We start from the raw sequence: 144,179 nt of genomic DNA on the forward strand, positions 1-144,179 counted from the left end.
GGAGATGAGGAAGTGTAAGTGTAACAGGGTGGCTTGCCCATGGCCTGGAGAGCCTGGGACTAAACCAGTTTGATTACAAGATGAGCCCCACCTGAGAGGGATCAGGTGAACCCAATACAAAAGGCTGGAGGGGGCAGAAATGACCAGGAAACAGCAGCCTGAGGAGCTGGAGCTGCCTTGAAGAAACAGCTGCAGGAAGCAAGTTTGGCCCCTGCAGACACTGAACTGTGACCCAGGTCTGAGAAAGAGGGCTGGAAACCTCCCAGCTAAGGGAGACGCACTGAACTGGGGTTAGGCCTAGAGTGCCAGCGTGCACCTGAGGACTGAATAAATTGGACCCAGGTGGGGAATGTTTTAATTGCCTGTGGTCTGTGCTGAGTTTATTTAAGGAGACCTGGAAAAGTGGAAAACAGAGGCAGGGGCCATAGAGTGACCACTGGCCATGAGGGGAAGCTGGCAACCCTGTTAGAAACTGGCATAGTTGGTAGGGCCTGTGACCTCCATCATAGAATCATAGAATAACAGAGTTGGAAGGGATCTCTGGAGGCCATCTAGTCCAACCCCCTGCCCAGAGCAGGACCAATCCTAACTAAATCATCCCAGCCAGGGCTTTGTCAAGCCTGACCTTAAAAACTTCTAAGGAAGGGGATTCCACCACCTCCCTAGGTAAAGCATTCCAGTGTTTCACCACCCTCCTAGTGAAAAAGTTTTTCCTAATATCCAACCTAAACCTCCCCCACTGCAACTTGAGACCATTACTCCTTGTCCTCCCATCTGCTATCACTGAGAATAGTCTAGATCCATCCTCTTCGGATCCACCTTTCAGGTAGTTAAAAGCAGCTATCAAATCCCCCCTCATTCTTCTCTTCCGTAGACTAAACAATCCCAGTTCCCTCAGCCTCTCCTCATAACTCATGTGTTCCAGTCCCCTAATCATTTTTGTTGCCCTTCGCTGGACTCTCTCCAATTTCTCCACATCCTTCTTGTAGTGTGGGGCCCAAAACCGGACACAGTACTCCAGATGAGGCCTCACCAATGTCAAATAGAGGGGAACGATCACGTCCCTCGATCTGCTGGCAATGATCCTACTTATACACCCCAAAATGCCATTGGCCTTCTTGGCAACAAGGGCACACTGCTGACTCATATCCAGCTTCTTGTCCATTGTCACCCCTAGGTCCTTCTCTGCAGAACTGCTGCCTAGCCATTCGGTCCCTAGTCTGTAGCGGTGCATTGGATTCTTCTGTCCTAAGTGCAGGACTCTGCACTTGTCCTTGTTGAACCTCATCAGATTTCTTTTGGCCCAATCCTCCAATTTGTCTAGGTCCCTCTGTACCCTATCCCTACCCTCCAGTGTATCTACCACTCCTCCCAGTTTAGTGTCATCCGCAAACTTGCTGAGGGTGCAATCCATACCATCCTCCAGATCATTAATGAAGAGGGATGATGTAGCCAAAATATGCAGATGCTGTGTTTGCTGAAGAAAAGTCCACCCTCCCACTTCAGTTCCAGGGGGCAGCTAAGCAGCCAAACCAGGTCCAGGTGGTTCTCCAGAAGCTCCTAGAGAATGAATAGAAGCAGTGGGGAATCTGGCTATCTTGGAGGAGCAGCAGCAGCAACATCTGTTAGAGATCCTGCAAAGGGAAATCATCTGCGGCCACAAGGGCTGTGAAAGAAAAGGATATTCAGGGGCTAGGAGGCCAGAGGCACAATTTAGGATCTGCCATGCCTGTGGATAAAAAGGGCACAACATGAGAGCATGGCCCTATGTGAGCTGTACTGAGAAGGTTAACCCATGAGAGCAGGGCTTGAGAACCCGGACAAGCATGGCCTAATGCCTAGAGGGGGACCAGAGTTATTTGGTTTTGGTGCAGAGAAACAGGCCATATAAAAAGACACTGCCCCCCTAGGAAACTGCAGGGTGGCAAAAGGAGGGGTGGGGTCCCAAGCATGTAGAAAGAAAAGAGGATGTCCCGTGCCCCAAATGCTCTTGAGGCAGGCACTGTGGTGACAGATGTGGACCTTGCAGACACTAAATCAGCATACTCAGGAGGGTGTTGCAGGCAGCTGAAGGATGAAATGGTTGGCACAGAGATGAAGCAGGCCAAAGTAGGGACAAATACAAGGGTAGGACAGTCCAGGTGGGTCCTCAGACCCTGATGGAAAAGTCTCTGACGGATGCAGCGGCAGAAGCAAAAAGGCTTTAGGAGAAGCTAGTGGCTTCAGAACAGGCCATGCAAGCAGCTAGTAATGAGAATGAGTTGCTGCAGGAGTGTCAGGACATTGCAGAAGAGAAGGATCTCCTCCTAATTATGATGGGTAAGCTGAAGGGGACTAGAGGTGGACAGGGTCCAGGCCATACAAGCATGTGGCCGGCAACACCAATGAGAGGACAAGGAATGAGGCTTGGACAGCAGTAAAATTTGCCCCTCGGGTGGGCAAGGTTCTAAGTGGGTAGGTGTATGTAACAGTGGGCTGGTGAGCCTGGGGCTAAGCCAACCTGGCTACAGAATGAGCCCCTCCCCCCATGGGAATCAGGCAATCCCTCATAAAGGGCTAGGCTTAAGTGGTGACAAAGCCCAGCGGGGGACAGAGCTGGAGTGAAAGCTATGTAGGCAGCTCAGCAGGAAGGAAAGCTCCTGAGGCAGGTAGGGCAGGGAGCCCCTGGCTAACCAGGCACATGACAAGGAGACCAAGAGGGGAACTTGAGAAGAAAGGTAGGAAGTGGCCCAGGGAAAACCACAGCAGAGGTCAAGGAGCAGAACAAGCTGTTGGTACAGGCACAGGGGCCAACTTTTGTCAGTGTCGATGGGTGCTCGTGTCTCCCTGGTCCTACCCTGCCCCAACTCCACCCTTCCCTGGCCCTATTGGATCCCTCCCCAAATCTCTGCCCCTGGCCCTCCCTCCTCCCCCAAGTGCGCCGCGTTCCCCCTCTCTCCCAGGCTTGCCGTGTGAAACAGCTGTTTTGCAGCACAAGTGCTGGGAGGGAGGGGGGAAAAAGAAGGACGCGGCAGTGCACTAAGGGGAGGCGGCGGAGTGGAGCAGAGGCAGAGGTGAGCTGGGGCAGGGTGGGAAGCTGCCAGTGGGTGCAGAGCACCCACCAATTTTTCCCCGTGGGTGCTCCAGCCCTGGAGCACCCACGGAGTCAGCACCTTTGAGTACAGGGCCTTGTGCTGGAACCTAGAGTCAAGAGAGACGGGGTTCACGGACTGGCCTCAGAAATGGTTATTGAGCCCACCGAGGGGACTGTAGCCTGAGCTGGAGACAGGCTGAGGAAGAGCCCAAGGCAGGGGTGCAGGAAAAGGGGGGGGCCAGGGTTCTTCCCACTTTTTACCGTCCATAAGGGCAAGTGATGGGGCGAGGGCTTGGAGAGGAGTGAGTCAGGGGCAGGGTCTTGGAGGGAAGAGGGAGTGCAAGGGCAGGGCCTCAGAGGGAAGGGGCGGTACGAGGGCAGGGTCTCAGGGGTGGCATGGTGTGTGGGGGGCGGGGCCATGATTTGGGTGCCTGTGGGGCCCCTCCCCCTTTTAGGGCACTTCCTCCACTCCTGGCCCCAGTGAGGGTGGAAGGATTTGTTTTCTTCTTAAAGATCTTTTTGACTTTTAGTTTAGATAACTGTGACCTTGGAAAGGGTGGACTTAAAATGGTGACCTGACCGGAGGGGCAAATTATGAGACAGAGAAACTGCCACAGTGACTGTTGGCAGGGGCATTGCCCCTTGAGAGAGCTGCAATGTCCTGCCTGGCCATGAGGGGCTGCCTAGTGGTGAGTGGACCAATTGCAGAAAGGCTAAACTTGTTTTTGAGACACAGTATCCCAAGCGGGGTCACAATGGTACTTATTGTAGTGTCTCGTTACTGGAGCTACAGACTTTAACACATAAATTGGGCTTCTTCACTCCTGAAGCAAAATCACTTCTTTTCTATAGGAGAGGCCCCCTGCCTCGGGTTCTCCAGTGCGAATGGCCTTTGCAGACAGAGGGCCAGGGATGGACAGAGTGTCTGATTCTTCCTCAGCATCCAAGCCCTGATGGAATTCTGCCTCCTTGGGCCAGCTAGCTCATTTCTCCAAGCCTGGCTGGATTCTTTGTCCAGCCCAGAGGCATCCTCATCTCAGGGGCGGAGAGCTCACTGGAATGGTGCTTTCAGCCCACAAATACTCAATGCCCAGGCTGACTCTGTCCCTGATTGACAGGCTGGACCACTTAGAGTTTTGGGAGTCTGCTCCAGCCTCCCAGCTAAGGAAGCTGTTCTTTAGTTCAGGCAGTAGAGGCTCAAGCTTCGAGGTCCTCCAGGGCTTCTTCCCCACAAATTCAGCTGACATTTGGAACAAAGCTCCGACAACCTGGAAATTTAAGTGCATGAGTGGGACTCTCGGCCCTGCCTCCACCTCCTGAGGGGCTGATGTTGATTCAGGCCTTTTTACCTGGGCATGTACATGGCCTTCTGAGCACCCGACAGTCTTTAGTGTATTTCTCCTGCCTGCACTCCTGGATGGCGGGGGTGGGGTGGGGGGCGTTATTATCCCTTTTTACAGATGGGGAGCTGGAGTACAGAGAGGCTGAATGGCTTTCCCAAGGTCACACAAATCTGTGGTTGAGCTGGGAATAGAGCCCATGTCTCTTCAGGACTAGTCCAGTGCTCTGGCCACTAGACCATCCTTCCTAGACTTGTGGAAGGTGTTTGCTCACCCAATCTATCCTGCCTCAGGGCTGTCGTCAGGGCACAGGCCTCCCTGAGATCTCTGCCTCACACACACCTGCCCCTGAGGTGGCAGAGTAGAGGTTCTACACTTTTGTAATTCAGAACCACATTTTTAAGGCTGCCCAAAGCACCTGCCATGGAACATTTCACGTTTAACAATTCCCTGCATGAGAATTATTATTCCTCCTCAAAAACAGGAATAAAAGGGGGAAGACCATTTAGAAGTGGTGCTAAGACCAGGCTCACCAGGTGGCACGGTTACACAGAACCTTCCAAGCATACGAACAAATGCTCAGTCCTGGGAAGACTGCAACTGTGGTTCTGTGAGATGTGATGCAGACGTGTGTTCTAGTTAGGTGTGTGCATGCCCAGCGCACCGGAGTTGGAGAAATTGCCTGGCAGTACCCATTGAAGAGTGGCGTTTGTGCCTCGTGGCTGTGGCCCCTCCCTTAGCTAGATGAGGTAGCGGCATCCCAACCCTGCTCCGTTACTCACACAGAAAGCCCATGAGAAGAGCCTCCAGTGCAGAGGGGATGGAGGTTGGGTTGTGGAATCCACGTCTGCATCACATCTCGAAGAACTGCCGTTACAGTAACCGTTTGGTCTTCGAGTAGATGCAGCCGTGTATTCTACAGAGGTGACTCACAAGCAGTACCTCTCCCAGGAGATGGGGCTCGGAGTCTACCTAATAAGAATTGCAGGACCACCCTTCTGAAGTTTGCGTCTGCGCGGGAAGATGTGGTAATGGCGTAATGGTTTGTAAAAGTATGTAAGTACGACCAGACAACAGCCCTGCAAATGGGCAATATGGAAATATCACTGAGGAATGCTATTGACGTTGCTTGCGCTCTTGTTGAATGAACCTGCTGAGGGCCGTAGCTGAAGTTATCTCGTATATAGTCTTGATACACGATGTTACCCATTTAGACATGGTCTGTGAAGAGACCGCTTGACCCTTTATGCAGTCTGCCTATGACACAGACAAGTGAGGCGAAGCAAGAAATGGTTTAGTTGTAGCCAGACAGAAGGCTAGACATTGCCTCACATCCAAAATTGGGAGATGCTGCTCCTATGGAGATGAATGTGGCTAAGGAAAAAACACAGGTAAATATGCGCCTGGTAAACAGAGAGACCCCTTTAGACAAAGATTTTGTGTGTGGTCATAAAGTCACCTTGTCTTTGGAGAATTGCGTATAGGAGGCTCTGCCATCAGAGCCTGCAACTCACACGCCTGCCTTGCAGATGTAATTGCTACTGGCCAAGCAATTTTCTGACACAAGAGAGGCAGTGGACAAGACAGTAGGGACTCAAATGGAGGACACATCAGAGCTGCCTTGGGAAACAGCTCTTGGACCAGAGGATGTAGACAGGAATGCCATTTTAGGAATCTCGTCACCATTAGAGAAGACTGATTTTCCCTGAACAGGGTAAGGACCACATCAAAAAACTCTTCTATTTCACTACATAGGCCATTCTGCTAGAGGACTTCCGACTATTGAGCAGGACTTGTTGGACGACCACCAAACATTGCTCCTCGTCTTCATTCAGCCATGCAGCAGCCACCCCATGAGATGTAGGGAGCTGAGCACAGCATGCAAGGTACGGCTATGACTCTGAGCGAGCAGATCAGGCTGGAGAGGAAGCTGTATGGGAGTCTGAATCCACAGCGTGAGAAAAATCAGAGAACCAGCACTGTCCTGGCCAGGCCAGGGCAATGAGAATGAGCTTGCCCCAATCTGCCTTCAGCTTGAGGATGACCTGAGGGATGATCGGGTGTGGGGTAAAACAGGAGGGGGTTTCTTCGGGGAGGGGCCTGCTCCAGAACGTGAAGCAGCAGTGCTCTTGCAGCCCAAGGGCCATCTCCGACTTGATGAGGGCCTCAATACTGAAGCAAGCCGCATGGCCTGTTCGAGCAGGTACTGCTTCAGGCAAAGGTCCTGAGCCACCCTTTCTTAAACGATCCGCGCCGAGACAGAGCAAGCTGTGTATGTGGGAATCACTCCTCTGCACGAAGGACAATGTTTAAACCTGCTGTGGTCCTCTCAGAGAAACAAACTACCTCTAACACCAAGGGTACTACAAACCATATACAACTAGAAAACTAAACTATTTGCGAGGTTATGCGGCTACAACCACACAGAGCTCTGACTCCAGCCACAGGTGGCGAGAAGGAAGTGAGGGGGGTCAGGGCGGTGCTGTCTCATATAGCCAGGGGGGGCCCACACCCACAGGGCACAAGCGCAGCCCCTCTACAGGTACTGCTCGACAATTTCTCTGGTGTGCACACCTAAGGCGCGCACACCTAAGTGGAATACACAGCTGCATCTACTCGAAAGAGACAAATTGGTGTTGTGTATTGCTAACTTTGTTCTACCTAGAGGGACCTGTATAAGCACAGGAGTTTGCTCTCAGTGTTGATCTCTGACTGGAATCAATTCTTGATGTAGAGTTAATCCCTGGGAAGCAGGTGTAGGGCGGAGATTCCTGGAAGAAAGGATTGCCCTGCATGCTGTTTGACATCCTCTGTTCCAGGACGTGTGTGTGTGTGCAAATAAAACAAAATTACACATAACCCATTCCCAGATTCTACATCACTGATTTCTCCTCCAACAGGACCCCAAGCAGCAAGGCCCCAGAATCTTCTACTGGCCGGTAGAGGGGCAACACTATAACTACAATGAAGAAAATGTAAATCTTTGATGTCATACCTGAAAGGGCTGAAGAGATTTAAACTTTCACACACACAAATTGACGACAGAGCCCAAGCCTGGGACATTTCAGCCATGAAAGATGAGTAGCAGAGTTGTTACTGGGAACTGCTCTGACATTCATCATGTAGAACAGCACAGCAAAATGGGATCACCACATTCTTAAGGCAACTCCAGAGGGTGAACAGCTCCAGAATACAGACTGTTCCCAGCTTTCTTCTTGCAACAGGGATGGGGGAAAGATCCAGAGGTTCCCACACAACTGGCTGAGTTTGAGCAGCAGCCTGTGTCCATCTACAAATGCTCACACCACAGCTCATCCACCACTGGAAAAGGAAGCTCCACGCGGACGAATCAAGCTTAAAAAATGCACAGGAGGGACAAGGGTTCGCCACTGAATTTTTAATGACTCTTGGAACAGAGGAGAGGCTGCTTCATTGGGTTCATATTTACAAACTGATTGGCAAAAAAGAAAACAATATCCAGTGTAATTCCTTAGCCTATTTTACAGCCCTGGCAAAAAGGGTTGATATAGACAACAGCAAATGTCTATCTGCTACACCGAAGGGCAAGGAAGAATTTGAATCATTGCCCACAATGTTGTTAGCTGCAGTTGACAGCCCTGGGACAGGTGCATATCTACAACCCAATGAAAGGGGATCCTGAGCCAGGCATGAGCAAACATTCCAGCTGATTTGGGGTGAGGATGTGACACCCTGAGCAATGTTGAACAATTTCAATTTCCCAGTGACCCAGGGCTGGTACGTGAACAGCAGGGACCATTCAGGAAGGAAGCAGCTGAGTAAATTCAACACCCTCTTGTGGAAGCCAGAGGAGCTGACTTGCTTCCTAGCTCTGCAGTGGGGTGAGATTGGGAAGCAGCCTGTCCCTGAACCCTTTCTGGCACCCATGACAGACCGATCAGTTGTGACCTGAGGAGCAGGGACTTCCTAACCCAGTATACCAGCACCTCGCATCTGGTACAAGGAGAAGCACCTTGGCCCCTGGTTCTACAGGGCACAGGCCAAACTCTGGCTGAAGATCTTGCACCCCAGGGCTCCCTGACTCATCGACTTCATAAGCTACAAGTGTTCCGAGGTCCCTGTACGTGTCACACCGACTGTCTGAAACCTGTGCTCAGCCATGAGCAGAGAGTAGCCTTTAAATGCATCTGCCAGCTGGAACGTATCCCACTGCAGCTCTGGCTCACAAATGGTTTACAGTCAGGAGAAGGCTGGCTTGTGTTTGGCACCTACATGAGAAACAACTGGGATGAGGGGAATCTGCAGGCACAAGCGTGAATATGGCTTTGGATACCACTGGCGGGTGTAGTGCTGTACAAACAACCACAAGGCTCAGAGATCTGGCCCATAACAGGCCTGCCGCTGGTAGAGAAAATGCTTAAAAAAGAACAGTCTCAGCACTGGACACCACGTAATTAGGAGTTACAGTCTGCGAAGGAATGTGTGACTGGCTGGAGGCCAAGGGGAAACCCACATGCTCCCATTAAGCAGCCTCAGAAAGACACCCCCTCCTCGCTGTGGCTCACCACACTCTCACTGGCCCAGAGCAAGCCCAGAGCATTTATGGCACTTACGAACACGGTCAGCCACAGCCTTTCGGAGACCACCCCAGCCAGCCTCTGAAATACACCAGCTGCTCTGGCTTGCTTTCCTGGTTTGATGACTTACGGCACAAGCTGCCTTGGTGGTAACGGGGACGCAGTGGGCAGAATGCAGGGGCGACTCCTGGCTCAGGCACGCAGCGGACAGAGCATAGTGCTTGGTGTAGCGAGCCTGGAGCAAGCCCTCTCACTCCTCCGAGCACAACAGCACACGCTAACCTAGCGATTGCTTGTTACCAGTAAGTGTCCTCCCCACCCAATAGAGAGTGCATCGGTCTTCCAGCCTGGAGGAGTGGTGCTTGGTACAAATCCGCCACCTTTCTAGCTCTTTGACCCACAGGCCAGTGAGCTGCTGCTCCATCATATACCAGCTCCAAAGACCTCCATGGCCATTCTGGAGGGACTGGCCAAACACAGAAGACCCCTGACATCATTCGCCTCACCCCAGGAGATGTAGAAGGGTCCCCGATGCTTGGGGAGTCTCTCCTGGCTGCTCAAGCAGAACTAAGTCAGCACGAAACAGCCCTAGGGGGCCAGGTGTCTGCAGACACTGCCAGGCAGATGGGAAGCAGACCGTGAGTTACCTGGGGTTGTTCCTGCAATGGAAACAGCCCTTATTGCCACCGTATGGCAGGGGCTGGAAGGAAACCAAAGGGACACGAGGGTCCCGCCTTGACCATGTCTCCTGGGCCCCAGTCACCCACCCTTTGCACTAAGGCACATCAATAAGGGTGTCAGACCCACACTCCTAACCGGAAGCCTCTGCTCCAGCTTGCACCCCTGATTTGGAGCGGCTGGTGCAGCAGCTTCCCCATTCCCAAGGACATAGGAGCCACTGGGTGACTCCGCGCTAAGCATGGCCCAACGGAGCCAGCACCACACTCCAGACTCCCTAGCGCTGGCCAGCCACTCCGCCAGCGAGCCCTGCGCCCTCCCACGCTCCCCCAGTTTATGCTGATGCCGGTGCCACAACAGGAAAGATGGTAGAAATCCTAGAGCTGGGAACCCGAGCCTGGAGCGGGCGTTCTGCACCCTCGCGCTATCTCTGGTGACGAGTCCTGGGGGGGCCAGCCCCTGTGCTCCCCTCCCCGCAGCCCCCCATGGGGGCCAGCCCCTCACACCACCCCTCTGATGAAGCTAGTGTCCAAGTGCACAATGAGCATGCGCAGGAAGGACATCTCCTTGCGGGTGTTCTCGAAGATGACCCGGGGGTCATCGGACTGGCAGCGCAGGCAGTTGGGGGCCATCACCATGGCCAGGTTGTTCACATCCATCTTCGTCTTGCCCACATTAGACGGCTGAGCAAAGATCTGTGAGGCGAGAAGAGGAGATTCAACCAGAACAACGGGGCAAAGGGGGCTGGGGGGGGGGGGAGCAGCCAGGCCCAGGGAACCAGGCCTCGTTCCGGGGGGGTCAGCTGGTGCATGAGGCTGCAGACGCTTCTCCAGACGGAAATCCTGCAGCATGCATGTGGGGCCGGGCGATGGGGGAGCCTCACCGGGGTCAGAGGGCTTCCCAGGGCGATCCTTGGGAGGGACCAGCCCCGCTCCCTGTCAGACCGGGCTGGGAATTAACACATTCTGCTCATGGAATAAGAGGCAAGACGCCCAGGGCCAAAGCCCCCAGCTCGCGGCGGGGGGAGAGGGTGGCGGTGGGGCAGGGAGGGGTGCCCACCTGCAGGAAGTGGATGAGGTAACACAGGACCAGCCTGTTGAGCTCTGGCAGAAGCTGCACCACGGCGACGGCAGCAGCGGGGTTCTCGTAGTTGCTGATGCACTCGCTGTAGAACGGCTGGGGGATGACGGGCTCCTCCAGCTCCCGGTACCACAGCTTCAGCAGGGAGGCTGGGAGGGAAGGCAGAACGGGGGAAGGGGGCATGAAAACAGGCCAAGGCGCCTGCCCCAGCCAGGACATGAGTTACGCTCCGTGGCCTCCCGCAGTCTGACGGGACGCAGCAGCACACCCAGACCCTGGGCCACGCTGACAGACCGCAAGGGCGCTGCGGGCACAGTGGGATGGCTCGAGTGGGAATTTGCCCAGAGCTGCCCGTGGGAAAGTAACACGGGATCTTTGCTGCCCCAGTGTTTCCAACTCTTGATTTCACTGCCTCTCGCGATGTTTTATGTTCTTCTTAAAGCCCCAGCTGCTGAGTCAGGAACTTGCAGCAGAGCAACTCTTGCTTCAAATGAGCCTGGCCTCCTGGCTGGAGAGAACAGCTCGAACGTGTCCCCAGGTATGGCCTAAGGGCTCAGCCAGCGGAAAGCCAAGAACCAGGCTCTGCACTGCTTACACGGCAGCCAGCCTCACGATTTGTGGAGTTGACAATATTGCTGACCACAAGCGAATTCTGATTTGACCTCTGAACGCCTGCCTCTCGGGACACAGCTGACACCAGCCGCAGAACCGCCCCCTTTGCTCTGCGGAGCCACCTACTGACTCACTTGAGCACGTCAACGCTCCCTGGCATCCTTCATCCAAAATTACATCATGTGGTCGCCTGAGATAGTCAGGACTGGAGCCAGGGACCCAGGAGTCCCTCCCTGCCCTGTGTTACAAGGACCCGCCAGGCGCAGCCCTGCCTAGCTGCTGCTCTCTGACAGGACCAGATCCTGCCTCTTCCCACCACCCAGCCGTGTCTTCAGTGCCCGAGTGCAGGGCCCTGCCTCTTCCCAGCACCCAGCCGTGTCTGCAGTACCGGAGTGCGGGGCCCTGCCTCTTCCCACCACTCAGCCGTGTCTGCAGTACCCAAGTGCAGGGCCCTGCCTCTTCCCAGCACCCAGCCGTGTCTGCAGTGCCCGAGTGCACGGCCCTGCCTCTTCCCACCACCCAGCCGTGTCTTCAGTGCCCGAGTGCAGGGTCCTGCCTCTTCCCAGCACCCAGCCGTGTCTGCAGTGCCCGAGTGCAGGGCCCTGCCTCTTCCCACCACCCAGCCGTGTCTGCAGTACCGGAGTGCGGGGCCCTGCCTCTTCCCACCACCCAGCCGTGTCTGCAGTGCCCGAGTGCGGGGCCCTGCCTCTTCCCACCACCCAGCCGTGTCTGCAGTACCGGAGTGCAGGGCCCTGCCTCTTCCCACCACCCAGCCGTGTCTGCAGTGCCCGAGTGCGGGGTCCTGCCTCTTCCCACCACCCAGCCGTGTCTGCAGTGCCCGAGTGCAGGGCCCTGCCTCTTCCCACCACCCAGCCGTGTCTGCAGTGCCCGAGTGCGGGGCCCTGCCTCTTCCCAGCACCCAGCCGTGTCTGCAGTGCCCGAGTGCAGGGCCCTGCCTCTTCCCACCACCCAGCCGTGTCTGCAGTGCCCGAGTGCGGGGCCCTGCCTCTTCCCACCACCCAGCCGTGTCTGCAGTGCCGGAGTGCAGTGTCCTGCCTCTTCCCACCACCCAGCCGTGTCTGCAGTGCCCGAGTGCGGGGTCCTGCCTCTTCCCACCACCCAGCCGTGTCTGCAGTGCCCGAGTGCAGGGCCCTGCCTCTTCCCACCACCCAGCCGTGTCTGCAGTGCCCGAGTGCGGGGCCCTGCCTCTTCCCAGCACCCAGCCGTGTCTGCAGTGCCCGAGTGCAGGGCCCTGCCTCTTCCCACCACCCAGCCGTGTCTGCAGTGCCCGAGTGCGGGGCCCTGCCTCTTCCCACCACCCAGCCGTGTCTGCAGTGCCGGAGTGCAGGGCCCTGCCTCTTCCCACCACCCAGCCGTGTCTTCAGTGCCCGAGTGCGGGGCCCTGCCTCTTCCCACCACCCAGCCGTGTCTGCAGTACCCGAGTGCAGTGTCCTGCCTCTTCCCACCACCCAGCCGTGTCTGCAGTGCCCGAGTGCAGGGCCCTGCCTCTTCCCACCACCCAGCCGTGTCTGCAGTACCGGAGTGCAGGGCCCTGCCTCTTCCCACCACCCAGCCGTGTCTGCAGTGCCCGAGTGCGGGGTCCTGCCTCTTCCCACCACCCAGCCGTGTCTGCAGTGCCCGAGTGCGGGGCCCTGCCTCTTCCCACCACCCAGCCGTGTCTGCAGTGCCCAAGTGCAGTGTCCTGCCTCTTCCCAGCACCCAGCCGTGTCCGCAGTGCCCGAGTGCGGGGTCCTGCCTCTTCCCACCACCCAGCCGTGTCTGCAGTGCCCGAGTGCAGTGTCCTGCCTCTTCCCACCACCCAGCCGTGTCTGCAGTGCCCGAGTGCGGGGTCCTGCCTCTTCCCAGCACCCAGCCGTGTCCGCAGTGCCCGAGTGCGGGGTCCTGCCTCTTCCCACCACCCAGCCGTGTCTGCAGTGCCCGAGTGCAGTGTCCTGCCTCTTCCCACCACCCAGCCGTGTCTGCAGTGCCCGAGTGCGGGGTCCTGCCTCTTCCCAGCACCCAGCCGTGTCTGCAGTGCCCGAGTGCGGGGTCCTGCCTCTTCCCACCACCCAGCCGTGTCTGCAGTGCCCGAGTGCAGGGCCCTGCCTCTTCCCACCACCCAGCCGTGTCTGCAGTACCGGAGTGCGGGGCCCTGCCTCTTCCCACCACCCAGCTGTGTCTGCAGTGCCCGAGTGCGGGGCCCTGCCTCTTCCCACCACCCAGCCGTGTCTGCAGTGCCCGAGTGCAGTGTCCTGCCTCTTCCCACCACCCAGCCGTGTCTGCAGTGCCCGAGTGCAGGGCCCTGCCTCTTCCCACCACCCAGCCGTGTCTGCAGTACCGGAGTGTGGGGTCCTGCCTCTTCCCACCACCCAGCCGTGTCTGCAGTACCGGAGTGCGGGGTCCTGCCTCTTCCCACCACCCAGCCGTGTCTGCAGTGCCCGAGTGCAGGGCCCTGCCTCTTCCCACCACCCAGCCGTGTCTGCAGTGCCGGAGTGTGGGGTCCTGCCTCTTCCCACCACCCAGCCGTGTCTGCAGTACCGGAGTGCGGGGTCCTGCCTCTTCCCACCACCCAGCCGTGTCTGCAGTGCCCGAGTGCAGGGCCCTGCCTCTTCCCACCACCCAGCCGTGTCTGCAGTGCCCGAGTGCAGGGCCCTGCCTCTTCCCACCACCCAGCCGTGTCTGCAGTGCCCGAGTGCAGGGCCCTGCCTCTTCCCACCACCCAGCCGTGTCTGCAGTGCCGGAGTGCGGGGCCCTGCCTCTTCCCACCACTCAGCCGTGTCTGCAGTGCCCGAGTGCAGGGCCCTGCCTCTTCCCACCACCCAGCCGTGTCTGCAGTGCCCGAGTGCGGGGTCCTGCCTCTTCCCACCACCCAGCCGTGTCTGCAGTGCCGGAGTGCGGGGTCCTGCCTCTTCCCACCACCCAGCCGTGTCTGCAGTGCCCGAGTGCGGGGTCCTGCCTCTTCCCACCACCCAGCCGTGTCTGCAGTGCCGGAGTGCAGTGTCCTGCCTCTTCCCACCACCCAGCCGTGTCTGCAGTGCCCGAGTGCAGTGTCCTGCACCTGGCCACCACCCGGCTGCGTGTCTCCTGTGTTCTCACACTGCCTCGGAAGCATACTCTGCACACGTTATTCTGGACTAGCCCACAGCTACATGGCTATCCAGCCTCATACCTGGTATATTGGGATCACTGAGGTTGCTGGGGATCCTCCACTGATCCACTTGCAGTTTCAAGGCGTTGACTTCATCAATGTCGCCAGGTATTCTGAAAGCAAACCCAGAAATACAGCAACCGGACTTTGAGTCCAAATGGACTGCAGAGCAAGCCGCCTTGTTGGAGGAAGCTAGCAGCCATGAGTGTGAGACTGTCACTGGGAGGAGCCCTGCAGAGGTGAATTTGCAGGCTAGTAGCACTTGCAGAAACATTTACTCAGCAAGTCTGTACTGTTTCTTATCCAAGTCAATTTCAAATGGCCCTTCAGAAATCCCCCTGCCAGTCTCTCTCAGTCGGAGCTGCTGGTTTCCTGATGCCATGCTTGCAGCAGTAGGTCAGTCTGATGGTACAGAGTAGGTCTGGGGGATGCAGTAATCTGAAAGCTGCTTTAGGCCAGGTCCATATTTTAATGGGGTAATTGACATGTGGGACTCTACATGAGTTCTTAATCACACATTTAGAGAAGTTAGCTTACAACCTCATTTAAATCTCTCCTTTCTCTCATATTCACATGGGAGCTGAATTGGCAAAGTCCTACTCACCATCAAGACAGAAGCTTCCTATGTGCTGAAGTAGTCAGCATGAGTTCAGTGACTCGGAATCACATGTAACAGTTAGGGAGTATTTTACATGGCCCTGCAATCTGCCTTTGTGCAGAGGCTATTTAGGGAGATCCAATGGTTTGGTAATTACCAGTAACTGCTTTCAAATTGTTCCTTACCCGCCGTACCTGAGGGAGAAGTGATGATTAGGGGCACTGTGCTAAGGTCTCTGCCAGATGCTTAGTTAAACGATACTAGAGTGCTGAACATGGAAGCTACAGCTACCCCAGTGACTGGCCAGCGAAATCCCTCCTGGGGTTCAGGGTGCAAGGCCTCCTTGCAGGTCCCTGCTGTTACGTGCAGCAGTAATATGGAAACAGGAATACAAGCACCCAGCAGCTCCGCCCCTTCCCTCCCAGGGATGTGCAAGTTCATCCATAGGGTGAGGCTGGCACCAACTTCAGTCTGACTACAGGATCTAGCTAATTTAGGCTTTCCTGCGGAGCCCTTTCCTGTGGATTACACTGGCCAGTGGGACACAAGAATTATAGTGTTTTGCCGAACTTCCGCCCCAGTTTTGTGCCAGAGAAATTTGTGGTTAGTACTGCGCTCCCTCTGCCAGGATTTTGTGTGGCTCAGGGCAGTGACACACAACATCTCTAGACTCAGCTGGACAGAACACTCCTTGCAGAGCCAGCACGATACCACGCCCCAAGCCTCACCAACGCTGCTGGCACAGAAGGATCTTTCCCAGCATGTCTGCCTGGCCATCCCAGGGCTCGGCCTCACTCCCAGAGCTGTCCAACCACAACCACTTCACCAGCTGAAAGCGCAACACTGTGCCAGGCGCTCTTGAGATTCACCCACCATCCCAAGCAGCTCCAATCATTCCTAGAGTGCCTGCAGAAGAAAACGTCTCCTGTGACGCATGCTAAGGGACTAATGCTCCTTTGAGGGACTGCTGGTGGCCCGTGCCTGAAACACATCCCCGTGAGTGGGGCTGATTCTGCTGGAATAGCAGGGTTCTGCTGACTCACTGGTGCAGGTGCTCGTTACCCCAGCTGCAGAGAAGAGAGGTCGGAGGAAGCCCCAGGCAAAGAGCCTGGGTTGGGACAACTGGGGCAAGGGAACCATGATGGTGTGGCAGCCAGAGGCTTAGACCGGGGTCTGTAGTACTGGAGAGGTGACTTTCTGCTGATTGTGTGAGTGCAGTTTTGGGTGGAGCAGGGACAGCTCCTGCTTGTACCCCCACTTCTGACTGGTCTGAAATGTGGACAGAGCCAGAGTTCTACGTAGTGAAATAGCCACCATCCCTAAAGCTCACCTGAATATTCCTTCAGTCTGTTCTCCCCCCAGGGCCAGGACTTGCTGAGACAGCTGAATCTGTACCCAAGGCAGCTTGTTCCCCGGATACATGTCCCGCTGCCGTAACATGATTTCCTCCAGAGAGCTCCCAAACAGCGATGGTGTCACAATGGCATTTCTGGCGTGTGTTATCTCCTCCATCATTGGTTTACGGAGGCCCTAAGGGCACAGAAAGTGTTTGTTAACTCGTGCTATAATGTCGTATCTCTGGGAGATCAGCCACGTGCAGGCAGAGGCAGCAAGCAGCCCTGGGGCGTGGACGCCATGGCTCACATGGAAGATGACCAGATGGCCGCAGGGCCACGTGCTTATAGGAAGTCCTGCAACAGAATCCCCGTTATGCAAAAGGCATGTGCAAGGACCAGGAGCTCGAACGCGGTAGGCCCCAGGAGAGCGGGGAGACTGCTGGCTATGGGTCGGAGAGATTTGGGGACGGCTCTAGTGTTACTTTCTGGTTCTGTTTCCATGTTCTGATCTTTTCCATTTGGGAAATACTCCTGCGCCCCTGCCAGGATCCACAGTGTTGGGGCAGCAGCAGGGATGAGCTCGGTTCTGGGGATGGGCTGTGAACAGACGCTGCTGCGGGGCCAGCAGGGGGCACACGTTCGTTAGATCAGCTATTTCATTCAAATACCTCTTGGCAATGGAACAAGGGAAAGCCAACATTCCAAATGCAGAGGCGAATTCCAGGCTCTCTCCATTTCCAGGGGATCTTTGTGTGTCCATCTTTCGACATGTAGAAGCCTGATTTGCAGAGGCACTGAGCACCTCCAAAAATCAGGCTCCAGCTGGACACCCAAAACCCGTGGCTTCTGGAGAATGTTGATGAAGACACTAACTTAATTTCACATTAGAGAGACAAGGTGGGTGAGGTAATATCTTGTACTGACCCAACTTCTATTAATTTCACATGGCCAAGGGGAAAATCAAACCGCCTCTAGCCTGCGCTGGTGCTGAAATGACCGGCGGCACCATGCAGTCTGCAGAACAGCTGCAGCCCAGCAGAGCTCAGCTCTGCCAACAAGGTTGAAGAGGGGTAAAAGGAAACCTCCCTCTGACTGCCTGGAGTGCCATGGATCCCAGAGCTCCGGCTGGAGCTGTGAGGAACACGTACCGGTACGTCTCCTGTCCTGCCAGGGGGCTGGGCCCCTGCTACCACCCGACGGATGTGTCAGTGCTCCTCCCTCTCCACGGAGCTCTCACTGCGCAGAGGCCCCTGGGGAAATGTGACAAAATCCAGCCTCTCTGGGATCCAATTCCTCGGGACAGGTGCTGCTGGAGGGCAGGCTGCATGACAAGCATGGCGCTCCACCAGGGCGGGGGGAGAAGTGGGCTGTTCCTGGACCTCCCCCTTCTAGGAATGTTTAAAATGAGACCCACGCCTGCTTGCAGGGAAATGCAGCTGCCAGCCCCACATGAGCTATCCCTTCCCCCCCATGGGATGGGCAGTGCCTGCTCCTTCCAGGGAAAGCTGAGCACTGTGTTTGCCACATGGGCCAGGAATATTCCCCTACAGGACCTGCCTGCTGGGCCCCATGAGCACCCTGCATGCTCCCTGCCCAGGCAGGGTACTATCAGGGGAACAGAGTCTGGGAGTCAGGCCTCATCCACTGTGTGGCTGTGAATGCCCTCACCCCCTGCAGCCCGGTTCCCACCTCTAACACAGGACAGCACCCCCGGGGGCCGAGGGCCTGAAGGAACCCATTAGTGTCTGGGGTGCTGGAGAAGGCAACGTAAGACATGAGAGCAAAGCCTCCAGGGCACAGCAGGTGCCTCACCTTCTTGCCCCCAGTAACCGCCACCTTCTGCAGCTTCCGGTAACAGAACCTGGCGTACGTGCTGATGGGCAAACCTAGGAGAGAGAGAGACATGCCGGTCAGTCCCATGGCGTTGCCAGACCCCCAGAGGAAAAATGTGGTCACCATGAATACTGGGGGTTCTCTTGACAGGGCCCCTGGGCTCTGTCCCTCCCAGAGAGCTGGGCTCTGCACCCTGGGAAGGACAGGAAACATCTGAGTCTATGGGCTCTGAAGATGAACCTGTACGATTTGGGCAAGGTTTGCACTTGCAAAAACCCTCAACACCTCCCCTTTCTTCCTTTGAGATATAGTCTGAAGGGGCACTGTTCCCTTACTGGACCCCAAAATTAACAAGTCCTCCCTCAAGTGCTGTAGGTGCGTTGCAAGAGCTCTCTGCATTTCTTTTAACAGCTGCTTCTAGCTGGAATAACCTGCGGAGCAGTCTAGTGCCCCTGCCCTGGGTTCAGCCCAGTGCCCTACACCCTCCTGGCCCTGCGAGCAGCATGGCTGCCCTAGCCTGCTGGCAGTGCCGTTAGAAGCCCAGTCCCTGGGGCTCGTGGTGCTCGGTGTTCTGGCTCAAAGCACAAGGATCTGAACCTTGCATCCCACCGCTGAGGGCTCCCAATGCTCCAAGCACGAATTGCCGCACCGCTGCTTTGATCCTCTGAACACACTATGTGCACCCAGGAGAGCGCAAGTGTCTGGCTCCACATTCCCCTCCGCAGGCACCTGCCGAGCTGTGTCTGGCGCGCTCTGACCGTACGTGCACCCCGTCAAAGGAACTTCTGCACACAGAGCTAATTCTCAGAGTGAGCTGGAGGGAAAGTGCCCTGTGCATGTATCACTGACAGGGCACATGGAGATGGCAGCACGCTGCCTGGAGCAGCAACTGGCCAATGCAGAGGCTGGGCAGAGGGCCCTGCCCAAAGGAGGAGAACACAACTTTCCTTTGCCTGAGCCCTCAATTAAGAACAAGCATCATCTACATGCAGAGGGAGAGATCCCTTCCCTTGCCCCTGGTTCTCGCCTTCACGTCTCTTTTCACCAGGATAAAGAGCTGGGAACCCAGCTGAATCAGCACATGCACTAATGACTCTGGTTTCATTATCGCTCAGCCCTGGGAGCTGGCTCCGAGGCCTGAGCCATGGAGCAGAGGGTTGGTTTACAGAAGGGGGTGTGGGCTAGAAATATATTTATACTGTCAACCGAAAAAAAGGAGCTATTGTGTGACTGGCTTCTCCTAACTCGTCTGCCTAACAAAGAATCACCCAGGGCATTTGGGGAAGACAATATTGTTTATTGATTAATTTAATCCAGGTAAATTACATGACACAAACATCAAAAGGATTTTTCCTGTGTGAATCCTTATAGCTGCATAAATACTGGAAGGAATAAAACCACCCTGAGTATTCATTTGTTGTTTTAATGTGCTTCATGCCCCACTGATCTTTATTTTCTGCAAATATTCCAGTAAACAAGCTTTGCTGGCACAAAGACTCTCCAAATGTGAATTCTAAACTCAAACATTCACAGAAAGAGAATTGCCAAACTAGCAAACAACAATGCAAACTACAAATTGTGGATTTTACATGTGAAGATGCAATTTGAAGTTCAAATTTTTATTGGTTAGCTCCATAGTTCATCCAGTCAGGTACAGAAACAATGCCTGACTCTTACGTAACCCAAGTATGAACTTCAAATTTCAAGTATGCACAAAGTACCAAGAATTATTCACTGGAGAAATGAGTGAATAATTTCAAACAGCAAATAAACGTGCAAATGTTCACCCTTTGCTCACAATCACCTCCCAAGCAGCGAGGTGAAATTCACAGAATGTCTCACTGGGTAGGCAGGGTCCCCTGAGCTCTAGTAACTAGTGATTACAGTGCACTGAGCCAAGGATCAAGGAGCAGACCCACATGGGACAGACCAAGATGGCTCATCTCCTGGTTGTACGGAATGTGCCTCAAGGCACCATAAGTGAAGAACTGTCCGTTCCAAAACTTAGTGTAATTTAGCAGCATCTGCGGGCTTGTCTACACTTATAAGGCTGCAGTGGCCAGCTGAACCACTGTAGCACTTCAGCGAAGACGCTGTCTACGCCGAGAGGAGGGCTTCTCCCATCGGTGCAGGTACTCCACTTTCCCAAGAGGTGGTAACTCCATTGACAGGAGAAGCCCTCCCGTTGACCTACCTCTGCCTATACCAGGAGTTAGGGCGGTGTACCGTCACTCGGGGTGTGGATTTTCCATTCCCCTAAGCAACTTAGTTATAGTGACATAAGGTGTAGCGTAGATCAAGCCTTAGACATGAAGGCCGTAACTTCAAAGTGCTGTCTACACAGCTATTGTTAGGGCAGCAGTGCAGCCCCAGTCTGTCGACTCAGGCTCGGGGACCCGCTGCCACTGGCTGCATAGACACACCCTGATTCGGCACCTCTGGTACGCTAATTGACTCAGACCTCTAATGCCTTAGCTGGAGCCTGGCCTCCCTGGAGTACCGAAGCTGATGAATCTGCAAAGACCCTAAACTCCCCAAGCTAGAATGCATGCATGTAATTTTATTGTGATGGGGCAAGGTGTTGGATTCCTGTCCATCCAGCATTCACCCCGCATGGACAGCAATCACCATCTGACTGGGGCGAGGTGGCGCTGTCATGCACTCAGGGTACATGCTGATGTTCCCAACCCCTACCTAAGGTTCTAGGGTCCATGTAGCATAATGCACAACTCCAGAAGCAGAGAGAAAAGACCAGTGAATTCAAGGGGGAGCAGCTTCCTTCTCCTCTCTTAGCCAAACGCTAGAGAAAACCATCCCCGTGTGTGAGAGATGCGAGGGTGCAGAGTGCAGCTCTCCATCTGTTGCACATCAGACTTGCATAGGCTCTATGAAATACAGTAGAACTCCAGAGCTACGAACACCTTGGGACTGGAGGTTTTTTGTAACTCTGAACAAAACGTTATGGTTGTTCTTTCAAAAGTTTACAATTGAACATTGACATAACACAGCTTTGAAACTTTACTATGTGGAAGAAAATGCTGCTTTTAACCATCTTAATTTAAACGTAACAAGTACAGAAACTGTGTCCTTTCCTTGTCAAATCTTTTTTTTCAAAACTTCCCTTTATTTTTTTAGTAGTTTACATTTAAAGCAGTACTCTACTGTATTCTTTTTTTGTCTCTGCTGCTGCCTGATTACCTACTTCGGTTCCAAATGAGGTCTGTGGGGGCCTGGTCAGTTCGTAATTCTGAGGTTCTACTGTTCCCAACTCTGAGGTTCTCTTGTAAGGAAATATTGTCACAGCAGAGCTCGGCTCCTTAGGTGCTTCAACAAGAAACCGAGGCCCCCCCAGCAAACGGCTGTTTGATTTGCCCTACGATAAGCTAGCAGAGACTGTAAAGAGGCTGCATAGTGCAGCCAGTTTGCACACAGCTAATCTGCAGCACAACACAAAGAGAGAGAGAGAGAGAGGGAGAGAGATCTGCATTGACCGAACACTGATTACTGATCCAAAACTATTGGCCTTTTGTTTCATTTCAAGCCGGACCCTAACTGTTTACTTTAAAGGTGTGTTCAGATCTGCCCATTTGATTCTCTGCCGTGTCCAAAGCTTGCTTCAGAGCTCCAAACACTTGGGGTTTTTAAAATCAAACGCTCTGTATTACAGAACAGCTTTCACTCATCATATAATTTAGGTGACCCCATCACAATTTCCGAGCTCTGTGAACCTGTGCCTCTTAGACTGAAACCTCTCTGGCTGCGAATTAAATAGAGGGCAGCCTTGCCAAAAATATAATAAATAGACAGACACTTCACAGAGGCCAAGAGAAACGTGCAATCACTCTCTCCCGCATGCCCGCACAGACATGTTCATCCAGCAGCCAATCTAAATTCTTGAGCACAAGGCTGAAAGAAAAATGTCCTCCTGGCTGGTTTGAATACAGCAGCTGGAAATGAAACACTATAAGCACACAGACTGGGAAATACAATGAGAAATGGAGTCCCAGCCCATTCTCTTGCCTTCTTCCTCAAGCCACACGGGAGGAGGTCACTGTCTCAGAACTTCCATCCGCAAGGAAATTTTGAAGCAAAAAACTAATCCAATGCAAAAGCTCTGTTAATGCAGTGTTAGATTGGAGCATTTAAGAGCTGAGTCCCCCCGTGATGCTAAGTGAGCCATATTGCACCTATGTTGTTACAATGTCTCTACCTCACGTGTGGTGGCGTCCAGTATATAAAATAGGAGACGGTAGATTGTGATTTGGCTCATAAGACAAGAACAAGGGGACATTCAATGAAATGAAAAGGTGGCAAATTCAAAACTGCCTACAAGAAATACCTTTCCTCCCAATCTGTAATTTGACGGTGGAACTCACTGCCACAGGATGTCTTTGAGGCTAAGAAATTAGCAAGAGTCAAAGAAGGAAGGGACATTTACATAGATAATAAGAATGTCCAAGGTTAATGGATACTGCTAACAAAATTTCTGGAGGAGAGATTAAGCTTCTTGCCTCAGGACTTAATCCAATTTCTAATTTTTAGGCTGAGGCCTCCATGAGGTCCCTGAGGATAAGGAAGAGGCTTGCATGATAAATCAAGCCAGGGTTTGATCTGTTCTACTCCTTTGATTGTCAGAACCTTGAGGCTGGAGTTCTGAGATGTATGGATCAAAGCTCCCCTTTCCCCCAGGGCTAACAATCTGGGGTAGTCAGATTTCAGGGAGAAGTAAAAACAGGAAGCAAACCCTAGGCAGTTGTATCCTCGAGGGTGGACTCAGGACAGGGGGCCAAGCAGGCTTGCCTTGGTAGTCTATATGAGAAAAGGGAAACCTGGCTGTCAGTCTCCTCTTGGCAAGGCATGTTGGGAAAGGGAAGGAGTCTAGGGCCTATAAAATGTCTAAGGTAGTTGGAAAGGAGAGATATGTTGAATTGACAGTGCTGTGGGAGGTGAGATCTGTGGTGAATGCATACATAGGCCTGGAGGTGCTTACCTATTTGCATATGCTTTTTTGGCTTCAGTTGCCATTACACTGAGAAACTCTTGGGGCTTTGATCACTGTACAGCTTGGGCAGCTGGTCACTCTGTTACTCTAGATCAGAGGAGGGCAAACCACGGCCTGCGGGCCACATCCAGCCTGCAGGACCGTCCTGCCCGGCCCCTGAGCTCCTGGCCCAGGAGGCTGTCCCTGCTCCCCCGCAGCCACGCTGCCGCATGGCGCAATGCTCTGGACGGCGTGGCTGCAGAGCCTGGCCTGACCTGGTGCTCTGTGCTGCGCAGCTGCCTGTCCTGGTGCAGCCGCGCTGCCAGCCACCAGTGCTCCAGGCAGCGCAGTAAGGGGGCAAGGGGGGATTGGATAGAGGGCAGAGGAGTTCGGGGGGTGGTCAGGGTGGCCTGAGGGCGGGGAATGGTGGGTGAATGGGGGCAGGGGTCCTGGGGGGGCAGTCAGGAAGGAGAGGAGGGGTTGGATGGGGTGGCAGGGGGCGATCAGGGGACATGGAGCAGGGAGAATGGATGGGGCAGGGGTCTTTGGGGGGCCAGTCAGGAAGAGGGGGGGTTGAACGGGGTGGTCGGGGGCAGCTAAGGGTCCGGAGGCAGTCAGGGAGAAGGGATGGTTGGATGAGGCAGGGCTCCGGGGGGAGGCCAGTAACAAAGGGGGGGGGGTTGGATGGGTGCGGCAGGGGGCAGTTAGGGGCGGGAGGTCCGGGGGTGGTCAGAGGACCGAGAGCAGGCGGGGCGGTGGTTGGGGAGGGGTCCTTGGGGGGCCATCAGGGAACGGGGGGGTTGGATGGGGCAGGAGTCCCAGGGGGCCATCAGGGGGCGAGAAGCGGGGAGGTCTGATGGGGGCGGGGTCATGCCTGGCTGTTTGGGGAGGCACAGCCTCCCCTAACCGGCCCTCCATACAATTTCAGAAACCCAATGCGGCCCTCAGGCCAAAAAGTTTGCCCACCCCTGCTCTAGATTATACGAATGATTTAACAAACACTTTCTTTTTGAGCTATACCTCTCTGGGTCTTTCCTTCTTTACCCTAGCCTTTCCTGACTCCCTGCCATGGATATCGACCACACACATAGGGTAAGTTTGTGGCTTCTAAGCTTTGTCAGTACACAACTAGTGCCTCAAGAAGTGTTACAAACCCAGCACAGCATCTCAACAACAAAGAACCACAAACATGCTTCACATCTGATCTGCCATCTGATTCCCTTAAAACTTGCCAATCTCAGCCCCTTCGGTAAGTGGGGTGAGACTAGAGAGCAAATACTCTGAATTTCTTATAAACCCAAGAAAGCAAGTCCCTGCTTCGCATAAACACTCTTAACTATGGAGCTATGAGCAGCAGCTCTGTATGTGTGGCTCTTAATTGTTCTACACAACAGTACACAACTAGAATACATGAGACAATAATTCACATACCCGTTTTTAAAATAACACTAAAGAACGCCCAGTCTGCTGGAGAAGAAAAAATCCTTCCCACATAAAACAGATAAGAAACGTGCACAAGTCTGTGTTACTGCTGGGCCTTTTGGCTATTGGGTATCCAGATGAGGATGAACTTGATGACCTGGCGAGTTTTCACCCTGAATGATTTGCTAAAACTTTTTAAAAAAACTGCTATTCCAGAATAGGCTGTAATTACCAGTGGGCCGTAATTACCAGTGGGATTTAAGCCACCCCTCCTCCACCGCGATCTTGAGGATCGGAACAGCAAACTTGTGACAGTGACATCACCACTACTATAAACAAAAGGGTCTAAACTCGGGGATTCCAATGGAATGTCGCTTCCAGACTCCGTGTCGTCACTCACGCTGTCAGCAAAACAAGGAATTCAGAGCATGTAGGAGCTTAGGGAGACGGCAAGCCTTTTGCTACTCAAATACACTGACTAGACTGGCGTAGGAACACAGACAAACTTACGAGAGAAGATGTCCATTGAAAAGCACTGCAACCCCCACCCCTTTCTCCCTTGTCAGTGGTTCTCTTTGGTTTTTCAAATCAGCCTGTCCTTGCCACAGACAGCTCCAGACCCTGGGCAAACACACAAGCAAAACCAAAATGGAGATACCCTGCTTTCATAGAGCCCCCAGGCCGCTGTGTCATCTTGCTGCCAACCATGTAGTATCCACTGCTCCCGCCGATTCAGAGAAGTCTAGCAGGGCCATGCAGAAAACAACCGAATGGGAGGCAGACTTCACTGGGTGAGCTGGGGAAGAGACTCTAATGGAAAGCAACAAGTGGATCTGATGGTGAGACTCTGATGCTAGCTTCAAAACACTGGAAAGCAAAACTGTACAAAGCCTGGCTTATTCAGTGCAGTCAGTATGTAAATGGAGGAAGTCTGTTGCTGCTGGATCTGAACGCATGACAAATCAAATCACAGACAGCTTAAGGTGAACTGGGCTTCCTGATAACACTGACATGGGACTGAATAGCCTCCCTCGAGAATTAGAACCACAAAACTTTTAAGGGCTAATCTTCAAGATAAACAATCTTCCACTGCATGAGCACAGTGCAAGTCTGTATGAAATCCAGGTAAATCCACCCCTAAGCACCACACTAGCCGTAGCTATTTTAGAAACAGAATAGTGCTAGTGGCCCTGGCAGGGAGAGAAAAGCCCTCTTTTCCTATTTCCCTCATGCCAACCCAACAACACAAGCCAAAAGAAGGCAACACCCCCTCCCATTAAAGAAGCTGCCCTTTTACACCCAGCTAACATCCAGAGGAGAGAAGGAACAGATCTTCTCAAACAGACGTGGAATGAAAACTCGACAACAAAAATGCTGTGAGTGATGTGGACTTAGAACCATGCCCTGGAGAACGTGTGTGCGAACGTGGCAGTCGGATGATGCTCAGGCATTTCTCTGTATGTTCTGGGACTAGATTTTAAGGATGTCAGTTTGCAATCTAGCACTGTTAGAATGCCTTTCGTGTGAGAGACTTAACAACGGCTTTTTCTTTCCAAAGAAGGGCCTGCCTATGCATTGATAGAAAGCACTAGTGTAAAAAGAGACTTGCACTAGTGCAAAAATCCCAGCACAGACAAGGCCTGATATCTCTGGTTGTGTTTCCAGTTACACCACTGTTTGGTGGTATACTTCAAGGTGTCTCATTTGTAACTAATGAAAAAATCAATAGCAGAGATGCAATGCTAATTACGTTTCTCTAACAAAGCCAAGCAACTTTCTCCTCTCTTGGAATTTTACAAAAAGTTGAAGTTACTCCTTTCCCAAACTGATTTCTCATGTGCTTCGTTTCCACTTAAAGAAGAAAGGGAAAATATCAAGTGCCTCTAGCATGCCCCTGCCTATCTGCAAAGCACTCCTGACCCCTTGTAAAAGAATGTACATACCCTGTAGAATCCCTTGCTGGCTACATGTGACTCTGCAGCCCCTTGTCTCAATTTCCCTTCTCTCAGTGCCCCTTACGAATCCCATACAGTCCAAAGGTATAAGAAGAAATTCCCCTGCTGGGATTCTACTTTATTAAGTCGAGATAAACTTGAAATAAAGTCCCCTGGCCTGCAGTCTCTGCCCTCAGTTCAGCGGATTGTACAAATCTCCTTCTGGGGCCTGTGTTTCTGGGCTCCCAACTACTTCCTTCAGGAACGCTTCCAGCAGCTCTCATAATTCTGTCCCTTACCTCCCTGGGCGGAGAGAGGTCCATGGGTAGCAGTCCTTCTGCTGCTGCTGTCTTACCCTCTATAAGGCTCAGGTGGGCAGCAGGGAATCGGATATATGCTCACACTCCCTCTTAAAGGGGCCAGTCCCATGGTGACATCCCTACTCCAAAGCCACGTTCCTGAGTGTACACAAAGGTACCCATTGAAGGGGCAGTCTCACTGCAATTTATACCCAGGGAAGGGCCTAAGTGTTGCCAACTTTGAAAATGTCCGTGTGAATCTCTCAATATTTATATCCTCCACTCTCGAGAATCATGTGAGCATAAGGAACTCTCCACTTGCATTCAAACACCACCAACACTTCCAGATCTCATCACTGGGGAAAAAAGCTGGAAACAGGGCAGATAAAAATCAACGTGCTTTTGACAAAAAAAAAACAAACCTATTTTTTATTGAAATCAGATTTGTTTTGATTTTGTTGTTCAAATTATAATAATTTGTTCTTTTTAAAAATAAACCTGTTTAAAATGAAATCTGAATTTAATACAAAATGTGTTAAGGCCTAAACTTATTATAATCTCTTAGAACAATGTAATAAATAATATATGCTGAATCCATGGCCTCTAATCAAAAATTGTGAGTTAAAGGCTACTTTTCTAAATAAAGAAAGACTCAAGGGAAAAATATCGAACTTTGGAGGTCAAGGTTTATAAATATGGCACAATAGGTCACGTGCTGTACTAAGGGGGACCCGGGGCTGTGCTACATCATCTCAGGTGGTGGGACTCAGTCTCTGACTCCAGGAGGCACCATCATGTACCTCATCAGGATCATCCATGGAGCCCACCTGAGCGGTCTCACGCTCCTATTTTACAGCTTCTCCCTCCCTGAGCTCTGATTGGCTCAGTTCTCTGATTATGAATATTTCTGACTCCACCCACCACGGAAACTTACTCTCCAGCTCATGGAAAAACACGGATCTACCCAGTAATTGCGAGCCCTTGCTTCTGGATGGTTCTGGCACTTGAAGTAAGTGAACTTACCCTGTTCTCCTTGCAGGTGTACACAGACAGAGAGACAAACACACAGAAACCCATTCATTTCTCAACGGCCGCCTCCTCTGCCCCATCCCATATAAAATATGCTGTGCAAGAGGCATGTGGGTTACTTGAGCAGAAAAAGTCTTGGATTGTTGTTAGTTCTCTTGTTTTGCTGGGGGGTTGGGTGGGGCGGGGGAGTTGAGTAACAAGGTAGAAGGACCAGAAGGAGAAACCAGAAAGGAGCAACACTGGTGTCAAAGCAGGAGACTGTGGGAAGAAGGGACAAAGTTCTTCAGAGTGCTGCCTCTGGTACTTATTAGAAAGAATATTTTCTTCATTTGGACTAATTCAAAGTTGAGAAATTGCCTGGGAGTTGAAAAAGCAGGAAAGCTGGTCTTTCTTGTCCAGTCTGTGAATAAAAACGAAGAGGGAGGGGATGAGATCTACTAGTTTTCAAAGTTTGAAGGACAGCCTAGGAAATTTAGGAGACTGTTGTCTCATTTTCAAGAGACTTAGATAAGTAAGAATTTAAGCTCCCGTCACTTTCACTTAGGCCATGTCTCCACTACAAATTTGGGCCAACACAAGTTACCTCAGCATCAAGCTGCCGCAGTGAGTAGGTCGTTTGTATGCGTACATACTTGGCTCCTTGCATGTGGTCACCAGGAGTGCTTGTATCGATGCACAGTGTGGTGCACCATGGGTACATATCCCAGCGTGCAGCTCATCACCATCCAAAGCGCTCTCTTGGGAAGATCTGCCAATGCATGGCAGGGCAGGAAAAAGTCGTGCAGGGGTGACTTGGAGAAAGGGGTCAAGTTCCCAGCATGCAGCTGTCTCCATCACATGTCATCCATATCCCGTAATTTTCATGCCTTCTTTAAAGATCCCACAAACCCACATAGAATCATAGAATATCAGGGTTGGAAGGGACCTCAGGAGATCATCTAGTCCAACCTCCTGCTCAAAGCAGAACCAACATGACCTTCCTTGCTGTCCGCCATCTCTGATAGCAGCATGGAACCTGCACTGCATCCGATGAAGTGAGCTGTAGCTCACAAAAGCTTATGCTCAAATAAATTTGTTAGTCTCTAAGGTGCCACAAGTACTCCTTTTCTTTTTACTATTGTCGTGAGCATGGGAAGCACAAGCCTCCAATATTTGCAGAACTGAAAGAAGAATCGAATCAGGGAGGGAACGTGCCCATTCCTTGTTGTGTAACATAATGAAAACCAACTCAGGATTGTTGGCGGTGTTCACAGAGCAGCTGCAGATGGTGGGGTGCCACTTCTTGGCTCAAGAAATGAGCACTGACTGCTGGGATTGCATTGTAATGCAGGTTTGGGATGATGAGCAATGGCTGCAGAACTTTCAGATGCGAAAGGCCACATTTCTTGATCCATGTTCTGAACTCGCTCTCACCTTCCACCACATGGACACCAGAAGGAGAGCTGCACTGACAGTGAAAAAGCAAGGGGCAATCGCACTGTGGAAACTTGCAATGCTGGATTGCTACCAGTCAGTAGGAAATCATTTTGGAGTTGGAAAATTCACTGTGGGGGCCATTGTCATGCACGTGTACAGAGTTGTTAATCATCTCCTGCTACACAGGACTCTGACTCTCAGCAGCGTGCAGTACATAGTGGATGGATCTGCAGCAATGGGGTTCTTGAACTGTCATGGAGTGATAGATGGCAAATACATCCCTATTTTGGCACCAGAGTATATCAACAGAGAGGACTATTCTTCTATGGTTATACAAACACCAGTGACGCTTCACTGACATCAAAGTTCACTGGTCCGGGAAGGTGCATAACACTTTCATCTTTAAGAACACAGAACTGTTCAGTAATCTACAAGCATGGACTCTCTTTTCTGACTGGTGGATTACCACTGGTGACATTGGTTAGTCTCTAAGGTGCCACTAGTACTCCTTTTCTTTTTTTGAAATGCCAGTAGTGATCTTGGGGGACCCAGCCTACCCACTCCTATTCCCACAGCCTAATCTACTCCTAGCTAATGAAGTCAGCCACCTCAACAGCACCAACGAAAGATTCAACTACCAGCTCAGCAAGTGCAGCACGGCAGCCGAATATTCTGTTGGTAGATAGAAGGGTTGCTGGCGTTGTTTACTCACAAGATTGGATTTTTGAAAAAAACATCCCAATGGTTACATCTGCCTGCTGTATCCTTCATAGTATCTGTTCAGCAAAGGGCGGATATGGAGCAGCTGTCTGCTGAGTTGGAACAGCCAGACACAAGGGCTATTAGAAAAGCTCAGTGTGGAGCTATACGAGTGAAGGTGCTCTTGAAAGAGCACTTGAACGGTGAGTCACAGTAACATATTGTGGTGTACTGTGTTCTACTTGGCCCTGCTGTTTTGGGGCCTGCTAGGAACTGTGTGGTGCTTGGTGAACATCTATGAATATAAAACTGTCAGTGCACCTATTAACGTTGTGGTGCTTGCTGTACATTTATAACACTGTGATGGTCACTGATCCTAGACGTTGAGTCAGAATGTACAATAACAAGTAATGGTTGCTTTCAGGATCACCAGGCACTCCGGAGCGGATGTTGTGAACTAATAAATGTGAATTATTTTCCAAAGAGTAGAATTTTATTGAGTAACTCTGTGGCCCAGCACTGGATTCATTGTTGGCTTCCCTGGCCTTCTGGTATGCCTGCTGCAGTTCCTTGGTTTTCACACGGCACTGCTGCCGGTCTCTGTCGTATCCCTTCTCCTGCGTCCCCCGAGCAATCTGCCTGTAGATGTCCACATTTCTACAGCTGCTCCATAGCTGTGCCTGCACGGTCTCTTCTCCCCACAGGCCCAAGAGATCCCATATCTCCTGTCTGCTGCGGGCCAGTGCATGCGCGGAACATATCAGAGGCATGGGCAGCTGCACACAACAGTGAAGAGCTGCTAGGTGTGCTCATCAAGGTGGGAAATCAGGAAAAGGCATTTCAAATATTTGTGGGGTTTTTGAGGGAGTGGGGAGGGTTCCATCCTGTGTGACCCTGGGCAGTGGAGTCCACAATGTAACCAGAGCGGTCAGTGTCAGGCATTGTGGGAAGCTGCTGGAGGACTGTTAGGGTTGACATAGGTAGTGCAGTGTCTACGCTTGCACTGCGTTGACTACAGTGCATCGACCATGGCTCAATGCCATTCAGGAAGGTTGTGTTACTGCGTCATCGTAATGGGGTGCTAACATCGGTGGGAGACAAATTCAGGTACAGACACATGCACAGCTAGGTCTCCCTCACTTTGTAGTGTAGACCAGGCCTTACTTGAAACTATTCCTAGGTTGACCTGAAATAATCAGTTTAATTCACTGACTACAACTGTAATAAATCATTTGTTGTAAATGTGAAACACCATCCTAATGCAGCTGGACACAAATCATGAGCCAAAAGTGAATTATCCAGTAAATAAGCAATATATCAGTCACCATTTTCTCACACACTAAAATTTATAATTAATAAAAATCTGAAAATATTAAGCTATATAATTGCTTAAATAAATGTATGTAGTTATACTGTACCCTCCTAGGAAGCAAAAAATTGTACAAAATCTAGCGTAAAGGCTCTATTTAGCTGTAAATCAACATGTTTAATGGTCATATCAACTAATGAGAATGCACCTTTCTTTAGAAAATAACTGAAGTACAAATGAAAAAGTTGGTTAAAACACACTTCAGAGTGGTAGCTGTGTTAGTCTGTATGAGCAAAAACAAGGACGAATCCTTGTGGCACCTTAGAGACTAACAAATGTATTTGGGCATAAGCTTTCATGGGCTAAATCCCACTTCATCGGATCTGATGAAGTGGGTTTTAGCCCATGAAAGCTTATGCCCAAAAACATTTGTTAGTCTCTAAGGTGCCACAAAGACTCGTTGTTTTTTTTAGTTAAAACAGATGATTTCAATTGAGGCTTTCCACTTGGGGATTTAAATCAATCCAGCCTGGCAGAAAAACATGACTCCTCAAGGCACCCACACAAAAGGGCCAAGAAAAAGAACTCCAATCTCCTACTTTTCAAACCTCATGCTATTTTGGTCCCTGACCCGTGGTTTCTGAATAGCTGGGGTTAGCAACGCTGGTGATTGGCCTTGGATGCAGTGAGCAGCAGGGAGGGAATGGCTGGTTTGTAACTCATGCAGTCACTTATCTTCCAACACTCCTGGGTCCTTTTACCCATGATCTTGGCCAGCTGAGGCCAGAGGACACACCCAGTAGGAGAGTAATTCATTCCCATCATGGGATTATTGTGCAGGTAGCAGGCAGACAGCTGTAGTGAGCCCAGAGTGGCTGGCAAAGGATGGGTTGTAACCAGATAAACAAAGTTTTGGAAGCAGACTGGTTTCTTGGAAATGGCCAGGGGACACTCCAGGGGGGAACCCCAATCTCCTCAACTGCCACAAGACAGGGAAACATAGGAGAAGCCTGAACAAATGTATGGGGGAAACACTGCATGGCCCCACACCCCCTCTGGACAGTGTGTGCAGAAGACCCCCCCAAAAGGCCCAAGGCCACTGGAAGAGAGCTGCAGATAATGGGGACACGGGGTATCCATGAGCTTTAGCTGCTCAGTGGAACTCTGAGGCTTTGACAACTTCTGGAACGCCCCAGGCTGCTCCCTCCCACCCCCCAACACACACACTGCCCCAGGGAACGGTGTGGGAAGGCTGGCAGCTGTGGGGGCATGAGGGAGGGGACCTACACTATATTTACTGTAAGCTCTGGAATGGGGAGGGGCAGGAGGCAGGGCTCAGAACAGCATGGGCCTCTGCCCTGGGCAGTTAGAGCAGAGTCAGCCCCAGCATGATACTAGCTAGTCTGCAATTGGCAGGCCAGTCTGACCAGCTGAGATTAAGCAGAAACTGCACAGTCCTTCTCACTTGAAAGATCCCTGGACCCAAATGCATTTGCAGAGTGTCTGAAAAATCCCCCTCCTCTATACAATGCAGCTCGCAACCAACCAGAGGATGGAAAACAAGCAACTATTAGCCAAGGGTGACTGTAAATCAAAGCTGAACCAAGCTGATTAGCATGATGCACATAAACAGTTCACCTCTGAGTGACATGCAATGGAGGCTGCCGTTTATGGAATATTTCTGGGCTGCACAGTTTGGGTTTCACCAGTGCTGCTCCCAACTCCGGAACTGTACAAGGATCTCCACAGCACAGTAATGTCTTGGCCCTTCTCTACTCCTTCCTGGCAGTAGGCACAAACATTTCCCAGGGGTTCCGGTTCACCAGCTCTCAATGCTTTCTTCATTGTCCTCATCTAGCTGATCCCAGTCTCCATTCCTCTGGCTTCTCAGCCCAGTCCCAGTCTCCTTCACACTCTGCACCTCAGCTGCTGGACCCAGTTTCCCACTCACCACCGCACCCCAAGGCTCCTTGTCCCAGTCTACTCCCCTGCAGGTTCAGCGCTTATCCCCTCTGCATTCGAAACAAGCAGCTTCCTTCTCCATGCTGCCTGAGCCCAGCAAAGGGTCACAGGCTCCCTGCTCTCAGTTCCAGTGACGGGACCCACCCCTTACACAGCCGGCAGATGCTCAGAGCTGCCATTGCGGTGAAAGTCCTGTACAGCCCTGGGCCCAGAGATGATGGAATCTTTCGGGAATGTCACTACTAAAATCTAAGATGTCCCTATTGATTGTGCACGAATTGAGATTTTTTTCAAGGGCTTATAACTTAGCTAAATGTGGGCAAATTTTCACAAGGATGGCAAAAGACACATTCCTGGCACAAAGGCCAATCCCCTGGCAACTTTCAAGTCCCTACTCCAAAGCATGGTGGTGCTAGAGCAGGGGTGGGCAAACCTTTTGGCCTGAGGGCCACATTGGGGTTGCGAAACGGTATGGAGGGGCAGGTAGGGAAGGCTGTATCCCCCAAACAGCCTGGCCCCTGCCCCATCCGCCCCCTCCCACTTCCCGCTCCCTGACTGCCCCCCTCAGAACCCCTGACCTATCCAACTCCCCCTGCTCCTTGTCCCCTGACCACCCCCTCCCGGGACCCCCCGCCCCTAACTGCCCCCCCAGGACCCCACCCCCTATCTAACTCTCCCTGCTCCCTGTCCCCCGCTGCCCGGGACCCCCAACCCCCCGGGACCCCACCTCCTATCCAACCCCCCCCACCACTCTCTGTCTCCTGACCACCCTCCTCCCCAAACCTCCGCCCCATCCAACCGCCCCCTGTCCCCTGACTGACCCCCGGGTCCCCCTGCCCCTTATCCAACCATCCTCTCCTTCCGCCCCTTACCAGGCCGCTCAGAGCGGCAGGACAGGCTTATTGGGAAGCCTGGGAGGTGGGCGGGCGCAAGCTGCGCTGCCCACATGGCAGAGTAACTGCAGGGGACGGGGGACAGCGGGGTAGGGGGTGAAGTGAACCTCCCCGGCCGGGAGCTCAGGGGCCGGGCAGGATGGTCCCGCAGGCCGCATGTGGCCCGCGCGCCATAGTTTGCCCACCTCTGTGCTAGAGCTATCCAAAGAGAAGGTCCCTAGACTCTTTCTTAGAAATGAGAAAACCTCTTTGGATGAAATTTTCCAAGAAATTCATCCTGAGGCAGACACCAGGCATGTAAAATTTCAGACCGAAAGGTTAACGTTTGGTAAAGTTATAAGTAACTGAAAACAGAGTCTTACAATGAGAATTGTTAGGCAACCTTAATAGGTGGGGCTAGTCTGAACACATTCATATTCCTAGACTGAACAACACCGTGTTACAGGTTCTATTACCAAATAGTTCCCACAGCAACTAATCTGCTGTGTCTGAGGTTTAACTGCAGAGGCTGACAGACCATGCATGTGTAGTCTTCACATTCTGCCTCTCTTTACCTTCTTCCTCGGTGTTTTGCTTCCTCTTTTTCCTGGATTTGGAGTTCTTCTTGTTTTTCAGATCCAGAAGTTCCTTAATGCGCTGGGCAACTGAAAATCCAAAGCACGGTTAAGTGAGTGACCTCAAAGCAGACCGAACACGCTCCGCCTCCTTCACCTTACAGCATGCAGGCAGTGACCCAGCATGGACAGCTAAGGACAGCAAGATACCAAAACTGCCCACAGACATCAGCGAAAGCAACGTGCTCTGGGGCTGCACGAGGGGGCAGGCTGGCCTCAACTGGTCAGGGAACGGATGCTAGGAGAGCTGGAGGCCATGGCTAGGGAGATGGGGAAGAGGAGAATAAAATCTATTTAAAGTGCAAGAGCCTCTAAGAACTTTGTGTCCATGACTCTGGTATCAACCAATTCCAGAGGGGCTAGGGCTCAGAGAGACCATCACTGGGATCCACTGAACAGCAAGGATACCAGAGGGAGGCTCCAGAATGTCAAATCTCCTTCCGCAAGCTTGTCTTGCTTACAGATCAGCTGTCTTCTCCTCCGCCAAACACCGCCCCAACAGCACTTAGTAAGACTGACCTAGTGATCCCACTGGCCCCTGCAGCACCCGAGTCTGGGAAATGAGAGGAAGAAAATCCTGCCCGAGCCAGTTTACAAAGCCCCCTGGTTTATTTCTGCCCCTGAATTTCTGGCCAAGGGGAAGCTCAGAGCTGCTACACCCATGGGAGGAAGCACTAATATTCAATGCTCCATCTAGGAGCGTGTTTATGGAGAGCAAATGATTGAGCTAAGGTTGCAATTCCCATTCCATTAGATTCTATACCCTCACTCATCCAGAAAATTCTCCTCTAGGACTGAAAGCTCCAACAAAAATGATTAAAGGTCTAGAAAACATGACCTATGAGGGAAGACTAAAAAAATTGGGTTTGTTTAGTCTGGAAAAGAGAGGATTGAGAGAGGACATGATAACAGTTTTTAAGTACATAAAAGATTGTTACAAGGAGAGGAAGGTAAATTGTTTTTCTTAACCTCTGAGGATAGGACAAGAAGCAATGGGCTCAAATTAAAGCAAGGGTGGTTTAGGTTGGATATAAGGAAAAGTTTCCTATCTGGGTGGTTAAGCACTGGAATAAATTGCCTAGGGAGGTTGTGGAATCTCCATCATTGGAGATTTTTAAGAGCAGGTTAGACAAACACCTGTCAGGGGTGATCTAGATAATACTTAGTCCTGCCTTGAGAGCAGGGGACTGGACTAGATGACCTCTCGAGGTCCCTTCCATTCCTATGATTCTATTAGTCGAATGCTTTGTCTCAGCCCACAGGAGAACCATTGGGAAGGTCTGAGTAAGCTTCCTGCCACCATGTTTGCGTTAGGTGAGTGCAGGGGAATATCCTTTACACCCTGAAACAAATCCACATGACACTTTTGACTGCACTTGAAATTTGAGATCCTGGGATCTGTCCGCACTGAACATCACAGGCTAGCAACACGGTGCACCTGTGTTCTTCAGGGTGTGTGTACATGGCAGAGGGCAATAGGCAAAAGCTAAGGCTGTGAACACCAGTTTCTGCACCCCATGCAGGGATTCTGCTGGGAAGAATTTATACACAAGCCGTGGGCCAAGGATATCCCACTGCACACATGTGGCATACTTGATATGTTCAACAGAATGCAAACTTTCCCTAACCCAATGCAAGGTCAGTCCTACAGGGATCGAGCACCAGCCGTTCCCTCTCCTGAGAGCCTCGCTCAGCATCTAAAGTACTGAGTCAGGGGGAACTTGCCATAGTAAGGAGCCCAGTCAAGTCAGGCCCACTGACTCCAGTGGGCGCAGCAGCTGCTTGGTGCCTCTCTGGATTTGGCTCTGGGGCTCCAGCAGCAGCACTTTCCTTTAATCTCGGCGTACAGGCTGCTATCACCGGGTACTGTCCTTAGGGGGGCTGGGCAGCCTCCCCATTACACCTCGAACAGCCCACTCTATTGTACTTCGTTCTCAAAGCTTCTACTCTTCCCCACGTCAGTCTGATCCAGTCAAGTGTGCTCTGTACCTTAGAAAACTAAACCCATCTAAATCAGAGACCTTTGGGAGGAGTGTAGTCTTGTGAGCAGAGCACAGGACTGGGAGACAGGAACTCCGAACGCTGGCCTGACACTGGCCCTGTGCCTTGGACAAGTCACGGCCTCAGTTTCTTTGCCAGCAGAACATCCCATGGGAGAAATGATTTGAGCGATTCGTGTGTGTTAGTTATGACTAGGCAGAAGCGTTGCTCTTGAGCACTGAAGAAGTACCTATAAATACCTTCATCGTTAGCACTTCATAATTTTGGATGGGGCTCTGATTATATCTGTCTGACACTGAAAGTGGGAGATGCTGTGGTACGGATGGGGCCAGCGACCGGAGGTGCAGCTTTGCTCGGAGGCACGCCTTTCCAGGCATTGTGGGGTGAGGCTCTGCTTATCACACACTGGGGACTGCTGACAAAAGCCTTTGTCTTGTCAAGGCTGTGCGCAATGCAGCTGTCCCCGTGTGGGTCCATGGTTACCTCACCCACCTTGTCTCTCAAGGCTGTAACAGTCAGAGAACCCCTGATTAGACTGTGTCTAGAACTGACATACGCCAGCTACAGTAGCTTGTATTCTTTCAAGACAGAATATTCCTTACAAGATGTGCTAACTACTTCTGTTAAAACTTGCATTTTGCTGTGACGCTAGGAGTACCTTTGCCAGGCCTGAGGAAGACCAATGTGTAGCTCGAAAGCTTGGCTCTCACCAACAGAATCCTATCACCTCCCCAACCTTGTCTCGCTAATACCCTGGGACTGACACGGCTACATCACTGCTGCATGCAGCCATTTGTTTAATCAGATACAAGCTAGAATCACTGGGAGAAGGCCTGACAGCAGCTGTGCCGCATGATGGAAGGACTTGAGTCCTACTTCTCTCCATAGATTACAACCGTCTTGGCACTGGAAATTAATTAAAGAAACACCCATTTGCCTGTGACTGCTTGAGAAGTGTTTACTGCACAGGCCAAGCAGCTCCTGGGAATGGCACAACCCTTATCCTGCCTGCTGATAGCAATATGGCTGCAAACCTTCCTGGAATTTAAGCATGACGACTTACCAGTATTACTAATCAGTAAGGCTGCGAATCATTCACGGAGGTCATGGCTTCCGTGACTTTCCATGACCTCCATGAATTTTGCAGCGGCAGGTGCGGCTGACCCCAGGGCCAGCCCAGCACCTCAGAGCCAGCCACACCGGCCGCTGCTCTGACAGCCCCAGGCAGCTGGTCCCCAGCGTTGCCCTGGAACAGTGGTCCGGGACCAGTGGTAGAGGGTGTGGATCCGGGCCACCCCCGCCTGGACCACCATCGGCAGCGGCCCTGGCTGAATCCCGCCCGGAGTGACAGTGGGACCCCAGGCCGTCGCCACCCGGATCAGCGGCTGCGGAGCCCCGGGGTCCCGGACCGCCCCCCGCCTGGACTGGCTGTGGTATCGGAGGCCCGGGCTGCCCCCTGGCCCGAGCAGTGGTGGGGCCTGGCCATCCCCCCAGCAGCGGCAGGGGGCCCCAGGCTGCCCGCCCCCCACCAGGAGCAGCAGTCCTCAGGAGCACTCCCCTCCCAGCAGGTAAGATTTAGTCACAAGTATTTTTAGTAAAAGTCAACAGACAGGTCACTGGGCTGTGACTTTTTGTTTTTTGCCCATGATCTGTCCATGACTTTTACTAAAAATACCCATGACTAAAACGTAGCCGTACTAATCAGTATCAGGGGTACAACCTCCACCAGCTCGCCGGTCTTCCTGCACAATGCAGTTAATTATAACATGCCGCTTAGCCCCTCATTCAGAGGGTATTCCACAAAATATGGACCAAATTCAGCTTTCAGATACACCAGTGTAAATCTGCAGTCCAGTGCAGTCACTCCAGATTCACACCAGCATAAGGGAGAGCAGAGTCTGTCCCTCTCCAAGGCTTTGTCTACACTAGCACTTTTGTCAGTCAGGGTCTGAAAAAACACCCCCTACCCCCACCGACATAAGTTTCACCAACAAAAGCGCCAGTCATAGCTACTGCCGCTCGTTTGGGGTGGTTTAATTATGCCAACAGGAGAGCTCTCTCCCATCAGCGTATAGGGGCTACATGAGAGGCCTTACAGTGGTGCATCCAAAGTGTAGACATAGCCTCAGTGTATATACCAGATGCTGCCCAAATAATCAGACACTGCACAGGAGCAGCGGAGCTGCATAGGCTTGCTGCTGGCCTAATGCATGATGGTGAATTTCAGTGCCATTAAACAGCTGTTGTGATGTGCGAGGCACTTACGGTTTTCATCATTGACCTGGTCGAGATGGCGGTAGATGTAACCTTCCAGGTAAGACTGAAACTTGGGTGATGGGGAAAAAAAAGCCAGACTGATGGCCATGAGTTCCCAGCCCCACGCCAGACTTCGGTAACACATATTGTCCGTAGTCTGCCTGATCAGCTGTATGTACAGCTCATCCCGTAAACCCTGTATGCTCCAACACTTGGTGACTGTGACCAAAGCCACATGATTTCGGTCCATGCGGGCCTGGCGGTCTCCCATGTAGATCTGCACCAGTTTAAACATCTCACATGCTTCCTTTTTAATGGCGTGGTTGCTGGTGATGAGCATTGGCTTTTTGATGGAGCCCCCGTTCCAGGAGAGCATGTTGGAGATGGAGATCCTTCGGCGGAAGATGCCCTGAGTGTGCATGTTCAGGTTTTTGGAAGCCCAGTCTGCCATGCTGCTTTGAGAGATGGGCTTCCGTAACGTGCTGTAGGGAAACTGATATTCCATGCTGATGGCAGGCTGCACGCTAGTCTCCTGCTTGGAGTCTGACTCTATTGTTCCAGGCTGCAAGGGAGAACAGACAAGTTACAATCAAAAGCATTTTAGCTGAGTGTCTTACCCGAGTGAGGCAGCATCAGCCACCCAACCTCCAGGAACTAGAGTCGTGAGCAGAGAGAAAACGTATGTTGGATGGAGTCCATGGCTGGGATCTGCACTCCTCCAACAGCCCCCGCTGACAGCTTCTAGGGCATGTTTAGGGACAAGCCCACCTCCTGCACTGTGTCCCTAGTGGGGGTGGGGAAGCAGAACTTATCCCCAAAGCTGGCCCAGGACTCCAGGTGCCAACCCAGACAGCAGGAGCTCCTCACAGCCACTCAGCTCCAATCTCCCTCTCGCCTCTTCACACCCTCTACTCCATCTGGGGGCCAGCAGAGCTGAGAGCTGCAGAGTGCTCAGGAGCACAGCTCCCAGTTCCTTTCCTCCTGCAGCCTCTGCCTCCCTTTTCTGCTGCTCCAGCCCTGTAGCTGGACCTACCCATAGTATTTTCCCAGCTCTGACAACAAAGCACTATAAACACTTAGAAATGTTCAAAGCAAGTCAGCTTTTGGGAGGGCTGTATCTTGAGAACACCTGCATCAGGTGTTCCCAAATTCCTTTCACACATTCTACACCAGGCCTTCTGCTAGCACAGCAGTTTCCAGGCCAGCCTATCAAGACATGTGGATTTCTTTCATCGGCCAGAATGCCACGTTCCTCCCCTGGAGTACCCAGGCTCTGTCTCTCTGGCACACAGCACCCTTTGTACTCCTAGACAAGATGCTCTATCACCCCTTGCTATCCAAACCCTGGTTCTCACCACCTCGCTGAGGCTCCCTGAGAGGGCACAGCCCCACACCTTCCTCCCCACAGCCAGCACACGCTCATCATCCATGTTCCGCAGCAGCCCAGGAACCCCAGCCCCATGCCCTCCTCCCCAGTGCATGTGATCACATATGTGGCCCTTTCAAAGTGCCTGTTCCCCACTTCATGGCCCCCATTGTCCACGCAGACCCCAGGAACCTCCTGTCTTTGGCTAGCTCATGCCAATCCAACCAGTGTCTCACAGCTGGGTTACATGCAATAAGCCACGTTATCATACACAGGAGGAGGGCTCTGGTCAGGCTTAGCATCATATACGGGGCAGCGGCAGGCCAGCTCAGGCCGTCCCAGATGACTGCCAACAGCATTTCAGGCTAGCCAGTTTTCTGGACTGTTGTGTGCTTTTCCTTGGCTCCCGCAGCCTCCCTTCTGGGATCCATGGCCACATCTACAATGGAGCAGGAACAGCTGCGACAGGGAGTCTGGCCAGGGTCTTCACACATCTATTTGGGTAGCAAGGCTGCGTAACGATACACCTAAAGAGAATCCCCTGGGAGGAGACGCTGGGCTGTCCTGTGGGAGGACAGTGAGGTTCAGCATGATAATGGCCCAGGCTGAGGCCAAGTGCCCTCATCTCCCCTGCAGGTTAGGGAGGACTAGCTGAGAGAGACCAGGAAGAGTACTGCCTTCTACCTGCCCCACCTCCAGAGAGATCCAAAACTAACCGACAACAACAGACGAGGGAGATTTACCCCAAGGGCCCTAAGAGTGCGTCTGCACTGCAGCTGCGGACGATCCTCCCCGCCTGGGTAGGCAGACTCGCGCTAACTCAGCTTGAGAGCACAGTTAATTAATCCATGACCTCAGACCTAAAGGGGCTGTTCTCTCTCGCCAGGAGTGCAGCTGCAGAAGACTGTGCGAGATGCAGTGTTCAGTCGAACACGCAGTGCCCCGGAGTAGACTCCACAGAGACTCAGCGAGGACGAACTCACGAACCTTTGTCAAGTAGCTACCCTGGATTTGTTTCTAATAATCAAGGTGTGCCAGGTCATGGACTCCAAGGCCCAGACGAGATCATTTCACATGTAACTGTATTTAAACATACAATCAGCTGCACATAGACCCTGGCATCACCTCCTTAACTCCCCCCAACAATGGGGCCCTCAGCATGCCCTGAAGGTCGACAACCTGGGCTATTTCGCACTGGGTGGGAGGGAATAGCAGAGCCCCAGGCCCACAAGCAGAATGCCCTACTGCTGCCTGTCTCCTGGTGGTAACCATGGCATCGTACCACAGGGAGAGGATCTCTCAGGTGGGGCTTTATAGAAACCTACAACTGAATGGGACCTCGAGAGGTCATCTAGTCCAGTCACCTACACTCATGGCAGGACTAATTATCTAGATCATCCCTTACAGGTGTTTGTCTAACCTGTTCTTAAACATCTCCAATGATGGAGATTCCACAACCTCCCTAGGCAATTTATTCCAGTGCTTAACCACCTTGACAGTTAGGAAGTTTTTCCTAATGTCCAACCTAAACCTCCCTTGCTGCAATTTAAGCCCATTGCTTCTTGTCCTATTCTCAGAGGTTAAGAAAAACATTTTTTCTTCCTCCTCCTTGTAACAACCTTTTTCATACTTGAACACTGTTATCCTGTCCCCTCTCAGTCTTCTCTTTTCTAGACTAAACAAACCAAATCTTTTCAATCTTCCCTCATAGGTCATGTTTTCTAGACCTTCAAAATTTTTGTTGCTCTTCTCTGGACTCTCTCCAATTTGTCCATATCCTTCCTGAAATGTGGACACAACGGGACACAATACTCCAGCTGAGGCCTAATCAGCGTGGAGTAGAGCAGAAGAATTACTTCTTGTGTTTTGCTTACAACAACGCTCCTGCTAATACATCCCAGAATGATGTTCACTTTTCTTGCAACAGCCTTACACTGTTGACTCATATTTAGCTTTTGGTCCACTATGACTCCCAGATCCTTTTCCGCAGTACTCCTTCCTAGGCAGTCATTTCCCATTTTGTATGTGTGCAACTGATTGTTCCTTCCTAAATGGAGTATTTTGCATTTGTCCTTATTGAATTTCATCCTACTGACTTCAGACCATTTCTCCAGTTTGTCCAGACCATTTTGAATTTTAATCCTATCCTCCAAAGCACTTGCAACCCCTCCCAGCTTGGTGTTGTCTGCAAACTTTTAAGTGTACTCTCTATGCCATTATCTAAATAATTGATGAAGATACTGAACAGAACCGGACCCAGAACGGATCCCTGCAGGACCCCACTCGTTATGCCCTTCCAGAATGACTGTGAACCACTGATAACTACTCTTTGGGAATGGTTTTCCAACCAGTTTTGCACCCACCTTATACTAGCTCCATCTAGGTTGCATTTCCCTAGTTTGTTTATGAGAATGTCATGCAAGACAATATCAAAAGCTTTATTAAAGTCAAGATATACCACATCTACCACTTCCCCCCTATCCACAAGGCTTGTTATCCCGTCAAAGAAAGCTATCAGTTTGGTTTGACACAATTTGTTTTTCCTAAATCCATAATGATTGTTACTTATCACATTATCTTCTAGCAGTTTGCAAATTGATTTCTTAATTATTTGCTTCATTATCTTTCTGGATACAGAAGTTAAGCTTACTGGTCTGTAATTTCCTGGGTTGTCCTTATTTCCCTTTTTATAGATTGGCACTATATTTGCCCTTTTCCCGTCTTCTGGAATTTCTCCCATCTTCCATGATCTTGCAAAGATAATCGGTAATAGCTCAGGTATCTCCTCAGTCAGTTCCTTGAGTATTCTAGGATGCATTTCATCAGGCCTGGTGACTGGAAGACATCTAACTTGTCTAAGTAATTTTTAACTTGTTCTTTTCCTATTTTAGCCTCTTCTGATCCTACCTCATTTTCACTGGCATTCACTATGTGAGACGTCCAATCACCACTAACCTTCTTGGTGAAAACCGAAACAAAGAAGTCACTGAGCACCTGTGCCATTTCCACATTTTCTGTTATTATTTCTCCCCTCCCCCACTGAGTAACGGGCCTACCCTGTCCTTGGTCTTTATAGATTTTTATAGATCAAACAGATCTATAACCTATAGATAGGTGTTTATAGATCAAAACCAACACCTCAAAGTCTACCTGGACGCTGAGAAGTGACCAGTGTGGGGCCAAGTACTCTCTGCAGTTGCCCCATCTACCAAGATGACAGCTGCTCTCTGTACCAGTTTTAACTTCTGGGCCAGTTTAAAATGTGGCCTCATGTGGCTCGCGTTGCATTCATCTGATACTGAAGTGCAAAAGCATGGATTAAGTTAGAAAGCCACATCCAAAACACAAGGCCACACCTTTGCAGCCAGAGGCCAATGGAACCTGTCCACCCTGTTGGTGATTAGCAATTGTCCTATACATCCTTTTGGGATCTCTCAGATAGGAAAGAACCATACAGCTGCCCCACCAACTCCACCTAAAGCTCAGATGAGCCAGCCACACCTCATGATCAAGGGTATGGAAGGCAGATCTAATAATACCAGCATGGACACATGGTCATTGTCTGCGGTTAGGAGGCAAACACAGATGAGCACAACAAGAGCAGTCTCTAAACCAAATCAGGTATGTAGCTTGACTGACAAAACCACGGGGACCTGAGCAGCGAAATACTGAGAGACTTGTCTTGCCACAACCGTCTCAATAATCCAAAAATTGAAGGTGCAACTCTGGCTAGTCTGTCAATATTGGATTGTATCTTGAGCCACAGATGAACACATGCATTCTCCAAGGCTGCCCTTCTTAATGGAGGCAAACAAGGGATCCTGCCCTTCTTAACAGAGGCAAACAAGGACCTGGCCTTCCCCAGTCAGAAAGGACATGGTTCTAAAACAGACTGTGGCTCAAAATCCTCCAACAACTCCAGAACATCAGTGAGTAACACTGGGCAAAACTCATCAAGCAGATCCTGCCTCTGTGTCCCCCTAAGATCTTGCTCCACAAAGCTCAAAGTACATTTTTAAAGGCCCCCCCCCTTTTTTTTTGCATCACAAAGAAGCAAAAGAAGACATATGCATTTTTTTTTCTTTGCAAACACCTATAAATTTAGGAGCACTTTAAATTTCAACCCCAGAGCTAGTCAGAACAGGACACACATTAAATAGTTCAGACATTGAGATTAGGTTGGTGGTTTTCTTGCTAGCAAACAATGCTGAATTTACTTGTGTTTGACTCTCGTCTGGGCCTACCCTCTCCAATCCTAAACATATGGCTCTGTGGGGGTGATAAATTAGCACGTGTCTTCCTCACTTGCTCAGCACCTCCTTGTAACACCAAACTGGGCAGGATAATTTCTCCTGGTTTTCTTTTTTTGTTTTTTTTTAAACCCTTGATAGCATCTGTCCCTCCAGCTACTGTCTCATCTCCCAGCATCTCTAAGCCCACTGAACATACAGTCCACAACAATTATCCAGAGCTCCTCTCTTCCAATGCCATCCTAGATGCCCTCCAATCTTCCTGCCACCCTTGTACCCTGCTGCAATGGCTCTCACCAAAGCCTCTAATGACCTCTTCCTGGCCAACACTGAGACCCAATGCTCCATCCTCATCCTCCTGGACCTGTCTGCTGCCTTCAACGGGGCTTCTCTTCTCGAAAGCTTGGACTCCTTCAGCTTCCATTACTTCGCCCTCTCCTGCTTCTACTCCTACTTCTCTAGTTAATCCTTCAGAGGATCCCTCTCCTCCCTCTGCCAACTTTCTGGGGGTTCCACAGGGCTCTGTCCTTGGTCCCCTTCTCCATTCCTTCCACCCCTCATCCCTGGGCAATTTAATTCACAAACATAAATTCAGCTATCATCTCTATAGTGATGACTCTCAGATCTACCTCTACTCCAGACCAGTTTCTTTCTCTCCTAGACTTCAGCCTGCCTTTCTGACATCTCCTGGGAGTCCAGACATCAGCTTAAGGTCACCATGACCAAAACAGAGCTCTTAATCTTCTTGTCAGCCCCTTCCCCCATCCCTCTTGTCCGTTACCAAGGACAACCCCACCATCCGCGCTGTCACACAAGTCTGTCACCTGGGCATCATCTTTGACTCGGCTTTCTCTCTAGACCATCATACGCAGGCTCATCTCTTGTCTGGCCTTCACAAATCCCATCTCATCCCACTTACACCCATTCAGAATGCTGCTCCAGAGAGCGTTTTCCTGGCACCTCCCCTTTGGCCACATCACCCCTCTTCTGGCTCCCTCTTCTCTACCACATCCAAACAAACACCTGCACATTCAGAGCTCTTCACAGAAAGTCCCTGCCTGACCTAGCATCTCTTAGACACAATCAAGATGTCAGCTCTGAACTCCACTCTGCCAGTAACACCAGCCTCCTTCGCCCACTTGTTACATTCAGACAAGCACCTTCCTGCTTTCTCTGCTGCTGCCCCTGTAAGCACCCTCCAAGCCACCTCACTGTCCTCCTCCAAATCCCTCCTACATGTGGCCTACAAAGAACATGACAACATTTAGGCAGCTGATGGGCTGAGATGCTGCCTATTATGCTGACCAATAACAAATCCTTGTTTCCTTGTGCTTCCCAGTGTGTATCCAGCTGTTCCCTTATGTCTTAGATTGTCTGCTCCTTGAGGCAGGGACCCTTTTTTGTTCTGGGTTTGTACAGCACCTAGCACAATGGGTCCTGGTCCATGACACCACAATACAAATAAGTAAATGAAGTCAAGCAACCACATTCAGTGCTACGTACTTGGTGCATGGGACCCAAACTCTGCTTTCTCTTCCATAATTCCCACCTATCGCATCAGGCACCTGGTCTGAAATAGGATCCTCCAATTACAAACCTGCAAGATTCTGCAATCTGTTGTTTATTCCCCAAGAACATACAGTGTCTGTAAATAAAACTCTTTGTACAGTAAGTAATCCAGACCCATCAGTACATGGCATGGTGCATTTGGGTTAGAACTACCCCTATCGACTAGCAGCAAGTGATTTAACTGAAATAATCATTGGCACATACCTGAGAGGATGTTTGTGCTGCATCTGATGAAGTCAGACTTCTCTGGCTCATCACATTCTTTTCCAAAGAGTCCATTTTCTCATAGGTCCTCTTGGACCTCACTACGTCCTGTTGCGTAGCTGGGTCATTCGAGAAGCTCCCTGTCCTCTCCAGTCCCTGTCTGTACAAGGACCTGTTACTAGAGGTCACGTTGTCCCTTGAGTGCTGGATGACACCTTTCTTCAAATGGTCTGACTGAAACCTAACTTTACTGCTCCCTGTTGAGGTGGCATTTTCCAGCATGTCGGCATCTAGGCTTGCTTTGCTTCCCCTGCAGGCTGCCGATTTCCCCACCACGGCACGCATCTCCGCAATCAACTTATCATTCAAAGCACTGAGTTCACTGCTGCTGCCCACTGAGCCAGGTCTTCCCTGACCTGCCATTTGTCTCCTTCCTTTCCTCTTTCGCAAGCTTGGAGAAGGGCCTGTTGAGTAGCCAGAATCCTGTTGACTTATAACAGTAGGGTACTCTTGAGCTTGTTGGCTGTTCTGTCGACTGTGGTGGGCCTCCATATTCTTGAGAACATTGGCTTCCAAGACCCTCCAGGACTGCTTGAAACTGTCCTTTGAAGAAAGCAGACCAGGCTGTGGTTTAGCAGGGCTATCAGCCACCCCCCCGGGGCAGTGAAGAGGTTTGGATGACTGGTCAACATTGACCATGTGTTTAATATACTCTCTTCCAGCAGGGCTGTATTCTGTGGTGGAAGGGTTTCGCACATGTTTTTTTCCAGCTTGTTGTTGCTGTTGCATACTTGGGTGATGCAATAATTTGGTTGGCTGGAGCTGCTTTTGGAAGCTATTGCTTGGAGATATTTGTGGAGACGTCCCATTCGCATTTACACTCTCAGTGTCCATATCTACAGGAGGCTCGTCATAAATTGGGGAATCTAATGACGGCTCATCATATATAGGTGCTGGAGATGCATATTTGGGAGATGCAGGCTGTGGTGTCCCTGTTTCGCTCCTTGGTGGAACATGACAAGGAGGGCCATTCCTTAGCACTAAGCAAAACCCACCATTCTCTGTCTTTTTAATCTGCATCGACGGTTTGGTTTCCACTGGAGAGGCTGGCTTTGCAGCAGCTGGGGTCTGGGCTGTGGACTGAGGCTGGGCATATGGGACTGGATTTGGAAGCAGAGATTTCTGGCTGTTGGCTTCTGCAGTACTCTGTGGCTGCAGTGAACTGTTCGATGAATCCTGCACTTGTCTTAAACTGTTAACTTTAACCAGCATGGCTGCTTTAGTGCCTGGCAAAGGCTGCCAGCGGGTAGGAGTGTCCCTGGATGGAGAGAAACACAAGCATAGGGAATTATTTAGGAAAAGAAGAAAACAAAAATGCAATTCAGATCTCAGGTCAAGTGGGGGATGGGTGAGCTGGCTCCAGCTTTTACCCAGACATCAAATTGAATCTCCAAGGTCTTGGAGATTCATCCCACCTAAACTCTGCACCCCCTCTGGGGCTGTTTCCTGGACATTTGACTTCTAAAAACAGGAAATATAATATTTACACATGAGAAAAATGCCTGACTCATCACATGACTCTGTTCAGCCATTTGAGCCAGGCTCTTTCTACTTGTTACCCCTTCAGAGGTCTGAGACAATGCTAACCCATTAGAACACACATTCAAATCTGGCAGCCAATCCTGACTGGCTGGCTAGAGGCGAATAAGAGATCTGCCGGATCTCTCCACCACTTGAAATGTTAAATGGAAAAGCAGCCAAATGCTTATGGTTCAGAAACGTCTTCCTTGATAGTGATGCTTCCAGCTGAAGGCACTCAGTGCCAGATGGCCCCTGGGGCAAATCCTGCAAGTCAGCCGGAGCGACACCAGGGATGACTGAATGTGGCTCACAGAATGCATGTTCCACTCTAACAAGGTAACCAACCTCTAGGGAGACAATCCTTCCAAACTCTCCTATATGCCTTAGTGGCCTTGTGGGGAACCCCCTCACCCAGCTCTTGGATCAGTTCCTCCTCCCAATGTGCTCTGGCTTTTTTAAAACAGCCCCCTCTCCTTCCCTTGGGACAGGCCCAGAGCCCTGTGACCTTAGCCGTGTGCTTGGGAATGGCTCGTAGATCCCCCCAGGAGTGCCATCCCAGAGGCATTGTTTCGCACTGCGATAACAGCCTAGACTCAGGTGGGAATCCAGTTTTGAGGCAGGAAAGTCTAACTCTGCTGCATGGCCTGGGCAAAACTGGCCTGGCTTGTGAAAGGGAAACCCGAGTCTACAGCTGCACAGTGCCACACAGGCCAGGAAGGGCAGGTGTAAGGTATGTGCTGAGCTGCCGCGCTGGTGCCATGGGCAAGGCCTGAGAGAGCCAGAGGCAGGGTAGTGACATGCTAGTGACATCACTATTACAGGCAGGGGACACGATGCAGTGTCGCAGGAGCAGCACCAGGAGCTCGCAGCGTATGGCACAGTGTGTGTACTTCCACCCCCAGTGACCCCGTATGGAGAGCAACCTCCCCTGTATGAAGTTCTTACTCAGACACTTCTCCCCGGGGTCTGTGCCCTGGAAATAGCTGAACACCTCTAGCAGGGGGAGGAAGCTCTGACTGTGGGAGGAGGCATGTGTCCCAACAGAGGGAGCTGGCATGGGGTGGCCTCCCAAGGAAGCAGGAGAGCCTGTCGTTTACCCAGCTGAATTGCTGTATTTAGTACTTGGAGACACAAGAGACATTCCTCAGAAAGGTGGTGGACCAACCCCTGCCCTGCAGTCTCACTCACTCACTCAGGACAGACCCTTCCTTTACCACGCACCCCCAGCAGCCCTCTGCCAGCTGACTCGTGTGAGACACAACCCCCAAATCCAACCTCGTTTGCAGCCTTGTGGCATGGTCTAGAAACATTCCCACCCCTTAGAATGGTTCCACTGCCCCCTCCACTCCCTGTGGGCCAGGTGTGTCTGCCCAGCGCCACCCCTTTCCCCTGCAGGATGGCCTGTCTGCCCAGTCCCCGCCTGCACCCTCACCCCTCTCTCAGGACACTGTGTCTGCCCATGTCTCCCCCACCCTGGATGGCCTGTCTGCCCCTCCTCCCCCCCAGCCGCCACCCCAGGATGCTGTGTCTACCCGATGCCACACCCTTCCCCCCCAGGATGGCCTGTCTGCCCAGCCCCTGCTCTCCCAATCCCCACATGACAGCGATTTACCGTATCTCTCCTGGAACATTCCCTCCTTTAATTGGACCCACATGAAGTCATGATTCCTGCCTCTCATCATGAGGCCCCAACAGGAGGGTCTGAGGCTGACTGGAGACTGCCTCTGTGCTCTGCACTATTCCCAGGGTGCAAAGGTCGCCCGCCGAACGTTAGCAGAGTCCAGGGCACATGTCGGCTGGCAGAGGGCCTGGCTCCAGCTGAGTGACAGACACATCACGCCTCAGTGCAGCGCTTGGGGAGGAGAGAGAGTCTGAAAGCAGACTGGAAGGTTTGGGTTGAACCCCGCTGTAATGATGCCATCAGCTGCTCGCTCTCATACAGACTGCACCCAGGCCTGGGCTCTAAGGATCCCTCCATTTACAACCCCTCCCTAGCCCCCAAACCACAACCCAACTGACTAAGCACCAGACCGGCCTTGCCTCTCGGAAACACTCAGCACCGCCCCACACTGAGCGGAGCAGCACCCGCGTGGGGCACAACGCTCCTCAACCTGAGTATGCCCAGCCCCTGCGAAGCAGGAAACAAGAGACCGGGAATGGAACACAGCCTCCCACAAGGAATTTCCCTCCCCCAGTTCCCCCCAAGGGGAGATGGCCTGGGAATCCCAGGCCAGGAAGCCCAACCTGGGTCCCCTGGACAACAGTACAAGGGCACTCATGTAGGAGCAGGATTTTATAATTGTATTATAAGAATAGAGGTACTAACGTATGATTTCATTTCATCCTGCCAGCCACCCTTTTTGAATAGCAGAAAGGAACGACCCTCTGGGACACTGGTAGAAATGCATCTGACAGACTGCCAGTGTCTGTACTGATGTTAAGACAGGGACAGACCAGAACAATCCTTATGACTGATTATGGTCACCCCTTTTGTTTTAGGATAAGTTATAATGTCTACTATGGTTTCCTATATGTATTACAAATTAGGCACTCTAGTTAAATATACTTACTAAACCTTAAAACAAAGAAATGTAAAATACAGGATCTTGTATTGTGTCTATGTTAAGGAGATTCAAAATAAACTGACAATGTTTGTGTTCTCAAAGGTCTCTGTAAAAAGACTGTTTGTGTGAATGAGGAATGTTTGCATCAGGAAAAGATAAGGTGTGAAGGCCATTGTTATAGCCAGATGGTCAAGGAAGGAGGAGTGAAGAGACTTAATAACACCAGAGAATCATCAACGCGCATCCATAATGAAGGAAGGGCAGATTGACAACCCTGAGGTGAAGGCTGGCACCCCTAAAGACAAGACAATTGATTAAATTGAAACCAGGACAGGATGACTTTCGGCAGTGTACTGGAATGTTTACATCAAAAGATGCACCAATTAAGAAGTAACCCGGTCACAAACTGACGCAGCAAAATCCATAGTCTTCAACAGAGAAAAAAGACTATAAGAAGAGGGTGCTTGGCCAAGGGACTTTGGGTTCGTCTTGCCACACTCCAGGAGCATCGGATCGTAAGCATCACCTGACAGGACTCTGTGTGTGTGTGTGTGTCTGTGATTGAAAAAGCATATGTTAACTGTTGTATTCTCAATAAATGTGGCGTGCTGCCTTCTCCCCTATAAAGGTCCCATGTGCTTCTTATAAGTATAACACTAGCCCCAAGTACCGGTCCTCCTGGTGTATTTGGCTTCCTCAGCTCCTCTCTGACAACGCGCTCTAACCCCCAGCCAGGGCGCCAGGTGTGGCCAATGCAGTGTGTGTCTGTGCTCTGCCCACTGGAATGTGGCTGCATTAGCTCTCACCCTCTGTCATAAACATACAGCTAAGGGTAGCATAAAATCCCTCCTTTACCTGGATTAAGGGGTTAAGAAGCTCAAAAACCTGGTTAGCACCTGACCAAAAGGACCAATAAGGGAAGAAGATACTTTCAAATCTGTGGGGGGAGGTTTTGTTTGTGCTCTCTTTGTTGTGTTCTCTCCGGGACAGAGAAGGACCAGGGCAGGAAAAAAAATTCTCCTAAAACCCTACCTGAAATAAGCATTTAAGTTTACAAAAATTGTAAGTAATGCAAGGAAATGCATTAGATTATCTTTTGTGTTAGCTTGTGAATTTTCCCTATGCTAAGAGGGAGGTTTATTCCTGTTTTTTGTAACTTTAAAGTTTTGCCTAGAGGGAATCCTCTGTGTTTTAAATCTTATTAACCTGTAAAATTACTTTCCATCCTCATTTTACAGAGGTGCTTCTTTTACTTTTTTCTTTATAATAAAGTTCTGTTTTTAAGAACCTGATTGGTTTTTAATGTCCTAAAAACCCAAGGGTCTGGCCAGTGCTCACCTTGTTTACCTATTTGGTTGGTATATTATTCTCAAGCCTCCCCAGGAAAGGGGGTGAAGAGGCTTAGGGGGACATTTTGGGGAAACACGAACTCCAAGTGGTCCTTTTCCTGAATCTTTGTCTAACTCACTTGGTGGTGGCAGCAATACCATCCAAGAACAAGGAAGAATTTGTGCCTTGGGAAAGTTTTTAACCTAAGCTGGTAGAAATAAGCTTAGGGGGTCTTTCACGCGGATCCCCACATTTGTACCCTAGAGTTCAGAGTGGGGAGGGAACCCTGACACCCTCTGTGCCCATGACTCCTCCCTTATGGGCTAAGTCCCTGCAATGGCTGCAGTGCTGGGGCAGGGGCAGGGGCAGGAGAGCTTAGTGAAGGACAAAGATGGCATTTGCAAAGAAAACTCTGCTCCAACCTGCCCTGGGTCTGGCATCTGCAACCAAATCTGTCACCTCATGACTGTAATGAGCCAACCCCAACACACATGCATCTGCACACACCCACTCACCCATACAAACGGCATGCACCCACCCACCGTCACCACGCACACACAAAAACACAGGTGTGCCCATGCACACCATGTTCATGCACGCACCCTCACTGCATGCACACCCACAAACCTTGCATGCACATACCCACCAACACACCACACCCACCCACCGTGCGCATACATCCACAAACACCCCACGTACACGCACCCAAACCACACGCACCAGCCTGCACATCCCCCCGCATGTACACCTCCCCACACACACCCTATGTACTCACATTGCACACACACAGCAACAATACAAAGCCACAGCAAGCTCCCCAGGAAGGCAGTGCAGGTGTCCCTAGATGGGGTTCTGCACTGGTGGGAAGAACCAGGGCAGCAGCACTGGGAAGGCTTTCAAATTAGCATTTTCCTGCCTCAGAGTGAGCTTTGGTTGGTTTGGTCTTTACCTACGACTGGGTCAGGAGCAGAGAGAGGTGACTTCAGCCAAGGGACACATTAAAAGCAGCACTGGAAACATCTGCCTGTTGATTCAACCTGCAGCCATGTCAGGTCAATTCCTGTATCATGCTGCCTGGCTGTCCGAAGGCCCAGTGAAAGGAGTGTAATGCAGGAGCAACTTTAGCCCATCTTGCTGGCTTGGGGCAATGGGCAAACCTGCCCAGATTAGAGACACCCTCACTCACCTTCCCAACAGGAATGTTGCAGGAGAACATCCTGACAGAGACATGCCATGCCTCAGTGCAGCTGCGAGTGCTTGGGGAGGAGACACCAACATCCTCCCCGCTCCCAACATCGAAAGAGTATCTCCCACCTGACCTGGCCCTGACCAGCAGTTGCCAGGTTCTGATCACCCCGAAAGAGAGCACAAACTGTGGACGCGTGTAATGGGGGAAGCATGAAGCTCCAATCACCACCCAGGCAGAGGGTGATGGCTAGCTTTACGCTCTTCAGCCAGGCCCAGTCTGCTGACACTCACTGTTGTCAGCAGGCACTGAATGCACCCGCATCGCTTTACATAACCACTGGCAGCTATCAGCAGCCCGCTGCCCCCACCCCCTGGGCATTAGGCAGAACAATGCCATTGCTCCAAAGGCTCGGCTTGTCTGCAACACACAGAGCACTTATCGGACTTTCACTTGCAGAGAAAAGAGACAGGTGGAGGGCTGAAAGTTCTGCCCAACTTAGTCCTGCAAGACTGTGGGCTGGATTGCTCTAGTCATTTCTCAAGGAAATGAGAAATACCTTCGATCTCTTTCCTCTCAATCCATGCCCGGCAATAGCCCTCCTCACTTCAGGAACACGTTGTTCTGTGCGGTGCCAGACAAACTGTCATCATTCAATACTAAATAGTAACAACGGGAGACAGCTTGCAGGGTTGTTCTGCTGATGGCCTCGGTAGCCCACTGATGGTACTTTTCACCACTTCAGAGGTACATGACAATTTACTCTCCGAAGAGCAGTTATTTGGAAAGGCAGAACTCCCTGAACTGCACAGGAGCTGGAGAAGAGCACCCGCCCTGCAGCCTTTGAACAGCTGCAGCTCAGCTATTGTGTTATCCAGTAACATAGCAGCTTCTGTTCTGTAAGGAACCTTGGCCTCACCCTGCCTCCCAGCGTGTGGAACAGCACCACTTCCTGAAACCAGGGCCTGCGAGAGGCCTGCGTATCAGGCCGTGTGCATGTCTGACACAGCAGACCAGGCACGTTCTGATTTGTTTCTCCAGAGATATTACAGCTGCGTGCACTCTGGAGGATAATCCTTCGTCCTAGCAGGGAAATGCTGATCATGGACTTCTGTCCCATTTCCCAGCGCAAGCATTCCCTGTTTGACTCTGAGACAGGGCACTGCTTTTGGACCTTCAGAACACTCTTTCCCTGATCCTGGGACAAACTCTCCCAGCTGATAGTGAAGGAGCAGAGCCCAGAGCTTGGTTCCCTGCACCTTTTGCATTCACATTAATGAGGATACGGAAGGGGGAAAAGAGAGAGTCTCCAAACAGAAACTGCTTCCTACCTGTGAGAGGGGTTTTCTGTGTCAGATGGCTACAGGATCCCACACTTGCTCCATAGTCCTCCAGGGGACCAGCCAAGGACCCAGAGGACAGCCAGGGACCCAGGAGTTTGCCTCCTATTTGCCCCAAGTCAAATGTTTATCAGACAACAGGAACTGCTATTTTCTTCTTCTCACTCCTTGACATTCCCCAGGAAATAGCAGCCAGGGTGGAGCTTCTGTTCCGATACAGCTGAGTCACAAGAGAAGCCAGCTTACAGGTAAGAACCAATTTCCCTATCAGATCCACCAAACCGGAAAGGGAGGAGGGAATGCAGCACTAATGATATAACAGAGCTAATGGGGTGCACCTTGGGGTGAGTGGGTGAATTACAGACTTCACCATATGCCACTGCTGCACACAGGTGTCATTCTCCCAGTGTGGCATCAGAGGTGCCCCTCTCTCTGCTCCACAGCTGTGACCAAAGATATTCAAGGACCAGCCTGGGGCAGAGCATAATCAATCTCTTCCAACCAGCCAGAAAGCCAGGGCCCTGACTGAGTGAATGTATCTTACACACTCTTCTGCCCCTCCAGCATACACAGCATGCTCCCCAGTGACAGACCGACAGGACCTGTCCTGTCCTCAGAGGCTGAACCCAGGCAGGTGCAATGTGGTGGGGTAAGAGAAACAGGCAATGTCATCATCTCATAACAGAGGAATCCCTCTGGGCTGGTGGGTTAACCATATCCACTAACGCCACTGAAACTCTCAGGGTTTTGGTGTCAAAACTGCTCTCTCTCCATGAGCCCTGAGCCTGGATCACTGCCGCAGACAAGACAGTTCTAAAGCTTTGGACACTACAGAACTGCACCCCCGCCCCCAAAAAAAACAAACTAGGAACCGAGGGGGGAAAACACCAATTGCTTTGTTACAAGAAGACATATTTGTAGTGAGTTCAAATGGTCTGTGCTCACACACGCCAGGATCCTCTCCCCTGGAGACAGACTGATGGGAAGTAGCAGGCAGCCCGCCCACAAAAAGGATAGAAGGAGCAGACAGAGACCTGGCAACCAAACAGTGTGTGGTGGAGTTGCTGTACCAACTGATCTTGAGAAGCAGCAGATTAGGATGGTGAGGCAGTTCCAGTGTTTCCGTTTTTTCCCTGCCTCTCCTTCCTGAATAAGCTAGGCCAACCACTGCAGTCATGAGATTTACCCCAGAAAGTCTCTGATGCCAGCTAAGTCCTAGTGTAGCTTGTGTACTAAGACTTCTAGTTCTTCCTCCTTATTCCCCATACTTCTTGCCTTGGGTATAGACACCTAGAACGTTAAGCAGATTCCCCACTGTTTTCCCTCTTGCTGCTCCTTTGAACCCATTGTAATTTTCCCCGCTCTGCCGCCCTCAACGTCTAAAACCCGCTGTTCCGATCACCTTTTTTATACCTATCTCTGGGCTTTTGTCACTTGCCTCCTTTGAACCCAGTATCTGTGTTTAAAAGAAGGGGCACTCACCAAATCAAGGGAAAGGGGGTGATGGGGTACTTATGTAAGTGCTAGCTATGATTGATTGTTATTACGGAGCAGACAGCTAAAACATCAGCATCAAAAGAAGTCATAATAGAAAGCTTTTGACAAAGTCTTCTGTGCTTTCTGCTGGCCCCTGCCAGCCACAAATGGTGTCAAAAGAATTTTAGACTGTTTCTTATTCCACTGCTGGAGGAAGCAACAAGGGTGAAACCTGGATCTGTATTAACCAGTGAAAAGGGAACGGGAACAGCTCTCGTGTTGTGCAGTAGAATGGAGAGGGGGACTAAATGAGGAGAGGAGAGGGAAAGTGAGTCACTCTGAAAAGGAAAGACATGGACCTTGTAGGAACTGTGACTGACGAGCAGGTCAGGGTGGGCTCCCACATGAGACGGGTGACAGCACAGCTGGCCCTTTCAGTAAGATGGAGAATTAGCAAAGGGGGAACTTGCCTATGAAGCAGGTACGTTTTGAGAGAGAAAAGCAAAGGGAACATGAAAATGCTTTGGGGGGATCTGTTTGCTTTGCCATCGTGCTGGAGATCTGGGATTGCGCTGGATACTGTAGATTAGAGCCTTGCCCCTGGAACCAAACCCAGCGGGACCTGACTGCAAGCATGCGGATGGGCTGAAAACAACCCAGCATGCTCAGGCTCGGGTCAGGCAGTCTCTGACCACCTCCTGCCTGGGAGCTCGGCAGGGTGGTGGCTGCGTGCCCCACTCCTGTCAGCCACCGCCACCTTGCTGAGCTGTGCGCGCTGCAGAGCGAGCGTGCTGAGGAGCTGCAGTGCCTCTCACTCCACAAAACACTGCGCAGCAAGGTGGGGGCAGCTGGGAGAAGCTGGGCACACATAGCCACCATCGCACGACCCCCATCCCACCCCCAGGCCAGCGGCCACCACAGCACAACCTCCCTGGGCAGGCAGTGGAGGGCAGACATGGGGCAGGGGGTCACCACTGTGTGACCTCCCTGGCCAGGCGGCCACCACTGCATGACCCACCGAGCCTGGGGTGGATTGGCAGACGCGGGGCACACAGCCACCACTACACGACCCCATGGGCAGGCACTGACTGGAGACAGATCACGACCATGGAGTTTGAGGAGTGGGAAGCCCCTACCAGGCCAAGCCACAAGAGCGAAGAGGCAGCAACAGTTTCATAGGGAGCAGCCTGGGGGAGGGGGAACCAGCTGCCCTTTGTGTGCACGGTGCTGGGCCGAGGAACAGTCAGTGGGACAGGAGCAGGGACAGGAAGTGAAGTAGCCCTGACAGCTCCATGGAGGAAACGGAGTAAAGAAAACTGAGTCAAGGCTGGCAGGCAGCCCCATGCAAACCGACCCCAATCTGTATAGGGCTGAGTTTGCGTTGGGTATGGAAACAACCCTGCCCCCCACTCGGCTCAGTTTGGGTTCGGATGGGCTGTGGCCTGCTCGGGTTCAGGCTGGGCCTTAGAATTAGGCCTGAGCAGAACCCCCTGCTGGGAAGGCTGCCCCTTGGACCTAACAGAGAAGAGACTAGGAGAGTCACAGCCCACAAAGGAGGCTTCACAATATACTGCCACAGCTGGGTTACAGGCTGCCTGAGCCGTCCCAGTGAGAGTGGGCTCCAACATGTGCCTAGGCCATCTACAGGCTACTCCCCTGGACATGGTCAGCATGGCCAACTGGAAATGTACACAGTATCCAAACTGGGGGTGGAGAAGGGGCAAGCAAACAGTGCCTGAACTCCAGCGACTCGCAAGGAGATCACAGGAACCTGCTCCACAGCCCAGGGATCTTTGTATTGCTGACCCTTCGTGAGCCCTGAACTAAGGAACTTACGTTAAAAAAGGGGGAAGAGTTGGGCGGGCCAGGTGGGACTGGAGCCAAAGTAAATGCGTTGAAAAGCGGGCACTGGAATAGCAGCTGCCTTCACCTCCCATTCGTGCAGCTCAGAACAATTACCAGAGGTCACTGTACTAAACTGCAGTGCAGCTTTGATGGGTGGTGAGAAGTATTTTGGGTTGTTTTTACAACTGAAGAGGAAACACTCATTCAGCACAGAGACTGCAAAGAAACAAACGAGCTGCATCCTGTGTGAGAAAGGCAAGGGGCGTGAGCAGGAGGAGCAGCCTGTCCTTGCACATGGAATCTGGCAGAGCATACAGGGCTGCTCTGGAAAGAGCACATAGATTATCCATGGCCTACGTCTGAAATGGGCTCCAAGCCACAGGAGGGGTCACATTTCTAAGGGATTGCCACCTAGGTCTGGAACAAAACCAAAGAGACTATGCAGTCTGGGTGAGCTACAGGAGCCTGACCTCCTTCCAGGGAGTGCTCATCACGTTGGCTTTGGGTAGTCACATTCTCTGAGCAGTTCATTCAGCCACATGCAGCTAGGTTTGTGGGGTGTTTCTGGATCTAGGTTAATAGGCCATGTCCCTTCTTGCTGCCCAGCTCATTTCAAGGCTGTTTTTAAAAGAGCAGATTTTCTGCCTCTGGCTCAGTTACTCTTGTTAGTTTCCACAATTGTCCTCCAGTTTTTTACTCCCTCCAGGGGTTCAAGAGGTATTGAGTTCGGGTTGATTTCTCCACTATTCCCACTCTCTCCCTGGAGAACAAGTGCTTAGTTCCTGTGCAGTCTCACCTCACCTCCATTCTCTTCACATCCACCCATGGCTGTAAGTGAGGCTAGGAACTGACTCCCTCCCATGGAGGGCAGGCCCTGCTAACAGCACCATTCCCTGGGGCGAAGGAATCCGGGTTCACTTTCTTCTGCCTGCTTGATAGGAAAGGGCAGGCAAAACCTGCCCAGGTGGTGAGTCTCAGGGAAGAGCATGTGAGCATAATGTAACATTAGCAACAGAAAGGGAAGGGGGGGAGTCATTTGATTTGTAAACATCTACAGAATCACAATTTCAATGGTGTCACCTTCTGTGGTGTGATGCAGGGTAGGGGTCTCACTGCCCACCCTGCCAGCTCCCTGCTCCAGGTCCTCCAGTTGGAAATTTTGATAATGCGATGGTGTCGGAAATGGATCAAGGTGGGTGTCATTCAAAAGCCTTTGCTCCCATGAACACAACGGTACCACACAAAAAATTGAGAACTGTTATATGGAGATATAGTCAAGAAAATGTTTTAAAATGAAAGGTTTTTTAATTATACTTCAAGCAACACATCCCTGTGTTACATAAAAAAAAGGCACTGATCTTTGGTAATCCCAGGGAAATTAGCCTTGACATGTAGGGCTGAAAACAGTTATTCATCAAAGTCATCACCAGTGTCATCTCCGTCTAAGGCACTGCTACTGTCATACCGATCCTTGTCCATGCCTCACTCGCACAGTTCCATAAAAGGCAGGCTGCAGGGGGATAGCTCAGTGGTTTGAGCATTGGCCTGCTAAACCCGGGGTTGTGAGTTCAATCCTTGAGGGGGCCATTTAGGGATCTGGGGCAAAAATAAGGGACGGTACTTTGTCCTGCTGTGCATATGACCTCCTGAGGTCCCTTCCAACCCTGATATAAAGCGGTTACTTGCCTTCTCGTAACTGTTGTTCTTTGAGATGTGTTGTTCACGTCCATTCCATATTAGATGTGTGCACGAGCATCGGAAACTTTTCCCCTTAGCGGCTCCCGTCAGGCTGGCGGGGCCCCCTGAGTGGTGCCACGGTGCCGTGCATATATACCCCTGCTGCCCGACCCCCTCCGGTTCCTTCTTGCCGGCGACTCCGACAGAGGGGTAGGAGGGTGGTAGTGGAATGGACATGAACAACACATCTCAAAGAACAACAGTTATGAGAAGGTAAGTAACCGTTTTTTCTTCTTCGAGTGCTTGTTCACGTCCATTCCACATTAGGTGGATCATAAGCTTACCTCTGGAGGAGGGTAGGAGTCACGGAACAACTGATTGGAAGACCGCTTTGCCAACTGCCGCATCCTCTCTGCCCTGCTGGTTGACCGCATAGTGGGTCGTGAAGGTGTGCACCGAGGACCAGATGGCTGCTCTGCCGATCTCCTGGATTGGGACCTGTGCCAGGAAAGCTGTGGAAGTCGCTTGAACCCTGGTTGAGCGGGCTGTGACCGCTGGGGCCGGAGCTCCTGCGAGCTCATAGCACGTCCAGATGCAGCTTGTAATCCAAGACAAGATCCGCTGCGCCGACACCAGGAGGGCTTTCATCCTCTCGGCTACGGCCACGAACAGCTGCAAGGATTTACGAAAGGGCTTGGCGCGCTCCAAATAGAACGCCAGCGCTCGACGCACATCCAGGGTGTGTAGGCTGCGGTGACTGGGGTCTATATGGGGTTTTGGAAAAAACACCGGCAAACAAATGTCCTGGCTCAAATGGAATTGCGAGACCACCTTAGGGAGGAACTTGGGGTGCGGTTGCAGCTGCACCTTATCCTTGTGCACTCTAAGTGAGGACGGGGCCAGCCCCTGCTGCTTGAGGTGCAGGAGGTACTTGAGAATGGCTTGCACCGAGGCCTGGCACGGCTGCACCTGTTGGGGCTCACGCCAACAGGAGAACCTTTTTCACTTGGCCATATAGGAAGCCCTGGTAAGAGGTTTTCCTACTGCCAAGCAGACTCTGCTGCACAGGAAGGGAGCACTGGCTCTCCAAGATGTTTAGCCACAGAGCTTCCATGCCGTCAGGTGTAGTGATTGCAGGTCGGGGTGGAGAAGCCGCCCACTGTCCTGCGTGATGAGGTCCCGGCATAGGGTCACCACTACCAGGGCCTCCACCGACAGCTCTAGGAGCATTGTGTACCAGAGCTGGCAGGGCCATGCCGGGGCGATGAGGACCACCGCTGCCCTGTCCCTGCGTACCTTGAGCAGGACCTTGTGTACCAAGGGGAGTGGGGGAAACACATACATCAAGCCCCCTGCCCACGGGATGGCAAATGCATCTGCGACTGAGCCCGGGCTGTGGCCCTGGAATGAGCAGAACCGCGGGCACTGGGCGTTGTCCCTGGTGGCAAACAGGTCTACCCGGGGAAACCCCCACCTGCGGAAGAGTGAAATCACGATGTCCGCTCTGAGCGTCCATTTGTGCATGCGATATGACCTGCTGAGGTAGTCCGCCAGCTCGTTTCGCACCCCCGGGAGATATGACGCCTCGAGGAGAATTGTATGGGCTATACAAAAGTCTCAGAGGAGGAGAGCCTCGCGACAGAGCGGCGAAGAACGGGCCCTGCCCTGCTTGTTTATATAAAACATGGCAGTAGTGTTGTCTGTTAAAACTGTCACGCTGTAACCACTTAGAGTGGTGTGAAAGGTCTGGCAGGCTAGAGGAACAGCCCAGAGCGCCTTCACACTGATATGGGGCGACCACTCTGCTCCGGACCACAAGCCCTGAGTCCTGAGGTCCCCCAGGTGAGCCCCCCATCCGTGGTCTGACGCGTCCGTCACCAGCGCCAGGTCTGGTTGTGGGTCGGCAAAGGAAATGCCTTCGCAAACCACAGGCTGGGACTGCCAGCACAGCAGGGAGTCCAGCCCGTCCCTTGGGGCTGTCACTACCAAGTCCAGGGGGTCCCTGCCTGGGCGGTACGCTCGACCGAGCCACGCCTGCAGAGTCCTGAGTCTCAGTCTGGCCTGCCTGACCACGTGCGTGCATGCTGCCATGTGGCCCAGCAGCCGCAGGCAGCACCTGGCCATTGTCGTTGGAGACTGGCGCAGGGAGGCCACCGCTTGCTGGATAGCTCGGAATTGGGATACTGGAAGGCTTGCCCTGGACTGCACCGCGTCCAGGACCGCCCCTATAAATTCCACTCTCTGCGTGGACACAAGAGTGGACTTGGGGACGTTGACAGGAGCCCCAGCTTGCGGAACAATCTCAGGGCCACCTCCACGTGGCCCCGCACCTCCGCCTCAGATCAGCCTGCCAGGAGCCAGTCGTCGAGGTACGGGTAAACCCAGACCCTCTGCCTCTGTAAGAAGGCCACCACCACTGCCATGCATTTCGTGAACACCCGTGGGGCCGCGCTAGACTGAAAGGGAGAACTGCAAACTGGTAATGTTCTTGGCCCACGGTGAAGCGCAGGAACCGCCGATGTGCGGGGTGGATGGCAATATGAAAGTATGTGTCCTTCATGTTGAGGGAAGCGTACCAGCCTCCCGGATCCAGGGAAGGGATGATGGTGCCCAGAGAGACCACGCGGAACCGGGCCTTGACCAGGAACTTGTTGAGCTTTTGCAGGTCTGAAATGGGACGAAGGCCCCATCTGGCCTTCGGGATGAGGAAGTACCAGGAGTAGAACCTTTCCCCCTTAGGCCATATGGCACCGCCTCTACCGCCCCTGCCTCTAGCAGTGTGCGAGCATCCTTCCCTCGGAGATGCCGGTGAGAGGGGTCCCTGAAGAGGGACGGGGAAGGGGGGTGGGAGGGAGGGAAGAGAATTGTAATGAGTACCTGCTCCGTACCGTGCGTAAGACCCAACGGTCCGACGTAATGCTGGACCACGCACGGGAGAAACGGGCCAGGCGGGTCAGGAAACAAAGGGTCTGGTACACTGACCTCGAGCGCACCTTCAAAAGCCTGGCTTAGTGCCCAGCTGGGATTTGTGTTGACATTGGTTCTGGCCCGGCGCATTATTATAGTTATTATTGCGCCGTCGCTCGTTATCCTGCCTCGCCTACGGTAAGGCTCATGCCTATGATGAGGCTGGTACTGGCGCTGAGGGGGAGGCTGCAGCTTAAAGGGCTTCCTCTGAGTCACCAGGGTGTCCATACCCAGCGACTTAAGTGTAGCCCTCGAGTCCTTGACGCTATGCAGCCTTGCATCTGTCTGGTCTGAAAAAAGCCCGGACCCTTCAAAGGGGAGGTCCTGAAGTGTACTCTGGACCTCAGGCGGCAGGCCTGACTCCTGCAGCCATGCCGAGCGCCTCATGACCACCCCCGACGCCATTGCGTCTGCTGAATCCAGGGAGGCCTGGAGAGAGGTCTTAGCCACTGCCTTGCCCTCGTCCACCAGGGCTGTAAACTCCTGTTGGGAACCTTGCGGGAGGTTGTCCTTAAACTTCCCCACCGCTGCCCAGGAGTTAAAATTATGTCTGTTGAAGATGGCCTGCTGGTTCGCAATCCTCAGCTGAAGGCCCCCTGATGAGTACACCTTTCTGCCAAAAAGGTCCAGGCGTTTCGCCTCCTTGGCCTTAGGGACCAGGGCCTGCTGTCCATGGTGCTCCCCTTCGTTCACCACCGAGACCACCAGGGAGCACGGACTTGGGTGGCAAAACAAGAATTCGTAGCCCTTTGATGGGGCAAAGTACTTGCGCTCCACATCCTTGGCCGTTGGAGCACTGGAGGCCGTGGTTTACCATATAGTCTTACAATTCGATTGGATGGTCTTAATGAGCGGGAGTGCTATTCTAGGTGGACCTTCAGGGCTCAAAATGTCCACCATGGGGTCCTCCTGCTCAACCGTCTCCTCGGCCTGCAACCCCAAGTTCTGGGCGACCCTATGCAGTAGCTCCTGGTGGACTCTGTGGTCTATGGATGGAGGGCCGGACACCGCTGTTCCTGCCACCGCCTCATCCAGGGGTGACGAGGAGATTAGCAGCTGCTCAACCCCCTCTGGCTGGTCCTCCTGCTCTCCTTCTCCCAGGCCAAGGCGGGAGACCTCGGGGCGGCACCAGACTCGGTGCTGGTCTCTCCGGTTTACCCTGGGGTAAACTGTGGTGACGCCTACCGCGAAGGCCATGGCAGTGTTGATGATCTGTGCCAGCGGGAGGTCGACGAGCAGCTCCTAACGGAACGGGAGAGAGACTAGTACCGATATCCCTGGGACTGGGACCGGGATCTGGACCGGGCTGACAGCTTTTGGTGTTTAGCCAGTGCTAGGTCTCCTGATGGCTCCGGGGCACTATGCACTGAGGAAGCCGGAGCCAACGTCGGGCGCTCCGGGCCCGATGGCTACAATGCGGCTTCCATCAATGGTTTAAACAAAAGTCTCTTTCTTTCTTTGTTCTTGGCTTGAACGCCTTGTAAATCTTACACCACTCAGCTTGATGTTCTTCCCCCAGGCAACGTAGACACGAGCCGTGGGGGCCACTAACTGGCACAGGCTTGCGGCAAGTGGCACAAGCCTTAAACCCGTGGGCCTGCGGCATGTCTCACGGCCTGGGGCGGGAGCTGGAAGCCTCCAAGCACCTAATCACTTAAGTGTCCACAACAAAGGTATGCTAACTAACCGATAACAGCTATATAAGAGAAAGGCTAGGGGCTGCTCTCATACAAAAGAGAGAGGTTGTTCCAATGCTGTCACAGTCGGTAAGAAGGACTGGAGGGGGTCGGGTGGCATATCCACGGCGCAGTGGCACCATGCAAGGGGCCCCATCGGGAGCCGCTAAGAGAAAAAGTTTCTGATGCTCGTACACGCAACGCGTGCACACCTAATGTGGAATGGACGTGAACAAGCACTCGAAGAAGAATCTATGATTCCATGAAACCATTTGCAGGATGGTGAGCATCTGGTCTTTTGGCACAATCATTTGGTTGGCTGAAGGATTGATACAGAAGCACATGGTATTTCACACATAACTGGTGTGATCAGTCTATCCACCAAAACCCATCCATGCCTGATAAGGGATGGTAGTTTGGATGTGCTTGATCATCCCGGAGCCATTCCATTGCTTAATAATTTGCCCGCTTGATAACAGGTATAAATGCACTCCTTGTCAGTAGCAATTTTTTCCATGTTTGCTTCTTGAAAAGCATCCTCCAACGTAGCTCTGCAAGTGTTATAATGTTGCTCTTCAAATGGTAAACTCAGCCTATGAACACCTCCAGTGCATTTACGACCTCATCAGCAATTGTCTCAGCTGCTCAGAGTACCTTCAGAGTGAGGAAAGAGCCTTCCGAGGCTGAAGAGGTGCCAGAGGTAATGATCCATGTATGTATCCTGCCAGTCAGACTTGGTAGCCCCATGATTGATGTTCAAATGCAATGGAACATTGCATATGTTGCTGGTGAAAGGCAAACTAATGCACATCTTGCATGGTCTTCCTAAGCCAGCACCTATTGACAACGTGACCTATGCCAGCAGAGGCCTTCCAGCATAGCAATCAAAGTTGGTTTGGTGGAGTTACAAGCTCCTGGAATACCAGAAACTCTAAACACCTGCTGAGATTTGGCTGAACACTTCATTATGAGGTACAGAGAAAATACTGGAATTATGACAAAGGCTGACCATGCTGTAACGTACCTGTCTCCTGAAATGGCATGGCATTGTCCTGATTCTCTGTTTCATTTGACAGTATATCTCTTCAGCTGAAGCCATACTCAAGTCACAGAGTCAGAACGCAAATTCAAGGAACTGTTCTTTGCTGGTCCAGACAACACTTGAGGCTGGGATTGGTCCCCATTAATATGCTCCTGATAGCAGACTGTAACAGTAGCATGATGGGACCTTTGCCATCTGCTGTCTCTTCAAGAAAGTCTAAGATACCAGCAGCACAAAATATAAACCTGCCCTTGACAAGATCTGGGGGAACATACAACCCTTCACTCAGTTCTACACGGCAAAGCACCTCGTTTGCAATTGCGGTCTCCAGGCACAGTACTTTCTGCAGTTAATGGAGGAGCCAGCACTGTGTGTAAGCCACACCAGGAATTTGCTATAGGTTTTGGAATGAATCGTTAAACCAACAGCCACTTGCAGCGGTAGACTACGCACATAGAATCATAGACTATTAGAGTTGGAAGAGACCTCAGGAGGTCATCTAGTCCAATCCCCTGCTCAAAGCAGGACCAATCCCCAACTAAATCATCCCACTCAGGGCTTTGTCAAGCCACGCCTTAAAAACCTCTAAGGATGGAGATTCCACCACCTCCCTAGGTAACGCATTTCAGTGCTTCACCACCCTCCTAGTGTTTCCTAATATCTAACCTAGATGTCCCCCACTGCAACTTGAGACCATTGCTTCTTGTTCTGTCATCTGCCACCACTGAGAACAGCCAAGCTCCATCCTCTTTTGAGCCACCCTTCAGGTAGTTGAAGGCTGCTATCCAATCCCCCCTCACTCTTCTCTTCTGCAGACTAAATAACCCCAGTTCCCTCAGCCTCTCCTTGTAAGACATATGCACCAGCCCCCTAATCATTTCCGTTGCTCTCCGTTGGACTCTCTCCAATTTGTCCACATCCCTTCGGTAGTGGGGAGACCAAAGCTGGACTCAATACTCCAGGTGTGGCCTCACCAGTGCCGAATAGAGGTGGAATAATCACTTCCCGTGATCTGCTGGCAATGCTCCTACTAATGCAACCCAATATGCCGTTGGCCTTCTTGGCAACGAGGGCACACTGCTGACTCATATCCAGCTTCTCGTCCACAGTAAACCCCAGGTCCTTTTATGCAGAACTGTTGCTTAGCCAGTCGGTCCCCAGCCTATAGCAGTGCATGGGATTCTTCCTTCCTAAGTGGAGGACTCTGCACTTGTCTTTGTTGAACCTCATCAGATTTCCTTTGGCCCAATCCTCCAATTTGTCTAGGTCACTCTGGACCCTATCCCTACTCTCCAGCATATCTACCTCTCCTCCCAGCTTAGTGTCATTTGCAAACTTGCTGAGGGTGCAATTAATCCCATTATCCAGATAATTAATGAAGATATTGAACAAAACCAGTCCCAGGACCGACCCCTGGGGCACTCCGCTTGATACCAGCTGGGAACTAGACACTGAGCTGTTGATCACTACCCATTGAGCCAGACAATCTAGCCAGCTTTCTATCCACCTTATAGTCCATTCATCCAAACCATAATTTTGTAACTTGCTGTCAAGAATACTGTGGGACACCATATCAAAAGCTTTGCTAAAGTCAAGATACATCACGTCCACCGCTTTCCCCATATCCACAGAGCCAGTTATCTCATCATAGAAGGCAATCGGGTTGGTCAGGCATGGCTTGCCCTTGGTGAATCCATGCTGACTGTTCCTGATCACCTTCCTCTCCTCCAAGTGCTTCTAAATGGATTCCTTGAGGACCTGCTCCATGATTTTGCCGGAGACTGAAGTGAGGCTGACCGGTTTGCAGTTCCCTGGATTCACATGCTGCACAATTGTCGTGTCTGTGTTGGAAACCTTTCACTCAAGCCCTTGTACATGAGGCTTTGTGATAAAATGGCAGCCTAATGCTCCATTTGCTTCCTGTCAAACTTACTGGTGCTGAAGTCACTGCGACCACCAATGTACCACCTAAAGGAGTAGTAAAGGTCACACAGTATTATTCTTTCAGCCTTGGCATCTAAAACTCCCACATAGTGCAGGACAAAATGCTTTTCCCTAAAAACACAGAAGCTGCAAACAAAGTCTTCATACTACTGTTGACATCAGTGCATCTTTTACAGCTTTTAAGGATATACACCGTGATTCATGTCTTCGTATATGATTGCCAAAAATTACACCCATATTCTTATTTCCCACAATTCACCTTCAATAAGCGCCTTTCTGCTAAGCATTTGTTCCTCTTTGAGCTTAGCCTCTGCATCAGCCATTGCCACCGCTTTCGCATCCATTAGAACCTCTCCAAGGAATTGTATTAACTCCAGCTGAGATGCGTAGTTTGCAGTAGTAAAATCAGTATTTGTTTCAGTTGCTTTTTCTTTTTGACACAACATTTTACTTACATTCTGGGTGTACCACTCAATGTGATAGGCCACAGGCGTCTTTTGGGTCAATGTGCCACTTTACTTTACTTTCCATGCAATGTTCTTGCAGAGTGACAGCTTCAGACAGTTTCTCACCTATCTCACGTGTTGAAACTGCTTAATGGATGGCTTCCGTCTGACCACAGAAGAAGCAAGTGTTGTCAAGATGCATGCCATGTGACCTAGTATAAGGTGAGTCTTGCCCACAGCTGGCACTTGTCCCAGCACCTTAAACTGCTTTCTGATGCTCTATGTACTTCCTTTCCAACCTTGCCAAATTCAGCTTATGGGTGCATTTCGTACAGCATGTAAGATATCACCAAGCATTGTGTTTAACCAAGTCTTCTATAGTGGTATTCTCCAAAACAGCGAGCTACTAGTCGATATTCTTCATCTCCCAACTGATGCCTAAAGATGGTCAAGACCAAAATAAAACCAAGGATTGTGTAATAAATTAATTACAATTCCAAAGTAATTATGTTATGTAATGTAGGTTATGTGACTACGTGCACATCATTCATGGATGGATTCCAGTCATTTCTAGCTCGATGCTGACCTCTTAAATGGTGTCTCATTACAATTCTTTTGGCATAATTGACAAAGCTGATAATCAGTGCCACTGAACTGCTTCTTTTTTGCCAATAATGGCAAAACAACTTGGAACACTCCCTCCATTTACAGTAATCTGTAACATTCAAAAAGTTAATCTGGTTTTACGTTCAGAGCATTAACTGATAACACAGCACTGTCAGTTGAGGCCCAAAATGTAACTTTGTGAGGGCTGCATTGTTTAACATACCTGTATTAAAGTATAATTTTTAAAGGTCAACTTTTAAATATTTTTCAACTATCTGCCTACCTACATAATTGTTCTAGGTGTGTCATGTTTGGTACCATCGGTATTTGTGGGAGAAAGGGCTTTCAAATGATACCCAACTCAACCCCCCACTTTCAACAACACTATTATCAAAATGTCCACCAACCAGAGGACCTGGAGCTGGGAGCCAAGGGGACATCAGAGGGGACACCACCGAAGTCGTGATTCTGTAGATTTTTATGAATCAAATGATACCTCCCTTACCCTTCTAGCGTTAACATGCCTGAGGAATTACACATGCTCCCAAACTAGAGAGAGAAATAGAATCACAGAAATGTGGGGCTGGAAGGGACCTCCAGAGGCCATCTCGTCCAGCCGCCTGTGCTAGGTATCTGCATAACCTGTTCTTGAAACTTCCGCTGATGGGGGAGCTGTGAACATGACGACTCTTGGGGGACGCAGTGTCTCGTTGCAGATGGACACACCGAAAAGGGCAACGTTTATTAGGGCAGGATTAGGTACTTGGACTTTGCTAGACCCTGCTGGCCTCCCTGGCCGCCTACTTGTGCTTGTGGGGGAGGGGGCACTACCATGGCTGTGCGTTGCCTGGTTTGCGTATAGCTGGGGTGGTTTTCATGTCATACTAACATCCTACCCAGGGATCTCTGGGGAGACTTTAACAGAGCATCTCCTGGGTCTGGAACATTTGAGTCTGGACTTTGGCAGAGCTACGCTATGTGAGGACACAGGGAGCAGAGCACCCACTGGGGCAATGGTGACTTTACCTTCACCTTAAGCAAGAGCTTTGTACCGCAATGTGAAGTAGAAATATAATCAGCAAATGACCCAAGGCATCTGTGCTGGGAGTTACTGACAACCGCCTGTGGGGTGCAGAGAGCTATCTGTGCCATGGATTCCCAGACCCCTCACAAGCCAGAGACCTTTCGTAAGACGCAGTGTGCAGGGGAACAGGGACGCTGTCTGAATCGTTACCTCTTCTCCACAGCCATTTCCACACTGGCAAATGAAATCTTGCCTCGGCAGCTCGCACTGCCTTTCCCACAAGGCTATCCAAGCATCCTGATAATGCAGGGTAGGGAAGGGGTCAGCCCCATGAACTGGGAACATTCAGGCTCTTGCTCCAGAGCAGTGAATGACCTGAGCTGACACGCGAAAGGCTGTCCTGAAGCAGCCTTCCTCATCCAGGGTTTTAACGCTGTCTACACAACAATAAAACACCCACAGCTGGCTCAGGCTCACAGGCTTGGGCTGCAGGGCTGTAAAATTGCAGTGTAGATGTGCAGGCTCGAGCTGGAGCCTGGACTTGGGGACTCCGCGAGGGGACAGATCTCAGAGCCTGGACACCAGCCCAAACCCAAACGTCTACACCACAATTAAACAGCCCTGCAGCCCAAGCCTCACCAGCCCAAGTCAGCTGACATGGGCCAGCTGCGGGTGGTTAATGCAATGTAGACATACCCTGAACTGCCAGCAACAGAGATTTCAGAATAATCCTTGACGCTAGATCCTTCCACAGCTATTTTCAAGCAGCTCGAACACAAACGCTGCGGCTGGTGCTAGCTTTTCTCACCGGGACCAGCTCCAGCAGGCCTTGCAAATCTGACAGCTTTTAAAGAAGGGTTTATTTACTTTTTTTAAACTCCACATTTTTTGCAATTCCCTCCAGGAAACTGCAGAAAAAGCCCCACTGCAACTCTGTCCTGCCTACTGGGCAAACAGGTATTTTCCCCTGTGTTTTGAATGGAGACAAAAAAGACAGGATTGTTAGTGTTTCAACTGCAGCATCATTGCAGCTTCCAGTGTTGGATCAGATCTGATCACGACAGCAGCCATGGCTCCAGCACCTGAACCAGCCACAATTGCTGGACTGCGTTCCAGCAGAATCAAAGTTAGCAGTTCTCAGAAGTGTATTACTTACTTGCCAAGGCAGGAGATACCCCACAGAGTGCTTTGGGATGTCCTGTTAAATCAGGATGGGGGAACAAACACAGAAGAAAAGAAGTAGATGCTAAGAATCCGGAGAACATTCCTTGTCCAATTACAAAGATTTCTAAAAAATCAACACAATTTAGGTCTAAAATGCTGAACATAAGAACGGCCATACTGGGTCAGATGAATGGTCCATCTAGCCCAGTATCCTGTCTTCCAACAGTGGCCAATGCCAGAGGGAATGAACAAAACAGGTCAATTCCTGAGTGATCCATCACCTGCATCTTGCAGTGAGAGGCTTAGGGACACTCAGAGCATAGGGTTGCACCCCTGACCATCTTGGCTAATAGCCATTGATGGACCTATGCTCCATTAACTTACTTAATTCTTTTTTTAATCCAGTTATAGTTTTGGCCTTCACAACATCCCCTGGCAAAGAGTTCCACAGACTGACTGTGCACTGTGTGAAGAAATACTTCTTTTTGTTTGTTTTAAACCTGCTGCCTATTAAATTCATTCCATGACCCCTGATTCTTGTGTGAAGGGCTAAATAATATTTTATTATTCACCTTCTCTACAATATTCATGATTTTATAAACCTCTATCATATCCCCCCTTAGTCGTCTCTTTTCCAAGCTGAAAAGTCCCAGTCTTATTAATCTTTCCTCATACGAAAGCTGTTCCATACCTCTAATCATTTTGTCCCCCTTCTCTGTACATTTTCCAATTCTAATATATCTTTCTTGAGATGGGGTGACCAGAACTGTATGCAGTATTCAAGGTGTTAGTGGATTTATATAGTAACATTATGATATTTTCTGTCTTCTTGTCTAGCCCTTTCCTAATGGTTCCTAAAATTCTGTTAGCTTTTTTGACTGCTGCACATTGAGTGGATGTTTTCAGGGAACTATCCATGATTACTTCAGGATCCCTTGCTTGAGTAGTAACAGCTAATTTACACCCTATCATTTTGTATGTACAGTTGGGATTATGTTTTCAATGTGCATTACTTTGCATTTATCAACACGGAAGTTCATCTGCCATTTTGTTGCCCAGTTACTTAGTTTTGTGAGATGCCTTTGTAATTCTTCACAGTCTGCTTTGCATTTGAGTAATTTTGTATCATCTGTAGAATTTACAGCCTCACTGTTTATCCCTTTTTCCAGATCATTTGTGAATATGCTGAATAGCACTGGTCCTAGTACAGATCCCTGGGCGACACCACTATTTACCTCTCTCCATTCTGAAAACTGACCATTTATTCCTACTCTTTGTTTCCTCTCTTTTAACCAGTTACTGATCCATGAGAGGACCTTCCCTCTTATCCCAGGACTGCTTACTTTGCTTAAGAGCCCTTGGTGAAGGACCTTGTCAAAGGCTTTCTGAACACTCACATACACTACATCCACTGGCTTACCCTTGTCCACATGCTTGTTGATGCCCTCAAAGAATTCTAATAAACTGCTAAGGCATGATTTCCCTTTACAAATGCTGCATTGACTCTTCCCCAACAAATCGTGCTCACCTATAGCTGATAATTCTGTTCTTTACTATAGTTTCAGCCAATTTGCCCGGTACTGAAGTTAGGCTTCCCAGCCTGTAATTGCCAGGATCACCTCTAGAGCTTTTTCAAAAATTGGTGTCACATTAACTGATCTAAGCCATAGGTTACATACCACAGTTAGTAGTTCTGCAATTTTATATTTGAGTTCCTTCAGAACTCTTGGGTGAATACCGTCTGGTCCTGGTGACTTATTACTGTTTAATTTATCAATTTCTTCAAAAACCACCTCTACTGACACCTCAATCTGGGACAGTTCCTCAGATTTGCCACCTAAAAAGAATGGCTCAGGTGTGGGAAGCTCCCTCACATCCTCTGCAGTGAAGACCGATGCAAATAATTCATTTCGTTTCTCCTCAATGGCCTTATCCCCTTTGAGTGCTCCTTTAGCACCTCAGTCATCCAGTGGCCCCACTGATTGTTTGACAGGCTTTCTGCTTGTGATGTACTTCAACAACAACTAGAAATGTTGATGGGAAAAGGTATGAAAGGGAGACAAAGACTGAAATAGTCCAAACAAAACAGCTTACTGATAGAACTCAAGATCATGCTTGGTAAACAAGAAAAGTGTGGGACCAGAAATCAGTGAACCAAAATTGGTGTGTTGCAAACTAGGCCTAAATGGTGGACAAAATAATGAGAAGATGGGCTATTCTGTCTCACCATTCCCTTTGTGGGTCCTTAAAGAAAGAATCTTTGGGGAGAAAAATTGGCTACTGGAGCGAGCTATAAAACTATACCTGGGTTCAACAAAGAATTAGTAAGTTCATTGAGGATAGGTCCATCAATGGCTATTAGCCAAGATTGGCAGGGTCACAACCACATTCTCTAGGTATCCCTAGCCTCTAACTGCCAGAAGCTGGGAGTGGATGACAAGGGATGGATCACTCAGTAATTGCCCTGTTCTGTTCATTCCCTCTGGAGCACCTGGCATTGGCCTCTGTTGGAAAGAAGGATACTGGCCTGACCCAGTATGGCCGTTCATATGTTCCTAGGTGAGCTTCACCATCATGGCTGCCACCCCCACAAGTTTTTGGAGCCCCGACCTCAATTGTTCTGGTCCTGAGACAATTCCTGACCAGACCAGGACAGAGAGAGGGACCTAGGTGACATCATGATCTCTACCAGCCCCAGCTGAATCCAAAGCACCACCTGGGATGAAACAGGATCGGACTGTAACACCAGCTCCAGTCCATCTCTGCTAACCTCTTCTCTTTCCCCAAAGGACAGCTATTATCATCTTGAATACCATCTGGGAGATTGTCAGATAAGATGCTTTTTCCTTCTAAAACTCTCTCCACCTAAAGGGAAAGGGAACAAGGGATGTTGTTAAAAGAAAATCCTATTTAACACTTTACATTTCAAACACTAACTGTTTCTCCTTCTTTCCTTTACCTTTAATAAAAGGTTTAAAAGGATGTTTAATGGTGCATTTACCATGGGACTAAGCAGGCTGAGCTCTCTGGGTACCAAACCTTGTTTAACACTGTTTGATGCTGGACGGTGACTCGGTTACTTTAACACCGTTAGCCCGTATAGTCTATCAAAATTAATACCGTAGGCCCATATCTGAGCTGTCATGGGGACATCCGCATGAGAGACACCGGGAGTTCTCCCAGGACTGTAGTTCTTTAGCTGGAGGATCCCAGAAGGTGTTGCTATCCCAGGGCAGCCTCAGCGGCTCACTTTGAAATGAGCAGTTAGTAAATCTTTGATCCCAAATATGACTGAAAATGCAACTGGCCCACAAAGAGCAAATGTGCTAAATCCAAGCCCAGAAGCATGAAACGAAGGATTTTATTCCTGCTCTAAGTGCAAATCTCAGCACTTGCTGACACAATTGAATCACTAGGGCCCTCCACACTCCCACAGCGGGGCAATGGCTCGATTTCTGCACTGGGGCTGGCCTGCACAGACCACACTATAGTGCTGGATGTGTATCGACCATGCGCCCACGAAGCCACATACTGCTGCTAGGGAACCTGAGGTCTCTAGGAAGTTCAGCGGAGACCCCATCTGTGTCTTGTGGGTAGATAAAGGGGTGCAGCAGAACTTTTCAAGAATGAGTGGTCCAGAGAGGTTCCTCAGGCCCAGCTGTGCTCCTCTGGGTCTCAGCTTCCCCTGGCTGGGAGCTGTACAGGGCAGGGGACAATGGGGACTCTGCACGTGGCCCAGCAGGATTTGCGGTCACAAGGAATGAAAATAAACAACCACCCGCAAAAGGTTTTCCCCACCAGTGGATTGTGGGGTCTCTCCCCAACCGGCTGGGTCTGGGCCTGCCACACAGCTGGAGTTCAGGCTCTCCCTTGTACAGAGTCCAAGTCAAGCAAGTGCCAGGTGGAGGGGACGGACACTCCTTGGGGTGGGCTCAGCTGGGACTCTCCCCATTCCCTGGCAGAACCACCCCTGCTCTCAGATCTGAAGCAGCCAGTCCATGGGGTTGCGGTTTCACCTTTCTATTTCTGGCACCATCTTCCTCCTGCTGTCCTCAAGCCTCCCACACCTGCTATGCTGAAACCTGAGCCTCTCCTTCCTAGGACAGCCTGACAAGCTAGAACAGATGCAGCCTAACACAGCCCTCACTCTCACCCTCCTTTGGGGGCAGAGGGACAGCCCAGCAGGGCGTGGATTGGAGAGCTGTGCACAATCACAGATAACTCCTGCCACTTGTTTCACCCCAGAAGTGCCTCACTCTTTCTCATGGGACAACTGGGCTGGCCAGAAGCTGACTGGGTTTGAAGACACTGGTGTCTATCTTCTCTCTCATGCGCCCATCACCAGGGCTGAGCTTAAACATGGGCGGTGACTTCACAAAGGCAGAGAGGGAACAAGGATGGAGACAGAAATTCCACTACCCTTCCCCCTTCTCTGGGCTGGGTGTAACATGTCTTCCCCAAGCTGGGGTGACAGCTTGCTTGACCCTCCAAGTGGCAACAGGGACCTTTCGATTCCCATGAACAGCCACATGTGTATGTCTCTGCAGCCCCCTCGTTCCTAGTAACTAAGGAACATTTGCCTTCAGAATCAGTTGCCCTTGAAAGGACAAAGTGGTTTCTACTTTGCTTTGCCAATCCATCTGCTCCTCTGTTGTTGTGATTCAGGGTGCTGGAGTGGCTGCACCGCTCCCTTGTGCTGAACACACCAGGGGCAGGTATTGTTTGCTGACTGGAGCATTGTGCTGGAAAAGGAGAAATTGCCGTGGTCTTTTGGGGTATGTCTTCACAGCCCGCAGCAGCGAGCCTCCCCGCTCGGGCAGACAGACTCAGGCTTGCACTGCCATGCTACTCCTACCTGCGTACACACTGCAGACCGGGCTCTGCACCCACCTTCTCCCTGGGCTTCAGAGCTGAGCTGCAGCCCGAGCTGCAACATCTACACTGCTATTTACATCACGGTAACGTGAGCCTGAGTCTGTCAGCCCGGGTCAGAGCTGTGTAGACACACCTCAGGGGTTAGCAAAGCCCTAGGCACCTGCTCTCAGAGATGGAGAATGCTCCCCGCCTGGCACAGCTGGGGACGCTGCTTTGGAGCAGGGCTTGGGTAATGCTGGGAAGGAAGGGGAGGAGAAAACACAAGGGGTCAGAGTCCAATGACCAAACAGAGTGCCTTCCCCATGAGGCCTCTGGGAAACACAACAGCGTCCCTTCCTGAATGACCAGCTGCCACGTCCTGCCAGCCACTCCGCCCCGAAACATCATCCGGGTAGCAAAGGGCCATCTCCAGAGCAGGCTGCTGGCCCTGGCGGGAGAAGGAAGCAGCACAAGGGGCCAGCGAGGGGAGAGACTCTTCTCAGCATGGGCACTGGGAGAGCAGGAGACAACTGCTAGGTCTTGCCGTATAAACAGAACCAGAGCGTGTTTCTACTGCGTTTCAACCTTAGTTTTTAACCCAGTTAGGATGTGGAACAGTCCCACCTGGCCATTCAGCACAGGGTGGATATTGAGACCATCAGGCGGGCTACCTGCCTGGCATGGCAGATTTTATAACATAGAACACACAAAGAATTGTTTCCTGGTGGAAAAACAGAGCATGAAACAGACGGAGGACAGAGTAATTCTCCTTGCCGCAGGAACTGTGGGGTGAGGTTCTTTGGCTTGGCTTATACAGAAGGTGAGACTAGGGGACCCCAATAGTCCCTTGTAGCCCATCTATGAAGAGAGATGAGCAGACAAGAAAGGGAAGAAAACCATCTAGTTGAGTGTGCAGGAGAGAAAGCCAACCAACCATCTGAACCGTTTCTAAAGATAAATGCCACATTGTCTTGGGTGCAAATACTTATGAAGATGCCACGTTACAACCAGTAGTGAATCAGATTTCTCTTGATAGGGCTCCAGAACCATGTCCTGCCTCAAGGGAAGGAAGAACATGTTTGTGTCGGTGGGGAAGAGCTCCAGTCCTGGGCACGCACCGAAAGGTCTGGAAGGTACGTGCCCATGTGCAGTGGAGCCCTGGGCGACTCCCCCTGCAGGACACTGGCCCTCACAGGCAAGTTTGCTTTGCAGAACAATTTTGAAAGCAGATCGGGCAATAGTTGTGTCCACTGTGCTGCTCCCTCCCCGTTCTTATCCTGTGCTCCTCACCATAGTGCCTGAGCACCTCACTGCTCCGGCAGCAACCCACCGCCCTGCCTTTTGTAGCCTGTCCGTCCCCCTCAGCTGCCTGCCCTTGGCTGGAAGAGCCCCCCATAAGCTGCTGCCACAGGGTAGGACCAGGATGGAGTGGGCAGGAGAAGCACTTCATCACTGTCAAGGGCACAAATAAGTAACAACTCAAATACGTCCCTCTCCCAGAACCAGTCTGCCTGATACAGAGAGAGGTCATGATGCCAGCTTACGATCCTTTCACGGCTCAGCTGTGGGAGAATCTGTTCCCTGGACTTCGTGCGGTGCCCCTTTTTGCCTTTACAAAGGGCTGGGATGTGCTGTGCTCTGCAAAGATAGCCCTTTACCAGGCTGGATTCCCTTGGCAGAGCTGTGTGAGTGACCCATCAGCAGAGCCGTGGCCCAACAGGAGAGACACAGTCAGTTCCGGAATAATCTACAGCACAGGAGAGCAGGTACCTTTTCGAGGGGGCTTTGGACCCCCAAGACCTGCTCATCCTGATACACATGCTCATGCCCAGCCACCGCGAGACCCAACACTGCTCCCTGCACACCGGGAGGAGCTGAAATTGGAGGTGCAGCCTGGGCTGGGAGTCTCGGGCACATGCTTTGTGCGCACTGCTGGTAACTTCCAGTCTCAAAGGCCAGCAGTTGCTCAGGAGGGCAGAGTCAGAGTGCTCCGGAAACTCTCTCCATCAGGGGGACATGCAGTGGAAGATCCCTGAGCCCCAGCCCTGGCTCCCCACATCAGAGTTACAGGTCTTTCCCACTCTTGTCCCAGAGGCCTCATGAGAGCCCATGGGGCAGCACGAGAGCCATTTCCTAAGCTGTTCTGATGTAATGAAACTGATGCAGAAAGTGCAGGCCCCACAGAAGGAGCCAGACACCCCAGAGCAGCAGCAAATGGGAAAAGCAGAGAGGTCTAGCTGGCCCCTTGCCTTCAACTGGCCCTCTGAAAACGGAAGGCAAGCTAGGGGCCATGCCCAGTACTCTAGCCCCAGAGCCTGCTGGGAGTGCGGGAGGAAGGTGATGGGAGAGCTCACCAGGCAGAGCACAGGTCTGTCTGGGCAGCAGAGTGTTGTGGAGGCAGAGATGTGCAGAAGTGCTATCTCAGAGTCTCCAGTTTTAGGACCCGTTGATGTCAACCCACAGTCTAGTCAGGGCACATTAGGAGTTTTGCCCCAAGAAATATGGTTTTAGGCAACACCACGAACGAGTCTAGCGTACAGCAGGCTGTTTGCTAGGACCCCAGGCAGCAGGACTGCCACTCTCCACCGGATGTGCACTGGCTCACAGAAAACTCGCTTGCCAGGGGGATTTGTGCCATGATTTTGCAGGGAAAAGAGTCCATAGCCCCTTGGACCCATCTCTCCTTCTTCTCCTGCAACTCCTGCCGCACAGGACTACCCCAACATGCTAGATGCCAGCCACACAGGCAGGAGGATATCGCCTGCCCCAAAGAGCCAGCCATGAACGAAGACTGGCTCACAACCAGTGTGACTATGTTCAGCTACTGCAAATGGTAATGGCACTGGGCTGGGAGCCAGGAGACCTGGGTTCTGTTCCCAGCTCCACCCCAGACTTCCTGGGGGACTTTGATCAAGTCACTTGCCTCTCCGGGCCACAGCTTCACAAGCTGTGAATCCCCCTAGGAATTTACACTGCCCATATTTCCACACTACCTGACACCCTGCACAATAGCAATGCGAGCCCAGGCGAAGGCCTCCTGGGGAGTCTCCAGACCTCCCTCCCAGGGCTTCAGTCCTTCACTGCCCAGCGTGTGTGGCATGCCCCATGCACAAGGCAGGGGAGAGGTGCCTGTGTCAACAGCAGGGCTGGGGGAGTGGGAAAGCAGGGACAACAGCTGGCAAAATCCCAACAAGAAACCCACTCGCTGGTTGTCAGACCAGTTCCTCAGAGTAAAAACAAAGCCTCTTAGCACAACACACTAGCATCCAGTTATTGTTCCTTGGCTGACGTGTGCAAGTGACCGTGAGCTCTGCCCCAGTTCCATGGAAGTTACACCCCTCACAGCAGCCCCGCTAGGCTGGGGGGAGAAAGGGCTGGGGCAGGGTGACAGGAAAGGAACCTGCCAGCCCAAGACCCTGGTGTAGTCCAAGAGGCTCTGTCCCCAAAGGTTTAGTCTACCTCATGGCACCCTGCACACAAGGAGCTGGTAGCCTTAGTCTGTGGCTCAGTAACTCGGCCTTTCCTGGCAGCCTCTCCACTGTGCAGCCCCAGCTGTCCAGCAAGGGGGAGTGAATGATTCATCCCGAGTTCACCCTTAGATCTAATCCTGGCATTTCACCCCAACCGCAGCGCACGGAATGCAGCCTGCTGTCTAGCCGGCTCTGCCCAGCGGGCAGCCCAACCTCCAGCACAGGGCATGTTCCCCAGCCAGCCCGCCCAGCTTCCCAGGCTGTGTCCTCAGTCCCCGAGTCCACACCCAGTAGCCGGTGCCTGCAGGGCAGAGAGCTGCACAGCAGTTACGCAGGAGAAAGTTGTAGGCAGTACAAAGCCTTCCCTACCTTCCAGGGTCTGGCTTCCTCTCTGCGCTGCTCTGCCCGTTGCTCTTCTCCACCTCCTGCAGCAGGGCTGTTTGGACGGGGCTGTTTCTCCCATCACTGCTCGTGCTGTCCGTGTGCTGAGGCCCCCTGCAGTCAGACTGGGACCTGCGTTTCATGGCCTGGAGCTGTGCAAGTGGCACGATGTCACAGCCCTGTGGCCGGTGCCATACTGTTTGCTGGGTGATGGCGTTGTAGTAATAGAAGCGGTTGTTGTTCTGGTCGAAGAGCTCCCACCATTGCTTCTGGTCCGACTGGCGAACTCTCAGGTTGGGAGGTGGCTCCCAGCCGCACTCACCGGTGGCCAAGTTGACATACATTCGCTCCCGAGAGCGGGGCTCGATGATCTCCACCCAATCCGAGCTGCAACAGAAAAGAAAGGCACAGTCAGACTGGACTGGGGGCACAAGGCAACGCGAGGGCATGCAGCCAGCTGCCTGTCAGTCCCTGGGCCAGGGCTCGGGGTAGGAACAGGCAACCAGGCTCTGGATCAGAAACGGTGCTCAGTGTTCCAGTGACCTCTGTGAAGGGGGAGCTATATTGGGCTGACACCTTTTTGGTGGAAGGAGGCCTACACAGTGTTTCACATCCTACTTACTGTTTGGACCCGCAGGACAGTAAAGTCCCGGCTGCATGTTCAGCTGGAGGAGCATGGGAGGTGTCAGGTTGTTACAGTCGCCCCAGCACCGCAGGCAAAGGGAGGCAGCTGTTCAATCCTTAACAAAGACACCTCTTTCCAAAACAGCAGTTAGTCACTGACACTGGTTAAACATGAACCCGGGTTTAAAACAGTGTGACCAACACTCTCTTCCCCACTTAGCTCCGCTTTCCCTTGATTAGCCATTTGTTTCATACACACTCGTTCTCCAGTCACGATGGAGCCTGCTGTCCTCCAGAGGGCCTGATTTCTCGTCTAACAACACAAGAAGAAAAACCCCTTTGTTTTCAGCCTGGTCTTCCAGGCGCTATCAGAAAATGCAGAGAAGGGCACATGCCCTTTCAACAAAGCATCTAATAGCTCAGACTGCCTTTCTGCTGAGCCGATGAGGATCATGCAGAGGGGTTACAACAAGCCAGAATGGCAATGGCAGGGCAGAGCACCCATAGGCGGGGGGCATTCACGTCTGAGAGCCAGGAAATGCCAAGCCATGGCTCTCACATGCATAAACAAAGGCTCCAGGTGTGACCCAAGTGTTGCTGCTTTGTCAGGGAATTTGCAGCCACCACACATTGCACAGCTGCAGGAAATCGGGCCTTCAGGACCGGCCCTGCCCACAGACTGGCATCTGCCTACAAGTGTGAATTACAGCCTATGTCGTTCAGTGCCGATCTGGTGAAACAGAGCTTTGCTATTTCAGATTCAAAGTGCCCTATTTTGGTTTAGCTGAAGTGGGATTTTTATCACTGACGTTAATGGGGGAACTGGATGTTTCACACTTGGCCACTCATTTAAGTGCCTAACTTTAGGGTCCTGTTTCTGAAAGTCTTGGCCTTCATCCCCATGCAGTTTGACCAAGGGATCTGCAGTCTGCCCATCTCTGAGGCCTCTTCAAAACTGTATTGAATTAAAAGCACAAACTGCTCAGACACAGCACTTGGTTCACTTTCATCTGAACAAAGGGCTGCAAGAACTCCTCTCCTCTGCACAGGTGAGTCAGGAAGGAGAGGGCTGGATCTGGAGAGACCAGCCCATAAGATGACTCCGGAGAAAGGTGACTTCAGGTCACTTCTTTCATGGGAAGGAGCTGGCAAGACTTTCCTGGAGAAGGTGCAGAAACACAACCAGTGGTGATGTGCTGGAACAAGCATGGCTGATGGTGTGCTTAGAGTACAGCACAGCAACAGGTGCCCAGGGCCGGCCCGCAGGGGTTTCATTTACAAGGATCTCTCCGAAGGTTTGGCCTGCTGGGGAAGCCAAAGAGCTGAAGGAGTTTTCTTGCAGGGAGGAGAAGATACAAGACCTACAGAATTGAGATACTGTGCACCACTAGAATACACAGGGCAAGCAGGACAACTCAAAAGCTCATCTGATCACAGAGAGCGGGACTAACAACCCATCCACAATGAGCTCTCTGCCTGGGCTGGTACAACAGTAAACAGCCTGGCCAAACACCCAACAGACGAGCACATTGGGAAAGACATAGTACACCCCGCATTAGGCCCAGTAGTAGGCCTGAGTAATGGGCAGGGGCCAGGAATGCGATGGCAACACTGGGCTACATCTGCAGATTGTTCCCTAACATCTGCATTCATCTGCAGGGGCTTAGCCGCACTTCACGGCACTTCCTGAGAGGAGTTTTAAGAGCCCTACTCTTAGATATTAAGTTTCAGAGTAGCAGCCGTGTTAGTCCGTATTCGCAAAAAGAAAAGGAGGACTTGTGGCACCTTAGAGACTAACACATTTATTTGAGCATAAGCTTTCGTGCGCTACAGCATCCGATGAAGTGAGCTGTACCTCATGAAAGCTTATGCTCAAATAAATGTGTTAGTCTCTAAGGTGCCACAAGTCCTCCTTTTCTTTTTGCGAATACAGACTAACACGGCTGCTACTCTGAAACCTGTAAGGCACTAGGCTGGTTAGTCAGGTGATATTCATTAGCCACTGGGGGTAACTGGGCCAAACGATTCAGAAAACCCACCAACTCCTTCACAGTTCCCACGCTTGGGTGCTGGCAGTCGTTTTACCTCCCTTTACAATTAATGTCTCCCCACAGCATTCAAGGCAATTCTCACTTCTGTTAACCCAGGTATAGGTGGGGCTGGGAGTGAGAGCCAGGCACTCCAGACCCGTCAGCATCTCTCCTGAGGACACTGTTGTCTTGCAGAGCCTCTCTGGGGTTAGACACAGAACACGGACATGAAGGCCCTTCACCTAGAACATTGCATCCCACCAGAGAACTACCCTGAGCCGGGCCCTTTTGGTTTGGAGATGAAGATCAAGCACAAAAATCCCCTGCTGCCTGTACCACGGTCATGCTGCAGGGCACAGTTACACACTGACAAGGGCACATACACAAAGCGCAAACCAAACCAGCCCCACACAGCTCACCAAGTTGCAAATTAACCCTTTCATGTGTGTTCTAAGTTGTAAAACACTCCCATTGCAGCTGGTCCTGGGCAGCGTAACATGTTAAAACACTGCCAAAAGCCAAGCCAGAGCTGACAAGGGTGGACTTTGTACATAAAATCCCTTCCTCGTGCCTTTGGGCCAGAGAAGAGAGAAGGGTAATTAACTAGGGACAGTCCGACCCACAGGAACAGCACATTCTAGTAGAGGGCCCTCCACAGAGAATATTCTGATCTCAGATCCCAACGGTTTATATCTAGAGGGCAACAGCCAGCTTCACTGCTGAGGCGGAACATGAGGAGGGAAGCAGCCTCTTGGACAGCCAGGATCCAAACCACTTTGGGCTTTAAAGACCGACAGCAGCTCCCTGAATGGCACCTGGAAGGGATCAAGAAGCCACTCGTGCACCAGGCGCTTTATGGCCATTCCCGATCAGCTGTTGAAGCTTCTGGCTGGTTTTCACATGTAGCCCCATGAAGAGCATATTGCAACCTCCAGCCTGGAATGAGCATCAGGAATGCCAGCCAGGAGGCCGCTGCAGGACTCATACAGGGAACGGGGAGGGCCTAGCAAGATGTAGCTGTGTGGACAGAAAGAAAAGGCCAGATCTCAGGCATGTTATGAACACAGCCCAGCCGTGAGGGCAAGAGAGAGGGAGGATCCAAAAAACATTATGGGCATGAGTGACAGGGTGGTGTTGCCAGCAGTGATAAAGAGACGGGGGAGTATAGTGATCAGGGGTTCCATTTCAGCCAGGCCAAGCTTAAAGCTGACCAAGAGAGATTCAAGAGGAGCTGTCAAGACAGCCTGAGGGGAAGAACTGCATCGATAGACACGGGACAAGAGTGGAGATGTATTTTGTGGGAGAGGGCAGGGAGGGATGCGGTCACTTGGGCCAGTGGAGGATCTAGAAGAGGTGAGTTAGGCTAGCAGTGCAGAATAAGTGACTTGCATCATGGCTCAGCAAGGGAAGGAAGAGGGAGTTTCACAGTGTTTACATACACCAGAAAAATGGCAAAGTCCCCTGTTGCATGATCAAACTATTTAAGATTCAGCAGCATTGTACTCAAAATCCCCGCTGCCAGCAGCAGTTTGCAAGAATTCAGCTCTGAAACAAGGGGCTCTGGAAGTGTTGCTATTTCTTGGGACAGAGGGAAGGCACAGAGTAACTACTGAAAGCAAAAAGAAAAGGAGTACTTGTGGCACCATAGAGACTAACATTTATTTGAGCATAAGTAAGGTGCCACAAGTACTCCTTTTCTTTTTGCGGATACAGACTAACACGGCTGCTACTCTGAAACCTATTGAAAGTAACTTCACAACCCCTTCTAATGGCACCAATCCATGGCTGTGTTTGTGTTGCTGTTAACTATAGTCTGCTGCTCTTGGAGTTTACTTTTACCTTTGTGTGCAAAGGCAAATTAACCTGAGATTTGGTCTTATGACCTCTTTGTTCCGGTAAATATCTGGAAGCTGTGAATTGCCAAGCTGCAATGAAACAAAGGGACATTCAGCTCACTCTGTACCACACTCCATTTCAATTACTCTTATGTGTAAAGAAGAGTCTAAACAACAAAAGGAAAAAGAGAGAGAGGGAGGCAGCGCATTCCTAGAGAGACGCCAGCACTGGGCTGACACAATCCAAGCTTAGAGCATCAGATCAGGAACTCTGCAAAGCTTTGCTAAACCCAGGATCTTAGATAGATAACATCCCATCTTGGAGTGCCCTGCTGAATATAAAATAATCACAAACCAGCCTTATCAGGTCAAAGCAAAGGTGCCCCTGGCAGTAGTGTGAATGTGAAGGGACAAGAAGGAATCAGCATGAAGGTTAGAGAACAGCCTGCATCATAAAGTTCAGATCCAGATCCCAACTCAGACGAAGTTCTGTTCCAGGATTTTACTTCTGCCTATTGTAGAGTACAGGGTCTAGTCACAAAGTCTGGATTTACTTCTGCATTTCCCCAAGGGTGAAGGAGTATGGATTCACAGTTTTAGTTCAGGCTAGGGTGACCAGACAGCAACTAGGAAAAATCGGGACACGGGGTGGGGGTTAACAGGGGCCTATATAAGACAAAGCCCCAATTTTGGGACTGCCTCTATACAATCAGGACATCTAGTCACCCTAGGTCAGGCCCATCTCAAGTAAAACCCAGAGCAAACCTTTCCCAGGGCTTTTTGCCTGGCCTTCTCAGGAGCAAACTCTACAGGGTCTATGTGCATCTTCAGTCATCTTGGCTGAAATACAGTAACACTCCGGAAATCAGCCCAGAACCCTACCTGACTAAGTCTCTAGACTTGGTAACAAGTTTGTCATGTAAGTCAGTAACCAAAGCTTGAAATGATCCATTTGGCTGACAAATAAAACCTCCCTTTGAACCATAGAAATACAGCCCCAGCATGTAGCCTCTATTATTTCATAGATTTCAGATGTTTCCTTTGCATTCTGTAAATACACAAATACATTCCAAGGGTTGTAACGCTTTGACATTAAAGCACAGCTCTGAGCTGCTTGCTATGGAGCTTCCGGAAAAGACCAACAGCAAAGGCACTTACTCGCCCAGTGCACACTGATTTTCCTGAGGGCTGAAGGAGATACTTGTCCCCGAAATGTTCCTCCATTGCACTGGTGGCAGGACTGGGGGGAGCACTAGCATAGATAAAGCACTGTGGCTACCAGCATTTTAAGCACCGTACCCACTAGACATGCTCTGAGATGGTACCTAAAACGCCAGTGGGCACACAGTAGGGGCCTTATCTGTTGTACCATTAGGAGCTACACAGGAGCTAGTGCAATGGTGAGAAGTTTTAGGGGGAAAGGCTAGTCTAAACACTTCCTCAGAAAGGAGCAAAACACAGGCTTCTGCGCCACCCTGCTGTCTGTGGCAGGTGCACTGGGCTGGGCAGACATTTTACCCATTGATCTGCGCCATGGGTACCCACACAGCAGAGCTACAATGCTCTGATGGCAACAGCCTTCGCCATTTACTACAGGGGGGCTTGCTGCAAACTACTTGCCAGCTTCCTCCATGCCCAGGCCAGCCAGCTAGCTCAGCTCCAGGGCTCCTCCGACCCTTTCCCAGCACAGAGAATGCAGGAGGTGGGAGCGGGAATACTTCACACAGGCAGAGGAGCTGTCCTCACAGGCTGGCTCCATCCCTCCTTCCCTCTTTAACAGCCCTTCAAGACTGACATTTTATTTACTTTAAATGCTATTATATAAACTGGGCAGAGAAACAGGGAGGCTGCAACTCACTGTCCTCCTGCCAAGCTCCACGCCAGATTTAACTTGCATCTGCAAACTATTCTCCTTCAAAGACAATTGGACTAAGTTTGACTCTCCCCCCAAACTCCAGCTCCTGGGGACCCCGCTCAGCTAAGGCCAGGAACTGCAGAGCCTACCTCTAGCTTTCATAACCTTCCACTGGCCTAATCAATATTTCAGAGTGAAAGTCTCCAGCACACCTGTTATTCTGCAGCCCTTCGAACCAGCTCCCGATGACAAGTCCTGCACAATGACAAGCCCTGCACAAGATCTGCACAGTCATTGTGAGGAAAAGAAAACGCCAGCCTGCTAAACCCTGTCACTTTCAAAGGCCCCAGAGCACTGCATATTATCCATCTGACTCATTGGAAAGAGGAGGTGGGGGAGAGGAGCATTTACCTATCTTGGAAACAGGAGTGTCCACTGCACACCTCATTTGGCTCAGGAAGCAGTGCTCTGTGGTAGGAGGAAAACTCAGACTTTGCCCACCTAAAGGCCCCATGGGGAGTGCACCAGAAGCCTGAGGTCATCACATATTTATTAAATTGAACCAACTGCAGCGATGCTCAACTTTAATAATTTTATTAAGATGATGTTAAAATAAAAGAAATGGTAAAGCGTTTAAGCGTAGAAGTTTCTGGTTATCAGGAAGTAAGGTACAGATTATCAAGGGGTGCAAAATTCAGTTTAGGATCGGATGGTGTAAGGAGTACATAATCTGCAATATCCCCGATTGGGGGTAAAAGAGTCAAAGTACAGACATTGAGATACGAGGGTATGTTGTTCCTATAATGGCTATGTTCAGGTGTGGACTATAATGAATGGATACGATGATGAGGATGGATTTACCCTCTACTACAGAAACACAAGCCATGGAGACTATAAATGCCCACATGCAATGTTTAATCTAGAACCCTAGCATGGGCCAGGCATGGGATTGGAAACCTGGCATTCCCCATCTCTATTGCTGCTGATTTCTGACATGGCCGTGGGCTTAGCTTCTCAGTGCCTAAGCAACAGAGTGTGGCTACACAGAAGTACCTCTCCGAGCCACTGTGAGAATTCCTATTTGCACAGGGCTAGGTCGGTGCTAAGTACTAGCATTGCCCTAACAGACTAAGTCACATATGCTGCACACAGGAAACAAGATAGTGCCCAGACAGCTGCTAAGCTTTAATGGGCAAACAGAAACACAGCCCTTCTAAACAATGAAAAGACACGTGGGGCCCTAGTTAGGCCTTTCTCTCTCCTTCCTCCCCCGCCCACCCCCCATGCTAAGATGAACAGCTCAGTACAAGGCCAGCAGAGAAAACAGGAGTTGTTACTAAATAGAGGATGGAAGACACAAAACTGAGAGAAAGGAATGTGTGGAAGACAATCAAATTTAAAACAACAAATGAGAGAAATCCAAGCACTGCTATTAGGGACACAACTGTTTTTCTTGTAAATGTTACCGATGCTACAAAAATTTGGACAACCGAGGATTTTTACTGGGCAACATGAATTTTGGGCAGGACAAGCATGGTGGAAAAACACTTTCCCAACCAGGGTCATGTGGTCTTTAAACCCGTGCACCAGTTTCACGACAAAGAGATTACACTACAGTACTTGCAAAAAGAAAAGGAGGACTTGTGGCACCTTAGAGACTAACCAATTTATTTGAGTGTGAGCTTTCGTGAGCTACAACGAAAGCTTATGCTCAAATAAATGGGTTAGTCTCTAAGGTGCCACAAGTCCTCCTTTTCTTTTTGCGAATGCAGACTAACACGGCTGTGACTCTGACTACAGTACTTCTATGAGGTGACTTGAAAAATACTGTTTCTTTTTCTTTTTTTTTTTACAGTTCAAATACTTGTAATCAAAAATAAATATAAAGTGAGTACGGTACACTTTGTATTCTGTGTTGTAACTGAAATCCATATATTTGAAAATGTAGAAAACAACCAAAAATATTTAAATAAATGGTTTCTATTATTAACAGTGTGATTAACAGCGCAATTAATCACGCGATTAATCCTTGACAGCCCTACTTATTAGCAAGACAAGGTGGGGGAGGCAATATCCTTTATTGGACCAGCTTCTGGTGGTGAGAGAACTGAGCTTTCGGGCTTACACAGAGCTCTTCCTCAGCTCAGGTAATAAGGCATCTGCCTCACGCAGCAGCTTAGTTTGGAGAGGAGCACAAACACCAGGAAACATTTCCCAACACAGTCAAGTCCACTGCACTGGGGGAACAGCCCTCCAGGTCAGGAGCAGGAGAGCTACCTCCAGGGACATTTTAAACTCGTGGGCAGCACACGAGTGGGAAGCTCCCGGCAGAGGGACTGTGGGTGTAAAACAGGGGTTCTCAAACTGGGGGTCGGGACCCCTCAGGTGGTTGCGAGGTAATTACATGGGGGGGGTCGCGAGCTGGCAGCCTACCCCCCAAACCCTGCTTTGCATCCAGCATTTATAATGGTGTTAAATATATAAAAACATTTTTTTAATTTATAAGCGGGGGGTCGCACTCAGAGGCTTGCTGTGTGAAAGGCGTCACTGGTACAAAAGTTTGAGAACCACTGGTCTAAAACATCTTTTTTGCTCTAATGTGCAGAGCTCTCAGTTCCCCACTCCTGTACACAGATGCCCCAGAGTGCTGCTCAGCCATGCGTCAATAAATAGCAATCAACATTATCTTACCCATTTCAACTCTACCCAAGGGCTTTCATTTCATTATTCTGAAGGCCATTCCTCCCCACCAGACTCTTACAGATTGGAGGGTATTCAGATGTTCCTCATTTCCACTCTTCTTCTCCCCCCGACCCCCATTTCTTTGGGGAGGGAGTGGGATGGGGAATACCTGTCAACTATTGGGGTCTCAAAGGGATCATTCACAGCCAAACACTATTCCATAGCTATCAATGATCTGAAAGAAAACAAAAATCATCGCTGAGTAGCTGATGGGCTGATAAACCATGACAAGGACAGAGCAAAGTGGATCAGCTGGGGAACTGGGCTCATGCAGATGTGTTTTAGTGCAGCCAAATGCAAGCTCACCCATCTGGGCAGGAGAAATGCAGGCCACGCTCGCAGGCTGGGCGCGGGGGTTCTATCCTGGAAAGCAGTGACTCTGAAAGGGGCTTAGCAGTCCTGGTTTCAACCAACTGAACAAAAGCTCCCGGTGTAGACTGGGGTTGAGGGCGAACATGAGCCCTGGCTCTAACCGGGGAGGGCCGAACAGGAGGAGTGGAGAGGTGCACTGATTCTCTGCATAGTGCTTGTGAAGCCATTGCTGTTCCAGCATCTCCAATTCTAGCGCGCACACTGCAATACTGAAAAGTGGAGGATGAGACAGAGGAGCTGAGCTGAACTGGGGAGAGTCCAGGGCTCTGGATCCCCTGAGGAAGGAGTTTTCTGAATGTTCCTGCTTTCTGTGCTAACAAGCTCTGTTCTACGCTGTCGTCCTGGCAACTAATAAACCTTCTGTGTTACACTCTGGCTGATTTCAGAGTAACAGCCGTGTTAGTCTGTATTCGCAAAAAGAAAAGGAGGACTTGTGGCACCTTAGAGACTAACCAATTTATTTGAGCATGAGCTTTCGAGAGTCACTACTGATTGTGGAGTTACGGGCAGGGCCCTTTGGGGTGTGTGAGGCTTCCCCAGGTGTCTCATCCAGCGGGACTGGCTGTGGGGAGCCCATGGATGGACAGAGGGCTGAAGGCTCCGAGGTCAGACCCAGGAGGCGCTGAAGCCAAGGAGATTTCTTGCCCAGGTGAGCGCACACCCCAAGGGGAGAGACACTTCACTAGAGTCCTGCCTGACTTCATTCAGAGCGGTGCCCGAGTGCTGGGCCTGTGCCTCCGTGACAACACCCTGTGGGGCTCAAGAAACCCCCCGACCTCAGCCAGAGAAGGCAAACTAGGGAGTGTGAAGCAGGTGTCTTCCCAGAGGTGATGGACAGGGCACCCAGCAGGCTGGACTCCAGCCTTCACCCCCACCCTACAGGAACTGGAGAGGAAGGAGAAGTCTCCCTTCCCCTCCCCAGAGCTCCGGGCTGCCGACTGGCAGAAGAGCTGAGGCAGTCTCCACCTGGAGGTTTAAGAGTGCCATCCCACAGCCCCACCCTGTCTCTCCTTTCAAGCGGGTTGTGCCCCTCCCCTCACCCACCTGCCTAGCACAGCACCTGCTTCCGGGAGGCCAACCTGCCTTGGGGCCAGAACAGCCACCCACTCCTGAGAGAGCGACCTGTGCAAACTGCACTGGACTCCAGCTAGCAACAGAAATCCTGCTTGAGAGACCGCCACATGCCCGCTGAGTAATAAAGCCCAGGCTCCTGGACTTCTTGAAGCTGCACAAACCCACCAGCCCAACCCTTTCACGGCAGCAGGGCTAATCCCTACAGCAGTGCTCACCTGCCTCATGGAGCTGACATGTGAGGCTGGAAAGCTCTGTCTAAGCTCTCCCCAGTGACCACACATCCCCGCCGGCTGGCTTGGCTCACTTCTGAAGCGAGGACAGTGAAAGTCAACTCCTCCTGTGGCCAGACTTTCACTGTCTGGCTCCTCTCCATCAAGCCCAGGAAAGCTGTCATTTAAATCTAAAAATAAAAGCAGGGGTGTATATCTCCTCAGCTAATACACACACAAGCATCCCAGCCGCAAAAATGACAGAGGAACCAAGGCAAATATAACTCCAGCCGGCACCCAAAAGATTCTACTGCCTCCGAAAATGGGCACTGTGCAAACAAAGCAGCATCTGTTCAGCGTGAGACGTGGACTGGTCTGTGAAAATACGGAACAAATGGCTCACTGCCACCGTCCAGGTCCGAACCTTTCACATCAACACACAGCTCCGCTGGGAGCCTGGAAACAGCCTGCCATGAGTAGGGAAGGGAAGCCTCCCTCCAAAAGCCAGCTCCCGGGGCAGCAGAGCATGCCCTGTGGCTGGGTAATTCTGTTACACAGGAGGCATGGAACAGAAGACTCCAGTGGGCCCGGGACAGGAGGAAGAGGTAGGCAGCGCCCACAGCACTCACTGAAGTCAAGTGGGTTCCGTACCCCAGGCACCCACCTTCGGAACAGGTGCCTGTGACGTTTTAGAAGAAGCCATGTTGTAAAGAACCCTCTGGCCTCAACCCACACCAGCGCTAACCCTCTGCCCCCACGGGGAAGAACACAGGCTCCCAAGACTCTATTCTGGAAACACAGGGCTTCAGAGAAGAGAATCTGTCTGTTTCCCTCATGGGTGCAGAGATAATTCTCACTCCCAGTCTCCCTGACATCACGGATTTTACTTCTGGCCCCCATATCAATTAGGGAGCTTTCCATCTACAGCAGATCTTGCCAGCATGCTTCCAACTACCCAGCTGGAGCCTGATTTTACACTGGGTCTCATGGCTGCTGCAGCAACTGCTGGGAGCAGAGCTTTGGCCCCTTTGCAGAGAGGGACAGCCAGCCCCATGAGGAAGGCTGGCCAGAATGGAGGGTGCATTGCAGGGGCTCCCTATGGCTAGACACCAAAACTAACAACAGCTTCCTGTGAAACCCAGGCTGCATCTCTGCTGCAGAGGCCTCACAGGGAAAGGAAAAAGGAACATCAAAACAGCCAGGACTTCTTGGGAGAAACTCAGTGAGGGGGCAAAGGGAAATCCCCTCAAATACAGTGCTGGCTCCAGGCAATGGGCGCACCACAAGGGTGAGAGATGAGTGGATAGCATAACCAAAGCAGCCCAGCCAGAGCTAGAGATATAGGCACTACAGACCTATGCCCCAGCTCCTGGAGTCACGTGATTACAGCTGAAGCTGAGCTTTCAGTTAAAAGAAAAAGTAATTTTCTCGCCCTCATGGGGCAAAGAGAAATTTGAAAATGTGACTCGAGAAATGTGTCACCATCCCAGTGACATCTGCCTGCGTGTGCTGAGAGCCTGAGACAACAACTCCAAGAGAGAGGAACAGTCCCATGCTTCTCAATGGAGCGTTAATGCCAAGCCCCTGTGCCGCCACCACCACTCCCAGTATGTGCAGAAAGAGAACCGCGCAGGGGGCCTGGCCCACCCACCCAGCAGATAAAGCCTGGCTGTTGAACTAAGTAGTGAAACACCCCCTGCCTCCGTGGGGTGGGAAAAGGATCCCCAGTTGCCTCCCTTGTAGTTGCTCTAGAGTGATAGGGAGCCCCTGCAGCTGACTCCAAGGGATAGGGTGGCCCTGCTGTTCCGAGGAGGGGGGCTGCTGCTGCTCCTCCCAAGGAACGAAAGGGTTTATTGCTGCCACCTCTGTGCCCCCAGAGTGGTCACAAGGCTCAGCTGTGAGGCTCCACCCAGCTGCCTTAACCCCACCCTTAGATGCCTGTCCCAGGCCCTTACAACAGAATGGGAACGTTCAAACCCTCACACAGCCTGCAGCCACTCGCCTCCTGTTTTATTAAGGGCCAAAGGCCACGGACAACAGCCCATCAGGAAAGGCTGTTCCGGATGTGACCTGGGCAGCCCAAAAGTCTTAGGGGGCAGGATGACCAAGCTTCCTCATTCCTGTGGGGAGGCTCATGGGGGCCCACCCCCTGCCTAGGGCCTGGAGCAGCAGGACAGGCTCTCCTGAGGCTGCCCTGAGTGGCAGAGCACAGGGCATTAAGGACAGCTCCCACCTCACGGGACAATGCTTTCTACTACCACGGCCTCTGCTTCCTGGAGCCCAGCCTCAGGCAGGCCTAGTGGAGGCAAGGGAACACACGGCCCAAGGCTTATTCCTCATCGACTTTACAGAGAGGTTAAAAGCCCCAATCTCCCATGTGCCTCCACTGGAGCCTCCTCTGTCCCAGGCCGCGGCGTCTGCTCAGCTCAGCGAACCTTGAGATGAGCCGTTTGGCCTTTCAGGGCCTGGGCATTTCAGACCGACAGTCAGCAAAGTAGCCTCCCTCCCTCACCTTCCCAGGTGCACTGCACCAATCTGGGACGGACTGTCAGAGGGGCCGGCAGCGCCAGCAAGCGCTCAACCTCAGCCCCTTTGCCACACTGACCAGCTTTCACAGAGGCTGGTTCTTTGGGCTCTGAGTGTCTCAACAGTAAGGAAAACAAAGATGAACCCAGCCCAACTCTGCTCCCATCCAGCCTCAGTTTAATTGCATGCTATGCTGTGCAGAGCAACAAGCGCCAGCTGCCCCCAGGGTACGTCTGCAGGTTCGCTGCTTTCAAAAGCCTGGGAACCATTCCAAAACTGGGCTTTTGGAAATACTGTACCTCCATTGAAATGAATCTCCGAAGCCCACATCCTGGCTCTTTCCTGTCCAGCCAAAAAAAGACTTAGCATAGAAAATATACAGCAAGTTTAACAATACCTCACCGAGAAATTATTAGAAAAAATATTACAGCTTGGATCACAAGCCTCCTAGGAGCAAGCACTGCTGTGCATTCCTGATGAGGAGCTACGCACTCAGCTACAGCAGCAATCTGACCTCGCAAACTAATTATCTTTTGGCAATTACAACTCAATCCCTCTACATGCCAAGACATTTCCTGTGCAAACGTGGCAAGATGTACTCAACAAGACTCCTGGGCCCCTAGATGGCACCTTTCAGCCGAGGATCCCCAAGCGCTTTCCAAGCACTCGCGCCGCCCCACCTTTCCCAGAGGCAGCTGAGTCAGGCGTAGAATTGAGGAGCTCTGCTTTAACTGCTAGATGCACTCCCTGAATTCCTCTCGGTACTGGGAAGAGGGCACTGTGATCCTGGGACCCAAAACACCGGGAGAGGAAAAGGCACTCAACAGATGCCTCTTGTCACAGGCAGGGGCAACTGTCTGGAAAGTTTTCCTCTTAAGCATTAAAGGAGATTCCCACTGCTCCCTCATTTCCACCAAACAAGGGAAAAGTGTCTGGGGAATGATTCCCATTGGCAGACGTGATGTTAGCACAGATTAGGCGGCGAGAGGAGCATCAGCAGCAGCAGACTGACAAAGCAGCTGCTTGCCCTGCACCCACAGCTTCGGAGCAGGAGGCAGCAAACACTCACGAGAGGCAGCAAACCCACGAGAACTAGTCTGGTGGCAGCTTTACTTCCACCGCTCTGCAAGGGTCCTGCCCACGAGCCAAGAGGCAGCCTCCAAGCCTCTTAATGCCTTCCTGAGACAACAGTAAGCTCCCACATCTCTGCGGGTCATGGTCAGAGCCGCACAGCTGCTCCCCCTCTCTAAAGGGAGGTGACATCTCAGATGCAGTTTCCAGGGCACTCCCAAGCTAAGATGGTTGTTTCCAGAACCATGGGCCTTGCCTACATTAGAAAACGGTATGTTTAAACACGGGGCTGGCTCTAGCTAGTACCTATCTGGCCCTCAGCACCACAGCATCTGAGCACCTCACAATCTTTAATGGATTTATCCTCCCAACTTCCCTGCCGTGCTATCAGCCCCCTTGTGCAGAGAGGGAATTGAGGCACAGGGAGACAAAGTGACTGGCCTCAGGTCCCACAGGAAGTGTGTGGCAGAGAAGGGAATTGAACCCAGGCCTCCTGAGTCCTGAGCACCCAACCTGTGGTCCCTCTTCCCATAGGGCTTAACCATACCCAGCTAACACGCCGGTGAACACACGTCGTCCTACCTTACAGGACTGTAAGCACAGCTAAAATGTGCTAGTGTAGACGGGGCCACAGGCTCTGGGAAGGCTGACTCCCTGGTATGGATTACAGTGTACAAGGACAAATAAATGTGAGGGCACCATGGGCCTGCTGGCACACTGGCAGCTTTCAGGTCATGGTAAATCACTGGGGGTGCACCTGGCAAAGTCTGAAAGACAACCCCACTAAAACCCCAAGGGACCGATCGATGCTAACCACTTTCCCCACTCTCACAAGGAACAACATCACGTAACTAGTATTCTCACTAGCTCAAGGATGCAGCAGGACCCCCCCCGCACCACCACCTCCACTCTCTTCAGTGCTTCCTCTCAGCATTAGCAAGAAGGCCCTAGAGGACCAGAATGGGCTGAAAGTTGGCAGCTGCTGCCTGGGCCGTTGGTGCAAAGAGAAGAACAGCCCAAGAATGAGCGCGTCCTGCAGATTAGAAGCGGCTCTGACAAACCATCATACTAGGGCTGTCAAATGATTAAAAAAATTGATCGTGATTAATCACGCTGTTAAACAATAGAATACCACTTATTTAAATATTTTGGATGTTTTCTACATTTTCAAATATATTTATTTCAATTACAACACAGAATACAAAGTGTACAGAGTTCACTTTATATTATTATTTTTATTTCAAATATTTGCACTGTAAAAAACAAACGAAATAGTATTTTTCAGTTCACCTAATACAAGTACTGTAGCGCAATCTCTTTATCATGAAAGCTGAACTTACAAATGTCTAGAATTCTATACAAAAAATAACTGCATTCAAAAATAAAACAATGTAAAACTTCAGAGCCTACAAGTCCACTCAGTCCTACTTCAGCCAATTGCTCAGACAAAACAAGTTTGGTTACAATTTACAGGCGATAACGCTGCCCGCTTCTTGTTTACAATGTCACCTGAAAGCGAGAACAGGCGTTCGCATGACACTGTTGTAGTTGGCATCACAAAATATTTACGTGCCAGATGTGCTAAAGATTCATATGTCCCTTCATGCTTCAATCAGCATTCCAGAGGACATGGTGATGATGGGTTCTGCTCAATAATGACCCAAAGCAGAGCAGACCGACATACGTTCATTTTCATCATCTGAGTCAGATGCCAACAGCACAAGGCTGATTTTCTTTTTTGGTGGTTCAGGTTCTGTAGTTTCCGCAATGGAGTGTTGCTCTTTTAAGACTTCTGAAAGCATGCTCCACACCTCGCCCCTCTCAGATTTTGGAAGGCACTTCAGATTCTTAAACCTTGGGTCGAGTGCTGTAGCTATCTTTAGAAATCTCACATTGGTACCTTCTTTGCATTTTGTCAAATCTGCAGTGAAAGTGTTCTTAAAACGAACATGTGCTGGGTCATCATCCGAGCCTGCTATAACATGAAATATATGGCAGAATGCAGGTAAAACAGAACTGGGGATATACAATTCTCCCCCAAGGAGTTCAGTCACAAATTTAATTAATTAATTATTTTTTTAACGAGCATCATCTGCATGGAAGCATGTCCTCTGGAATGGTGGCCAAAGCATGAAGGAGCATACGAATGTTTAGCATATCTGGCACGTAAATACCTTGCAATGCCGGCTACAAAAGTGCCATGTGAATTCCTGTTCTCACTTTCTCACATTATAAATAAGAAGTGGGCAGCAATATCTCCCGTAAATGTAAACAAGCTTGTTCAGCCAATCGCTAAGGCAAACAAGAAGACTTGTAGGCTTAAAGTTTTACATTGTTTTGTTTTTGAGTACAGTTATGTAACAAACAAAAAATCTACATTTATAAATTACACTTTCACAATAAAGTAATTGTACTACAGTACTTGTATGATGTGAATTGAATACTACTGTTTCTTTTGTTTATCATTTTTTACAGTGCAAATGTTTGTAATAAAAAATAATAATATGAAGTGAGCACTGTTTACTTTGTATTCTGTGTCGTAATAGAAATCAATGTATTTGAAAATGTAGAAAACATCCAAAAATATTTAATACATTTCAATTGGTATTCTATTGTTTAACAGTGTGATTAATTGCGATTGATTTTTCTTGAATTAATTGCATAAGTTAACTGTGACTAATCGACAGCCCTACATCATACATAATGTATGCAACTGCTCCGGTGACTGGGCATTAGCCCACATCAGTCGAGCTGTGAACTGGGAATAGAACAATATTCTGCAGCCACAGTTACACAACTGACTTATAATTTTTGTTCTGTGTAATTATCGCAACCAGCGAGACTGCACAGCTGCAAAGTATTTAAAACTTTTACAGCTATCTTTGCAATGTAGGCTGCTCCCCATCCAACAAGGGGAGCAGGAGGAGAGACCCAATGCTAGCTCTTTCAAAACAAGAAGGTCAGAGCTAGGACTCCAGAGGAAGGTGCAGGCACCACCAGCAGCATCTCTCAAATGAGCAGGCAGCCAGAACCCAGAAGGACATACGTGGGAGAGCCAGGAAAGGGAACACTGCAGTCTATGAGCCTCACGAATGCTTGGTAAAGAGACCCATTCATGATCTCACAAGGAATAAGGAACAACAAGATGAAAACATTTGCAGATGACTCAGAGCTATTAACTGTGAGGAATGTCAACCCGACCTAACCAAGGTAGGTGAATGGGCAACCAAAGGGCAGATGCAAGTCAGGACTGACAAACATGCAAAGGGCATGCACGCTGAAGGGAATAATACAGAACTACTCACACCTTACTAGGTTCTAAATTAAATGTATCAGGTCAAAAAAAAGTCTTGGGCATCAGTGCAGATGGCTCAATTAAGAACTCCGCACAACCTTCATTCAGCCCCCTAGTGCATATGCATTAGGATACAGCCATTAATTACACACGCTCATACTATTTTTTCCACAGGACCCCTGCCCCATTGAATGTACAGGATGGATGGTGCTCACTGCATGAGCTGCTATTTAATATTTTGTTTTCTCCTCGTTGCTCAATACGTGGCCCTGGGGCTCATTTTACTGCATACTATTCAAAACGTGCTCTGAGGACAGAGCTATCCATTTCCTTATAGGTTTTTCTAAGATACTCGTGGCTATAGCATCTGAGTGCTTCACAAACATTAATAAATTTATTTTCATAACTCCCCTGTGAGGTGAGTATTATCCCCATTTTGCAGACGGGGAACTAATGCTCAGAGAGATTAAGGTTAAGTGTCCACTAACTTTGGGTGACCATTTGAAATGACCAAGATCTGGTTTTATACAGCACAGCTCACCAGTGCCGGAACCATAAGTATTTAGGTCACAAAGCTGAACACTCAAAAGTTAGGAAATGCCAGAGGCAACCATAGGTGCTGTGGGAAAAACATGATCGTACCGCTAAAGGTCAAGATGCACTATGAGATGGGATCGGATGCATTCCTAGCTATCCACAGCAATCCTAGATAATCACATGATCAAAATTGCATTAAGTTTACAGGTTTTGCTTAATAGATATTGTATTGTATTGCTAAAGCACGATGAAGGCATTCGTTAGGTTTTCTAAAAATAAATAGATTTTTGATTTTATTTTTTTATAAAAAATTACAAAAAATCATTTTATATGAAAAGAAGTACTTGTGGCACCTTAGAGACTAACAAATTTATTTGTGCATAAGCTTTCGTGAGTTATAGCTCACTTCATTGGATGCATTCAGTGGAAAATACAGTGGGGAGATTTATATACATAGATAACATGAAACAATGGGTGTTACCATACACACTGTAAGGAGAGTGATCATGTAAAATGAGCTATTACCAGCAGGAGAGCGGACGGGCAGGAGAGGAAAGAAAACCTTTTGTAGTGATAATCAAGGTGGGCGATTTCCAGCAGTTGACAAGAACGTCTGAGGAACAGTGGGGGTTGGGGACGGGGGAATAAACATGGGGAAATAGTTTTACTTTGTGTAATGACCCATCCACTCCCAGTCTCTATTCAAGCCTAAGTTAACTGTATCCAGTTTGAAAATTAATTCCAATTCAGCAGTCTCTCCTTGGAGTCTGTTTTTGAAGTTTTTTTTGTTGAAGAATTGCCACTTTTAGGTCTGTAATCGAGTGACCAGAGAGATTGAAGTGTTCTCCGACTGGTTTTTGAATGTTATAATTCTTGACGTCTGATTTGTGTCCATTGATTCTTTTACGTAGAGACTGTCCAGTTTCCCCAATGTACATGGCAGAGGGGCATTGCTGGCACATGATGGCATATATCACATTGGTAGATGTGCAGGTGAATGAGCCTCTGATAGCGTGGCTGATGTGATTAGGCCCTATGATGCTGTAGCTCCCGAAAGCTTATGCTCAAATAAATGTGTTAGTCTCTAAGGTGCCACAAGTACTCCTTTTCTTTTTGCGAATACAGACTAATACGGCTGCTACTCTGAAACCTGTCATTTTATATGGTAGCTCTTCTATGGAACACGTTCACCTCCCATCAAAGTTGTTTATTTTTATTTATTTTGCTGGCGCCTTTTTCCAAAGAGATTTACAATTTAGGGTTACAATTGTTAAAATATGCATTATATAGAAACAAGAACGATTCAATTGTAGTGTTACAGAACGGCAAGTTACAGTTCAATAAATACTAATACTTACAGTGCGGTACTAATAGTGGAATGTCCGCAGGAAAATGACAAATTCAAGGCAAGTACAGTACATGAAGTACAAAAATACAATGCAGTCCCGCTGTTTATAACTAAAGTTGTCTTATTTTTTTCATTTCTTCATATTATAATTATACCTTAAATATTATAATGTGGCTACATTTTGTATTCTGGTTATTTACATTACAGTTGTACTCTGTGGGACTTTTAAGGAGTATTTTAATTCCCCCGCCGCTTTGGCCTTGGCCCCTGCACTTCTACAAAGGTTCCAGCTTCCTTGGCACAGATCCCACTGGCTTCAATTGCAGCTGTGGGTGCTCACCACTTTTGAAAACCAGACCCAGGGTCTCAAACTGGGCACCCAGAAAATGAGGAAGATGCAATCTATGCCCACCAGCTCAGTTTAAGTGACTTGTCCAGCACCACAGAGGAGCTCTGTGGTTGAGGCAGGCCCAGTTCTCCAGGGCACCGTGTAACTGCCTCAGCCATGAGACTGAACTCATTCTTCATGTAATCCCTGCCCCATTCACTGCACACCCTGCAAGTTCGACAAACAGATGAGGTAGAATGACAACAGATAACTGCCTCCTTTACTCCTGAGGGCATTCTGCACCAAAAAAATAAAAATTCTGTGCACAATATTTTAAAATTTTCTGCAAATTGTCAAATAAATGTGGAGGCTCCAGCATGGCACTGGGAAGCACAGGCCACTGGCTGCTGTGGCAAAGTACCTTGTTCGCCTCAGCAGGCTCAGTTCTTTTTAGCTTTGGAGACACGGGTTTGGGCACGGCAGTCCTTCTAGGTGGCACAAGGTCAGGCTATACCTTTCCTCAGTCAGTCCCTTGTGCCTGTTTTCCTTTCCCTTCTGGGGAGGGAATGTAGCCTCCCTTCCCGGAAAGGTTTGGTGTCTTGCTGCACCCAGCCTATTGGCAGTCCCTGCTTTTCTTTCTTTCTTTCTTTCTTTCTTTCTCTCTCTCTCACTCACTCCCTCCCTCTCCCCCTCACCCCGTTTCCTAAGAGGGGAGGGTTTAAAAAGGTCTCAAGCAGTTGGAGTCAGCTGAACCTACCTAATTGGTTCTCTAGCAACCCCTTTTCAGCTGAAACTTATTAACCTGTGGTTACCTCTCCTCAGTGGATAGGGAGGGGCCTTTTAACCTTCTGGGACTGATTACTACCCCCTGCTTTGTAGCTGTTTGTCGTGGGTTTACCACACTGCACAGAGGTGGAAAATCATTGTGGAACCCCCCCTCTCAGCCCCCCAGACTCAGCGGTGAGGCTGCACCCAACCCTAACACAGCGCAAGGACTGGACCCGCCCCAGAATCACCCCTGGGCCCTGCCCGTCCGTGCCAGGTGCACAAGGTGTAGGCAGGCAGGCTCAGCAAGGAAGGTGTGACACTCTGTATCTCGGGGGAACACCCTGCACTCCCATGTTCATCCTTATAATATGATTGTGTGGTATCCAATGCCAAGTTTGTCATGTCGGGTGTCTTCGAAAGGCTCATGATGCACTGAGCATTGTTGTTATAGTAATGTTATAGGTTGTAATTTCATGTGTATAGTTATGAGGCTGAAAATGTATCCTCATGGCTTAAAACAAGCCCAGGCAAAACTCTCCAGCAACAAAGGGGCAGTTCACACCTCATCAGGGCACATATGGGACAAACCCAGCCCAGACTCACAGGAACAAAGGACACTGGCCTACGCAACAACAAAGGATCTGTTAGACCCCTTCCCTTGGCCAGTTTGGGACTGCGATGAAGTAATGCTCACCTGATCCTGAAGGGGGGGGCAAAGTCAAGAGGGAAGAAAGAACATGATAAAAGGGAGAGACATTTGCCACGCTCTTCCTCTGTCTTCCACCTCCATCTACAGACATCACCACCAAGCGACTTAAGCGCTGATCAAAGGGGAGAGCCTGGTTGTGGTGAGAAGCAGCTTAATTTGTAAGGGCACTGAAAGCGTTAAGATCAGCTTAGAATGCGTTTTGCTTTTATTTCATTTGACCAAATCCGACTTGTTGTGCTTTGACTTATAATCACTTAAAACCTATCTTTTGTAGTTAATAAATTTGTTTGTTTATTCTACTTGAAGCAGTGCGTTTGGTTTGAAGCATGTCAGAGACTCCCCTTGGGATAACAAGCCCGGTGCATATGAATTTCTTTGTTAAATTGATGAACTCATATAAGCTTGCAGTGTCATGCGGACATAATTGGACACTGCAAGATGGAGGTTCCTAGGGTTGTGTCTGGGACTGGAGTTATTGGCTAGTGTCATTTGGTTGCACAATCCAAGCAATTTACATGCCAGAGGCTGTGTGTGAACAGCCCAATAGTGAGGGTTCTCACAGCAGAGCGGGGTAAGGCTGGCTCCCAGAGTCAAGGATTGGAGTGACCTAGCAGATCACTGGTCCAGATAACACTAGGGGAACGTCACAGCAGGATCCAAGTGTGGAGGGGCTTAGTGTGGGGGGATCCAGGTGTGGGTTGAGAGGGTTCTATGTGAGGGAATCTGGCTGCAGGCGCCTCAGTGGGGGCATCTGGATGGACAGGGGCTTGTTGGGAGGTTGTGGGTGCAACGGTAATGGGACTCTACAGGCAGGTCCAGGTGAAGGTGGTTGGGGCTCATTAGGGTGGGGTCTGGGTGTGGGGGGGATAGAGCTCAGCAGGGGGGTCTGGGTATGGGGGGCTCAGTAGAGGGGTCCAGATGCTGGGGGACTGGGGCTCAGTGGAGTAGGGCTCCAGGTGCAGCTGGTTGGGGCTTGATAGGGTAGGGATGCGGGTGGCTCGTTGGGGTGGTGCAGGGGGAGTGGGGCACATAAGAGGGGGCTTTGGGCATATGTGGGGGATGAGGCTCGGCGGGAGGGTCTGGGTATGAGGGGGTCTGGATGCACAGGTGTTGGGCGAACAGGGGAGCAGCTCCCTGTACAGTGATCCCTCCTTCCTGAGGTTGAGGAGCGATGGGTGCAGGAAGCATGGGGTGGGGGGGGAGTTTGCAGAGCTTCCTACAGTTGGGGGACAAATCTGGGGTGGGCTTGACACGGCCCTGGATGCCATGCAGGGGAAGAGGAAGTCCCGTCCTCCCCAGGCCAGCTGGTACCCGCAGGTGGGCCTGATGCAGGGTAGGGGCCAACATCAGGGTCTTCCCAAGTCTTGCCCCCTACCCCACAGTGATTTACCTCTCTGCCGGCTACCCTGGGCACCTGAAACATACTGTTGGGGAGGGTTGCATGTCTGCTATTGTGGTTTCTCTTTGCTTCCCTGTCAGAAAACCATTTTTCTGCACGGAAGCAAAGAAATCTGCGGGGGACATAAATTATGCCTGAGCACAGTGGTGCAGAATTCCCCCAGGAGTACTCCTTCACTGCACAACCCTGATACAGTCCCAGAGCAGGTCCATCCTGTGCACTGAATGAGAGGGAGGAAAATAGTATAGTAGATCCTCAGAGTTACGAACTGACCAGTCAACCACACACCTCATTTGGAACTAGAAGTACGCAATCAGGCATCAGCAGAGACCAAAAAAAAAAAAAAAAAAGCAACTATTGTACAGAACTGTGTTAAACGTAAATTACTAAAAAATAAAGAAAAAGTTTAAAAAACAGATTTGACAATAAGGAAACTATTTCTGTTCTTGTTTCATTTAAATTAAGACGGTTAAAAGCCACATTTTTCTTCTTCATAGTAAAGTTTCAAAGCTGTATCAAGTCAATGTTCAGTTGTAAACTTTTGAAAGAATGACCATAACATTTCATTCAGAGTTATGAACATTCTCCATTCCTGAGGGATTCGTAATTCTGAGGTTCTACTGTATGTGATCATGTAACTAAAGACTGTAACATAATGCATATGCACGGGGCCCAAATTAAGGTCGCCTCTGGCATTTCCTAACTTTTGAGTGTCCAACTTTGCGACCTGAACACTTAACATCTTTTTGTTAATGTAGTTTCTGTCATTTTTTGGAAACTTAAAAATTGTAAGGTTTGTTTTTTCATGACATAGAACCACAGTTCTCAAACTTTTGTACTGGTGATCCCTTTCACATAGCAAGCCTCTGAGTGCAACCCCCCCCCCTTATAAATTAAAAACACTTTTTAATATATTTAACACCATTATAAATGTTGGAGGCAAAGCAGAGTTTGGAGTGGAGGCTGACAGCTCGTGACTCCCCTACATAATAATCTCGCTACCCCCTGAGGGATCCCAACCCCCAGTTTGAGAACCCCTCACATAGAACCACAGTGACCTCCCAGCATCAGTCATCTTTAGATACACAGCACAGTCCTCTACCACTAGCACTAATGGAGTAACTGGTAGCAATAGTAACTTGTCATCCTCTTCGTGGACCAGCCACTAACGGAGGAGGATGAGGTACCTGATGATATGTGCTGACAGCAGAGGAACGTGGGGACTCAAGAATAGTGAGGTTAGTCCCAGGTTCTGTAAGAATGCATTCTAGCAGTCATGGATTCTTCTGCCCCTAACCTCCCAACCTCTCCCTGTCCTCTTCTGCTCCTATTTCACTCACCCCAGACCCTGTCCCCTCTTTTACTGTACAACTCCTCTGGCTGCTCCTGTCCACGGTTCCTCCCCCTCAGCTTCTATCCTCCCCACTCCATGGCTCCTGCTTATCCTCCCCTGCTTTGTTCCTATCTCGCATCCCGGTTGTCTGCCTCACTTTGCTCCTGTTCCCTACTTTCCAGCTCCTAATTTTCCCCCTCTCCTGCCCTGCATTCTCTGCCATCACACTACACTATTCCTAGCCCCTCTGCATTCCAGTCGGGCAGCTTCCTCCTCCTTCAGGCTACCTGGGCACCAGCAGGAGAGCCAGTCTCTCTGCTGTCAGTTCCTGTCCCCGTGCCACTATAGCATCTGGCAGCTGGGAGCAGCAATTGCAGGGAAAGTCATGCTTAGCCCCTGCGGGATGGTGCTTCCTCCATGGGGACGGGCACAGGCCATCTGGTAGGCACTGCAAGGGGATGGAGCATGCCCAGTACAGATAGAATCGTAAGGGAACTTAGCAGCCAAACTCTAACAAGTCTCTACTGAGCATGTGCAAAATGAGATTTTGCTGGGACTTATAACTTGGCCAAATTTGGGCATATTTTCTCAAGGACAGCACAAGGCACACGCTTGACACCAAGTCCCCTCTCCAACCCCTGGAGGCGCTAGAGCTTCTCAAAGGAAAAGGGAAGTTGTTCTTTTCAACATGGGCAAAAATAACATTTTCCCAACCTTACTCTGAGACATAGCTGAACTGTTTTAGCTGAAACTTTAAAAAAACAACAAACAAACAAAAAAACCACACACACACAGAGCCAGCCTCAAGCAAACACCCTGACATGAGAAATTTCAGCCCAAATAGTTTGTCAAAGTTATCAGCAACTGAAACCAGGGTCTTATAGCAGGAAGCGCTTGGCAACTTTAACTAAAAGGCAGCACTACCAGCCCCCAAAGAATAATGTTCCAGACAGCACAAAGCCTGGAGCAGCCAAAGGATAGCAGTCTCCCTACCGCTGCCTCCCACGCAGACCGGACACTCGTGTTGCAGAGGGCCTGCTGTTCTGGGGACACTGGGACAGAGACAACACATCAGCAGCCCCAGCCCATTGCACTGGCCAAGAGGGGCTAAACACTGCTTCCTCCATTGCTGGCTATCACAGCCCCACTGGCAGTGAGCTCCATCCTCCACAGAGCTCAGCAAGCTTCCTCCATAGCCTTCCCTGCCCCTCTGGACTGGGAGGGAGGGACAGAATAAGAAGTTCCCACCCCACCTGAGGCTGAACTCATTGTTTCCTAGGTTTTGAGAGCAAACCCCCTCCAACAGTTCAAACCTGTATATCACCTCAATCTCATTAACCACCGAACCCACAACAAATTCTTTTCCCACTAGAGAACATGCATGAGTAACTTCAGGGAGAAAGGTTTCAGAGTAACAGCCGTGTTAGTCTGTATTCGCAAAAAGAAAAGGAGTACTTGTGGCACCTTAGAGACTAACCAGTTTATTTGAGCATGAGCTTTCGTGAGCTACAGCTCACTTCATCAGATACATCTGATGAAGTGAGCTGTAGCTCACGAAAGCTCATGCTCAAATAAACTGGTTAGTCTCTAAGGTGCCACAAGTACTCCTTTTCTTTTCAGGGAGAAAGCAGCTTTCCTGAGGAAGCTGCAAGGGATAGCAGGGAGTGAAGGGGGTGTGATAGACTGAGGGTTGGTCTACAGTGCAACTAAAAGCCTCTGGCTGGCCAGCACTGGCTGACTCAGGCTCACAGAACTTGGGCTACGGGCGGACATTCAGGCTTGGGTTGGAGCCTAGGCTCTAGGACCTTGCAAGGAGGGAGGATCCCAGAGCTCGGGCTGCAGTCCCAGCCTTAACTCTACCTGCAATTTCTCAGCCCCGCGGCCCAAGCCCCACAAGCCCGAGTCAGCTGGCGTGGGCCAGCGATGGGTGTCTAATTTCAGCGTAGACGTATCTTGAGTTACTGAGATTATAATGGTAAAATGGGGACTCAACCACACAATTACTGTGTGTCACTGACACACAGAACCTGATATTACTTTAGGTGCCAGTTGTTTTCACAGGTGTACTCCCACAAAGACCACCTCATCTTGAAGCAAAAAGCTGTAGCCTCAGAATAAGAATGGAAAGTTCTGCATCTGAGGCAGTGACATTTTTAAACATACTGCATTAGCGAAATAATGGCCTTCTGTCTTGCTAAGTTTAAAGGCTGCCAGTCATTGATAAGCCAAGACACAGAGCCCCTTGAAAACCCATACAACCCACTGACATAGTTCAGACAGGAATTGGCTATTTCTCCATCAGCAAAGTCCACCAGACACTGGTGGTTAAGTGCATCAAACAAAGATAACTCTGTTTTCATCACAACTTTCCTATGCTGTTTCAGTCTTCAGGCAATCTCTCAGGTTGCAGCTGTCCCTGTCTGCTTTGTTAAAAAAAAAATTAAGTAGGAACAAATGCAGAGGAGCTCTTGAAAGTATTAACTGTCCAAGCCTATTAAGTGTGACTCAAGTTAGCCGCTACGATGCTGGGATAGTAGAGGAATCTGGCAATGAGCCAGAGTCAATAGGCAATGTACAGAGTCCACAGTGGACCAAATCTCAACTGCTCTGATCACAGCCCAAAAAAGAACAGCTGGTTCAAGAAAGAGCTCTGTATGGAGGGCATGGGTCACTTGCGGTGATTTTCCCCAGTCCCAACACATACTTTTCCTGGGGCAGGGGAGTCAACCAACATTTGAAAACCTAGTAAAAAAAAAGCTCACGATGCTTCTATGAAATTCAATATAAACTCATCCTAACTGATTCACTTCAGAAACACTTTCTTCTGAATACATAAAAAGCTGAACACATTGCCCAAAATGAAAAAAAAGTACAATTCTGTAGATGAAACACAATACACAATAAGGCCCCGACCTAACTAACATCTTTGTATTTGCCCTTAGATATCTGCACACTTAACAGTTTATTTGCTTTTACAGCACCTAGCCTGTGGCAAAGCGCAAACCAATGCCAAAAACACATTCAATTGATGCTGAGTGGGCTAGACAGAAGTGAAAACTGAAAAAACCATTCAGTCTTCTTTGATTTTACTGCTGCAGATTTCCAGAATTTTGATGCAATAAACAGTAAAACAATTTCCTTTGCAAACAATGACCCAGATTCAGAAGCACATGCTTGAATGCTGTCTTGAATAGAGGTAAATTCCTGAATCAGGGGCACAGATATGAAATAGAAGCATGGAACTTGAATTTTAAATGCTAGAAGAAAAGAAAGGATTACATTCCACAGCCATATTTCAGCTTCCTGTTCTGGGTAGATCCTACAACCCTGTAAATGGCATCAGCTAGGAAGGCAAAGTAAAGGAGAGATTCTTCTCTGAACCTTTTAATTAAATGTATTTATTTTGTCCTTGTGGGTTCCAGTTCTTTGTCATTAATTAGATCAAGCTCTCCAGAGAGCCTGTGATGGCAGTGTCATCTGTACATCAAGTCTCACTGACACTTCATTCAAATGCTTTTGTAAGTTTAGAGTCTTTCGTCTCATATTTTGTAAAATGTGTGATATGTTTGGTATTTTAAATCAAACACTGCCTCATGCTCAGTACAAATTTCAACATACTGTACTATGGTAGTGGATGCTAGTGTAGAGACAATCTTCCTGAGAGTCATTGGGAAATTACTCTTTATTTCAGTCCAACAAACCTGAGGCTGATGTTGGTTGAAGACAAGGTACTGTGGACTTGTAGGACCAGTTGTTTCTCAGTGAGCATTAAGTCACCTGAACACCCAGATGCCAGGAGCTTTGAATGGTTGCAGACGAGTTCTCACCATTTTTATTTTATTTTTGTTGTCAATGCAAGTGTCAAAGACCTCCTTGTCACACTTTTCTCTGCATTCTTGGAAGCACCTTCAGGAAGCTGGACACAATGGTCCGTGGTTTTCTTTTTGGATTCAGAATCAATAGTATAAGTACGGACACATTTGCCCCTGCATGGTCGGATGCTTGTAGCCATTATTAATTCAGTGACCAATCATATTGTATTAGTGTCTATGTGGATTCCTTTAATTCTTCCTCTGATTTTCCCCTCCATTTTCACACTTGCAGCTACTAGTAATAGGCTTGCAAGGTTAAATTGGCGTGGAGAACTATACTGAGGGCAACAAGCTCCAAACCATTCTGTGCTACCCTGAAGGTGAAGTAAAAGAGCTTTGCAGCTTTCTTATCAAGTTCAAATCTTCTTCTTTCAGTTGGTTCTATGGCATAATCCCCAACTGACCTTTGCTATTTTTGGGTGTTGAAGACAGACTGCTTCTGACTGAAGCTGATGTTTAAGGGCTGCTGGAAGCCCTTGAACAAGGCCTGATGCTATCATTGAGGACAGAAGGAGGTGCACATCTCAGGACCTCTGAAGAATTAGGCTGCTATTTAAGTGACTTCTTTTCAGCGCCCACATTTGAAAATGTTGGCCGTTTTTAAATTATTGTTAAAAGCTAAAGCTATACCGGGGCTGAAGGAGCTACCAGAAAAGTGCTGGTCCAGCAGGCCACAGCAATGGGCTGAGTCCAAGCCAGGTGGGCCCAGTGAGGTGAAACATCTTGCAGAGCTGGGAGTGGCTCCAAGCTCCATCTGCAATACATTAGGACATAACCTCTATAGGCTTCAGAAAAACGATTCCCATTATGAAAGCCTAAGTCCCAAGCTCTAAGAGGCTGGTCTTGGGAGGGTGCTTCAGGGGAGCTCTGGGGCTCTCTCCCCTGCAGACCTTACACCCTGGGATTCTGAAATTCTGGCCATGGTGAGCCTCTCTGAGCCGCTTCCTGCTCCTGAGGTTTGTACAAGTGCACTAACACAGCTGTTTTTTCACAGAACTCACGGTTCTGTATTTTCAACAGCTGTCAAAATGGTTAAACTGAACTTTGTGCTTGAGCAAAGGGTACAAAGTCAACAGTGTTAGACTGGCTGGGAACCAAGGCCAATGCAATGGATTGTTTGGGTCTCACTAGGTCACGTTATGCTTAAATTGCTGCAGGTCTTTTCTCAACAAAACAAGAGCCAACCTAGCTCAGTGTAAAGCCTTATGCTTCCCTGCCTGATTGGAAGAGCAAGTAAATGCCATCCATTTGTATTGTTCTGTATAAAATCAGACTGGGTTTTCCAACTCAATAGCCAAGAGGGGGCTTGAAGTAATTGCAGAGCGTGGAGTACACTGGCACAGCTAGGCAGGATCTCCACAACGCAAACTCCAGGAAATCCACGTGTCACGTCTCTCCAGGACTGATTGACAGGGATCCTATCCCCTGCATTGAGCACATGAGGGAGAGGGCGAAGACACTTCCTAGCTACAGAGAATGGTTATTAATAGCCACACAACAAGTACAGATATTAGACGCTATGCTGCAGTCGTTACAAGTTCCTGACTGTCTTGATATTATCGGTCATCACGACAGTAACTGCTGTACACAGTGGTAGTGACCAAGATGGAACACCAGGATTCTGAGAAGAAACAATCCTTACTCCTGGTTTATCTCTGAACAAAAGACTAAATGACTGAAAAAATACGCAGCACAGCCATAACCGATCAGACCCCTGGACCCTCTAGTCCAGAATCAAACCTCCTGCTGATCAGATCAGACCACTGGTCTCTCTAATACGGCATTTGTCTAGTTTTAATGCCCTCTTCCATGCTACCCCTGCAAAACCCCTATCCCACTTCAGCAGGCACCACCACATGGCCAGAAAGGGTCAAGCATCCTGCAGGATAAATGACCCAAATTCAACCGCTAAGGACATATTATAAGATAATGCTTGTGCTTTTGTGTTTTTACATATATATTGATAGAGGTTAACAATGTAATCAAAGAGTTCCAGTCTATGCTGTATTCTATTAATTCAGAGATCAAAAGGAGATCTTAACATTTAAATTAATTGTAAATATAGTGATATCACTGGATTCCTCTCTTTGGAATGTATAGTAAATAACCTGCAAATGGTGGAAAACAGGCAATTGCCTTATGTTAATCCCTGTAGCTAATTACTGGTGATGCTCAGGAAATAGGTCTACTTCAAAGTCTCCATGATTGCCCAATGTTCGCCGAAGGACTCCATGCTGTCAAGAGAAGGCATGGAACTGTATAAAGGTGTCTTGGGTCCTGATCCTTTCATCTCAGATCTGCTTGATGCTTTATGCAGGGGCAGCTTGAGTCATAAAACTGAGATCTCCAGTCCCATCTGGATCACCCTGAATATGAACATTGGACTATAACCTATGGATAAATTCTGAAAGAACTCTTTGCAACTACAAAGCTCACCATCTCTACTATGAATCTGATTTCAGAACTGTAAGTATACTGATCTTTTAACCAATACTCTCTATCCTTTCTTTTTAAATAAATGTTAGTAGTTAATAACAATTGGTTGTAAGTGTGTATTTGGACAAGATCTGAAATATTCATTAATCTGGGAAGTAATGTGTCTGATCCTTTGGGATTGGTAGAACTTTCTTATATGATGAATAAGATTTTCAGTAATCCTCATCATGTGACACTTGGATGTCTGGGTGAACGCCTACAACTGGGTTGCTTTAGGGGAACAGTGTTTTGGTTTCTGGATAACCAGGAAGGTGTTATAGAAGCTGTTTGAGGCTAGCTTGGTGGATCTAAGTACTGGAACGACCACCAGCTTTGGGGAGTGTCTACTCCATACTTTGCAGTTTGCCCTAATTAAGTAACCTCAGTGTGGCTCCTCTGAGACTCCAGTCACACCACCCTTCTTTCAACCTCCTTCTCAATATTAACTCACATTGGTAAAAATGCCATCATCCACTGGTTGTGTGTGTATGCGTATATTTTATACACACACACACACACACACACACACACACACAATTATTAAACTTCAAAACAGAATCTCCCTCTGGGTCTCTCAATGCATTTGGTGTTAGTCTATTTAGATGGAAAGAGCTTTAGGACATGGTCAAGTGTACCACATTTCACAAGATATTCTGTCACAGCTGACCTAGGCTCTTTGTTCTGCCGCACGAACAAGTCTAGCAATATTTGAAGGAGGAAAGAGAGGGAGAATTAAAATGTTCTTTAGACTCAGGAGGGAGCCAGGAGACCATGAGTTGAAGTTTCACCTTTTCCACTCACTGGTGCATATCACATCCACTATTATTGAACAAGGTCTTGTATCCCCATCCTAGGAGACAGGCAAGAGCCATTGCCCCATTTTAAAGATTAAAGTAAATGAGAGATTACATAAAGTCACTTCTGGCAGAGCTGGGAATAGAACTCAGGTCTCTACCAGGCCACACCGAAATCACATTCTTATACTACCACCAAGGGTATGTCTACACTGCAATTAGACGCCAGCGGCTGGCCGGTGCCAGCTGACTCAGGCTCGCAGGGCTTGGGCAGTGGGGCTGTTTAATTGCTGTGTAGATGTTCAGACTCAAACTGCAGCCCAAATGTCTACACTGCAGCCACAGGGGTCTAACTGCAGTGTAGACACCCCCGAAGAAAGAGTGTGTCACAGCAAGATGCAGGCTATCATGTCTGTAACCACTGCACTAATCACAAGCTCACACTCATCACCTACCTGAACAAGGGCCACGGATTCCCAACGTTCCACGGCTAGTCTACTACAGAGCTGTCGTAGCTCACCGGCAAGGAAGTAGGGAGGTGTGTCATGAATGAGGCAAAGGGAGGGAGAGAAGGAAAACATGGCCCTGTGGTTAAGGCACTAGACTGGGACATACTGGGCTCTAGCTCAAACTCTGCCACTGACTTCCTGAGCTAGACAAGTCACTTACACCAGAATTTTCCAAGGCGGCTTGCTGATTGTGAGTTCCCAATTTTCTGGATGCCTGGTTTGAGACACTTAGGGCCTTGTTTTGAGAACAGCTGAATGCTGATAACTCCAAGTGAGGTCAATGGGTGCTGCAGGTATTCAGCACTTCTGAAAAATCAATTTCCCCACCAGAAGCCTGGGCAAGAGCCTCCCTCAAAACCCACAGCCTAATCGGTACCAGACTGCAAAAAAGGTTTGTTTGATTTACACAATGGCTCGAGATCCTTATAACACGTTCATAGTTAGAGACCATTATAATCTGTCAAGTATGATCTGATGCACAACAAAACCTGGGGGTTCCACATTTTGTTTATTTGTCACACCTTCTCGTTGCTTATGTGGTATCTCAGCCCCTCCTTCACTGACTTGTCACAAAGCACTCTTCTTGTGCTGAACAAATAATGCATCATCATAATAACCTGCCTCAGGCAGTAACCAGCACTAAATGCTTGGGAGGGAAGGAAAAAAGACCTGTCACGGCATGCGTGCAGTGCTACACAACGCCTTTAGATGATCAGCTTGTGCCCTGCAACACGAACCTCAACACAGTAATGTGGGTAATCAGTTTGCAGAACTACAAATTTCACTAATGGTCACCCAGCTATGCTGCCCTTTTTAAAATCCTGCCACAGAATGGGACTCTGGTCTGCTGCAGTGAGGGATTCCATAGGCTGGTGAAAAGACATGCTGCATAGCGTAATATTCCCTTTAAATCACAACCCACACTGCGAATTGCTGCATGTCTGACATACACATACCTGGGTGTTGTGACTATTTGCAGAAAGTGAAATAAAAACCTTGCACCTGGGGTTCAAATAAATAGCAGCAGCTATTGTAAGAACCAAGAACGTGGGTCTAGAACAGGGGTGGACAAGCCTTTTGGCCGGAGGGCCACATCTGAGTGGGGAAATTGTATGCAGGGCCATGAATGTATGGCTGGGGCAGGGGGCTGGCGTGCGGTGTGCAGGTAGGGGCTCAGGGCAAGGGGTTGGGGTGCAGGAGGGGTGCCTTGAGTGGCTCCAGGGTGTCAGCAGCACGCAGCGGGGCTAAGGCAGGCTCCCTGCCTGCCCTGGCCCTACGCCACTCCCGGAAGGGGCCGGCACCACGTCCCTGCGGCATGGGGAGCGGGGGGGTCAGAGGGCTCCGCACACTGCCCTCGCCTGTGGTTACCTTCCCCAAAGCTCCCATTGGGCACAGTTCCCCGTTCCCGGCCAATGGGAGCTGTGGGGGGCAGCGCCTGCAGGCGAGGGCAGCACGCGGAGCCATCTGCCCCCCCACGCCTGCAAGGGCCACAGTACCGGCCACTTCCAGGGTTGGCGTGGGGCCAGGGCAGGCAGGGAGCCTGCCTTAGCCCCACCGTGCCATGGGGCTGGCAATCCCGCAGGCCGGATCCAAATTTACATGTTTCAGTTCCAAGGGGGGCTAGAGTCCAGAGCCTCATAAGCCCCACGGGGCTGCTGAAGCCTGGAGCCCAGAGCTTAAGGTAGGGGGTTGAAATTTTTTCTAGGTGGATCACGTTTTGTGTTTTGTAAGTCCAAGGGTGTATTCAGCACAGAAAGGTTGCCAAACACCGCAAATGAAACATGTAAATGAAGACAGGGAGAGTGAGTTCAGCTATCCAAGCCAAGCCAGTTGAACTACCCATGTGCAGCAGAGGGAATTCTCAGAGGGATTTCCCAGCAGTTGTGCTCTCTGCCTCTGTCCCCCTCAACAGTGAGAGATCAGCTAAAATCACCCCCTGCCTGTGCCAGTGTTCAGTGCCATTGTCCTGTGCTCGTCGTTCCATGTAACAGCACAATTCCCTCCATGTTTCCCTTGCCCTGGCAGGCCGTACTCACCATGGCTAGTGCTGAGAGTGTGCGGTGCACAAGTGTGCTGACGCAGCAGCGTCAATAGGCAAGTCTTGTTTAAAACGTTAGGGGAGCAAAAGAAGGGAGTTCTGAACCTCAGCTTTCACTTTCTGTTGTGACTAAACTGGCAACGGTACCTCTGTGTGTTTTATCTGTAGCTGCTGCTGTTGTGGTCTTGAGGGGTTCCCCCTCCACACCTGCAGAAGGCCTGCGCCAGAAAAGGAGAGAAAGAAGGGGACTTGTGATGCCATGTCCCATGAGCTCCTGAAAGTCAGTGCTGCGTCAGAGTGTGAGCACAGGGCCTGGAGGATGAACATTGCAGACAGCCTGGAGAAGGAAAGAGCAGACAGGAGAAAGGCCCAGGAGTCCTAGCAGGAGAAAAAGCGGGAGATGCAGGAGGCCATAACGGGGCTCCTCCGGCAGCAACCACAGATGCTGCAGACTCTTCTGGACCCCTACAGGTCCGACAGTCACAGCCAGGACTGGCTCTCGGCACCAGCAAAGCAAGCACGTGCTTGAGGCAGCACAATTCCGGGGGCGGCGTTCTGGCCGCCCTTTTTCTTTTTTGCTTGGGCAGTTGCGCTCTCGGAGCTTGGGGCAGCAAAAAACCTCGAGCCAGCCCTGGTCACAGCCTCGCCGCCCTTTGCAGTCCGTAAAAAATTCCTCTGCAGCACCTGCCTACACCCCCCTCAACACTCCACGTGGCCTCAGGGGCCGCATCCCTACCCTGACCACTCCACATCAGGCGACGTTAAGGACACCCACAGCCTCACATACACTGGTCTGAGAGAGCCACGGCTTCTGTTTGTGTAAGTAAAATGGACATGAATGTTCGTTACCCTTAACACATTTTCCAACTTCAAAATCATTTCCCACTGACCAGTAGAAATCCAGCATTGCAAGTTTCCACAGTGCAATTGCCACTCACTTCTCCACTGTCAGTGCAGCTCTCATTCTGGTGTCTGTGCTGGAGGGGAAAGCTTGGCACACAGATCCGGGAATGTGGCCTTGGGCATCCAAAAGTTCGGCAGCCATTGCTCATCGTCCCAAACCTGCATTGCAATGTAATCCCACCAGTCGGTGCTCGTTACTAAGATGGGTGAACTTGAGTGCCTGGCATTAAATGAGGATATTGACATAACAGGCATCACAAAAATTTGGTGGAATAATGATAATCAATGGGACACAGTCTTACCAGGGTACAAAATACATAGGAATGACAGAACAGGTCGTGCTGGTGGGGGAGGGGATGTGAAAGAAAGCACAGAGTCAAACATAGTAATAATCTTAAATGACTCAAGCTGTGCCATAGAATCTCTAGGGATGGAAATTCCAGGCTTGAATAGTAAGAGTATAGCAGTAGGAATATACTGCCGGCCACATGACCAGGATGATGACAGTGACTGTGAAATGCTCAGGGAGATTAGAGAAGCTACAGAAACAGAAAACTCAACAATAATGGAGGATTTCAACTCTGCCCATATTGACTGGGTACGTCACCTCAGGATGAAGAGATAAAATTTCTAGACGCTATTAATGACTGCTTCTTGAAGCAGCTAGAACTGGAAACCAAAAGGGTAGAGGCAACTCTTGATTTAGTGTCAAGTGGATTACATTGTAAGGAGAGTGATCACTTTAGATAAGCTATCACCAACAGGAGAGCGGGGGTGGGGAGGGGAGAAAACCTGGATTTGTGCTGGAAATGGCCCACCTTGATTATCATACACTTTGTAAGGAGAGTGATCACTTTAGAGAAGCTATTACCAGCAGGAGAGTGGGGTGGGGGAAGAGAAAACCTTTTGTAGTGATAAACACCCATTTTTTCATGGTCTGTGTGTATAAAAACATATTCTGTATTTTCCACAGTATGCATCCGATGAAGTGAGCTGTAGCTCACGAAAGCTTATGCTCAAATAAATTGGTTAGTCTCTAAGGTGCCACAAGTACTCCTTTTCTTTTTGCGAATACAGACTAACACGACTGCTACTCTGAAACCTGAAGTGGAGCACAGGATCTGGTCCAAGAGGTGATGACAGCTGAACCCCTTGGTAAAAGTGACCATAATGTAATTAAATGTAACATCCTTGTAGAAACCCTCCACAGCGGCATTTAACCGCAAAAAGGAGAACCACAAAAAATGAGGAAGCTAGTTAAACAGAAATTAAAAGGAACAATCAGAAGACTGAAATGCCTGCAAGCTGCATAGAAACCTTTTTTTAAAACACCATCCTAGGAGCTCAAACCAAATGAATAGCCCAAATGAAAAAAATGCCACCATGGCTAAACAACAGAATAAAAGAGACAAAGAGACAGCCTTTAAAAAGGGGGATGTTATGAAGACCAAAAGTACAACTGGGTTAAAAAAAAAAAAAGAGATAATTTCATGGAGGATGGGTCCCTCAATGGCTGTTAGCCAAGATGGTCAGGGACGTAAATCCATGCTCTGGGTGTCCGTAAGCCTCTGACTGCCAAAAGCTGGGAGTGGACAACAGGGGAGGGATCATTCGATAAATTGTCCTGTTCTGTTCATTCCCTCTGAAGCATCTGGCACCAGCCTCTGTCAGAAGACAGGACACTGGGCTAGATGGATCACTGGCCTGACCCAGTATGGCCATGCTGATGTTCCATGTTTCTTGGGCCCAGATGAAGAACTCCACTATTTGCAGCTGCTCCATGAATGCCACCAACAGTTTTGAATTAGTTCTCACTATGTCCCACAGCAATCTGTCCTCCAGAAAATCATCGTGTTCCCCACTGCTTCACTTCTTCTTAAAGCTCTACAAATACCAGAGGACCATGAATCCTGTGCTAGCAATGCTTATGAAAACAGTGCAGAGCCATGCAAGCTCCATGCTTCTGGCAGACAACAAGGAGGGCTGCACAGGTTCACGGTATTTTTTAAAAAGGCATGACAATTATGGGATACAGATTGCATTATGGGATGGAGACAGCTGCCTGCTGGGAAGCTGACCCCTTTCTCCCACTCACCCCTGCATGACTTGTTTCTGCCCCACCGTGCATTGCCAAAACGTCCCAAAAGACAATGTGCTTGATGGTGGTGGGTTGCACGCTGGCTACCTACCGATGGTGCACTGCACTGTGCATCGACACAAGCACTCCTGGGGTGTATGGGCAGCACCAGTGCAAGGGCTAACAAGTATGCATGTGCACAAGCAATATACTAACTGCAGCAGCTTTATGAGAATGTAACTTGCATCAGCAAAAGTTGGTAGCGCAGACATGGCCTAAACGGGCTTGCCTATATCGCTATACCAGCAAACCTTTTCCAGTGCAGACTAGACCTTGCTCTCCAGCATCTCAAACAATGCTTTAAAAAGAAATCTAAATTACAGCTTCGAATGAATGGAGTCACATTAGATGGGAGGGGCCTTCCTACACCAGAAAACATTGTAATTCTATTTAGGAAACATGTAGAAGGAATGCAATGGTAATGGCCTCAGCAAGCTTTTAAGCTGCAGTATAGAAAGTGGTGCAGGAATTTTAAATCTGATCTCATTAGAATTAAAGGTATTTTTGCTTTGGTGGAAAACACTCTGAAGACAGACCAAGCTGAGACCAGTCTCACATTATTTATAACCTAATGCAGAATTGCTGCTAGGGGTCCAAAGATTAAATGCCAGCAGAACAAACTATAAAGTAACTTCCACAGTTCCCCAGATCTGTTTCTTCCAAAGACATTTCACTATCTAAACTAAGGCAATTAAACTATGCTTGCAGGCATTGAGATATCACAAGGAGAGAGACCTAAAACAGACAGAGCTCTTCCAAACACTCTACATTACAATAGGAATGAGGCATTTTTATTTTGTAACATATCAGGCTATGTCTACACTTCGCACCTTTTAGTGACACAGCTGTGCTGCTACAGCCATGCCGCTAAACGGTGCACGGCGTAGCCGCTCTTTGTTGGCAGGAGAGAGGTCTCCCCCCGACAAAATAAATCCACCCTCAACGAGAGGCGGTAGCTTTGTCGGTGGGAGAGTTCTCCCCACTGACAAAGGACTGCTCACACCGGTGCTTTTTGTCAGTAGTCATTCGCGGACTGGGGGGGGGGGGGGGGGGGGTGTTTTTTTCACGACAAAAGTTTTACCAGTGAAAGCCTAACATTTTAGTAGTACAATGGATTTAGCATTTGTCCTCATTTATATTTTAAGATAGTGTCTGGAGATCTGCTATGTGGGTAAACCTTAAAAGTCTGAATACTTAATGCAGAATTGCTCCGAGTAGCATAGGAGGGAAATAAGCTAACAGGAGTCTGAGTGCAGTTCTTTTTCCATTTCACCTTGTGATCCCATTCGCATTTCTTGGCATCAGCAGCAGCTGGTGTCCTCTCCAAGAGCTGAGCACATCACGTCTCCCACATAACCCCTTCCCCTCAAAGTTTACACACTCGTTGGAGAGGGAGTCAAGGCCAGGACTCAGGTGTAGCTATGCACGTAAGGCAGAATTCCCTCTTCAGCAGGACTTAAGTTCTTACCACCGAGGCTCCTGAAAGGTTTCATGGCTGTTCATCCTTGTTCCGCTGAACCCATGCCAGGCCCTGGCTGCAATCACAGATCCATGGCACCTTGTGTAACCCACACACCTCCTGGGTATGGTGTTCTGTCCCCCCTAGTAGCACCGAGACCACTTAGAGCGGAGGAGTGCAAACTACGGCCCACATCCGGCCCGCGGGATCCTCCTGCCCGGCCCCTGAGTTCCTGGCCCAGGAAGGCTAGTACCTGGCCCCTCCCCTGCTGTCCCCCCTCCCCCACAGTCTCACCTCGCTGTGCTGCTGGCACAATGCTCAGGGCAGCGAGCTCCTGGGGCAGCGCAGCTGCGGAGCCTGGCCTGACCCGGTGCTCTGAGCTGCACTGTGCATGGCTGGCTCCAGCCCAGCTCCAGCCACCGGTGCTCCAGGCAGCACAGTAAGGGGGCGGGGGGGGGGTTGGATAGAGGGCAGGGGAGTCGGGGGGAGGTGTGGACAGCGGTCGGGGTGGTCAGAGGGCAGGGGGGTTGAATGGGAGTAAGGGTTCTGGGGGGGGCAGTCAGGAAGGAGGGGGGATTGGATGGGGCAGCGGGGGGCAGTCAGGGGCAGGGGTTCCAGGGGTAGTCAGGGAACAGAGAGGGTTGAATGGGGGCACGAGTCCTGGGGGGGGCAGTCAGGAAGGAGAGGAGGGATTGGATGGGGTGGCAGGGGGCAGTCAGAGGTGCAGGTTCCAGGGGCAGTCAGGGGACAGGGAGAAGGGGTGGTTGGATGTGGCAGGGGTCCTGGGGGGGGCAGTCAGGAAGGAGGGTGGGGTTGGATGGGGTGGCTGGGGGCAGTCAGGGGCAGGGGTTCCGGGGGCGATCAGGGAGAAGGGGTGGTTGGATGGAGGCAATCAGGAATGAGAGGAAGGGTTGGATGGGATGGCGGGGGACAGTCAGGGGTGGGGGTTCTGGGGGCAGTCAGGGGACAGGGAGCTGGGGGGTGGGTGGATGGGGCAGGGGTCCCGGGGGGGCAGTCAGGGAACAGCCTCCCCTAACCGGCCCTCCATACAATTTCCGAAACCCGATGTGACCCTCAGGCCAAAAAGTTTGCCCACCCCTGACTTAGAGAGAGAGATCAAATGAGTCTGCTCTACAGCCTTAGCTAACAGTCAGTTGGCTCTTAGCGCGCGCGGCAGAGCAGGGGCTCAAAGTCCCAGCCCGAGAACCTCCCCACTGAGGCCTGCAGAGGAGAGACCCAGGTAGCCACGCTGCCGGCAATGTCTGCTGCAGGCGCCGCCCCCCGCAGCTCCCATTGGCTGGGGGAGAGGGACAGAGACACCATCATCAGTTGCCGGGCAGAGTCAGCCATGGAGGCTGTGTCACTTTTTTCCACACTGAATATAAACAAGTCAAAATACCGAACACAATTATCGGACGCCCACCTTGCTGCAATCCTGAAGATTTCAACTGCTCAGTCACTGAGGCCAAACATCAACAAACTGACAGAACTGAAGCGTTGCCAGGTGTCTGGCAAACACTAAAAAAACTCTGGCAGGCGAAGAATTGTACAAAGTTGTATGACAGTTTTATTATTTCTAAGAAATTCAAAATAAAAAATACAATATAAACGTTTTATTTTCTGAACATCATCTTCAGTGACATTACTGGCCCGCTGGGAGGATTTGAAGACTGGCACTGGCCCTAAGGTAAACTGAGTTTGAGACCCCTGCAGTAGAAGCTCACGCACTAAGCTCCAGAGGCCCCAGGTTCGATCCTGCCCACCGCCGACCAGGGTCTGTCGGCATTACATTTGCACTGCCACTGAGTCACGGAGCCAGGTGAGCGTTACGCATTTAAAAACAGAAAACAAGGTCAGTTCAGCTCAGCTTTCATTTGAAAAGGAAAACCTCCCTCGGACGCCTTAGCAACATGTCATTTGAGTCAAAGCGAAGGATTCGCCTCTTCCTGGACAATGCTGAGAAGGAAACAGCTGCTACTGAAATAAAATAATGCTTTGCACTTTGGTGGCACCTTCTACAAGAAGTTCATGAAGTGCTTTACAAACGCTAACAAATTCACATCTCCTACTCTGCGAGAATGACATCCTGGGGTTCCTTTGTATCAGGTTATTAGTAACCATGTAAGACTGAGGATGGAAGTCTCCAGGATCATACTGCCCCTTTCCAGGGGTTTCTGCAAACACAGTCCCATGGAACAAAGGAAACAACCCCTGGTGCAGCAGAAGTGGCTCTGGGGTGGCACAGTTTGTGTGGTGCGGAGAACTCAGCTGCTAACTCTGTCTTGGGCCGGACCAGAACCTTGGAGTGGAGACTCTCTGACTGGAGACTCCAACAGACACAACAAAGACAATGCAACACAAAGTGTACTATGTCCAGGTAGATCACTGCAGCACAGTCTGTCAAAACAGAACTCATCATGCTTCCAATCCTGATCTTCTATGATTCTATGCCAACACTGCCCTGCCACGCACGCAGACTCTGCGGCTGACATGAGCACCGAGACCAGCACCACTTTTTATCTTATTTTATTTTGGTGGCACATATAATATGCAGTGTAGAAAAGTGCAGTCTGGTGGGGCTCTGGCGTTAGCAGATTTGACTCAGACACCCAGCAGGTTGGTGCAGTAAGAAGAAACGATTGTTACAGAGTCATTTTGCAGAGCAGAACCACACTAAGCCTCACAACAGCATTGCAAGGAAGGCGTCTTCATCATCATAATTACTATGTTACAGATGTGGAAGCTAAAGCACAAAGAGTGACTTGCCTAACCTCATTCAGGCAAACTGGCAGACTCTGGAACAGCCTCCCAGGGCTCCGGACTCCAGTACGCCTGCAAACCCACACTTACCTTGCCTCAGTTCTCAAGGACTCAGCTCAGTTTCTGGATCTGTTCCCAGGTGGGGATGAGATGGCAAATTTACACTCCACTGTTGCTGACCAGGAGGGGATTCCCTATCAGGTAGCTGAACTAGGATTATACTCACAAGCCAAACCTTGATTAATTTAAGAGTTATGGTTGCTCCGGTGCATTTCCTGTCACCACAATCACCAAAAATCAAGGAAATCCTCAGTTCGGGCAACATGAGCATCCAGATCAACCTCGACTCATCTCTCTTACCAACTAAACACTGTAATACCCAACACATCCACAGACTCCTCCCCTTCACCACAATCTCCATTTAAATAGTGGCATATAACTAACTACAGTGCACCAAAAATGGAATTCTGACCTCAGCGACAGCAGAATATATTTCCTATAGACACATGTGACAAGTCTATATTGTGTTGTCTGAACATGGAAAAGCATGAAATCAGAGTTCAGATTCTGCCTCTAAATGGGAGTTTGAGGCACTGAGTGTTTGGAGAAAACATGAGAGGAAAATATGGCAGATGGAACAGGAAGGTAGCCCTCCCCGTAAAGACCTAGCATTCCATCGGCCTCCGCATCAAGAAGAAAACCAGGATGATGAAGCACCAATGAACTGTTTGTATTTTGAATTATTTCTTTAGAAAATTCCCCACTGCTTTGCAATGTGAAGCCTGAGTAGAATTTCAAGCATGTGACTGAGACTAGCAGAGAATATGGCTTGAAAAACATTAGCATCTCTGGGGAAATGTGAGAAAGGAATTATCTGAAATCTTCTGAACTCTCAGAAGGTGCTAAAGAGTGTGCGAAGTCCTGAGAAAAGGACAGTTCGTGGCCCTACATCTCTCCACTGAGATGGATTTTTGTGCATTAAGGGATTCTTGAGGTAGGAGAGCTGTGGAGCTGCTAGGAGGACACCACCATATTCAGTGCTGCATGGCAGCTTGCAACAGCCGTTTTGCTCTGCAGCATTTTGGACTGAGAGAACATGTGCTGTCTCAGACATGTCATCCCAAATGAGCGATGTGGATTTTATGCTATTATCGTCAAGGTCCTTCTGTTGGCTTCCTGTCTCTCTTCTGGCACGCTCCTGGGAGATGCGTACCCAGCCTGTGGCAGTTCGTCAGAACACAGTTAGATTAGGGGAACTGACTGGGAGCAACTCGAGCAAGTGCCCTCTACAGCGGGCTAACATAGCCCCCCCACATTGTTCAGTACTACTAAGACCAGGATACGGTCAGGCTAAAACTACAATTGACTTCTGTTGGTTAATACTTATTCTGATATGGTCCAGAACAGTTTGGTGCAGTTATCCTTACAGGGAATAACCTCAAGACATTTGGAATAGTAACTACCAAAGAACACATGGACGTTACACTGCATACCTAACAGCAGATGCTGCCTTCTTTTCCCTGTTGCCTGGGGAGAGACACACTGTTTTCTGAAGTGCAGAAAATTTAACTTTTGCTGCATAGCATACGGATAGGTACTGGGAGCTTTAATCGCTGCTGTATAATCCAGTATGTTGCTGCTGCTCCACAAATGGATCAAAATTGAACAAAGAATGTGTTTTTAAAACGTCCCCGGAAAAATAAAGTGGGTTGGATTGTATAAAACATAAAAATCAACAAATGGCAAGAAAAAAAGATTCCTGGTGATGGCGTTCGCAGCTTGAGCTTGGGAGGTCTCTGTTCAAAAGTGGAAAAAAACATTTCAACATTAAGGCTACTTTTGCAAGGGATGAAAATAGGCTTGATGCTGCTCATCTTGACACACAGGAATTAGCATTAACATCCACTGTATACAGAATGAGAGTGGCATACAGAAACCCTTCCACGAATCCAGCTCAAACCAGATTCCAATGTTTGCTCTAGTCTTTATTTATATTATAAATAAAAGGTGACTTTGCTACTGTTCAAGCTCACGATGCCTGCAAGGCTTTTCAAAGAAATGAGCAGGTCTGTCTGTTACAACAAAGCACATATAATTTTGTTCTGTTTGAACAGAGGCAATGAAACCTGAATAAAACTAACAAGTAATAAACGTTTGAGAATCCAAACGTTTGAGAATCGGGTGAAAGTCTGCAAGCATTTCCTCTCAATGGCCTAGTCCAGAAAGAGAGCCATGAAGATAGGGGAGCAGAAAAGGGCATATTAGAACAAGAAGTCAAAGAGGCAGAAGAGAAGCACTTTTTCTTTGAACCTTTGATTAATTTTCCTTCACAACAACATTTGGGGTGTCTGATGTTGACAATTTCCTAAAGACCCAAGGCTTGGCCACATGCTGGAGTAATTAAAGCCCTAAAGTTATGAGTTATTGCTGGGGTGACCAGATGTCCTGATTCTATAGGGACAGTCCCGATATTCAGGGCTTTTTCTGATATAGGCGCCTATTACCCACCACACTCTGTCCTGATTTTTCACACTTGCTATCTGGCCACCCTAGTTATTGCTATTTAACAATTGTCCAGTCATCAAGGCCTTTTAGAAAAGATAGCGCAGAGGGCTCAGAGAATAAACACACAAGGTCTAACAGCTAGATTTCTTCGATAGTCTGAAGAAATTCAGAGTTGCTGCACCTCTCGTGCTGCTAAAGAGACTTCTCCCTTTTCCCTGTCTGTGAATAAGTCAAAGGATTAAAAATTAAATTAATATCAAACATTGCTATTCTATAAGGGTTTACCTTATGGGCAATCTTGTTAGGAAAGAAAGGGCTTGCATTCATATTGATTTCTTTTAGTTTAAGTGATAAAAATGAAGTAGTAAGGCTAATGTTTGCAATCAAACATGCGTATGCTATAAAGTTAGTGAAATACACCTGTGCGGAAGGTAGCAGTAAATAAAAGGAACTGAAACCAAATATTGTCTTTATAAGGACACTTGACCACAGAGTGAAAATCAGAAAAGCAGAGCGCACCAGGAAAACACTATAGTCATGTCTACCCTTTACTCCTCCTGTGTTTCGTTAGTAATGCACAGACACCACTCAGCCATACACACCAAGGTCCTATCTTGGTTGCTAAAAGAAGGAAAACAGAAACAAAAGATTTATACGGCTCTTCTGGCCTGCTAGAGAATGGCAGTTCTTGAAGTGACTTTGCATTGTATAATGGACTCTCAAAACAAGTTTATAGAGCATCAAAGAATACGGAGGGACATTGTATAAATTATATGAACTTTAAACAGGACAATTCAGCAGCTAGCAGAGTGTTGACCGAGAAATTGCAACTTGAGGAAGCATAACTGCAAAATGGACCCAGGAATGCACCGCAGAGGGATGCGTGGAAAGCAACTTGAGGAGGTAAGTTGCTGATGGGAGCAAACCCGCCAGCATTCAAGGTTTGTCCCAAGATGGTTGTACCATGAGTGATGATGGCCTGAGCTGTCTTAAACAAGTTGCTGCGACAAGATTTGTTGCCCTGAAAATTCCAGTCCTGTTGCAAGAACTTAAAAGTTGATGTCTTGTTCCCTGATTGGATGGTGACAGAGGACATCTCATTTTGGTTGGACATTTTGAATGTTTGAAAGAAGTACGGATCACCATCTGATCGTCCATGCCAGCATCTTTAGTAAGAGGAACTAAGCTGGACCACCAGGCAGAAATAGGATAAAATGACCTGTCTCCTTCAGCATGTCGCTTCCTGAAAGCTGAAGACACCTGGAAGGGAGAAGTCTGAGGTCTTGGGCCAGCCACCTGGGAGTCCTCCTGGTGACACTGAGTTCCTGTCTCAGATAGGCACCTTAACTGTCTTCCTATTTTCCTGCTTTTGGGTTTCCCGCTAGCACGCCAGGAAAAGACTATAGTCATGTCTACCCTTTACTCCTCCTGTGTTTGTAGTGTCAACTCCTGCCATGAACAGTAACTGAGCTGAAAGCTGACAGCTGAGCAGAGATCTGGTGATAGGTAACACGCAGACTTTCTCTTGCGTGAAGACCCAACTCAGTAAATTGCTCACTTCCTAAAACATAACTTTTCCTAAAGCTGGGGACCTAATTCGGAAGGAGGAGAACATGCTAGTGTATGCGCTTTAAATACTGTCGCAGTTAGAGTGTCTTTGTTTTGTAACAGGTTCCACTCAAGTTTGCAGTAAAGTAGCTTTAAAACTGGACAAGTTAATGTCACCAACTAATGGTATGTTTATACTGCCCATGTTACAGCGCGGCCACGCAGCGCTGGGATGTGGGCAGTGTAGTCACGCTTTATTGTCAGGGGAGAGCTCTCCAGGCAATAAAAAAACCCACCCCAAACGAGGGGGGGTAGCTTTAACGCCGGGAGAAGCACTGTCTGTACTGGCCCTTTTCAGCGCTAAAACTTTTGTCGCTCAGGGGGGTGTTTTTTCACACCCCCGAAGGACAAAAGTTTTAGCGCTGAAAATGGCAGTGTAGACACAGCCAAAGATTGCAGGACATGGACATGTGTCTACCAGAGTTAATGGTTTCATACTGTCTTTCACGTCCGAGGTGAAGGACCAAACTGCCTTGTAATCTAGCGTTGGATAATTTTCCCTCTGTTGTGCTGGTAACACCAGAGTTAATGACCCCGTGGCCTCCATCCTGTTCTGACAGACTCAATTAAAAATCGAAACAAAGTCCCTTTCCCAATACAGTGATTGAGTGTAAGTGTTATTTTCTGTTGCTGTTGTGTGATTTGATTCTGAAAACCTAAACGGTTATATCAGCCAATTTCCTAGCGTGTTAACCAAATCACAAACACTACTTTTGTCTTCTTATAGCCTATAATATTAGTGGTTGCTGTTGCTGCTAAGGATATTTAATAAAACTCCGTAAAACTAAATTCAACTCTCGGGTCCTTTTCCTAAATTAAGCAATCAAAATTAAAAGGACCCTAAGAAAGGTGGTACAGGTAACCAGTTAAGCGTTAACTAAGGTTTGGTGTGACAGGGTGCTAAGCAGAAAACTGCTTAGCCAACCCCCTGTCACTCCAGCTCCAATTAAGGGAGGTGAATTGGAGCTCGGTAGACCACCTGGCCCTGATTGGGGAAGCTGGAACTGCTGCTGCCTCGTCAGGCTGGGGCTGGATAAGAGCCCCAGGGGAAGGAAGCAAGCAAGCAAGCAAGCCAGGAAGGAAGCAAGCCGCAGTAGAGGAAAGGCAATGTGGAGAAGCAGACAGAGATAGCTTGGCCCCTCTCTCCTGCTGGTGGACTGCACCTGGAGGTCTCTGTGTGACTTTCAGCCCAGTGGGGGCAGGAGCCAGGAGGGCTCTGCAGGGACACTGCTACATTTGGCTTATACCTTATGTTTCTTAAAATGCAGAGTTGTCCCAACTTAAGGTGTGACTTTAAACCAGTTTAGTTAAACCAGTGCCAGCGGCTGTGTGGACAGTCAGATCTGCATTTAAAGTAAGTTTATTTCAGTTTAATTTAAGACAATTATGAACAAGTTTAAGTAAGCCACTCAAACACAAATCAGAGTATCCCTGGAGGGATTTGCACCAAGTTAACTACCTAACTCAGACTAGTTGTATCAGAGAACCCCAGGATGTCAAAGCCATGGTTGGATTCACATTTGTGGAATCAGCCAGCTGTTCTGGGACAGACTGGTAATTTGTGGTTTGTTTCAATCTGCTCCAAGCTGAAATCCACTGACATTCTCTGAAAAAGGTTTACATAACAATTTGCTACAAAAGTGATGAATTAAGCCCTGGGTTAGAATTAGAACCAGCTCTGGGGAATGAAATCATACTCAAGTATGTGAAATGCAATGATAGCACTGTAGCTAGTCCCTTATTTTCAAGGTCATCCTTGAGACACATGAATCCCATCCTTCCAGCAGTATGTGCTGGGTGTCCCCACTGATCAAACCCAAGGGCAATCAGACCCCAGTAGCCAGGCACATTCTGAGCCCATCCCCACTCACCTCCACTACTCTCCAGTCCTAGCTAAGAACAGAATTCAACAACCCTCCCTGCTCCATCTCTAGTACTAGCAGGACCAGACCAAGGGAGGCAGATGGCACCCCTCCACACACAGCCCTATTTCTTAAGAGGGGCATTTGCCACTGAAGAAACACGACCACATGTAGGCCAGCTGGAGTCCAGCCACAAACAAGAGACACTAGAGATACATCAGGATCTAGAAAAAAGCCATACATTCATGCACAAGCATGCATTGTACTTTGAAACGTGCAGGCACTTGCTGGCCAATCAGCTCACAATAGGAACTGTTTGTTTTTTTATCTCTGCACCATGTTGCTTTTTTTTTCCTGAATCAATGATAATCATAACCTTCTCCTGATTACAAAACTTATCCGCCCAAATACACGTAGATTTCCCTGTATCTGATGTACTTACAATGGAGGCCAACGTATCTGTTTCAGTTAAACGGGCCCATTGTGAGCGCAAAAGGCATGTGGACTATCCAAACAGAAACCTGTCTCAAAAATTTGCATTCCTAAAATCCACTGTGATCTCAGTATCTCTTTCAAACAGCCTGGATCCAAGGAATAGGAAGCAGTGGCCCTACCAGCTCAGTAGATAGAGAGACAAGGTGGGTGAGGTAATCTATTTTATCTGTAGACCACAGGAAGAGCTCTGTGTAAGATCAAACACGTGTCTCTCTCCCCAGTAGAACCTGGCTCAATAAAAGAGATCACCTCACCCACCTTGTCTCTCTACTATCCTGGGACCGACACAGCCACAACACCACTGCATAATTCACTAGATAATAAGCAGAAGAACACAAACAACCAAAGGTAGTAGATGACAGTTCACTGGACTAGCTAGAAAAAAAAAGTGTGGGCAGCCTTGTGTGCCTTCACGCAGGCCTGACGGAATCAGTAGAAAGCCTCAAAGTCTTGGCTACTTTATTCATTTTTCCAGTTTGTCCAAGGAAATGAACGACCTGCAACTTTACCCTGTCTAGGCTCTGAGAGTTAAATGTCCTTGTACAGCTGGGTTTGGGCAAGCAACAGCAACAATCACCCGCTCCTGCAGCTGCTGGCAGAGGTCTTGTGGCACCGAGGCCCTTTTGCTCTAGTGTTTTATCTGGCTCTGTCAGTTTGCGCCAGTCTCAAAAGGATGTGATGTTCCCTGTGGACCATCAGGTGCTCTCTGTCCTCAGGGAGTGAAACTCCATTTTACAGGAAGAGAAGAAAGAAAAAAAAGTAAGAAAGTCTTAGTCAAATCTCATAGATGCTCTGAACTCCTTCAGTGAGCCTGCACCAATAATGGAGAAAAGAGCCACACCAACCAAAACGCCAACAGCTTCCTCCCAGGTAAGGAGACGGTGCATGAAGCCAGTTGTCCCGTATCCCTCATTTGAATGTCAAATCATTACAGCCTACTGACTTCTCAAAAGAAGCAATTCTGCTGACCAATGCAAAAGCAATTAGCATCAAAGAGCTTAACGTGGCCTGGCCCTACAGAATGACAGTATTTCTGCCAGCCTCTGCATCGTCCCCCAAGTACATGCAAACACACAACCACACAGTGATCAGGAAGGATTCTGTCTGAATGGGGTTACTCACAGGAAGTGTGACATCGCTCCGTGTTTGGAGCGCAGCACATTCTGGGAAACTGGGTCTCCTGGACATCCACCTTCATTGTAAACAGCAGACCCTCACTACTTATCCCACGGTCAAAGGGGAGCCAAGCTTGGGGTGAAATTAAAACTCTCCCAGCAAAAAGAACTCACATAATCGTTCCTGCACGTGCATTAGTAGTTCCAATTTTAATGAACTGTAAGAAAGCCAGACAGCAATAACCATGTACAAAGTACATACACTGTGACGCTCAAACCAGCCCAAACATCCACCCCAAAGCCCGTGAATCAGGCAGAGTAGGCTCAAAGGCATACGGATGATCACTGATTAACTGCTCATCAATGCCGAGAAAAACATGTAAAAGTCCCTTGGCAAAGGCAAGAGCACTGTTTGGCCTTAACACTTCCATTTGGCATGTGCCAACAACTTTTGTTAAGTAGAAAGTTTTACCCTGACCAAAAAGAAAAGGAGGACTTGTGGCACCTTAGAGACTAACACATTTATTTGAGCATAAGCTTTCGTGAGCTACAGCTCACTTCATCAGATGCATTCCGATGAAGTGAGCTGTAGCTCACGAAAGCTCATGCTCAGATAAATGTGTTAGTCTCTAAGGTGCCACAAGTCCTCCTTTTCTTTTTGCGAATACCGACTAACAGGGCTGCTACTCTGAAATCTGTTACCCTGACCAGACTGTGAAGACAAAGACCAGTCTGACATTAACAGAACCACATGAGACTCGGCAAAAACAAAAGTTTTCTCCAAAAGTTGGGCAGACTGGCAGTTGGGCAGATGAATGTAAACATCTTGGCCCAGATTTAGCCCCTGATATTAACAGGCTTACATCAGGGGTGAACTTGGCCCCCTGGTTTTACCGAGGAGTCAAATAGCTAAAGGGCAAACACAAAACAAGTTCCTTCCCCACAGAAAACCAGCCAAAGCTGCATGTCAATGGCAATCAAACCAGAACAATTTTCTGCACAGACTGTGTAAGGTGCAGTTAATGCATGTCAGACACTGGAACGGGGCTAGGAGAGCTATTACCTGCCCCAGACATTGGAGTAAGCCTACTGCCCAAAGAACAAACCCTTTGGGAGTGGGACCCAGAGGACAGCCTCTGCTCATAAACCCTCAGGTTATGGGGTCAGGAAGTGAGTGAGACTCACCATGGGTCCCTTCCCCTAGGACTCAAAGCAAGTCAAATGGCATCCAGATCCTGGCCCCTTTGTCACTTATCACAAAGAAAGTAAGCAAAATGTAAGACTTCATTTTTGTAAATCTTAATATTCCACCCCTGAAGGTGACCTGCTGCAGTTCTGAAGTGGGTGTTGCCCCATTCATCCCAGGTGGGTGTTAATGCAGAGACTCCATTTAAACATTAACATTTTCAACTGTTTCACTGTTAATCATAAACAGAAAAATGCAGCTCATGTGCTCACCCAGCATGCCAAGGTAACAGAGATGTCAGGGAGGGAAGCAGCCAAGATCACGGCCCATTTGCGCTAGATGCGCTGTATACACATAGCAAAACGTAACCTCTTCGGGACAGGGGCTCTCCAGGAAGCCATGGCGGGAGAAGGGCAGTGTCACTAGTCCCACTGTACTGAGGGGAACTGAGGCACAGGCAGATGAAGTGACATACTGAACCCAGATCACCCAAGTCCTAGCAGACCAGGGCCTCAGGCACAACACCAACCACCTCCCGTCTACCTCCTCTCTCTGGCCTGGGCCCCTACAGGCTAAAGCAGGAGGGTTCCCTAAAGTCCACTCAGCACTGATGTATCTCCTCTTAAACAGCCCAACAGGGCTCCTGGCCCCAGGGGAGCCCACTCACCAGGCCCCTGCCATTGTGGGGAGCACATGCCCTGGGCTGACACAGCTCAGACTCGGGAAGTTTTCCTGGCATTTGCCAGTCCACACGTCCCTTTGGATTCCTGCCCACTGCTCCCAGGGCAATGGGGAAGGGGTCATGCAGGGGTGGCTCCTAGCGCTGCCAGTGGGGAAGCCGGGCTGCAGTGGGGGGATCCCACCGCTACCAATGGGGGGGCTGCAGCCGGGGGGAAAGAGGGAAGGGATCCCACCCCTACCAATGGGGGGCAGGCTGCAGTCGGGGGGGGGAGGGAGAGGATCCCACCGCTACCAATGGGGGGGCTGCAGCCGGAGGGGGGGAAGAGGGAAGGGATCCCACTCCTACCAATGGGGGGGCGGGCTGCAGCCGAGGGGGGGGAAGAGGGAAGGGATCCCACCCCTACCAATGGGGGGCGGCCTGCAGTCAGGGGGAGAGGGAGGGAGGGAGAGGATCCCATTGCTACCAATGGGGGGGCTGTAGCCGGGGGGTAAGAGGGAAGGGATCCCACCCCTACCAATGGGGGGCGGGCTGCAGCCGGGGGGGGGGGGGGAGAGAGAAGGGATCCCACCCCTACCAATGGGGGGCGGGCTGCAGCCGGGGGGGGGGGGGGAGAGAGAAGGGATCCCACCCCTACCAATGGGGGGCGGGCTGCAGCCGGGGGGGGGGGAGGGAGAAGATCCCATCGCTACCAATGGGGGGCAGGCTGCAGCCGGGGGGGGAAGAGGGAAGGGATCCCACCCCTACCAATGGGGGGCGGGCTGCAGCCGGGGGGGGGAGGGAGAAGATCCCATTGCTACCAATGGGGGGCGGGCTGCAGCCGGGGGGGAAGAGGGAAGGGATCCCACCCCTACCAATGGGGGCGGGCTGCAGCCGGGGGGGAGGGAGAAGATCCCATCGCTACCAATGGGGGGCGGGCTGCAGCCGGGGGGGAAGAGGGAAGGGATCCCACCCCTACCAATGGGGGGCGGGCTGCAGCCGGGGGGGAGGGGATCCCACCCTTACCGATGGGGGGGCTGCAGCCGGGGGGCTCCCAGCGCCGCCCCCGGGGCGTGGGGGTTGTTCGCTGGCACCCGCCGGACCCCGCTCAACAGGTGCGGGAGGCCCGGCCGGTCCCGGGCTCAGGGCTCGCTGCCCGCCCGCCGCACTCACCTCTCCGCCATGTCCCGCTCCTCTGCCCTGCGGCCGCCGGCTGCTGCAGGATGTGAAACCCGATCCCGCCCCGCCCGTCCCGCTGCCGGGGCAGGCCAGCCGGGGGCGGGGATGGATGGGGCGGGGGCACGGGGGGGGGGGAGAGTGATATGGGAGGGGCAGGGGGGCTGGGGTGATGGGGGCCGAGGGGTAGGGAGTGATGGGGTAGGGTTGGGGGCCGAGGGGTAGGGAGTGATGGGGTAGGGTTGGGGGCCGAGGGGTAGGGAGTGATGGGGGAGGGTTGGGGGCCGAGGGGTAGGGAGTGATGGGGGAGAGTTGGGGGCAGAGGGGTAGGGAGTGATGGGCAGGGTGATGCGGGTAGGGTGGTAGGGCAGAGGGGGTAGGGGATGGGGGCAGGGAGTGATGGGGCACAGGCGATGGGGCTGGGGTGATGGGGCAGAGGGGAGTAGGGGGTGACAGAGCAGAAGGGGGTAGGGGATGTGGGTGGGATGATGGGGGCAGAGGAGGGTAGGGAGTGATGGGCAGGGTGATGGGGCAGAGGGGGTGGGGGATGGGGCAGAGGCAATGGGGGTGGGATGATGGGGGCAGAGGAGGGTAGGGAGTGATGGGGCGGGGTGATGGGGCAGAGGGGATGGGGCAGGGCGTGATGGGGCTGAGGTGATGGGGGAAGAGAGGGTAAGGAGTGACGGGACGGGATGATGGGGCAGAGGGGGGTAAGGGATAGGGGCAGGGAGTGATGGGGCAGAGGTGATGCGGGTAGGGTGATGGGGCAGAGGGGATGGGGCAGGGCGTGATGGGGCTGGGGTGATGGGGGAAGAGAGGGTAAGGAGTGACGGGGACGGGGTGATGGGGCAGAGGGGATAGGGGCAGGGAGTGATGGGGCAGAGGGGGATAAGGGGTGACGGGGGCTGGGAGTGATAGCAGTTGGGGCGAGGGGGCAGGGGATGTCATGGGGTAGCATGCAGGGGCTCTCTCAGCCAGCAGGGTGTCTCCCTGTGCCCATGCAGCAGGAAAGTCGGGGCAGTGGCTGCAGCCCATCTGCCTTACTGGGGAGTGACCTGGGGCTGTGCTGGCTTTGGAGCTGTACCTTATTTGTATTGGTTCAAAAAGTCCCCAGCACAAACTGGGCTCCTTGGGTTGAAGGAGCCTCTCTGGGGCAAAGAGGCTGGCTCCCTTTGGGGACTGAGCTGCTGTTGGCCCCGTCCATTTGAATGTGATACAAGTGCAGCCCCTGGTGGCAGCTCTTCCCCTGCACTCTGCTGGAGCCCAAATAAACCTGCCCTTCTCCGTCACCCTCCACTGGCCTAGCTCAGCCTGGCAACCCTCAGCGGGCAGGGGGGCATTATCCCCCCTTACAGGTAGGAACAGGTACAGAGGGGGTTGGGATTTGGCCACAGTTACACAGCAGCGCTGCCAACTCTTGTGACTTCACCACCAGGTTTATGCTATTGGATGTCTTTCCTGTGGCCCAGCCCTGTGGTTATGAGGCTCTCAGGTGTTTTTGCTTAAAGTATGTTTCTAACTTCCCTGCACTCCAGTGATGGGATAGTTTGTAGTAACCTAGCTGTGTTTTCAGTGGCCCTGTCAGCTCCATTTGCTTCCTCCATAGCCCTTCATTACCCCAAGTTAGTCTAGTTAAAGTTGAAAAGGGAAATTGAAGAGGAATGCCAAGCTTCCTCTCATTTCCAAAAGCTTGTAACCTCTCCTCCATGCACATTCCAATTCAGTAGCCAGGGGGAATTTAGCAAGGCAAAATTTAATTACCTCCGCTGAAATTTGTGTAGAACAGTTGGAGTTAGCACCTTTGCTCTTGCAGACAGTGCAGTGGGAATTTTATTTATGAAATGGTACACAAAGCTCATACTTTGTTCTGGGCACTGTATAAACAGCAAAAGACATCCCTGACCCACAGAACTTAGGATCTAAAAATGGAGAAGATCCAACAAGGGGATGCAGAACACAACAGAAGAAGGGAAAGACAGGTGACAACAATAGGAACACAAAGTTGTATACTTCTTAGCTCCAGGTCTGTAGTTTCTCAAACAGCACAACACCTCCCCTAACCTTGTTCTGGGGCATTGGCTAATCATTGGCTTAGCTGATGTGATTTGTCCTTCTGAATCTCTGACTACTTCCTGGAATAACTGGGTTTTCCCAAGGCAAGTCAGCTTCCAAGGACTTACCTCATCCAACTATGCTTAGTTTATGAGCTCTAACAGGCACTCATCATATTTCCTGCAGAACTATCTTAACAGGAGACATTTGAGAGATTTCAGCATTGCTGATGAGTAATTATGACAAACGTGGCAAGTGGGACCACAACAACTGATAAAATTCACAAGGTTTCAACCAAGTTCTCTGGTTCTAGAACTAGCATAAAACAAGATCTGGCTAAGAGAGAAGCTAATAATTTACCTTCTGAAAAAACAAGGTTCCTGTAATTATGTCTCTGGGTGACCTCGTTCTGGTTAAACAAAAGAAATATGTTCTAATGTGACAGATTTCACCTTTTCCATGATAGAGCAAGAACTATCTGACAATACAGCTGAGACATGCATTGTCCAAAAATAGAGTTACCTCTTCTGTGTTGCATCCAAGTTTGAGATCCTTCCAAGCCTGAGCATAAAGTATTAGATTTTTAACTGGAAATATTAGTAAACGTCAATTTAATCGTACACACACAAGCCAACAAAAATATTTGCCTTGATAACTGAAATTTACAGATAGGCAATGTAAGTAAAATGCTGCTTGAGAACGTGAGTTTCATTTAACAAATTTGTTAACAAATTATGTTTTAATGGTTTTAAAACTTTAACTTTTTGAATGTCAACATCTATGGTCACTAAATAATTGTCTGACTCCCCCCAACTAATTTCCTGCAACTATGAAAATTTAAATTGATGAAAATTTAAAATAATGCTAAAACCAATACTGTGGCACAACTGAAAGTTTAAATCAATAAATATAGAAAATATGTTTAAAATAATCATCTGTCAAAATTATAAAAAATAAAAATCAAATTCTGCTAAACCTCATTATACTTTGTTGATTGTGAGGCTATTACAAGGGTATTTGATTTGCACTTTGACATAAGTGATTTATATAAGAGAATTATCTTGCCAACATGCTCTGTACAGCAAGCTGAGTGAGGGTAGATCCTCAAGAAACTTTGTCAAGTAGGATGAGGAAGGAGACTGAGAATGCTTCTATCTTCTCCTTTCTGCCCCAGAAAGTCCTGTTTGTCCCTATTAGTTATTTTTATGGGGGTCACAGGTAGATGGTGACTTTAATGTTTTATGATTTCTCTTTCTTGTTGTTTGTTAGCAGGTCCTTTATTAATTGCAAACAACAGTAGCTGCTATTTTGCCCCGAGAGTGAGGGAGCAGGAGTTAGCACTTTTGCTGTTGCAGACTCTGCAGTGGGAATTGTTGAGAGAGAGACTAAGCCACTAACCAAGAGGATTACATCCTCACCAACAGCAGTGACCACAATGAGCCGGTGTTGTGCTAGAAGGCATGTATACAATTATTACACTTGTTCTTGGGTTTGGAGCTCATTTTATGTATTCCCTCATGTGTTAAATCTTTATTTTTAAAAAATTACTTTGTATAGAAAAATATAATGTACCTGAATGCGGAACAAAGAAGAGAAAATGCCTAAGACCGGTGTTTCTGCTGCCTCAGATGAAGTCTGTTCTGTTTCCTGGACCATTTCCTGCCCTTGTAAATCACTTATTAGAGCTGGAGCAGCCTTTTTATACAATCCCTGCAATCTGTATATCCCCTGTTCTGTTCTCCCCCCTGCATGCTGGATTCTAAACCAGGAGCTCCCAAGGACTGGGTTAAGGATTTTAACAGCTCTGCTTCTATCCCTCTAAAAACAAAACAACTCCTCAGAAATGGAGGCAGGAATGAGGGATTGTTCCTTTGGGTCAGATGGGAATCCTGGAGGTCATGAGCACTCTGGAGGGAAAGGGTGTTTGTCTAGGTCTTGCTGCTGAGTCAAGACAAGGCCTGCCCCTGCAACATCATTCCCAGCTAGACTGTAAAGCTCCACATGGGATACACAGCTCGTTAGTGTGACTACCTCACATCCACGAGCTCCTGTTATCTAGAGGGTCACCAAAGCTCACCCCTCTGGATAACCAACATCCAGACAAGTCATACAACTAAAGAAGGAGCTCAGAGGGCCAACTGTGCTACCAGCCACCAACCTGAACTCCGCCACCTGCCATGATGCTGAGAAAGATTTCCAGGTGTTCCAAGTCCTCGGTATGGGAGAGCTTGGCTGCACATGCTGTTGTTCCCGATTAACTGTTCCTACTTAACGCCATGGGTGGGCGTTATTATTCCGGAACAGTGGAGAGTTAAGTTGGAACAGTTAATGGGGAACAAGTCCATGTGTAGACAAGTCCTGTAAGAAAAGAGCTGTCCTGACTTCAGATCAGAGTGACTAGACCTGGGACTGGCACTAGATGGATTTTGTCATGACCCAAATGATTTTTTGGCTTGTGTCTGATAACACAACCAGCCTCTGAAATGCTGGGTAAGAAGCCTGCATGCTCAGGCTGGTAATCATGATGCTCTCTGGCTCAGCCAGCCATCAGGGGACTATGGGGTGTGCTGCCGAGCAAGGGATATTTTGGTACTGCTGAAGTATCCTTTAAGTAACTTAATCTGAAGAGCATCACATGAATCCCACTGCACCCTACATAACAAATAGAGAGACAGTGAGATCATGGCAGCTCTGCTGGCTGGCTGGGCAGCCCTGTTGTGCTTGCCAAGTGTAAAGCTAAAACACTGGGGCCAGAGTCATCCTCAGTGTAAAACCCCTTTATCGTTTGATTTCATTTTCTCTTTTCATCTAGTTTGAGGGGAGGATTTGGGTTTATAGGCATTTTAGGAGAAAGGTGGCGTGTGGTGGAGCAGGCCAGGGTGGAGGGGCGGGTCCCAGCATAGGGACTTAGACCTGCTGGATCAGTGGCAGAACCATCCATTGTCCAAAGGAATCTGGCAGATTTTTGTATGTATCTTTTCAGACAGGATAGAAATTGCTGGACCACCAGAGACAACACCACTAGCAGAGATTCCATATGTGATTGGGGGCAAGACACCTGTCTGTTACCTGCCGCAGCAGGGAAGAGGTTTTTCAGCTGACTCTCTACCCATTTCCTGAGGGACAGTGTGTTTTCTGGGATGTCCCATGTGACACTGGCAGACCAGGTGCCAGCTCATGCCAGATCCCCAGGCCAATTCACTTGTGTGTTAGTATTGATCAAAGTGATTGTTAAAAGTATGAGAGAATGTTTGGTGTTTAAACTTCATGAACACTAGTGGACTCTTACTTCCTTGTGTTCACTTATCCATATCCCATTATAATGTAATAGCAAACATTTCCACTGTATATCCCCCTGTAACTAAATAACCCATCAAACAAAAAAGAAGCCTTATGGAATGCTTATGAAGAACTTCAACAGAAAAGAGCTAATTTCAAGGTAAGTGGTCATTGTGTGTGATGATTGGACGTCAAAGACTCAGAACGCATTCCTCACTCTCCCCCATCAAAGGAAACGCCCACATGGGTAGTAACACTGTCAGCTTGTTTTCTGTGAGAAGAAGTTATAAGTGTGGATTCAGGGAAAGAGCTTTCATCTCTAGACTGTTTGACTCTTGCAGGAAAGTGGGCCAGATGCAAGGCAGAGATCCACAGAGACAATCTGGGTACCCTGAAAAGACTGTTGGGAAACTGGCAGTTTATTACATCACTGCCACCATTTGGCATTAAAAACTGATTCACCTGTTGTTCTATTTTCCTGCTTTAACATCTCAATAACTCTCATTCTTTTTTTGTAGCTAATAAATATTTAGTTTAGTATAGAATTGGCTGCCAGGGTTGTCTTTGGTGTAAGATCTAGAGTACCAGTTGATCAGAGGCAAGTGACCAAACTCCTGGGACTGGAAGCATAGGTGGTGTGAGAGTTTTTTGTTTGGGGAGGCTACTCCCAGGAGCACCAGAAGCTCCCTAGAAGAGGGGGAACACCGGTGGCTGGACTATGACCCCTGCTCCGCACCTCCCCCCCGAAGCCTTGCCTGTGCTTTGCCCCAAGGCCCCCCAGACACACTGCTTGCTCCTCCCCACCCTTACTTGCCCTTAAGGCAGGAAAAAAGTGATGAGGCCCTGGCCCCCTGTGTTCCAGCACCGCTGGCTATGCCCTCCCACTTTTTTTCTGCCCTAAGGGTGAGCAATGGGAGGGAGGGGGCAGAGAGGAGCAACAGGTGGAGTGGGGCCTTGGAGGAAGAGGCCAAATGGGGGTGGGGTCTGGGGCAGAGGCCACAGAGGGAAGGGGTGAAGCAGGGGGACAGGGCCATGGTCCGGGCACGGTGGCCCCCCCACTTCTAGGGAGCTTCCAGCACTCCCGCTCCCAGGGTGCAAAGGCAGTGGGGCCATGCTCCTGCAAACGGAGGGGACCCGCATCTGGCATTTGCCCCCTGGATGGCCAGCCTCTTTTACTTTGGGGAAGCTGAGCATCCCCAAGCCTCTTATATGTGCCACCCAGGACTGGGAGCAACCTGAACATTAGGGCTGTCAAGCGATTAAAAAAAATTAATTGCAATTAATCGCACTGTTAAACAACAGAATACCATTTATTTAAATATTTTTGGATGTTTTCTACATTCAAATATATGGATTTCAATTACAACACAGAATACAAAGTGTACCATGCTCACTTTATATTTATTTTTGATTACGAGTATTTGCACTGTAAAAAAAAAAAAAGAAAAGAAAGAAAGAAATAGTATTTTTAATACACCTAATCCAAGTAGCGTAGTGCAGTGTTATTATCATAAAAGTTGAACTTACAAATGTAGAATTATGTACAAAAAAAACTTCATTCAAAAACAAAACAATGTAAAATTTTAGAGCCTACAAGTCCACTCAGTCCTACTTCTTGTTTAGCCAATCACTCAGACAAACAAGTTTGTTTACATTTGCAGGAGATAATGCTGCCCACTTCTTGTTTACAATGTTACCTGAAAGTTAAAACAGGCGTTCTCATGGCACTGTTGTAGCCAGTATCGCAAGATATTTATGTTCCAGATGCGCTAAAGATTCATATGTCCCTTCATGCTTCAACCACCATTCCAGGGGACGTGCATCCATGGTGCTGACAAGTTTTGCTTAATAACAATCCAAAGCAGTGCAGACCAACACATGTTCATTTTCATTATCTGAGGGTTTGGCTACACTTGCAAGTTAGAGAGCATTAAATCAGCCCCGGGAGCCCTAACTCCTGAGGTGTCCACTGGGAAGGCACTTAGAGCACCTGGACTCCGTGGCCAGAGCACCCCTGGTAATCCACCTCCATGAGAAGCATAGAGCTTGCTGCGCTCGGGGTGAAACACTGGGGTGTCAGTGTGGATGACGTGTTGCATTATTGCGCTGTGATTGGCCTCCAGAAACATCCCATAATCCCTTGAAGCCAAGTGGTCACTCTCCTCATTGTTTTGAGCTTGGCTGCAGGCATGTAGATATCCCCTTTCAAAGCTCCGTTTCTGACAGCCAGCATGCTTATCTGCTTCGGTTCACAAAGCAAACCATTACTATGTAATGCTCCTGCCACAGAGGCAGGTGTGCATGAGAGAGAGAGAGAGGGGAGGGCGGGGGGGCTGATGTCAGGGTTTCCCCCTTCCCCTGTCTGAACTTACAAGACAGCATGCTGACACACTCTCTGCCCCCCAAAACACACTGTCTCTGCCCCCACATACACACAACACACTCCCTGTCAAACTCCACCCCGCCTCCCCATTTGAAAAGCACGCTGCAGCATTGCAAGAGCTGCTAATGTGGTCACACCACTGCGCTTGCAGCTGACAGTGTGAACACACGGCAGCGCTTTCCCTGCTGCTGACTCTGAGGGCTGGTTTAACTCCCAGCGCTCTACATCTACAAGTGTAACCATAGCCTTAAGTCAGATGCTACCACCAGAAGGTTGATTTTCTTTTTTGGTGGGTCGGGTTCTGTAGTTTCCAGATCAGAGTGTTGCTCTTTTAAGACTTCTGAAAGCATGCTCCACACCTCGTCCCTCTCAGATTTTGGAAGGTACTTCAGATTCTTAAACCTTGGATCGAGTGCAGGAGCTATCTTTAGAAATCTCACATTGGTACCTTCTTTGCGTTTTGTCAAATCTGCAGTGAAAGTGTTCTTAAAATGAACAACATGTGCTGAGGTCGTCATCCAAGACTGCTATAACATGAAATGTATGGCAGACTGCAGGTAAAACAGAGCAGGGGACGTACAATTATCCCTCAAGGAGTTCAGTCACAATTTAATTAACACATTTTTTTAACAAGCACCATCAGCATGGAAGCATGTCCTCTGGAATGGTGGCCGAAGCATGTAAGGGGCATACGAATGTTTAGCATATCTGGCACGTAAATACCTTGCAATGCTGGCTACAAAAGTTCTATTCAAATGCCTGTTCTCAATTTCTGGTGACATTATAAATAAGAAGGCGGCAGCATTATCTCCTGTAAATGTAAACAAACTTGTTTGTCTGAGCAGTTGGCTGAACAAGAAGTAGGACTGAGTGGACTTGTAGGCTCTGAAGTTTTACATTGTTTTGTTTGAGTACAGTTATGTAACAAAAAATCTGCATTTGTAAATTGCACTTTCATGACAGAGATTGCATTACAGTACTTGTATGAGGTGAATTGAAAAATTCTATTTCTTTTGTTTATGATTTTTACAGTGCAAATATTTGTTTTAAAAATATATATTTTGATTTCAATTACCACACAGAATACAATATATATGAAAATGTAGAAAAACATCCAAAATATGTAATATACTTCAATTGGTATTCTATTGTTTAACAGTGCAATTAATCAAGATTAATTTTGTTGAGTTAATCACGTGAGTTAACTGCAATTAATCGACAGCCTTACTAAATATGATGTGATTTTTTTGTGTAAATAGCCAAAGTCCAGTTTGTCTGGATGGCAAGATATACCAGAGAGTCTGAGGGGAATGTCTGTGACTCCATGGTAAGACTTATGGTGATCTAGGAATTCACATTTTTTTACTGGCTTGGTAAAATCTTATTATAGAATATACCACCAGTTTGGGATGTCTGCCGTGTTTTCTGACAGTCTGCCCTGAGGTAGGCACTCATAGTTGTGAGCCACTCCAAGCTGTGTGACATCATACTTGACTGGTCGCCTTATCTCACCACAGGATAGCGAGACTATACAATGCAGCAGGGCAAGGCACAAGGAGCATTAAGTCTAAAAGTTACTCAATTATTTTTAAATGTAAAACTAAATGCTAGTGGTGCTTAACCCTGTGAAAGTTGCCTCACATTTCCCACTCTATCCTCCTCTTTCAGTGACTTCAGCCAACTGACGGTTCAGAATGAAGTTTTTAATGATTGTTCTCTGCCTCAGTTTCAGTAAAGTTTCAGTAAACACAGCTCAGACAATTTCGAGAACCTGGCTTGGGGAAAATAGCTAGTTTTGCCACTGTTAGCTTATTTTTTTTCAACCATTGCTTTGAATAGTTTGGAGCAGGATGTTGAAACTTGGCAGGGGAGGATTCTGGGGTTCAAAGAGTAACTTTTGCTACCCCCATGAAACTATCCAGATTTGCCATTTCACATGCTCAGTAGAATTTGTTAGAGGCTTGCTGCTAAATTCTCTTAACATTCCACCTGCCCTGAGCGTGCTGCCAGCATTTCCTGAACCTCCTGAAGTAGCCACACACACCCCACCTAACCCTTGAGGTGGACTAGACACTACAAATGTATCCTCCTCCTCCCTGCATCACAATATGTGTGACCAAAGGCCCAGATCCATAAAGGGACTTAGGTGCCTACATCTAGGATTTAGGCTCCTAAAGGCCAGTTTTAGGCTCTACTGCAATGCACAAAACTCCTGCTCAGTTGCTGCCAAATCCTGTAGGTGCCTAAACTCACTCAACACCTTAATTTTAGAACATAAGAATGGCCATACAGGGTCAAACCAAGGGGCCACCGAGCCCAGTATCTTGTCTTCCAACAGCAGCCAATGCCAGATGCTTCAGAGGGAATGAACAGAATAGGGCAATTAATCATCAAGGGATCCATCCCGTCAGACACTCCCAGCTTCTGGCATTTAGAGACTTTGGGACACCCTGAGCATGGCATTGCATCCCTGATCATCTTGGCTAATAGCCATTGATGGACCCATCCTCCAAGAACTGCTCCTTCTTTTTTGAACCCAGTTGTACTTTTGGTCTTCACAACATCCCGTGACAACAGGTTGGCTGTGCACTGTGTGAAGAAGTACATCCCTTTGTTTGTTTTAAACCTGCTGCCTGTTCACTTTATTACCTGACCCCTGCTTGTGTGATGTGAAGGGGTAGATAACATTCACTGTCTCCACACCACTCAAGATTTTATAGACCCCGCTCATAGCCCACCTTAGTCCTCTCTTTTCCCAGCTGAAGAGTCCCAGTCTTTTTAATCTCTCCACACATGGAAGCTATTCCAGAACCCTAGTCATTTCTGTTGCCCTTCTCTGGACCTTTTCCAATTCTTAATATTTGAGATGGGGTGTCCACATCTGCACGCAGTATTCAAGATGTGGGTGTACGATGGATTTATTTAGTAGCATTATGATATTTTCTGTCTTCTTAACTATCCCTTTCCTAATGGTTCCTAACATTGTTCGCTTTTTTGACTGCTGCGCATTGAGTGGATGTTTTCAGGGAACTATCCCAATGACTCCAAGATCCCTTTCTTGAGTGGTAACAGCTAATTTAGACCCCATCATTTTATACGTATAGTTGGCACTACGTTTTCCAATGTGCATTACTTTGAATGTATCACCATTGAATTTCATCTGCCATTTTGTTGCCCAATCGCCCAGTTTTGTGAGATCCATTTGTAATGCTTCACAGTGCTTTGGACTTAACTATCTTGAGTTATTTTGTATCTGCAAATTTTGCCACCTCACTGTTTACCCCTTTTTCCAGCTCATTTATGAATATGTTGAACAGTACTGGTTCCAGTATAGACCTGTGGGGAGACACCACTATTTACCTCTCTCCAGTCTGAAAACTGACCATTTATTCCGACCGTTTGTTTCCTATCTTTTAGGCAGTCATTGATCCAAGAGATCCAGTTACTTCCCTCTTACTTATCCCATGACAGCTTACTTTGTTTAGGCGCCTTTGGTGAGGGACCTTGTCAAAGGCTTTCTAAAAGTCCAAGTACATTATATTCACTGGATCACCCTTGTCCACATGTTTGTTGACCCTCTCAAAGAATTCTAGTGGATTGGTGAGACATGATTTCCCTTTACAAGAGTCATGTTGACTCTTCCCCAACAAATCGTGTTCATCTAGGTGACTGGTAATTCTGTTCTTTACTATAGTTTCAACCAATTTAAGCCTAACTTCTGTACCAGACACTGGCCTGTAATTGCCAGGATTGCCTCTGGAGCCTTTTTAAAAAAATTGGTATCATATTATAGACATCTGGAACAGAAGCTGATTTTAGCCATAGGTTACATACCACAGTTAGTTCTGCAGTTTCACATTTGTGTTCTTTCAGAACTCTTGGGTGAATATCAGCTGGTCCTGGTGACTTATTACTATTTAATTTATCAATCTGTTACAAAATCTCCTCTATTGAGGACTCAATCTGGGACCATTCCTCACATTTGTCTCCCCAAAAGACTGGTGTGGGAATCTCCATCACATCCTCTGCAGTGAAGACTGATGCAAGGAATTCATTTAGCTTCTCTGCTATGGCCTTGTCTTCCTTGAGCATGCCTTTAGCACCTCCCTTGTCCAGTGGCCCCACTGGTTGTTTGGCAGACTTCCTTCTTGTGATGAACTTTACTTTTTGTTGTTGTTGTTAGTTTGTGTGTCTTTTGCTAGTTTTCAGGTTCAAAGTTCACCAGGAATCTAAATTTCTGGCTCTAGGCATGCAGGTTGCTGCCTCTCTCATGGCATCCTCGCTGCCTATCTCATGCCTGACCCCCAGCACAATCCACAAACCAGAGGAACATTGACAGAGGAGGATCTGTCTTCCCTTTAGGGCTAGAGCCCATAGACATGCACACAGCAGGCCTAACAAGTCAGACCGAAAGCTCCGATTTAGTCACAGAGGTTGCAGAAGTCATGGAATCTGTGACTTCCAGTGACCTCAATGACTTCAGCCTGCGGTGGTCAGGAGCTGCAGAGTCCCCACCACCCATTGGGACAGGGAGCTGTGGGGTACCCCCGCCACCTCTGGCAGCCCCCAGAGCTCCAAGCCAATGTGGGTGGCTTGTACCCCACAGTTCCCGGCCACTGCAGGCTGGGGAATGAGCTCCCTGCCGCCAGCGGCAGGAAAACCCCCGAGCTCACCACTGTGGCTGGCAGCAGGGGAACCCCCAAGCTCACCACCACCAGCAGTGCAGGACTTGGAACTCCTGTCATGTGGCGATGGGGGAACCCTGAGCTCCCTGCCATCCCAGCTGGCAAGGGAACCCCTGCATCTTCCAGCTGCTGGAGGCTGAGGGGGAGCTCCCCAGCTTCCAGCCGAGGGTGGTGGGCAACCCCCAAGCTCCCTGCCGCTGTGGGCCAAGGGGAACCCCCAAGCTCCTGTCACCCAGGGGCTACAGGGGTACCCTACAGCCCCCAGCTGCTGCAAGCAGCTCCTAGCCCCTGCACCGCTGCCCCAGCAGATCCCCATTTTGTCACGGATATTTTTAGGAAAAGTCACAGACAGGTCACGGGCAAAACAGAAAAATTCATGGAAGCCATGACCTGTCTGTGACTTTTACTAAAAATATCCGTGACAAAATCTTAGCCTTAGTCAGACCCCATTCAAAAGCTGACAGGAGGAGGAGGTGGTGCTGACCTTATAACTTTTAGCCCAGTAATTAGGCACACACTGGGATGGGAGAGACCTGATTCAATTCCCCCTCTGCCTGATGGGCAGAAAGGACTGAAATAGGGTCTCTCACATCTCAGGAGACTGCTCTAACCTCTGAGCTAAGGGCTCCCTCAAACTCTCTTGCTGAAGCTATTCCACTTTGGATAAATAATTAAATCCTCACAGGAGCAGAGCGACTGGAGCCTGGGTCTCCCACCTCTCAGGTGGGTGCCCTAACACTGGACTATAGAGTCACCCTCTTTCTGGCCCAAGAACTACTTAAGTCTTTATTCCCAGTGGAACAGCTTCAGCAGGAGAGAAAGAGAGACCCACAGCTGAGTATCCCCCAGCTCAGGGGTTAGAGCACACTTGAGATGTGGGAAACCCCTATTCAAAGCCTCTCTCCCCTCAAGCAGAGGGGAATTTATCCCAGGTGAGCGCTCTCACCCCTATTGGACACTGCCACATCCTGCCCTGTTGGGGAGAATGAGGCAGGCACCTGACTCATTCACATAGGAAATTACCTAGGTGCTTACGCAGCCCAATTCCAGGAGAGGGGTTCCTAGTTGTCAACTGCCAGCAGCGTTAGGCACCTATCTCTGTGAGAGGCGTGGGACTTAGGACATGCTCCTGATGTCAGCAT

At 49.8% G+C, this 144,179-nt stretch overlaps 1 protein-coding gene across 1 annotated transcript; it reads right to left on the bottom strand.

The window, feature by feature from the left end:
* Window positions 1-10,147: 10,147 nt before the first annotated feature.
* Window positions 10,148-82,548, bottom strand: LOC144273814 (rho GTPase-activating protein 39-like). The gene is made up of 10 exons (XM_077832517.1): window positions 82,481-82,548; window positions 79,020-79,418; window positions 46,460-47,777; window positions 39,080-39,632; window positions 34,754-34,843; window positions 18,235-18,308; window positions 16,416-16,615; window positions 14,509-14,600; window positions 10,707-10,876; window positions 10,148-10,342 (listed from the first exon to the last, which is right to left on the bottom strand). Exons 1-10 carry the CDS (start codon window positions 82,546-82,548, stop codon window positions 10,148-10,150), a joined length of 3,159 nt encoding a protein of 1,052 aa, XP_077688643.1.
* Between the last annotated feature and the right edge of the window lie 61,631 nt (window positions 82,549-144,179).

This window comes from Eretmochelys imbricata, chromosome 13 (genome assembly GCF_965152235.1).
Source record: "Eretmochelys imbricata isolate rEreImb1 chromosome 13, rEreImb1.hap1, whole genome shotgun sequence".
Classification (NCBI taxonomy): domain Eukaryota; kingdom Metazoa; phylum Chordata; order Testudines; family Cheloniidae; genus Eretmochelys; species Eretmochelys imbricata.

Bases quoted from the DNA above. Each gene is read 5' to 3' on its own strand.
- LOC144273814 (XM_077832517.1), bottom strand. From the start codon at position 82,548: ATGGCCATAAAGCGCCTGGTGCACGAGTGGCTTCTTGATCCCTTCCAG. The intron at 47,778-79,019 runs GTAGGGAAGGCT...CTCTCCATCCAG, and splicing joins AGGAAGCCAGACCCTGGAAG to GGACACTCCTACCCGCTGGC. The intron at 14,601-16,415 runs GTGAGCTTTAGG...GTTTGCTTTCAG, and splicing joins CAGACTGAAGGAATATTCAG to AATACCTGGCGACATTGATG.